Below are 144179 nucleotides of genomic sequence, written 5' to 3' on the forward strand. Positions count from 1 at the left end.
GGCTTTTATTTACATAAGAAATAAATATAATTTTATTTTTCAAAAGTCTGTAAGAGCTAGTCCTGGTACAGAATGATGATATATACTTGTTCAGATTTCATCATATTATTCATAAAATTCCTCAAACTGTCTAGCCTTTTCACTTATTCATATGGAAAATAGGCAAGAACCTATTTGTATAGAGGCAGGATCAAAAGCCAGGCTCAGTCATTGATAAACCTGGAGGAAGTTGCTTGATTTCTCTAAGCATTAGTCTCCTAATCTGTAAAATGTATTTTAAAAATCTTACAGTGGGGGATCTTCCTTGGTGGTCCAGTGATTAAGAATCTGCCTTGGAAGGCAGAGATGCCGGTTCGATCTCTAGTCCGGGAACCAAGATCCCACATGCTGCAGAAAAACTAAGCTCATGTGCCACAACTATAAAGTTCGTGTGCTGCAAAGAAAGACCCTGCGAAATGCAGCGAAGGCCCCGCATGATGCAACTAAGGCTCAGTGCAGCCAAATAAATAAATATTTAAAATATGTATATCAGATTGGTATTCTGGGATTAAATACCATCATGCTTTATTGACTATGCCAAAGCCTTTGACTGTGTGGATCACAATAAACTGTGGAAAATTCTTCAAGAGATGGGAATACCAGACCACCTGACCTGCCCCTTGAGAAACCTATATGTAGGTCAGGAAGCAACGGTTAGAACTGGACATGGAACAACAGACTGGTTCCAAATAGGAAAAGGAGTACGTCAAGGCTGTATACTGTCACCCTGCTATTTAACTCTTAGGCAGAGTACGTCATGAGAAATGCTGGGCTGGAAGAAGCACAAGCTGGAATCAAGATTGCCAGGTGAAATATTAATAACCTCAGATATACAGATGACACCACCCTTATGGCAGAAAATGAAGAGGAACTAAAAAGCCTCTTGATGAGAGTGAAAGAGGAGAGTGAAAAAGTTGGCTTAAAGCTCAACATTCAGAAAATGAAGATCATGGCATCTGGTCCCATCCATGGGAAATAGATGGGGAAGCAGTGGAAACAGTGTCAGACTTTTATTTTGGGGGGCTCCAAAATCACTGCAGATGGTGACTGCAGCCGTGAAATTAAAAGATGCTTACTCCTTGGAAGGAAAGTTATGACCAACCTAGATAGCATATTCAAAAGCAGAGGCATTACTTTGCCAACAAAGTTCCGTCTAATCAAGGCTATGGTTTTTCCAGTGGTCATGTATGGATGTGAGAGTTGGACTGTGAAGAAGGCTGAGCACCAAAGAATTGATGGTTTTGAACTGTGGTGTTGGAGAAGACTCTTGAGAGTCCCTTGGTCTGCAAGGAGATCCAACCAGTCCATTCTGAAGGAGATCAGCCCTGGGATTTTTTTGGAAGGAGTGATGCTAAAGCTGAAACTCCAGTACTTTGGCCACCTCATGCGAAGAGTTGACTCATTGGAAAAGATCCTGATGCTGGGAGGGATTGGGGGCCGGAGGAAAAGGGGCCAACAGAGGATAAGATGACTGGATGGCATCACCGACTCGATGGACATGAGTCTGAGTGAACTCCGGGAGTTGGTGATGGACAGGGAGGCCTGGAGTGCTATGATTCATGGGGCCACAAAGAGTTGGACACGACTGAGCAACTGAACTGAACTGATGCACATAAAATCATTATCAGACCAAGTGACTTAAAGGAAGTAAATAATGACTTGAAATTGATGATGGTGGTGATGATCTCTGCATAAATAGAGGCAGTTACCTCCTGCTGCACTTCCCATCCAACCCAAAAAAGGACAAAATATGGAAGAAACAAAAGTGATGATCTTTCTAAAGAATTCTAGAGAAGCCTGAAAAACTGTATAGCTCAAGAATAAGCAGTTTGAGGCCTTGCTGAATTTAATGCAAAACTATAATCTTTCCAACTGTACAAGAGAGGATGCAAATTTCTCATTCAGATTATGACTTTTTGCAGATTATCTCCCCCCTGAGAACATGTGTTTTATGAAACCATCCAATGCATATGTGTTGATGGACTGGCATGTCCTTAACAAGCATATGAGCCCTTCTCACTACACCTTGAGGAGTTTAGCATATGGTCCTCAAAATCTTGGGATTGTCCAGAGTGCAATTCAACATGAATCTCTGTTAAAATGCAACCGATTAAACATTTCATGTCATAATATTACATCTAGTAGAATTAGGATGTTATTTTATTTTATGGGCTTGCATTTGTCCCTGATCACCATATGAGCAGCTCTTCTACCCACCTTGAAAAAATTGTCAGTCATTCCCGCTGATGAAGCAGGTTTCGGAAGACAAACAGATTTCATTAGATTTCTGATACACACCTGGAAGAGAAAACACATTACAAAAATCTATTGAATTTTAGCACTTTCCTGGTCTGGTAACAAATGAATATTATAGCATAGACTCACTCAAAGTATTTACCATTTAACATGCAGAGATGATATGACTGTAGTTATGACCTCAAAACACGCATGTAACAAATCTTTTCTTTGGTTATAAAATTTTTAAATAGGAGGTGAAGAGAACTGGAGTTTTTATGTGTCTTAATGTGCCAGATGCATTGCTAAGTGTTTTACAAATAAAACATTGCTTCTATTACTATTTAAGATAATCGTGAGAGAGACATTATTTTGCCAGTTTTGTAAAAAAGGTTCTTCAAGGCTCATTGCTAGTAATTGACTGTGATCTCATGCCTAGTAAATGATGCAGGCAGAATCCAAATATGTGTTTATTTGAATTCAAAGATTTTATTTCATGTATACGATGCATAAGTAGCAATTGAGAGATAGTAAAATGATTAAACTGAAGTTTCTCATTTATTACATTCTAAACAAAGGTCCGTCTAGGTAAGGCTATGGTTTTTCCTGTGGTCACGTATGGATGTGAGAGTTGGACTGTGAAGAAGGCTGAGTGCCGAAGAATTGATGCTTTTGAATTGTGGTGTTGGAGAAGACTCTTGAGAGTCCCTTGGACTGCAAGGAGATCGAACCAGTCCATTCTGAAGGAGATCAGCCCTGGGATTTCTTTGGAAGGAATGATGCTAAAGCTGAAACTCCAGTACTTTAGCCACCTCATGCAAAGAGTTGACTCATTGGAAAAGACTCTGATCCTGGGAGGGATTGGGGGCAGCAGGAGAAGGGGATAACAGAGGATGAGATGGCTGGATGGCATCACTGACTCAATGGACGTGAGTCTGAGTGAACTCCGGGAGTTGGTGATGGACAGGGAGGCCTGGTGTGCTGCGGTTCATGGGGTCGCAAAGAGTCGGACACGACTGAGTGACTGAACTGAACCGAACTGAACCTAATGCAAAATTGTCAGTAAAGTAATAGTTAGGGAGATGACTCTAAAATACCAGTCATGTTGTAATTAATGGTTTATTAAACATTTTGTGAGGCATTCTTGCAGGTGACTCCCAAAACAATGCTCTGATGATGTCATCATCATCTTCAGTTTATGAATGGGAAGAAACTAAAATGACGTCCTGGTGGTAAGCCATACCTCTATAAGCAAATCTGTCACCTTTCAATAAATTTCAGGACTAAGTGTTCTTCAGACCAGGAAATTGATCTCATTAGATATTCCAGCAGAGGCTTTTGCTGTATCTCTTGTCCTCTTATTTATTTCTGACAGCTGGGTCTTTATTGCTGCACATGGGCTTTATTTGCAGAGAGCAGCGGTTACTCTCTAGTTGCAGCACATAGGCTTCTTATTGCAGTGACTTTCCTTTGTTGCAGATCACAGACTCTATGGCACGTGGGCTCAGTAGCTATGGTGCACAGCTTAGCTGCCCTGTGACACGTGGGATCTTCCTGGACCAGGAATTGAACCGGTGTTCCCTGCATTGTGTGGGACATTCTTAACCATTTGACCACCAGGGAAGCCCCTCTCTTGTCCTCTTATACTTCTGCCATCACCACAAGAGAACATATGCCCACGTAGACCATAGTTCCAGAAAGATGAGGCAGCACTACAGCCAAACTTCCTTCCACCAGATCAACTGACCCTCACCTGATTTGCTGGCCCTATCAAGATTCTAGCAGAGAAGTGAGTTGAAAGAAAGGATAGCCTTTTAAGCTACTGTTACATACACATACACACATACACACATACACATACATACACATATACATATATTTGTGTGTGTGTGTAGATTTCTGGCACTGGGCTAGAATTTTGTATATTCAAAGGAATATTTTGTTATTTGAATATTTCTATATTGAAAGGAATATTTAGTATTTTAGCATTATAATTTAGTATTTTGTGATGAGAGGATCTAGTGTTACCTCTTTTCAGAGAAAATGCCTTTCTGGAAATAGAGATGAATTTAGTCTTATGAGAAAAAAAAAAAATCACATCTTACAGCCAAGGCATTGAGCTGTCAAGGGGAACCTTGAGAAATTGTTGACTATTCCATTTACTAAGGGAAAAGCCAAAGGCTACAGAGTTCAGGCCATGATGATCAATTCATTTAAAACAATGTAATCATTTTATCTTACAAATTATATTTAATCCCATTGTGAGCCAACTCAATTCAAAAGCTGTTTTGTTATTATAGTGCCTAATTACCTCCCCTCTTATGCTTTTTGTGTTTTTGAAATACATACTTATACACATACCCAAAATAATCAATAATAAAAAAAGTAAGCCTATCCTCTGCAGCAGTCAAAAAGCCTTGATGAAACACAGCAGTATTTTAAAAGTCTCCTGCAAGCTTTTGTTGTTGTTAAAGGCTTCAAGAAAATGGTGTTTTTAATTTTTTTTCCCCTCAGCAAAAGAGTTGAAATGATTCAGACAGTTGTTATGTGCTGACTGCCGTTTTTGGTTTGGTGCTTTTTCTTTGTGCTAGCAAAGATGTAGACACTTTGAGGTGTTCTCGGCCTCTTTGTTTTGTGATTTTGCGTGTAGGGCTTGTCAACAGCAGTAATCCAAGTCTTGGTTTTCACTACTTCAAGGGATCAGAGTTGATGTGGTACATGGGGCAAAGGGAATCTGGCATATGTGTGTGCTTGGATCAATGTCCAGTCATTGAACACCCCATGCTCAGAGAATCAGACCTTGTAAATTCCTGTAGATTGATTGATTGGTTTTTATATTTGTTAGGCTGTGTGTATGCGTGTGTGCTCAATTGTTTCAGTAATGTCCAACTCTTTGTGACTCTTTGTGACAGACTTTAGCCCTCCAGGCTCCTCTGTCCATGGGATTCTCCAGGCAAGAATACTGGAGTGCATTTCCATGCCTTCCCTCCAGGAGTTCTTCCAGACCCAGGGATTGACCCTGGGTCTCTTATGCCTCCTGCATAAGCACTACTGCATTACCACTGTGCCACCTAGGAAACCCATCTGTTAGGCTGCTCTTTCTCAAAGATTGCCTATGTGTCACTGGAAGACCTTGCAAAATTGGTGTTCCAGTGGCTAAGAATCTGCCTTGCAATGCAGGGGATTGGGTTCCATCCCTGGTCAGGGAACTAAGATCCCACAGGCCGTGGAGCAACTAAGCCCGTGCATCACAACTACTGAGCCCTTGCACGAAAAGAGTAGATCTCACAGGACTCAATGAGGATCCCACATGCCATAGCTCAGACTTGATGCAGCCAAACATATAAATAAGTATTCTGACCTGGAGAATCCCGTGGACAGATGAGCCTAGCAGACTGCTGTACTTGATATTGCAAAGAGTTGGACACGACTGAGCAACTAACGCTTTCCCTTTCTATAAATAAATATTTTGAAAAGAGAAAGTTAACAGGAACAACAGGCAGAAATGCTAACGTGTAATGTGACTCTTGAATTCTCAATGACAGGGGTGGCCCAAAGCTGTGCTACCAAGTCTGTTGCATTGGCAATGATGTCATCTAAGTGTTAGACATGCAGACCTTCAGGTCCCATCCCCTAATTATTGAGAAAAAAAAAAAAAGTGTTAGTGACTCAGTCATGTCCAACTCTTTACAACCTTATGATCTGTAGCCTGCCAGGCTCCTCTGTCCACTCTATCCATGGAATTCTCCAGGCAAGAATCCTGGAGTGGGTAGCCATTTCCTTCTCCAGGGGATCTTCCCAACCTAGGGATCAAACCTGGGTCTCTTGTATTGCAGGCAGATTCTTTACCGTTTGAACCACCAGGGGTGCCCATCTTTTGAAAATTCATCTTTAATAAGATGATATTTGGGATGAAGTCTCTAAGATGACAGAGAGCTATGCAGATATCTGGAGAGCTGCTGTCCAGGCATATGGAACAATGTCCTCAAGTTCAGGACATGGAAGCAGACTTTTCCTATTAAATAACTGGAAATTTGACCAGGCAGACAGGGTGGAATTAAGCTAAAGGACGATTAGTAAGAAATCAGGTTTAAGAAGCTGGGAGGGGCTAGGACATGTGGCCTGAGGCCATTTTAAGGCTTGGGGCTGTGGAATATGAGAAAACATTGGAGAGATTTTACAAATAGAGTGGTATATTCTGAAGGAAGATTTAAAAGAATTACTTTGCACACCTTGTTAAAAATAAATTGCAGGGGATACATTTGGGAACAAAAAAAGAACATTAGTTAAGAGGTCATTGCAATGATCAGGGTGAGAGATGAGACTGGTGAGCTCTCTCTCACCCAAGGATCCAAGTGGTGGTTGTGTGACTGCTTAGAATCAGGATTTAATTGAAAGATTGAAATATTCAGGACTTTGACATGAATTTCTGGAGAGAGAGAGAGAAATTTTTTCTGGGACAAGAGTTGGAATATCAGAACACCAGTTTTGGGGGCTGGGCTAATCATTAGTTTTGTTTAAAGTTACTGTCGAGAAGTTTTTCTCTTTCACAAATAAGAGTTACATTAGAAACTAAGCTAATAGATTTGGCAGGGTGTGGGGGGGGCTGTCTAGTTTATTTCCAGACCAACATCCATTTTGAAAACAGGGGTTAATATGCCTTTATTCTTGGTCTTAAATATGGCCACATGAATATTCATGACAAGCCACCTTCTCTTTTCTTTTCATTTCTATCCTTTAGCATGTCTTCAATGATTTATATCTTCCAATTTGTTTGTGAGTGTCTCTGTGTGTCTTAGGAGACTCTTCCCATGTAGTCATCCCATAGGCCAAGAATGACAACTTCTCCTATTTCTATTTTTCTACTGGAATACCAATCATGCATGCAATTCTTCTTAATTAATACAGTCCCTCCTTCCTCATGGGTTCTTGAAGTCCTCAAACTTAACCTCTATTTGCATAGTCAGCAGCACACACTCTGTCACTGATCACACACTTAGTTTTTTTTCATGATTATTCTAAGACTTTGCATTTTACTTCCCAAATTACCTCTTCTCCCAAACTTGTTGTAATTTCTTTCACATGCATTTTTGGCTCTTCATTGATCTTGATTTAGTTTTGTTCTTTGCAGTTGTTGCTCTGCCCATGATTTGTTTCCCCTTTTCATATAGTTAGTGGATAAAACTCAGCACTTTCCCCTCTCCACACCTAACCCACTGTACTCTTTCCATGGATGGTATTGCAATTCAGTTTTCATTAAAGCCAGATATGTCTCCCATGTTCTATTTGTTACCAAGAGAAAATGAAATAGCTATTCATTAATAAAATGTATATTGAGCATGTGCTTTTTTTCAAGCACCAATACTTTAGTAGCAACAGTTTCTCTATTTGTCTGTAGTTGAAAATTCCCTCTTCAGCTCTCAAAACCTCATCTCATCAAGTTCAGATAAATGCTAACTTCCTAAAAATACACCTTTTCATTTATACATTTGAGCCAATGATACATGAAATGTGTCAATATAAGTGAATGTACCGAAGGGGATTGGCATATTTCCTCTTGGTCTAAACTTGACACTAACACTGGGCAATGTCTTGTTTATGATCTCACCTGATTTTGACATAAGGTTTATTATATGTTCCACACAGTTTTAGATGTACAAATTATGAGAGCTTATGAAAAATCGATTTACACAAATTGACTCTACACAGTAGAAAACCCTCTTTTCCACTACATGAGTTATTCTGTAATGCATATGCATGTACAAAGACATCTAAAGTTTTTTCCTCCAACCCTACTTTTCAAGGCACTCAACCGTTACACTCTGAGACAGCTAAACTCCTGGCTTCTTGAGTCTACACAGGTATCATATTTGTAACCATTAATATGCAGACAGAAGATGATTAAATGCAGGCATGATAGAATGTGACACCCCATAATAAATGAGAATGAAAAAATGAATTTGTAACCATAAATCATGTATTAAAATTTATGTCACAGGCTTACATTGATGAAGACAATGTAGTAATAAGAAAATATGAGATAGACCTATTTAAAAATTATAATAAAAGACATTTACATTTTATGATTTTTTTCAACTCTTTATCTTAGGTAGAAAGTTTGACTTCTTGCCCCTGAAGGTAGAACGTTTGAACCCAATGGTTTAGAATAAGACATTGGACAGTTACCAGTTTCATTATAATGCAAATTTTTAACTTTAGCATTTTAAATATGAATGCTCTTAGGCATCCAAGACAATGAACTACTATCATTTTCTCAGAAGAGGAGAAATAAAAAGTATATTTTAAAAGACACAAAATTATTGAAGTTTAGACTTACCACATACTTTATTTAAAAAGAATTTCACTGTATGACTGGATGCCCTGTTGTATAAAGTTTTACAATTTTGTAAAACTTTTAATAATAAAACTTTAAACTTTAAGAGAAGAACCTCACAAATTAAATGATATGAGCTTTGATTATAAACATTAAATGCAAAACTGAAAATTTCCAGGAATTCAAAATTCAGCACCAAACCCCATTTATAAAACTATTGAGATCCAGGTCATCATTCAGTTCAGTTCAATTCAGTCACTCAGTCGTGTCGACTCTTTGTGACCCCATGAATCACAGCACACCAGGCCTCCCTGTCCATCACCAACTCCCGGAGTTCACTAAAACTCAACGTCCATTGAGTTGGTGATGCCATCCAGCCATCTCATCCTCTGTCGTCCCCTTCTCCTCCTGCCCCCAATCCCTCCCAGCATCAAGGTCTTTTCCAATGAGTCAACTCTACACATGAGATGGCCAAACTATTGAAGTTTCAGCTTTAGGATCAGTCTTTCCAAAGAACACCCAGGACTGATCTCCTTTACAATGGACTGGTTGGATCTCCTTGCAGTCCAAGGGACTCTCAAGAGTCTTCTCCAACACCACACTTCAAAAGCATCAATTCTTCGGCGCTCAGCTTTCTTCATGGTCCAACTCTCACATCCATACATAACCACTGGAAAAAACATAGTGTTGACTAGATGGACCTTTGTTGACAGAGTAATGTCTCTGCTTTTTAATATGCTGGTAGGTTGATCATAACTTTCCTTCCAAGGAGTAAGCGTCTTTTAATTTAATGGCTGCAATCACAATCTGCAGTCATTCAGATCAGACCAGATCAGATCAGTCGCTCAGTCGTGTCTGACTCTTTGCGACCCCATGAATCGCAGCACGCCAGGCCTCCCTGTCCATCAACAACTCCCGGAGTTCTCTGAGACTCACATCCATTGAGTCAGTGATGCAGTCCAGCCATCTCATCCTCTGTCATCCCCTTCTCCTCTTGCCCCCAATCCCTCCCAATGAGTCAACTCTTCGCATGAGGTGGCCAAAGTACTGGAGTTTCAGCTTTAGCATCATTCCTTCCAAAAAAATCCCAGGGCTGATCTCCTTCAGAATGGACTGGTTGAATCTCCTTTCAGTCCAAGGGACTCTCAAGAGTCTTCTCCAACACCACACTTCAAAAGCATCAATTCTTCGGCGCTCAGCCTTCTTCACAGTCCAATTCTCACATCCATACATGACCACAGGAAAAACCATAGCCTTGACTAGATGAACCTTTGTTGGCAAAGTAATGTCTCTGCTTTTGAATATGCTATCTAGGTTGGTCATAACTTTCCTTCCAAGGAGTAAGCGTCTTTTAATTTCATGGCTGCAGTCACCATCTGCAGTGATTTTGGAGCCCCAAAAAATTAAAGTCTGACACTGTTTCCACTGTTTCCCCATCTATTTCCCATGAAGAGATGGGACCGGATGCCATGATCGTCATTTTCTGAATGTTGAGCTTTAAGCCAACTTTTTCACTCTCCACTTTAGCATATATCAAAAGCTATATTTCAATAAACTAGCCACATTTGGGCTTCCCTGGTGGCTTACATGGTGAAGAATCTGCCTGCAATTCAAGAGACCTGGGTTTGATCCCTGTGTTGAGACGATATCCTGGAGAAGGGAACAGCCACCCACTGCAGTATTCTGGTCTGGAGAATTTCATGGACTATATAGTCCGTGGGGTCTCAAAGAATCGGACATGACTGAGTGACTTTCGCTGACAGCCACAATTTGAAGTTCACATAGATGTTGTTCCTTCTAATATATCCCCTGAATTCAAATTCTAAGCATGACGTTTATCACCTGTGTGACCTTTGGAGTACCTTTCCTCGAACCTTTCTTTCATTTGAAAAACATAAGGTAAAAATGTTCTTTTCAAAGCTGTTGGGAATTAAATAAGAAATGTCTAAAACTGTTGCCTGGCTAGTTATAGATCCTCAAAAACAAACCGGCAAGGGGGAAGGGATAGTTAGGGAGTTTGAGATGGACATATACATGCTGTATTTAAAATGGATAACTCACAAGGACAGACTGTTCAGCACAAGAACTCTGCTCAATGTTATGTGTCAGCCCGGATGGGAGAGGGGTTTGAGGGAGAATGGACACAGAGCTGAGTCCCTTCACTGTTCACCTGAAACTATCACAACATTGCTTGTTAATTGGCTGTTCCCTGATACAAAATAAAAATTAAAAAAATAAAAACATTCATAGTCTGTATAAACAAAAACACCCAGCAAACAAAAAGTTATTGTTATTTGTCATGAAAGATCCAATCCTTACCATCCTTTTTTAGATTTACTTTTTGTGATAATAATTTAAAATAGCATAAATACACACACCCAGCTGCACAAACATATATATGTATATGTACATATATGTTTATGAAAGTGTATATATATACATGTATTATTTTTGTAAATATTTTACTTTTACATGGGGCAAAGTTATACTGACTTAGATGAAGAAAACTTTGAAAACAATTCAGAACCATGGGCTCATGCTCTAGACTTGTGTAAAACTATGAGTGAGTATACATGCCTGGAGGTTTGTAAATTTACAAAAAAAAAAAAAAAACAAAACAAAAAAGAAGAAGAAGGGATGCTTGCTCTACTGTTTTTACATTTATACCTTGAAAAATATGATGCTAAAGGTGATATTAGTTGAGCAAACAACCTAATTTCAGCTTCTCCGGAAGCTAGTTGACAATAAATAATCTCTTGAGGCAAGATTCTTCCTAGCAGCATTGTTCACTACAGTATTTGTTCAATAAGGAGTGATTTGTAAGATCTGTCCCTTCAGGAGAAAAAGGGGGGTATTGATGCCATATAGCAAATATAGAACCAAAAACAACAGAAGCACCCCCCAAAACCCTCAAATCAGTGAAATGCTGAACATATCTCTGCTTTCCATTTTTTCTTTGAGTGAAAGATTCATTTTGTAGCATGTAAGTAATCCCCAGTGCCATCTAGCTGAAATATAATAGAGAGGGAAAAAAAGAAGAGTACGTTTTCCTAGAAGGAACTCTGGTATCTTAGGGAACATCTATTAATTACTTCGGCATTTTGAGTTCTCTTGAGTTTAATCACAGAACTTCCTTAGACACTGTGCTAAGTCCTGTGTTAGACTGTGAAGAGGCTATGTGCAACAGTGTTTCCTGAACATCTGAACCGACACCCCTCAGCCACCTTCTCATTGTAGTTATCACTATTGCTAGGTTACCAAAGAGAAATTAAGGTTCAGATACTTTCAATGATTTTCCCATAGTAAAACTGTCCGTAAGAAGTGGGACTTGGTTCAAAAGCTCATGATGTTGTTACGTACTGAGGGAAGCAGTTAGGACTTATTTTAAGAACAGAAAAGTCAAAGGAAGGAGTGCAGAAAATATTTGTCCTTGGGGTCCCTTAAAGAACGTTGTTTAAGATGCCACAGCAAGTTTATATTTTCCCTATTGCTCAAAGCTATGTTTTTTCCAGTAGTCCTGTATAGATGTGAGAGTTGGAACATAAAGAAAGCTGAGCACGGAAGAATTAATGCTTTTGAACTGTGGTGTTGGAGAAGACTCTCGAGAGTCCCTTGGACTGCAAGGAGATCAAATCAGTCCATTCTAAAGGAAATGAACCCTGAATATTCATTGGAAGGATTGATGCTGAAGCTGAAGCCTTTGGCCACCTGATGTGAAAAGCCAACTCATTAGAAAGGACCCTGATGCTGGGAAAGATTGAAGGCAGGAGGAGAAGAGGATGACTGAGGATGAGATGGTCGGATGGCATCACTAACTCGATGGGCATGAGTTTGAGCAAGCTCCATGAGCTGGTGATGGACAGGGAAGCCTGGCATGCTGCAGTCAATGAGGTCACAATGAGTCAAACACGACTGAGCAACTGAACTGGACTTGAGCTTTAATACTTTTCCAGTATATTCTGCCTCCTTTACATTTCTGCAATTAATGTCCTTCCCTGATGTACATCAGAAAGGTGGTAAAAACACCTCTCATATTTCAAACCCAAGATTAAATGGAAAATTAGTAATATAAAGAAAAACTCATGTTTAACCAGCAGGCACTACATTTACAAAGCAAGCAGTGGTATGCATCCTTGCAGATTGATGATCGGATTGAATCTGCATGGCTTTTATCTGGAGCAGAGAGTATAGTGATACTGATTGCATGTATCAGGTATGTTAAATCACTTAGCTAGCCCAGACCAGTGTAGATGTGTGTAACAGCAAAACAAAGATGTGTCAAGTTTCTCTTTACAAGCTGAGAAGACACTTCCCATATCTCCTTGCAAATAACATGGTTGTATGATTGTGATCTTGCCCATAAATCAAATGCAGCTCCTAGCCAAGCCTCAGCTGCCTGCCTCCTCACAGATGCCATGAACTTGCAGTTTTCAGTCTCACGGTCCTTTATCTGCAGCCTCCTGAGTCAGTCTGAAGGTCTCATGAAAAATAATGTGTATATGTCCCACCTACCACAGATGTCTTTTTTCAATCTCTAATAACACTTTTTTTTTCCTACTTGTACACAAGGCACTGAATGAACAAGTAGATAAATTAAAAATAAAATTGACAGCAATAGCTGGGGTAAAGTCACATGATTCAGTTAGGAGCATTTCAAAGGAACAGTAAATTTTGATTTGAGTGACTTAAGCAAAAAGTGATTTTTTAAAATGATATAAGAAGAAGTATATTGATAGATGGTAGCTAACAGAAGTTGGGTGGTTTATTGAGTTTGGGCTGGCAATTCTGATTCTCTTGGTCTTCCCTTACGGGTGTACTTCACATAATTGCAATACTACTGCTGTAGTTGATGTTTAAAGCTAAAAACATTGAGGGGATGTTTCTGAGAAAGCTTGCTTTCCAGAAACCCCAAATGACTTTTCCTTATGTCTCATTGGCCAGGCCCATGTCCCATGGACTCTTTCATATTGATAAGGGAAACTGGGAAAGTTAAAGTTTCTGCTGGGATTTCACATATCATTTTCTTATACCAATTAGGCTTTTGTTTTCAAGAAAGAAGATAATAATGGTGAGTGATTAGGCAACTGACAATGTCTATTATATCATGATGGTAGAATTTTGTGTAAGATAAGCTCAGATTTGGCACAAGTTTACTGCACAGTAAATGGTCAAATGTAAGGTGACAGCTGAAACCATGCTAGAACTTCAGAGAAGAAATTCATTTTGATATCTGAATTATACAGTGAAATCTGTATTTTAAAGGTTAGGCTTGCATGAATCTACAAAGGTGATAAAGTTGTATTTAAAAATGTGTGTGTAGGCACTCATACACATGCCCCTCATGTTCCAAAGCCCAATTTGTAGAAGTTGCTTGATCAATATATTCATGGGTGTTCTGAGGCTGTCTTTAGGCTCAGAGTGAAAGGGTATTGTGAGCCCGTATTGATGGAAACCATTGGTGAGGGAGTGATGAGGGATAGATATGTGTATTATGTCTGTGTAATTAAGGGGTTTCACCTCTATTTAACTGGGACTGTATTGGCAATGCACCAACTCAATACTTAACAGCAATTTGACCATCCAAGAACCACCATAGAAAATACGATGCAACACAATACAACATAATACAAGTTGATACAGTTATCTTGATCTAGATTGACTTGGTTTTGAAACACTGAACATCTTCTCTTCAGACATATTCAAAGAAAGCTGCTCTTTTGTGGACCTGATAGAGAAGGAGCTGGCAACCTCAGCAGATAAACTTTGCAGCAGGTAGCCCTGGAAATGTTTTGGGAGAACATACCCGGGTACCCTAAGGAGAGGAGAGAAAGAAGGAATTAGTGTAATTTCCTTGAGAAATTGCAGTTTGCAAATAGGCTAAAACTGCTTGAGGGCCAAATAAATGTCAGTTTCCTCAAATTGAAGAACATAGCAGCAGTATAAAATATCCAGGCTCTGTGACTGTTTTGGCATGACCCTTCCTTGGAGGAAGAACTTGCTGCAGCAATATTGACAAACCAAGTGACAACCTCACTGAAAAGATCCAGTGGAAACAACATCAGAGAATAGGGTTTTGGGGCTGCAACCTCAGCAGAACAAAGAAGCATTTGATCAGCATCTTTCCAAATGTTAAGGTAAAATTTTGAGCATCAGCAGCTGAACTGCTATAGCAGACTACCATAGACTAGGTGGCTTACAAACAACATAGATTTATTTCTCACACTTCTGAGGGCTATAATGTTCAAGATCAAGGTGCCAGAAGATTGAGAGTGTGGTGAGGGCCAGCATTCTGACTCATAGTTGGCCTCATTCTCACTGAGTCCTCACGTAGCATGAGTGACGGAGTTCTCTGGGGTCTCTTTTATAAGGGCACTCATCCTATTCTTGAAGCCTCTACCTTCATAACCTAAGCACCTCCTGAAGGCTTCACCTCCGAATGCCATCACATTGGTGATTAGATTTCAGCACAGGAATTTTGGAGAAAGACAGACATTTAGTCCATAGCACAAGACATTCCAGGCTCCTCCTAGACACCTTATACAGTCTCACAGGTGTTATATCCTTAAATAAGGATTTCAGTCCAGAACTCTGGAATCCAGAAACATACTTTCTTTCTATTTGACATAATATTTTAAAACTCCACTGAATGCACAGGCACGCGCACACACACACACACACACACACATATACATTTAACTATTTATATCTAGGCAGGTTTTATCCTCTTCTTATACTTGAACTCCTGGATGATGAGAAGAGCTCTATTCTTGTTTTTATATCTCAAAATGCCTAACAACATGCTCAATAAATGAACAGTCTCAAAAATAATTCAGTTCTAATGTGTTCCAATGTGTGATATAAAAGAGTATGTTACATGACTATGTTCAGTTTGTAAAAGTTCATGGTACTATCTATGTACTTATGGGCTTTATATATCAAACATTGTTATTAAACATCAGTAGATGATCTTAAAAGTATTAACTTTCTGAAGCCACTTGCATGGTAGCAATAAGCATATAACATACTGCACAAAAAGATCAATTTCAGGTTAAGAAACAAACTTCATATCAACAATGACATATGCAGAAAAAAATGACATTAACAGTGGAGTTCTTAAAATAACAGGCTATGAAACATAACCAAATTTGTAAAGTTAGGGGAAATTAGCATTCTATAAAGACTGTTGAAGTTGTTTTTACCATAAATACCTATGAATAACTTCAGTAAGACTGATATAAATCTGTCAATTTATCTATTTTGAATTTATATGTCACATACTGCCTTGGAGAACTTGAAACAGTCTACACTGTTAACAATGCATCTCTGAGAATTCCAAGTGTACGTAGCTTGTAGATTAAATCAGCAGTTTTAAATCTTTTTGATCATGACATGTAGTAAAAAAAAATTTCATACCCAAAGCTAATATACACACACACACACACACACACACACACACACACATGCAGGCACACATGTGCAAACATATATATACAGCAAAAACAAATGCTTTACAAAATGTATGATTACTGTTATATTATTTTAATTTTATGTCTTCTTTATGTTTTACTTCTATTTTATTTTTCACTTCTTTTCTCTTTTCTTTTTAATTATTTTCTCCATTTTTACAAGAATGTGTCTCCAAAATTACAAAATTAATTTCATGGTTCATAGAATCTAGTGTTGACAAACATTTTTCTCTAAAGGGCCAGAGAGTAGATAGCATAGACTTTGTGAGCCATATGAGTCTCTGTTACCACTACTCAATTTTGCCACACCTATTCAGCTATGCTATTGCAGTGTGAAAGCAGCCATAAGTAGTATGTGAACAACTGAGTATGTTTCCGTTCCAATAAATCTTTATTTATAAAAGCAGACTTTTGCTCAGATTTGACCCACAAACAATAGTTTGTCCACTGAAGGATCATCATGACTAAGTGATCATAAGGCTCAGTTTGAAAAATATTTATTAAAAAGTGATGGTAGTGTAGTCCCTAAGTCATGTCTGACTCTTGCGAACCCATGGACTGTAGCCTGCCAGGCTCTTCTGTCCATAGGATTCTCCTGGCAAGAAAACTGGAGTGGGTAACCTATCCCTTCTCCAGGGGATCTTCCTGACCCAGGAACTGAACCCGGCTCTCCTGCATTGCAGGCAGATTCTTTACTTAACTGAGCTATGAGGGAAGCTCCTCTTAAAAAGTAGCTATTCTCAAACATTTGATCCCAGGACCTCTTTAGACTCCTAAAATTGTTGAAGCAAACAGATTTTTATGTGGGTTATATCCATCAATATTTGTCATATTAGAAATCAAAACTGAGAAATTTAAATATATTTATTCACTTAAAATATATTTCATGTTAATGTAAATGATATGTTAATGAAAAAACAAATGTTTCAAAAAACAAAAAAAATTACTGATAAGCGCAGTATGCTTTTACATTTCAATAAATCTCTTTAATATCTGAGTTTAAAGAACAGGGCTGAATTCTCATTTCTATTTTGGCATTCAATCTGGTGAAGCACAGCACATTATTTTGATTAAACTTTATAAAGAGAATCCAGACTCACACTGATATGTTTTGGGAAAGGGAGGAGTATTTTATCAGTTATATCAGATAATTATGGATATTCTTTTTTTATATTATACCAAAACTTCATAAGTAGTAATTTCTTAAATGTTAGTTGTAAGAGAGAATCGAAAAACCATATTAACAAACACATATTAGTATCATCACTGATTTCTCCAGGAAAGTCTCTAAATTTTGGGAAGCTTTCAAACTCATGGTAGTAGATACACATTTTCCAAAGTATAATGTTTGTAATTTTTTTTTTTTTTGGTAACACATGCAGTCAGTTATTTTCATTGAACTGATAGGATAATTTCATTCATTTTTTAGAAAACCTCTGCCAAATACCCAATTCTGAATAACCATAATTTTTTTGTGTGTAGCAAAGGATTTAACTTTGCTCCCAAAGAGGTCTAACCTATGTCCTCTGGTTCTTGGAGGTAATATACACGCTCTTGGATTGTCATGCCTATATGAATGTTATTTTTACCTTGGGACCTTGGACCATACCAGATCTTAACAATGTGGTGTAGAGTTGAGGCTTTGGGTCATACCATACGAACTTGACCTTCACAGGGTTGGAGATTGAGTTTATCCATGTGCACAGTCAACAGAGTGTTTGTGACCAATAAAGACTAAATACCAAGGCAAGTGGGAGCTTCCTTGGTGGAGTATAGTCCATGCATATGCCAAACATTGACACCAGAAAGCAATGCTGTCCGTGATTCCACAGGGAAAAGACACTGGATGCTTTGTATATGGAATTTTCCTGAGTTTTGCTGTATGTGCTTCTTCTCTTGGCTGATTTTAATTTGTATCCTTTAGCTCAAACAAACTGTAACCATGGATATAACATCTTTCAGTGAGTCCTTCCAGCAAAGTATTGAACCTAAGAGCAGTCTTGGGGACCTCCAAACTTCGACTTTGTCTCATAAGCTGGATGATCTTGTAAACATTGTTTTAACTTCACAATTTGTTAGTCATTCTTTCAAGTGAAAACAGTGCTCCATGACAAAAGCAGCAAGTTCAGCTCACAGACAATTGCACAAGAGTTTTCCTGGGGGCAATCATCATACTTCAGGTTGCAGCAGAAGTACTTTATATATCACACAAATGCTATTCTTAAGGGAAACTGGCTTTTTGAACCTGCAGATGAATGACGTTGCAGAATATATTCGCAACTAGTATAGTTCAGTGTTAGCAACTTTGTGCTAAAGTTCCAGGTTCCAGTAGTGTTACACACTGCTGCTTTGCAAGTGTCAATACAGTAAAAAGACAGAATAACATATTAATTTTATTACAAATATAATTATGAACTTAAAGACCCCTTAAAGTGATGTCAGGGACTCCTGAGGATCTGTGTACTTTACTTTGAAAACTATTTCTATGAAATAATGCTAGGTATATTGCGTGGGTGCATGAATGCAGGCTAAGTTGCTTCAGTAGTATCCAGCTCTTTGCAACTCTATGGACTATAGGCCACCAGGCTCCTCTGTCCATGGGGATTCTTCAGGCAAGAATACTGGAGTGTGTTGCCACACCCTTCTCCAGGGGATCTTTCTGATCCAGGGATTGAATTCACATCTCTTATGTCTCCTACATTGCCAGGTGGGTTCTTTACCACTCACGCCACTTGAGGAGCCTCCATATATCATATTACATATATTTTAAATCACTTTACATAAGAGAGAACTTAATTGTGAGCTTAATTGGAAGCACTTTCACTGATTTCATGTTCCTAAAATTGTTCACTATTGATCTGGGTTTTCCATTGACTTGCATTTTAATGTTTTTTATTGCCTTGAATTTTTCACCTGCCTCAAGACTGTGCACCTCTGCTTGCAGTGGTATTTTCTTACTTTGAACAATTCCGATTGTTCATTCATCCATATACAGTCTCATTTTGACATCCATTCATTCTTACTCTAACACATTTCACATGCCTATATTCCTCTCACTGTTCATTTCTCCTCTTTATCCTTAAGTCATTTCTTTAAATACTTCCTCCTCAGAGAGACCCTCTGTGATTATCCTATTCCCTTTTTCTTGTGTTTATTGCTCTATTCCCCATCATAGCATAGAATAATGCCTGGTAGGTGCAGGGTGCATAAAATTCCATGATCTGAAAAAACACCTGATTATTGAATATAAAAAACCTGATAAATTCAGTTGTCAGCTGTCATTTCACAGCTAGGTTATGTGTTCTAAGATCCAGCGCATCACCATCTGATTGAAGTGGTATGTCTTTACTTATTTATGCATAAATATATAGATGAGAGATAGAGAATAGCTAATACATACATACACCCCTAAATAACAAAAAGTGAGCATCATTACAAACTTAATGTATGCAAAAAGAAATCAACTATCTATTAAAGAATATTGAGCTTTATGCTTCAGCAGAACATTTTCAGGTCTTTCTCGGTTTCCTGCCTTACAGAATTATACTATTCTTAACACATTTTTCCTTTTAAAATAATTAAGTAACTAGAGCTCTACCTTCCTGTGTCAACTACAGACTTCCTTGACCTAGAGAATGAAGCCTTAAATAGCAAAGTTCTTGCCTTCAACATCTCTTTCTTAGAATGGGTGTGAGAAGGAGGAGCTTTGGAGGACTGTGGAATATTGGCATTGAAGTAACAAATGAATAGGGTGGTCAAACACCAGGCATCATTAAATCTATGAAAACAAAAGGAAGAACCAATAGGAAGAATCATCGAGTATGTAAAGGTGGAGACACTTGTGCAGATTATCTGATTCAAGTCCCTAATTTTATGGCTGGAGACACTGAGGCCAAAGGAAAGTAAGTCCACCCAGAAAATGCTAGAACCAATTTTCCTGATACCTACTGAAGGCTAGTGTTTGATACTATTGGTCTGTGTCACATTACTATGTTTATTTTTATACTTTTTGTTGTTGTTTTAAAATTATTTTTTTTAATTTAATTTTATTTTTAAACTTTACATAATTGTATTAGTTTTGCCAAATATCAAAATGAATCCACCACAGGTATACATGTGTTCCCCATCCTGAACCCTCCTCCCTCCTCCCTCCCCATATCATCCCTCTGGGTCGTCCCAGTGCACTAGCCCCAAGCATCCAGTATCGTGCATTGAACCTGGACTGGCAACTCGTTTCTTACATGATATTTTACATGTTTCAATGCCATTCTCCCAAATCTTCCCACCCTCTCCCTCTCCCACAGAGTCCATAAGATTGTTCTATACATCAGTGTCTCTTTTGTTGTCTCGTACACTGGGTTATTGTTACCATCTTTCTAAATTCCATATATATGCGTTAGTATATTGTATTGGTGTTTTTCCTTCTGGCTTACTTCACTCTGTATAATAGGCTCCAGTTTCATCCACCTCATTAGAACTGATTCAAATGTATTCTTTTTAATGGCTGAGTAATACTCCACTGTGTATATGTACCATAGTTTTCTTATCCATTCATCTGCTGATGGACATCTAGGTTGCTTCCATGTCCTGGCTATTATAAACAGTGCTGCAATGAACATTGGGCTACACGTGTCTCTTTCCCTTCTGGTTTCCTCAGTGTGTATGCCCAGCAGTGGGATTGCTGGATCATAAGGCAGTTCTATTTCCAGTTTTGTAAGGACTCTCCACACTGTTCTCCATAGTGGCTGTACTAGTTTGCATTCCCACCAACAGTGTAAGAGGGTTCCCTTTTCTCCACACCCTCTCCAGCATTTATTGCTTGTAGACTTTTGGATCACAGCCACCTGCTCAAACTCTTCCAAAAAATTGCAGAGGAAGGTAAACTTCCAAACTCATTCTATGAGGCCACCATCACCCTAATACCAAAACCTGACAAAGATCCCACAAAAAAAGAAAACTACAGGCCAATATCACTGATGAACATAGATGCAAAAATCCTTAACAAAATTCTAGCAATCAGAATCCAACAACATATTAAAAAGATCATACACCATGACCAAGTGGGCTTTATCCCAGGGATGCAAGGATTCTTCAATATCCACAAATCAATCAATGTAATACACCACATTAACAAATTGAAAAATAAAAACCATATGATTATCTCAATAGATGCAGAGAAAGCCTTTGACAAAATTCAACATCCATTTATGATAAAACTCTCCAGAAAGCAGGAATAGAAGGAACATACCTCAACATAATAAAAGCTATATATGACAAACCCACAGCAAACATTATCCTCAATGGTGAAAAATTGAAAGCATTTCCTCTAAAGTCAGGAACAAGACAAGGGTGCCCACTTTCACCATTACTATTCAACATAGTTTTGGAAGTTTTGGCCACAGCAATCAGAGCAGAAAAAGAAATAAAAGGAATCCAAATTGGAAAAGAAGAAGTAAAACTCTCACTATTTGCAGATGACATGATCCTCTACATAGAAAACCCTAAAGACTCCACCAGAAAATTTCTAGAACTAATCAACGACTATAGTAAACTTGCAGGATATAAAATCAACACACAGAAATCCCTTGCATTCCTATACACTAATAATGAGAAAACAGAAAGAGAAATTAAGGAAACAATTCCATTCACCATTGCAACGAAAAGAAGAAAATACTTAGGAATATATCTACCTAAAGAAACTAAAGACCTATATATAGAAAACTATAAAACACTGGTGAAAGAAATCAAAGAGGACACTAATAGATGGAGAAATATACCATGTTCATGGATTGGAAGAATCAATATAGTGAAAATGAGTATACTACCCAAAGCAATTTATAGATTCAATGCAATCCCTATCAAGCTACCAATGGTATTCTTCACAGAGCTAGAACAAATAATTTCACAATTTGTATGGAAACACAAAAAACTTCGAATAGCCAAAGCGATCTTGAGAAAGAAGAATGGAACTGGAGGAATCAACCTACCTGACTTCAGGCTCTACTACAAAGCCACAGTCATCAAGACAGTATGGTACTGGCACAAAGACAGAAATATAGATCAATGGAACAAAATAGAAAGCCCAGAGATAAATCCACGCACATATGGACACCTTATCTTTGACAAAGGAGGCAAGAATATACAATGGATTAAAGACAATCTCTTTAACAAGTGGTGCTGGGAAATCTGGTCAACCACTTGTAAAAGAATGAAACTAGACCACTTTCTAACACCATACACAAAAATAAACTCAAAATGGATTAAAGATCTAAGCATAAGACCAGAAACTATAAAACTCCTCGAGGAGAACATAGGCAAAACACTCTCTGACGTACATCACAGCAGGATCCTCTATGACCCACCTCCCAGAATACTGGAAATAAAAGCAAAAATAAACAAATGGGACCTAATTAACCTTAAAAGCTTCTGCACATCAAAGGAAACTATTAGCAAGGTGAAAAGATAGCCTTCAGAATGGGAGAAAATAATAGCAAATTAAGCAACTGACAAACAACTAATCTCAAAATAAAATTATTTCTTATTGAAGGATAATTGCTTTACAGAATTTTGCTGATTTTCATACTTGTGCGTGATGGTTTTCTCCTGAGACTCCAAGTCCCAGCCACCTTGGGAGGAAGCTGTAGTATAGAAATAAAGATATTAGTTTTCTGTCCTCTGTGCTTCCCCTGAAGCCAACTGCAGTGGACAGAACCATTTCTGCACTTGCCTGGCATGAGGCGCAAGGCTGCATGGCCCCTCTATATTTCCAGGTCCAGGAAGAAGCCAGAGAATCAGGTTTGGATGAAACAAAGGACCCAAAGTGATTAATACTTGAAGTCTAGGTTCTTCAAATACCATTCCCCCACCCTGTTTGCTCTTGAGAATGTCTTGCTATAAAAATAAAATAGAATGTTCTGTTACAAAGCAGTTGGAGAGAGGGAAAGGTAAGAAAAATTCACAAGAATCTTAGATAAAGCTAAGAAAGCTTTTCTCTGCTCTATTTTTTATTTGCAATAACTCTAAGACCCAATATTATACAGTCAAGCTAGCACCCAGACTTTTCATTCCTCAAAGAGTGCTCTTTTCACATCTCTCAGGACTCCATGATATCACAGTGATCAAAGACTGACTTTGACTTCTGATGAAGAACCATATTCTTCAAGTTGCTTCCTACTCTGTACATCTCTAAATGTTTCTGTTAGCCAGAAAAGGCAGAGCCCCACATTATAGCTACGAATATTTTAAGTTTAAGTAAAATTTTATTCCCACATTGGTTTGAAATGTTTAAAATACATAAGCATATTTAAATTATAATCTACAACCTTTTGCTTTGCATGTTATTTTGTTTATGTCACGTGATTTATTTTATGAACAAATGACTTAATATAAAAATGGAAAATGCTCTGGTCTTTTGGCAACATTTTATTTCTCCCTCACACACTAGGCTGTGTCTCTTTTTTCTCTTTCTCTTTCAGTTTAGTTTTGAATCTTTATTTCTTATTGTTTTTACCCATTTGTGACACTTTCTACCTTTAGCACACTTCCTCAGTAGCACCTGATTACCCCAAATTTCACCTACTGGCAAACAAACCTAAAACAGCTTTCTAATCCTGCTCCTTGATTGCACTATAAACCCTGGAGGAATCTCAAATTCAGTTGTCTCGTCTAAGAAGAAAATGCATATGATCCTCAGGTCAAATAAAAACAGTGATAGCAGTATATGCTCCAGTTGGCATGAGGAGCCTCCCTTTTTTTTTAAGTTAAAATTGGGAATTTTCAGCATAAGTGTCTACAGATAGTCTTATTGAATATCTTTTGGCCAATATTTTTTACACCTCTTTATCTATAACCTCATCTCCTCTGCTGCATCAGGCTTTCTTGGGGGGATGAAGGGAAGTACACATATACATATGTAAGTATGTATATATGTAAATTTATATATGTATGTGTGATACACACACACACACACACATACACATTCTCTTTTCTACACATATACATATTCTCTTCAGTCTTGAGAGTCCCCTGAATCTCAGCACCACGGACAGCACCCCCCATTGTCCAAACTCAATTTCTGGCAGTAAAAACCAGAACCAGACATGAATGTTCATATAACAACAGAAAGTTAAGAATGTATGCAGTAATCACTTATTGATAGATTTGGCTGGAATATTAACCCTCTTAAAGTACTTAATAAGTTGTATACTGCTATAGCGAACTTACAAGAATACTTCACAGACATGCCAACAGAGGGATGAATAAAATATTGTTAATTTTTACTGAAAATCTTTTGACTTATTGTGCTCCTCACATCTAATAACTGAGCAAAACTATATAATACTCTTTGTTTTAAAACCTCCTCATGAACTTCCAAGGTATAATCTAAATGTGGCTGCCTAGCATATGGAAGACAGGGAGAGAACAGAGAAAGAACCAGACTGCTCTAAACTGATAGTTGACAGGTTTAAATAAGCAAAGGAGAACTTACTTATAGAGTTTGTCTTGGGCAGTCACAAGACAAGTAGATTTCTGCACCTGTCTTCCAAATCTTAAAAATATATAAAAAGACCTTAAAGGGTTCAGTACTATACTCAGTCCAGGTGATTTTAATGCATGTGTGTGTGTGTGTGTATTTATCATACATACATATATAAATTTACATATGTACATATGTATATGTATAGTTGCCCTCACCCCCCAAGAAAGCCTGATGCAGCAGAAGAAGAGGCAAGGTTATGAATAAAGAGGTGTAAAAAATGTTGGCCAAAAGACATTCTGAAACCATGCTTGAAAGGTGGGGTGATATCTTCCTCCCAATTCAGCTACAGGATTTGCTGAGAGGCAAGAGAGGATGAAGTGGAAGAAATCATGTAGGAACAGTGGTTCAGAGCTAAATCTGTGAACAGCACCAGCAGGCTGGTGTTTTCCCTTTTTACATATTGCCTGAAAAGTGGCCCAGAGCATTATGTAGGACAACTGAAAACCACCCAGTCTTCCTGGACAAATATGTCCGTGAAGGGGTGTTGTGAAAAATTGTCAAGGCGATGTTAAAAGGATCTCTAGTTTCTAAGAACTCGTGGTTATCAAAGCAGAATGGATTAAAATTATATGGCTCTACCATTTCTGTTCTTTTTCTTTTCTGAGTGAATTCAGCCTTTTTCTTTTTTTCTTTTCTTTTTTCTAATACTGAGTGCCTATTTCATGTGGCCTGCATTTGGTTTAAGATCATTTCCTTCACTCTTGGCCCTTAGATGGACTATGTCACTGAACAGCTTCTAAACTAGTCATTTCCAAATGTTACTCCACTGTGGCAGGATGTAATTCTCATCATTCCTGTTAAGGTATTTTGTGGCCTCCCTAAATCTGTTGATCTGAGCTTTGTGTGTGATGGTTTTGGATTGCTGGCAAGGAGAAGCTCCTTCAGCAGGCAGACAATTATGTAATATGCTGAAATGGAGCTTTGGGGTGGAGAGATTTCCATAACTATTGAAGTAATCAGAGAGGGAACAATAAACTGAGCTGTTTAGGCTAGATGGTGGGCTGTATTCGATGGTCTATTCCCTGGTCTCCCACCATGCTGCACCATTAGCTGTGGCCATGAAAGTATAGGGAGCCCTCAGGAGTTTTTTGTTTTTGCATTTATTGCAGCTTGCCTTTATGAATTGTACTTTGTTAAGAACAAAAAGAAACAAAATGCATTCTAAATGTAAACAAGGTTTACTGTGATTGCCTCCAGGTAGTAGTATAATAAGTATTTTTATGTTTACATATCATTCATATTAAAAAATTTACAGGGAGGAGGAGCCAAGATGGCGGAGGAGTAGGATGGGGAGAACACTTTCTCCCCCACAAATTCATTAAAAGAGCATTTAAACGTCGAGTAAATTCCACAAAACAACTTCTGAATGCCGGCAGAGGACATCAGGCACCCAGAAAAGCAATCCAATTCTTCGAAAGGAGGTAGGAAAAAATATAAAAGACAAAAAAAGAGACAAAAGAGGGAGGGACGGAGTTCCGTCCCGGGAAGGGAGTCTTAAAAAGAGAGGTTTCCAAACACCAGGAAACCTTCTCACTGCCGAATCTGTGCCGAGCTTTGGAAGCACAGAGGGCAACATAACAGGAAGAAAAAATAAATAAACAATTTAAACTCGAAGATTGAGAGTCCTACGGTAACTCCCCCAGTGGAGAAGCAGCGCGGACGCCTGCACGCGCCATTAGCAAGCGGGGGGCTGGGCAGGGAGGCGCAGCGCGGGCTGCATCGCTTGAAGTAAGAATCTGGCCTGAATACCCTGAGCACTATCTGAGCGAAATAATTTGGGCTAGCAAACCAGACTGTGGGGTATCTACCACGCGAAAAGCCAGCCCCAACCTAAGACACCGCCAGGCCCGTGCACGGAACAAAGAATTGATCAGAGATAGCCGGCTGCAGACCTTCCCCCTCCGGTGACAGGCAGCCAGAGCCGGAAGGGGGCAAACGCAGCCCCAGAGAGACATTATCTATAAAACTGTGAGCAGGCTTCTTTGCTAACTAAAACTTTTTGGGGGTCTGGATGGTTAACATCTGCCTGAGAAGGTGCGCCGGTTTTACACCCAGATAACCGAGTGGCGGGGAGGCGATAAGTCGCAGCATTGGCGCTCGCCAAACACCTCATCACTTGAGCTGCTCGGACCTGTGAAGAGCACAAAACTCAGGCCCAACTGAGTCTGCGCCTCTGAGGACTACCCGAGTGCCTGAACCTGAGCGGCTTGGACCTGGGAGGTACATGTAACCCAGGGCCAGCCTCGGATTGTTCCCAGTGGAACAACCTAGAGCCCGAGCAGTGTGGGCAGGGAGGCTACACGCACCGTGAGCGGGGGCAGACCCAGTGTGGCTGAGGCACATGAAGAAGACGCCAGTGTTATTTGTTTGCAGCATCCCCCCTCCCCCCCACAGCGACTGAACAAAGAGAAGAAATACAGCTCCACCCATCAGAACACCGACACAAGCTTCCCTAACCAGGAAACCTTGACAAGCCACCTGTACAAACCCACACACAGCGAGGAAAAGCCACAATAAAGAGAACTCCACAAACTGCCAGAATACAGAAAGGACACCCCAAACTCAGCAATTTAAACAAGATGAAGAGACAGAGGAATACCCAGCAGATAAAGGAACAGGATAAATGCCCACCAAAAACCAAACAAAAAGAGGAAGAGATAGGGAATCTACCTGATAAAGAATTCGAATAATGATAGTGAAATTGATCCAAAATCTTGAAATTAAAATGGAATCACAGATAAATAGCTTTGAGACAAGGATTGAGAAGATGCAAGAAAGGTTTAACAAGGACCTAGAAGAAATAAAAAGAGTCAATATATAATGAATAATGCAATAAATGAAATTAAAAACACTCTGGAGGCAACAAATAGTAGAATAACAGAGGCAGAAGATAGGATTAGTGAATTAGAAGATAGAATGGTAGAAATAAATGAATCAGAGAGGATAAAAGAAAAACGAATTAAAAGAAATGAGGACAATCTCAGAGACCTCCAGGACAATATTAAACGCTACAGCATTCGAATCATAGGGGTTCCAGAAGAAGAAGACAAAAAGAAAGACCATGAGAAAATACTTGAGGAGATAATAGTTGAAAACTTCCCCAAACTGGGGAAGGAAATAATCACCCAAGTCCAAGAAACCCAGAGAATCCCAAACAGGATAAACCCAAGGCGAAACACCCCAAGACACATATTAATCAAATTAACAAAGATCAAACACAAAGAACAAATATTAAAAGCAGCAAGGAAAAACAACAAATAACACACAAGGGAATTCCCATAAGGATAACAGCTGATCTTTCAATAGAAACTCTTCAAGCCAGGAGGGAATGGCAAGACATACTTAAAATGATGAAAGAAAATAACCTACAGCCCAGATTATTGTACCCAGCAAGGATTTCATTCAAGTATGAAGGAGAAATCAAAAGCTTCTCAGACAAGCAAAAGCTGAGAGAATTCTGCACCACCAAACCAGCTCTCCAACAAATACTAAAGGATATTCTCTAGACAGGAAACACAAAAATGGTGTATAAATTCGAACCCAAAACAATAAAGTAAATGGCAACGGATCATACTTATCAGTAATTACCTTAAACGTAAATGGGTTGAATGCCCCAACCAAAAGACAAAGACTGGCTGAATGGATACAAAAACAAGACCCTACATATGTTGTCTACAGGAGACCCACCTCAAAACAGGGGACACATACAGACTGAAAGTGAAGGGCTGGAAAAAGATTTTCCATGCAAATAGGGACCAAAAGAAAGCAGGAGTAGCAATACTCATATCAGATAAAATTAGACTTTAAAACAAAGGCTGTGAAAAGAGACAAAGAAGGTCACTACATAATGATCAAAGGATCAATCCAAGAAGAAGATATAACAATTATAAATATATATGCACCCAACATGGGAGCACCGCAGTATGTAAGACAAATGCTAACAAGTATGAAAGGAGAAATTAACAATAACACAATAATAGTGGGAGACTTTAATACCCCACTCACACCTATGGATAGATCAACTAAACAGAAAATTAACAAGGAAACACAAACTTTAAACGATACAATAGACCAGTTAGACCTAATTGATATCTATAGGACATTTCATCCCAAAACAATGAATTTCACCTTTTTCTCAAGCGCACATGGAACCTTCTCCATGATAGATCACATCCTGGGCCATAAAGCTAGCCTTGGTAAATTCAAAAAAATAGAAATCATTCCAAGCATCTTTTCTGACCACAACGCAGTAAGATTAGATCTCAATTACAGGAGAAAAACTATTAAAAATTCCAACATATGGAGGATGAACAACACCCTGCTGAATAACCAACAAATCACAGAAGAAATGAAAAAAGAAATCAAAATTTGCATAGAAACGAATGAAAATGAAAACACAACAACCCAAAATCTGTGGGACACAGTAAAAGCAGTCCTAAGGGGAAAGTTCATAGCAATACAGGCACACCTCAAGAAACAAGAAAAAAGTCAAATAAATAACCTAACTCTACACCTAAAGCAACTAGAAAAGGAAGAAATGAAGAACCCCAGGGTTAGTAGAAGGAAAGAAATCTTAAAAATTAGAGCAGAAATAAATGCAAAAGAAACAAAAGAGACCATAGCAAAAATCAACAAAGCCAAAAGCTGGTTCTTTGAAAGGATAAATAAAATTGATAAACCATTAGCCAGACTCATCAAGAAACAAAGGGAGAAAAATCAAATCAATAAAATTAGAAACGAAATGGAGAGATCACAACAGACAACACAGAAATACAAAGGATCATAAGAGACTATTATCAACAATTATATGCCAATAAAATGGACAACGAGGAAGAAATGGACAAATCCTTAGAAAAGTGCAACTTTCCAAAACTCGACCAGGAAGAAATAGAAAACCTTAACAGACACATCACAAGCATGGAAATCGAAACTGTAATCAAAAATCTTCCAGCAAACAAAAGCCCAGGTCCAGACGGCTTCACAGCTGAATTCTACCAAAAATTTAGAGAAGAGCTAACACCTATCCTGCTCAAACTCTTCCAGAAAATTGCAGAGGAAGGTAAACTTCCAAACTCATTCTATGAGGCCACCATCACCCTAATACCAAAACCTGACAAAGATCCCACAAAAAAAGAAAACTACAGGCCAATATCACTGATGAACATAGATGCAAAAATCCTAAACAAAATTCTAGCAATCAGAATCCAACAACATATTAAAAGATCATACACCATGACCAAGTGGGCTTTATCCCAGGGATGCAAGGATTCTTCAATATCCACAAATCAATCAATGTAATACACCACATTAACAAATTGAAAAAATAAAACCATATGATTATCTCAATAGATGCAGAGAAAGCCTTTGACAAAATTCAACACCCATTTATGATAAAAACTCTCCAGAAAGCAGGAATAGAAGGAACATACCTCAACATAATAAAAGCTATATATGACAAACCCACAGCAAACATTATCCTCAATGGTGAAAAATTGAAAGCATTTCCTCTAAAGTCAGGAACAAGACAAGGGTGCCCACTTTCACCATTACTATTCAACATAGTTTTGGAAGTTTTGGCCACAGCAATCAGAGCAGAAAAAGAAATAAAAGGAATCCAGATTGGAAAAGAAGAAGTAAAACTCTCACTATTTGCAGATGACATGATCCTCTACATAGAAAACCCTAAAGACTCCACCAGAAAATTACTAGAATTAATCAATGAATATAGTAAAGTTGCAGGATATAAAATCAACACACAGAAATCCCTTGCATTCCTATACACTAATAATGAGAAAACAGAAAGAGAAATTAAGGAAACAATTCCATTCACCATTGCAACGAAAAGAAGAAAATACTTAGGAATATATCTACCTAAAGAAACTAAAGACCTATATATAGAAAACTATAAAACACTGGTGAAAGAAATCAAAGAGGACACTAATAGATGGAGAAATATACCATGTTCATGGATTGGAAGAATCAATATAGTGAAAATGAGTATACTACCCAAAGCAATTTATAGATTCAATGCAATCCCTATCAAGCTACCAACAGTATTCTTCACAGAGCTAGAACAAATAATTTCACAATTTGTATGGAAATACAAAAAACCTCGAATAGCCAAAGCGATCTTGAGAAAGAAGAATGGAACTGGAGGAATCAACCTACCTGACTTCAGGCTCTACTACAAAGCCACAGTTATCAAGACAGTATGGTACTGGCACAAAGACAGAAATATTGATCAATGGAACAAAATAGAAAGCCCAGAGATAAATCCACGCATGTATAGACACCTTATCTTTGACAAAGGAGGCAAGAATATACAATGGATTAAAGACAATCTCTTTAACAAGTGGTGCTGGGAAATCTGGTCAACCACTTGTAAAAGAATGAAACTAGAACACTTTCTAACACCATATACAAAAATAAACTCAAAATGGATTAAAGATCTCAACGTAAGACCAGAAACTATAAAACTCCTAGAGGAGAACATAGGCAAAACACTCTCTGACATACATCACAGCAGGATCCTCTATGACCCACTTCCCAGAATATTGGAAATAAAAGCAAAAATAAACAAATGGGACCTAATTAAACTTAAAAGCTTCTGCACATCAAAGGAAACTATTAGCAAGGTGAAAAGACAGCCTTCAGAATGGGAGAAAATAATAGCAAATGAAGCAACCGACAAACAACTAATCTCAAAAATATACAAGCAACTCCTCCAGCTCAACTCCAGAAAAATAAATGACCCAATCAAAAAATGGGCCAAAGATCTAAATAGACATTTCTCCAAAGAAGACATACAGATGGCTAACAAACACATGAAAAGATGCTCAACATCACTCATTATCAGAGAAATGCAAATCAAAACCACTATGAGGTATCATTTCACACCAGTCAGAATGGCTGTGATCCAAAAGTCTACAAATAATAAATGCTGGAGAGGGTGTGGAGAAAAGGGAACCCTCTTACACTGTTGGTGGGAATGCAAACTAGTACAGCCACTATGGAGAACAGTGTGGAGATTCCTTAAAAAAACTGGAAATAGAACTGCCTTATGATCCAGCAATCTCACTGCTGGGCATACACACTGAGGAAACCAGAAGGGAAAGAGGCACGTGTACCCCAATGTTCATCGCAGCACTGTTTATAATAGCCAGGACATGGAAGCAACCTAGATGTCCATCAGCAGATGAATGGATAAGAAAGCAGTGGTACATATACACAATGGAGTATTACTCAGCCATTAAAAAGAATACATTTGAATCAGTTCTAATGAGGTGGATGAAACTGGAGCCTATTATACAGAGTGAAGTAAACCAGAAGGACAAACACCAATACAGTATACTAACGCATATATATGGAATTTAGAAAGATGGTAACGATAACCCTGTATACGAGACAGCAAAAGAGACACTGATGTATAGAACAGGCTTATGGACTCTGAAAAAAAAAAAAAATTACAATAAAGCTCAATAATCCAATAATCAAGAGAAAATAAAATGAAAAGTAAAATTATGTAAGATAAAACTTCATTAAATATCTTGATTGATATTTGAGTAAAGTTGTCATTGCTCCTCATCCCCCACACCCAAAACTAATACACCCAAAGAGAATGCTGGTCTACTTAACTGATTTTCAGTCATTAACAGAGGCAGTTCTCACACTAGTGTAGGCATTTTAAGTTTGTTTATTAACGAGAGATGTGACTCACCTTCCCAATGTTCGAAAAAATAGTGTATGGAAGCGTAGGGTACATTAATATCAGTCTGGCCAGTGGCTGCCAAGGGTCCTTAGACTCTGTGCATCTATGCATTATCCATTGTCTTGAACTTCACTTTGTAGATTCATCTTTCTACCCTACTTATCAGCCTTGTGATTTTTTAGAAAACTTCTTAATCTCATTCACTTCAAATTTATCATGTAAAATGGGAAACCTTTTGCAAACCTTTTTGCAATTCCTATAGCAAAGAGTTATGTTATCATATATAAGTGCATATGTGTATATACATATATATATATATACACACACACATAATTGATATATATGTAATGGTTTCACTACCAGAGAAACAATGTAAAAAAGGTGAATTAACAACCAAAAAAACTAAAGCAGAAGCTTATAAAATGAAAGTAATTTCCCTGGTATCATAGATTTGTCCATCAAGAATGCCCTTTGTTTTGCCCATGTCAGGTAGATCACAAATTTATTGTATCAACTAGATGATTCATTTATGTAATAGGCCTAAAATAATACATAACTAAGAAAGTGATTTGCTAAATGCATTATGATTTTGGGAAGGGGAGATATATGGTCCAACTACTATTTCTGGATCCAGAGATTAGAGTCTGACTTTTGAAAAGAAGAAAATAGATTGCTGGCAGGGAGAGGAAAAGAGGAAGAATATCATATTCTCATTTTCAGGACAAGACCCCTGGGGGCTACTGATAATCTGAAACCAAGGCAGAAGTCCAGTTTATAGAATTATTTTTCAGAGTATAAGTACATCTCCTAGTATTATGTTAGTAAATACTTTTTTCTTTCATATCCTTCTTCACTTTTCCTTCATACTCCCTCCCTCTCCTCATCATCAAGATATTTTCACTATAATTACTTTTAGTTGAGTCCCTTCATATGTGACTTGTACTGCATTAGAACATATATATATATATATATATATATATATATATATATATTGTTCAGTCACTAAGTTGTGTCCAACTCTTTGTGACCCCATGGACTGCAGCCCACCAGGGTTCCCTGTCCTTCACCATCTCCTGGAGTTTGCTCAGACTTAGATCCTTTGAGTCCGTGATGCCATCGAACCATCTCATCCTCTGTCATCCTTGTCATCTTCTCCTCCTACCTTCAATCTTTCCCAGCATCAGAGTATTTTCCAGCATCAGGTTATATATACATATATACATAAAGTATATATACTATACTGCTGCTGCTGCTGCTGCTAAGACATGTCAGTCGTGTCCGACTCTGTGAGACTCCATAGACGGCAGCCCACCAGGCTGGGATTCTCCAGGCAAGAACACTGGAGTGGGTTGCCATTTCCTTCCAATGCATGAAAGTGAAAAGTGAAAGTGAAGTCGCTCAGTTGTGTCTGACTCTTCGTGACCTCATGGACTGCAGCCTACCAGGCTCCTCCGTCCATGGGATTTTCCAGGCAACAGTACTGGAGTGGGTTGCCATTGCCTTCTCCGATATATAGTATACTAGTGAAAGTGAAAGTCACTGTCATGTTTGACTCTTTGCGACCCCATGGACTGTAGCATGCCAGGCTCCTCTGTCCATAGATTTCTCCAGGCAAGAATACTGGAGTGGGTAGCCATTCCCTTCTCCAGGGGATCTTCCCAACCTAGGGACTAAACCCAGGTCTCCCACACTGCAGGTGAATTCTTTACCTTCTGAGCCACCAGAGATAGTAATGTCCTGATGTAGGGTAGATACTGAAATCACAGTCCAGAGTGCTTAATTAGGCTTCTTGAAGTCACCCTGTAAAAAATCATGATAAGGCTATGATTAAAAGCTTATTATGTCTGATGCCAAAGCGAGTTACTTTAGGTCAAAGAGGAAAATGTGGCTCTTCCTGGGACCCTCACATTTTCCTACCATAAAGCAGTGTGAATCACTGCAGAACCCAGTCATAGGTGAGAATGAATGTCTGATTACACAGTCGGCTTATTTTAGGACAGGGATGAGTCAGGGACTGTGCCTGGGGCAGGGGTACTGAGTGATGTGGTCTTTTCCAGTACAGTAGAGATCTCAACCCTCTAGCAGCTGCCACATCTCTCCACTTCTGGTAGAAGGTGGGATTTCTATTCTCTTTTAGGAATGTCTCAAATCTTTGTGTTCTTCCTTGGGCATATGTAAACTGATTCTTCAAAGCTGTAAGCGAGCTGGGTAAATACTGAGAGAGTAGCAGGCAGAAAGCAAAGAAATGGGGAAAATGTCAATCCCTTACATATGAAAAATAAATTGAAAAAAATCTTTTAAGACTTTCTAAAATGTTGCCATATTAACAGCTCTTAAAACGGTGAAGCAGCATTAACCTCTGCACGCAGAACTGAAAGCGTATTTCCTGTGGTGCTTCCCTGCTGTCCAATGTCAGGAAGAAAGGGAAGAAGGTACCTCTCTTACAGATTTGCAGAGGGAATTATTTTTAATTTAAAAAGTATAGTATTGACAAAATGCTAAGTTTTGTTTCATTTTTTATGCACACCATCCCCCACCCCCCCACCGCCAGCATGTACCTTCTCCTCGAGACATAGATTATTTCTTACCGTTCCCCAAAGATCCCAGACTTTTTCACATTGCATGAATTTGCAGACTTTTTTTTTCTAACAGAGATACCCTTATAACAAGTTCTGCCTACTTTAAAAGGCAGATAAAGTGTTACCTCCTCTGTCAGACCTTCCCAAATGGCTTCAAGGCATTGGACGTCTTCACTTCATGTTGTTCCTACCTCTGCTGCAGTGCATATGTTTTCATCTTTATAAAAGATATATTTCAATAAAGTTGCACTGATTAATCTTAATTTCCTGCCCCCAAGGATTGAGTCTCTTACATTCTGTCTTCTGGGGTTGACAATTAGTGTGAACTGAACAAACGTATGGGCTTCTTAGGTGGTGCTAGGGGTAGAGAATCCACCTGCCAATGCTGGAGACTCAACAGACATGGGTTTGATCCCTGGGTCAGGAAGATCCCCTGGAGGAGGCAATGGCAACCCACACCAGTATTCTTGCCTGGGAAATCACATAGACAGAGGAGCCTGGAGGGCTACAGTCCATGAGGTCACAAAGAGTCAGACATGGCTGAGTGACTGGGCACAAACACATACAACAAATGTATACACAAATACACATACACACAGATACATGCTGATACATGAATTTCAACTCCTTTCCCAGACCCTCCTGTTTTTCTTTTCATGAGATAACCACATTTTATAAGGTTTTTATTGTGTGGTAAGCTCCTTGATAGGAAATGGGAAGACTCCAAAGCAAAGAAAAAGAAGTTTACAGTATGTTTTCCATTTCAGAAAGAGCAGAGCATTTGCCATCCGTGAAATGTAGTAATTTCACTCTGACTCCATACTTTATTATTCCATACTTTATTTTTTCAGAGTGGTGAGTTCCAACCCTAGCTGTGGTTTTGTAAACTGTGATAGCCTGCCTACTTTAAGTCATTGCTCTGACATCTAATATCTCCATCTATAAAGTGGGAATAATTCCACTTTGTGTCACAAAGATTTAGTGAGGATTTTCACTTTCATGCATTTGAGAAAGAAATGACAACCCACTCCAGTGTTCTTTCCTGGAGAATCCCAAGGACGGGGGAGCCTGGTGGGCTGCTGTCTATGGGGTCACACAGAGTCAGACACGACTGAAGCGACTTAGCAGCAGCAGCAGTGGGTGCTCGATACATGGCAGGTGTTGAATATGTTATAGCCAACTGGTTTGGCTATGAGGGAATAGTCAGCATTTGGTTTCACCAATAAGTTTTGGAATTGGACCTCTGCTGATAAATCTACTCAGTGTATCTGGAAAAGAGCTACATCATTTACCACCAATTACTAATTACGTGGTACAGTGGGATAGTCGAAAGAGCATTGGATTAGGAGTCAAAGGCCATATCTTTATATATACATATATTCTGGTTGACCCTAAGAAAATATTTGCTTATTTGGCTATGCTGGGTCTTAGTTGCAGCACGCAGGATCTTTTAGCTGTGCCATGCGAACTCTCAGTTGTGGCACATGGGATCTAGTTCCCTGACCAGGGATTGAACCCAGGGCCCCTGCATTAGGAGTGTGGAGTCTTAGCCACTGGACCACCAAGGAAGTCCCTATAGTCTTAAGTGAAAACATAACTGGCAACATGTGAGGACGGGTCTTGCACAAAGATTTGTACATATGGACATTTAGATTCTGGTCCAACCTTCCCCCAAATTATATTTGGATGTTAGGTAAATGATCTCTTTTTAATGGGTCTATTTCTCCACTTGTTAAATGAGGGTCACATCTAATTCCCAGAAAATTTTTGGTCATTAAATAACAGTCTAATAGTGCTGTTTACTGAATGTTTCCTATATGTCAGGCACTGGGTTAAGCTCTGTGCATGAATAATCTCGTTTAATGTTACAAAAACTGTATGAAGTAGATGCTACTACCATTTGTAAATGAGGACATTGGACTTAGCAGGATATCAGTAATGTGTCCAAGGAAACACAGCCAGTCTACTTGTATTCAAAGCTTATACTTGCAGCTGCTAAGCTGTATTGTTTCCCTCAAAGTTTGATTTATTTAACAAACATTTAATCCAGGCTTACTAAAGGTTAAATATGGAGGTTAACAGGACAAGCAAAGTCTCTGCTTTCATGAAAGTTGCATTCAACGAGAAAGAAACAAAATAGTACAGTTTTATATAGTTAGTGATAATAAATTTGGAGGAAAAAAGAAGAGCAATATGTGATGCCCTGATAAGACAGGAACAGCCCTTTAGATACCGTGATCCAGGAAGACCTTTGCGAGTTGATAACATTTATTCTGAGGCTAAATAATGAGAGAATGTGTATGTTAAAGAGACTCAATAGCATCTGGGGCATAGCTCAATGAATAAATGCTGAGTGGAAGCAGAAATCAATCATTGAATCAATCAATCAGCCTGCCAATCAGCCAGCCTACCATTAGACTCAGTCCTTCTGCTAATTGGCTGTACTGCCCAAGCAGTGATCCTTAACCCTCACTGCCTGCAGAGGAGAACATGCGAAAGAACAGATGCCCCAGGGTTTCTGATTTAATTAGCCTGGAGTGGGACCCAGTTTAAAAACTCCTCAGGAAACTTCCTGGTGGTGCAGTGGCTAAAACTCCGTGCTCCCAATGCAAGGGGCCCAGGTTCGATCCCTGGTCAGGGAACTAGATCCCACATGCTGCAACTAGAGGGTGTGATTTCTAAGCACATTGACATGTCAGAACTGCTGGACTAAATTTTGCCAAGAATTAAAGCTGCTAAGTAACCAGTGAGAAGGGAAAAGTAGAAAAACAACCATCCTTAAACCAAGGACAAGCATGGAAAATTTCCTTATTGCCAACAGTGAATTCTCCCTTGTTAAAGTTAGAATGGTTTCCACAAGTTGCTCTGAGAAACGGATAAGCCCTAAGCCCTTTTTGGTTTCAGAATTCATTTGAAAATGTCTCCAAGAAAAGCTTGAGATAGATTTTATTTTCATGCTTCAAGATTCTGCTTTGAACTTTAACCAAAACTTTCTCAACTTAAAGAATAAATTATGAATAAGGTCATAAATCTCATTAAAATCTAATATTCAGCAAAGCTGCCTGGTGTGTATACCATGGAAAATTGGATTTTACTGTAACTGGAGCCCTATGTATAATATTGCAAGTTAATTACAGAGGTTAGTTTTTCAACATGTAATGATAGCTTATACAGACTCAGTCTCTGTGATAGCATCAGAATTTAAGTGTTCTTAACAGACAAAATTTAATAACCATTCACCTATTCAGGTTCATAAGACTAAACATTTCCTGGGTAAATAATAATTTACATCTTTTGGGTACAGATAAAAGGAATAGACTAATAAAATCTCTAAATACAGGCACCCACACAAGAGAAACAGTTCATCTTACAATATATGTAAGGTTAGTCTAAATTTTAAAATTCCCTCATATTGTACTTAGTCTTTGATGTAAAGGTTTGGAAAGATTGGTATTATTTGGTTACACAGGTGGTCTCTTTGGGTGTCTGCACACCTTTGACTTGCAAATGGTTACTCAGTCTGTATTATTTGAGTTGATGACATAATCACAATAATTTTATTGTTTATGTAGAGTACAGTAAAAATATAAAATGCCAGGTAGCAAATATTAACTGATTGTGCTTCTTTTGTCTGTTTCTGAAGGGAAGTGTACAATGCTTTCCTCTTATAAAATAGCACTTGTTACACCACAAACATGCAGACACACACACGCATGCCCACACACCCCTATATTCTTCATTCCTCAATACAAAAGGCGTACCAAAGTGACAGAGTGCGTATCTATGTTTTGTTTTCCTTAGCTAAATAAGTTTTTGGTTCAGTTAAATCAATATACTAAAGGATAATTTAATGAAAAGAAGACACAAATTACGTTTTCTTGTTTCTCTGAAATAAATTAATTCACAGGGTGCTTTATCTTGTTTAGAAGTTGTCTTAACCCAGGAGATATCACTGAATAATCATTAACGCAGAAAAATAAACTTGGCACAGTGCAGATATACATTTAAATAGCATTGATAAATCAAATTTAAACATCGATACTTGTTAGCATTCCTTTAAATGTGCTCTCCTTCCAGCTAATGAAAACCAGGGAGAAATTCAGAATGCCCCGCCATTATTGATTGCCAAGAGTTCTAATTTCCCTCCTGAGATTGCATGCCGGCCTAAAACTTTCACATTCATATTTTACAACTAAAGAAAGTAATAATTATAAGTTAATGATATCGATGCTATTGAAATGCAATTACAACTGTTTCACTGAAAGAAAAAAAAAATCTTTGCTTTAGCAAAGCTCTCAATCAACATCTTGATTCCACAAATCCATTTGCACATGGCAAAAATTGACTTTGCATTATTGGAATGGTTCACCTGATTTTTTGAGTTCATCTCACTAGCTTTGCTCACCAGTGGTAGGAATATTAATGGGTTCTTCCTGAAGTCATAATGAGAGATTAGGCAGTTGCTGGTTTAAATAATAAATAAAGAGGCTAATTTTATATCATGTCCTTAGGCAATTGTCCAAAAAATGAGTCAGTAATGTGTATATGTGTGTGAGTGTGCGTGTGTGTCTGTGATTTTAAGATAAGAGGCAGCCAGTTTTGACATGACAGTACAAACAACCCTTAGCCTCCTGTGAGCATCATAGTTGAGCGCCTTCTGCCTCCTTCCTCTGGCAGCCCTTGCATGGGAGATGGTGTGCATTTCTCCAGTGTTTCTAGGTCTTCCACATGGGCATTCTAAGTGGAAATTCTGAAGAGTCAAAACTACTGTTTTCAAATCTAAAATTCATCAGCTGTCTTATATCTTCAGATACAAAGTCCCTTTAAGCATTTTTGGTCTACAAAAACATTCAGCCTTATTTAGCCTCAAATCCAATTTTTAAAGGATCCTCTAAAGTCGATATGAATATGTTAATTTAGTTTTATCATCATAATCACATAAGTGCTTATAAATATCTGCAGGATCCGCATGTAAGCATACATATTTTAACATTATCAAAAGACTTCTGAAATTGTTGAGTTCTTCGAATTGATTAGTTTCCAAAGAACTCTGAATTACAGAAAGAAAAAAAATACAATCTGCCAGACTCCAACATTCTCCAAACTGTATTCACTGAGTTATTAGTAATAGTTAATGTAGTTAATGTGACACTAATACTTCTAGTAAAATGACATGTTGTATATTATTATAGTACTGAAGTTGATAAGTGTTTTATATTAGCATTTTTTCTGAGTATCACAAATTCTCTACGCCTATTTTAAAACAATTTAATTTGTTTGGATGCATCCATCATTCTAAATTTATCTTTTTAACAACTTTCCTCATTGAAATAATCAATGCCTTTTAAAATTAAAATACATATGAAAAATCATCCTAGAAAAACTCTTCTGTTTTTAAGCAATGAAAATCAAGATAAGAAAACCAACTCATGCATCGTACTTACACTTTAAATCATTATGACGGCTGTAACACATGTTTATACTTTAAAAAACCATAGCATATCAATTAGCAAACATGCTTATGAAAATGTCCATTTCAAGGAACATTCTTACCATGTACATGGACTTGTAAATCCCAAGATGCTGACAACATGATATGCCAGCTGTGGACAGAGAAACTGATGAAAATGCAGTAATTCTGAATTTTAATATAATATAAACCATGTCAGCAACATTTTTGAAGAGCAGCTGCCAAGATTTCAGTCCAACTGAATGGATAATGTTATTTTTATATTCTGTTCTCTTCTGGCAAATTAGACTCTTTTCCCTTTTTTTTTCCCTTATGATTAGCTTCGACTTATCAACAACAACAAAACTTCTGACTGAATATCATGCTATAAATTATCACCCTGTTTAAAATGAAAGACTAATTATAGTGATGAAAAATAAAGAGACCACACATTGCCAAGGAGAAAAATTCCAACAAAATGATATTATTTGTTATTTGAAATTTGATATATACTATTGCAGGGATAAGTCACATTAAAAAATCTGTTCAAATTTAAATTGCAATACATGGCATCTTGCTTACTAACTCAATTTCTTGTAAACCCATGTGAAAAATAAATTAGACAGACTGTTTTGTATTGAGTCAAATTAGAGGAGCAGAAGTGTTAAGCCAGTCTCCTGGGAATGTATAAAAATGCAAAATAAATGGACTGTGGCACCACAGATCTTGCCAATATGATTGCCACAGCTATCAGAATATCAGGATGCAGTGTGGCTCAGGAACTCCACAGGACGATCTGGACATCAGTTGTTCAGCACCCTCCCCACCCACAAGAAGAGCAGACAAGCCCTGTTGGATGGTGATTTTTTATAATGACTTCATTTATCCTAACCCCCTTTTCCCACTTTCTACAGTGTTGTCAGAATGATCTTCCAAAACATGGACAAGTACAATGTATCTGTTTAAAGCTATTCTATTAATACAACCTTCCAAGAGTTTGGGAAAAAAACACAGTTCCTTAGTTCTTCATAATTTGGTCCCTGCCTACCTTTCATCGGCTTCCCAGGTGGCTCAGTGGGTAAAGAATCCACCTGCAATGCAGGAGACACAAGACATGTGGGTTCAATTCCTGGGTCAGGAAGATCCCCTGGAAGAGGACACAGCAACCCACACCAGTTCTTACCTGGAGAATCCCATGGACAAGAGGAGCCTGACAAGCTACAGTCACAGAGTCGCAAAGAGTCAGATGCTACTGAGGCGACTGGGCACACACACACTACTTTTCATCTCATTTCTTGGTATGCGTCCTGGAATTATCCATGAGTTGTGCTCTTACCTAAGGAACACTTTTTAATTTCTAAAGTTTACTCTTTCTCTTGCACCTCTCTTTCCTTGTACAAATCTCTCAGCTGCAAAAATCCTTCTGTATTGTAAATTTAGTCAAATGTCAGATTTTTTTTTTTTTTGATGCCTCAACCTCCCCACAAACAATCTGTGAGCATCATGGCCAGGAGACCAGGTGCACCAGTTTGATAAGGCTAGTCCCTAACGCAAGTTCCCCTCTTGCCTTCTCCGTGATATTCAAGCACACCAATGAATTTGCTCATGCCTTTGGCTTGTGTACTCTGCCCTGGTCTCCAATAAAGGCGCCTGCCCGTGGCTACCCATTTGCTTGATTGGTCCTACTCCCTTAGTGCTCACCCATTATGGCTCTCTGCATGATATGCCATGTCTCTTTCTTCTTCTAAGATCTGAAGATTGTGATAAATCCTTTAATTTCTTCTGCTCCTCTAAGTGTAATGTCTGTGGTCTTGTTGGAGTGTTTCTTAAAGACCCCACAAGGAGGACTTACTCTCCCATTTGCAGTGCACCTTCCCTTGACTTCCTAGGCATCCTTTACTTCAGTAAGCCTCCCTGAAGCCCATGCTGGACCTATTCTTGTTCTATAGAATCCCACTACTTCCTCTATTAGAACACTTTTTACATTCTGTTACTTTCACTGATTTCTAACTAATTTTGTGGGTAGGAACACAAGTCAGGGGGGTTTAAAATGTCTTTACCATTTACCAGACATATAGCTTGGAAAAATGATTTAAACTCTTTAATTTACAGTTTCCTTATCAGAAAAAAAAATGAAGTTAATACATACTTCCTACTTGACAGAGTTATTCAGAGCAAAGATTGAGATAATCCCTATAACCATACCAACTGGCTTACTAAGTCATCCTATAATTTGGGGTCAAACTATGGCCTATTTCAATGGAAATTGCACAGCTACTAGAGAATGTTTTAGTATTTAAAAAATTAGATTGTTTCAAGAGATTACTTTTCTAGAAATTTGTATGAATTGGTAAAAGGATATATTTATATGTGATAGACAAACAGACATATACATACATGCAAATAACTAGACAAAATGACAAAACTAAGAAGGAGTTCACACAATAACTAATATATAAGTAACATGACCTCAAGCACGTTGCTCTACTTTACAGACTTTAATATTCTAGCCTAAGGGACTTCCCTGGTGGTCCAGGGCTAAGACTCCTTGCTCCCAATTCCAGGGGTCATGGTGATCCCTGGTTGGGGAACTAGATCCCACATCCAGCAGCTAAGAGTTTGTAGGCTGCAACTAAGACCTGGTACAGCCAAATAAATGAATGCATAAAAATAAATATTTAAAAAAAATATTCTAGCCTGAAAACTAATGGTCAATCTCGTAATACCTTAGTTATGTGTCAACTCTGTCATGAGAGTTGTGAATTCAAGTGTAGGTCTTCCAATTACTGATCTGAAAAAGTTTTAAATTTCTTCCTATTTAATTTGCAATAAGTTGTGAAGGATAAACATCACTGCTCTTTTTACTTTTGCCATGGAAACATTTGACTTAAAAGATAAGGCACTTTTTCCATCCTTAAGAAGAATATATTTGAGAAGAGTGGCAAATCTGTTAACGTTTCATCATGTAGAGAATAGAAATGCTTTTGGTCTAGAAATGGGCAGTTTCAAGAATGCATGGAATTGTGTACCTCAACAGCTTGCATTCTGGCAGTATGTCTCTTCAGAAAATTGGTTTTGAATGGAATTCAAGACAACTGAGAGTAACAGATTGGCTGTGTGGAAGGACATTTATTGCGCCTGTAGCACGGAGTAAGGACAATCACGAAGAGCCTTGTATGATGTTTGAGTTCTAACTGCTCTTAAAGAGACCCAGACTCCTCTCTGCATACCCACATTATGCCTTCAGGAATGCATCATTCCAAATTGCATTTTAAAACACAATGAGAGCTTCTGCTGATAGATATTTTTTCCTTTGGAGCCTATAGTTTCTAATTTCACTCTGATGTTCACTCCTCACATATCAATCATTTACAGTCAACAACTTGAACAGGTCTAGCCTTGAATCCCCTTCAACCTGTGGGATTGTGTCTGTGTCTATTCCAAATTCAAATCCAGTCTTTTAATTACTGGATTTGGTATTGGAGGTTTTTAAAACTGAAATATTTCCACTCAGCAGAATGAAGGAAGAGATCATCCTGTACCTCTATTTGTAGAATTGAAAGGTGATAGGCATTTCCCTTGTTTAGTTCATTGATCTAATCAAACCCTGATTTATTACAATCAGATGGTATGGTATCAACTGCAAATAGCTGAGGAAATAAAACACATTGCCCACAAACAAAACAAAATAGAACTACAGTTTGATCACAATATCATATTTTAATATGCAGTTTACATAATTTGTGCATAGAAGTTAGGATTAGGCTGACAGTTTGATATATTCAAATGGACCCTAAGCATTTTCCTTAGTAAAGATGCTGTGATCTGGGCCCTGACCACCTCTTCATCCCTATCTCTGCCCTCCTTTGCACCCTGTGCTGGTGTCACAATGAGCATTTAGAGTTCTCTGAAATTGCCATGTTTTTTAAGAGTCATAAAACCTATTTTGTCCCTTTCTCTACTAAAATTTACACTCTCAGTTACTTATTAGGCATATTCCTATTCAAACTCTAAAAACCAGTGTTGATGTTTTTTTATTGAAGTAGAGGCCTGCCTCCCAGTGAACTTGAGAATGAGTCATAATTTATTCCCATGATTTTACTTTATTTATTTATTCTTCTTTCTATATTTATTTATTCCATGATTAATATTTTATTTATTTCCATGATTCATGTATAGCTTGGGAAAAAGTATGAATGAAATTATAAGGTTTTAATGAATGAATAAATGGATGAATGAATGAATGAATGACATTGACTGAAAGACACTTAAGGATAGGAGATGGAGAGTGCAACAGGGAAGCATGGGGACAGGATGATCTTTTGTACAGAAATGTGTGAAGACATGATTAAAATAGTGCGCAAGGTTGAAATGCAGTGGGTGACAAGCTGGTATGAGTATTGGATGCAATGAAGTTGCATTCAGAATTAACGTACTAGGTTCTAGACAGTCAAAGAAAATTCTTGAGCAGATAAAAGAAATAGTAAAACATTATTTTTGGATGACTTTGCTTTTCTGATTGAATAAAGCCCTTGACCCTGCAAAGAAAATCAGACTTGTTAATAAAATCTGAAATGGGACAATAAGAAAATGATAGGGTTGATGTCACATGACACTCACCTCTGTCCCATTGCATATAGATGGTGACTCTTGCTTTGAAGTGGTAATTTATAAAATGTTAAGCTTGAGACCTGGGTAAGTGAATGTCATCTGCAGGGCATAGAGGCTACACTCTGAAACTCTGTCTCATTATGGAAAATAACAGAGCAATGAAGGAAGTACAGAAACAGTCCACTACTGGAAGTCATAGTTCACAAGAAAATGCCTCCGTGTGTTTGTCACTGCACATTTGCATTTTATATATCATTTTATTTTCCACTGTGCTTTAATAATCATTTTAGCTATTTACCTTTACCCATGCAAAATTCACAATTTGCATCTGCAAATATCTGCTCCTGGATACATCTGCCCACCTGCAGCATAATTAACTAACTGAAATTCTTTGACATTCTAAGATGTAAACAGTTTCCCAGCCTTGATGTTGGTAAGTCTGCAAATATTAAAAGTTGATGCTTGATCTTTTCTTTCTTCCCTTCTTCCTCCTTCCTTCCCAGTTCCATCCCTCCCTTCTTCTCTCCTTTTTTTCTTTTTATTTCTTTCTTTTCTTCCACATGAGAAACTTTTCTTGCCATCATTCGTCTCCAGAACTGGGAAGCTGATGAAATGCAGGAACTAAAGGAGATGAAAGAGTTAATAGCACTAAAACAACTTTCATGCAAAAGTCATGTCAAGATATTCAATTGCTTTAGGGCAATAATTTTGATTAGTAATTGTATTTGTAAGGCAATGGCGATGGCATCCCACTCCAGTACTCTTGCCTGGAAAATCCCATGGACGGAGCAGCCTGGTGGGCTGCAGTCCATGGGGTCGCTAGAGTCGGACACGACTGAGCGACTTCACTTTGACTTTTCACTTTCATGCATTGGAGAAGGAAATGGCAACCCACTCCAGTGTTCTTGCCTGGAGAATCCCAGGGGCGGGAAGCCTGGTGGGCTGCCATCTATGGGTCGCACAGAGTCGGACACGACTGAAGCGACTTAGCAGCAGCAGCAGCAGCAGCAGGGCATTTGCTTATCTGGAAAGAAAACATCCAAATGCCTGTATATTCTTGATTTGGCCAGGACCAACTTATTATTTTTTTAAATATATCATCTTTTGGGCAAAAGCAGTACACAGTACTACAGAGGTATTAGTTATTATTCAGCTCAGTTCAGTTCAGTCGCTCAGTCATATTTGACTCTGCAACGCCATGGACTGAAGCATGAGAGGCTTCCCTGTCCATCACCAACTCCCAGAGCTTGCTCAAACTCATGTCCATCAAGTCGGTGATGCCATCCAACCATCTCATCCTCTGTCATCCTCTTCACCTTTTGACTTCAGTCTTTCCCAGAATCAGGGTGTTTGCCAGTGAGTCAGTTCTTTGGATCAGGTAGCCAAAGTATTAGAGCTTCAGCTTCAGCATCAGTCCTTCCAATGAATATTCAGGACTGATTTCCTTTAGGACTGACTGGTTGGACCTCCTTGCAATCCAAGGGACTCTCAAGAATCTTCTCCAACACCACAGTTCTTTGGCACTCAGCTTTCTTGATAGTCCAACTCTCACATCCGTATATGACTACTGGAAATCATAGCTTTGAGTAGATGGACCTTTTTCAGCAAATAATGTCTCTGTTTTTTAATATGCTGTCTAGGTTGGTCATAGCTTTTCTTCCAAGGAACAAATGCCTTTTAATTTCATGGCTGCAGTGATTTTGGAGCCCAAGAAAATAAATTTAGGTTGGTCAAAAAGTTCATTGAGGTTTTTCCAGAACATCATATAAAAAACCTGAACAACATTTTTGGCCAACCCAGTATTTTTACCTCAACCTAGTGAATTTCCTGACAGACATTCTCAGCAAGTAACTATTAAGTGAATGAATGAGGAGATCTCATCAGTTGCACAAAATAACTCTTTGAGACTGGTAGAAACTTGAGTCTTCTTCTGTTAGTAAGGAAATCAATTTTAACAAGTTGCCTCTGTTTCCAGCATGCAATTCTTTGGTGGCTCAGTGGTAAAGAATTTGCCTGCCAGTGCAGTAGACGCTGGTTTGATCTCTGGGTCTGGAAGGTCCCCTGGAGAAGAGAATTGCAACCCACTCCAGTGTTCTTACTTGGAAAATCCCATGGACAGAGGAGCCTAGTGGGCTGCAGCCCATGGGGTCACAAAAGAGTCAGTCACAACTAAACAACAACAACAACCTACTAGAACTTGAACCCATGGTATTTTTCTCTGAGTGAAAGCCTCACTAAAAGTACACTATGCTGTATGGTTAATATAAGATACCACCACCAACCCACTAATGAAGACTAACTATATTTATAAAATCTCATCAGGTAAAATGGAAAAAGGAAAAAACAAAGTAATACTCTGGTGGCTCAAGATTGTAAGTATCCACCTCATTTAGGTGTAAAATAGGCTGCTTCATCTCATGCTATCATGTTGAGATGAGAACAGCAGGAGATGTGTCCCCCTTAGTTCTGACATGCCATGGCAGATGTTCACCTGAGTGTGCTCCAGGTGAGAACCTTCACCACCTGCAGCCTGAGTAAGAAGCAGGGCATCCAGCTGAGAATTGCAGCTGACTTTTGTGTCTGAGGGGCTTGTTGCCTACATATCAATTCAGAAGCAGATACACTAAACAGAAACTGGGGTCTAAGACGTAACTCTAGAGATCAAAGAATCATTTTGGAAATAATGGGATTCCATAATCCACAGCCTGTTACTCAGAAGCTATGTTTGTAATTACTGTGCTCTTTGAAGTAGATATACCACACAAAAGACATTATCTGTGTTTCTAGAATCATGATGATATTGCAGGAAAGGACTAGGATGCCAGATCTGTAGACCTGAATCCTAGAGTTGATTAATTATGCCATCAACAGTCCTGTGGGTTTAGTAGTATCTTAACATCTCTGAGCCATGTGTCCATATCTATAGACTGAGAAGAGGGTAACAAGATTATTTCTACTCATTCTGTTACTAAGATACTCTGATTCCAAGTTAAGTCTTAACTAATTATTTACTGTGTCTTATCAAGGACTTGGCACTTCCTGCAAGAAGGAAAAGATGCTGGACACAGAAACAGTGCTAATTATATGTTTTGGACCTGAAATAAACTGAATGAGCTTTTTAACACGATTAATAAGGGATTATAGAGATATCACTACTGTAAATGTCCCATTTTCTTCCTTGCCACCACACCATAGACACCACATGCACTCACACACACACACATACACACACACAGACACACACTTACTCACCATGACTCAATCTGAACTAAAAGAGGAATAAGCTTTAAAACCTACAACAGTTAGAAAATCATCAGATTGTCTTATATTCTAGTGTAAACAATTAAGTATTCATTGTACAACCTGGAGGAACACAAACAGAATCAAAACACAGTTCCTACCCCTAAATTGCTTCCAGACCAGAAAGATGCATTTAAAAAAATGCAGTGCTGATGGAGAAGATAAGCCATAAGGCTGTTGAAAACATGTCATTTTTAGAATCAATTTTGTCATGTGATAATATCAAAACAGAGGAGTTCCATTGCCTGGCCGATTATAATTGTCCTTTTGTAGTTAGCTGGTATTCAGTGGGTTCTAATTTACTTGTAAATTGGTCAATGTGGTCATATTTGCCAGAATAAAAAAACAGAGCAAATCAGAGAATTTTAGTGCCTTGTGCAGCGTATAAGTGGCTGAGCCAAATTTCAAACCGTATGCCTATAACCATACCACACACAGTCTCAGACCCAGCTGCACCAATAGTTAACAATTTCACAGAGCATAAAAAAACATGCCATTTGCTGAAGTCTTCTAACAGAAGACTAGCATGACCTAGACTGTTGTTGCTTTAGAGAATGTGCTGCCATCAAAGTAATTAAGCAGGCAGTCCAACCTATGTAGCCAACCACCCTGGAGTGCTCCTCCTATTGTGCTTGTAATAAAATCAGAATCACTTAACTAAACTCCAACATGCTTGGACACTTAAATAGAGAAAATACAATTAGCCAACCTTCCTAAAAGCCTATTAGATGAAAGAGTTGAGAGTGTGGACCTTTTGTAGTGTCTTCAGTGTATTGTCTTCAATTTTTTTCTAATTTACCAACTGGTGAATTTTAGAGAGGAAAAAATGAAAATGTTAATGAACCCAGCTAACACTGGACTTCTAGAATGTTGCACACACAGAAAGTAGATGAGGTGGTATTAAGCTCGGACACTTTCTGAAACATAATCCTTTGAATATGCATGAGTTTTGCAGGGGGTGGGGGATAAGGTTTTGTTAGAAACAATATTCCTTGAAAATTTGCCTAATTATGGTTTTAGCAAGCCAAAAAAGACTTAACCATTTTGTTTAGGTATAATGGTGAGTCTGCTGTTAAAAAAATAAAAATAGTATAAAAGACTTTATCCAAGTTATCTGGTTCTTTGAATTGCATAATGAATCACACATCTCTAAAGGAAAAATGTGATTTCCAGATTAAAACTGAGTCATTGTCTACTTGTCTGAAATGATAGTAAAGGGAATTTGGAAGAAAAAAATGGAAGATTCAGAGATAAAGGTATAGTCAGATTGAATATTATAGGGCAAATTGATATTCAGATTGATAACTCTTCCTCCGTATTTTTGAAACTGAATATAGGCATAGCATCTTTTTTCTCAAGACTTTCAATAGATTGCTTTTAGTACTATACTGTAAAAATAATAGCACTGTACTGTAAAAATAGTACTCTAATGTAAAAATAATAGTATTCTCACCACGAATAATAGTTTTTGAATTTAGTGAGCATTTACTGCGTGTTAGGCAATGTGCTTTCATAACATGAGCACATTAAATATTATCAGTAACACTTTGTATGGATATTCCGATTTTATAGCCTTTTAGCTTTGAAAGATTAAATTTTCTATCATATTACTGCCAGTAAATGGTGATGGCAGCAAGTGAGATTATTTCTGACCTATTCAAAACACCACGCTGTGTATCATGGCCTTATTATTAGATTTAGTTTAGGGTTTTCCTGCTGGAATGAATTGATTTGGTGTTGGCCTCTACCATCAGGGAAAACTCAACGTGTTTTTCTGATCTAATAAATAACCTTGTACAAGAAAGAATGAGTGAGATTGAGAGCCACCCAAGTCACCAACATGCCTTCAGGCCTTCTGCAAACTCCTGCAAATTCTGAGATAACTACTTCCATAGTCCAACAAATTTGTCAAATGGTAAAGGTGAACACTGCTATTTAACCTACAATCCTCCCTCCCTTTGTAAAAATTGTAGCTGATTTATAATATCATGTTAGATTCAGATGAACAGCATATCAGTGGTTCAGATTTTTTCTTTTATTATATTCCTTTATTGGTTTTTACAAATTATTCAATGTAACTCTCTGTACTATACAGTAAGCCCTTGCTACTTATCTATTTTATGTGTAGTAGTTTGTATTGGGGCTTCCTTGGTGGTTTAGATGGTAAAGAATCTGCCTGCATTGCAGGATACCCGCATTTGATCCCAGGATCAGGAAGACCCTCTGTACAAGGAAATGGCTACCCACTCCAGTATTTTCTTTTTTTCCCCTACTCCAGTATTCTTGCCTGGAGAATTCCATGGATAGAGGAGTTTTAATTTGTGAATCTCACACTCCTGATTTGTCCCTCCCCCACCTTTGATAACTTTAAGTTTTTTTTCTATGTCTGTTTTATGTATAGATTCATTTGTGTTGTTTTTTAGATTCCACATGTAATTGATATCATGTAGTATTTGTCTTTGTCTGACTTACTTCACTAAGTATATTATTCTCTAGGTCCATTCATGTTCTGCTGCTGCTGCTAAGTCGCTTCGGTCGTGTCCGACTCTGTGCAATCCCAGAGACGGCAGCCCACCAGGCTCCCCCATCCCTGAGATTCTGCAGGCAAGAACACTGGAGTGGGTTGCCATTTCCTTCTCCAATGCATGAAAGTGAAAAGTGAAAGTGAAGTCGTTCAGTCGTGTCCGACCCTCAGCGACCCCATGGACTGCAGCCTACAAGGCTCCTCCAGCCATGGGATTTTCCAGGCAAGAGTACTGGAGTGGGGTGCCATTGCCATGTTCTGCAAATAGCAATATTTCATTCTTTTTTGTGGCTAATATTCCATGGACAGTCCCATTGTTTTTTAAAGGATACATCAACATCAGAGAAACCTAAGTTCAGATTCTGACCTGATGACTTACTACTAGTTGGACCTTGAACAAGTTACTTAACCTCCATAAACCTCAGTTTATTATTTATCCATAACATGCAAATGATAATGATAATATTAAGTCTGTATTCATTTGAGGAATACTAAGGCAGTTTTTGAAGCTACTCTTAATTATTGTTCTTCTTAATTTTTAACATTTAATCAAAATATATTATTAGTAAGAGAAAAAAATTTAATAAAATTTATTAGTGAAAGAGGAGATGGCTGATAACATTCATAGGTAATATTCAAGGTCAATGGTTTTATTTTCTTCTGTTGTCTCAATATTATATCAAACCTTTAGTAAAGGTTTGCTACTTACAATAATTTGCATTAATGCTGCCTTGCAACATAGAAGAAGATAGTCTGTTTTCTTTTGTGGGAGAGGCAGGCAGAAAGTTGATAGTAGCCACTAGGAGGTGAGCCAATGATTTTGATAATATCAGAAGATACTTGACAGACATATCAGACAGAAAATACGCTGTCCATATTAAGAGAGTCTTAGAAATCTTAACTATCAGGTAGACTTACAATAGTAAATGGCACGTAGTTATGAACCATTTTAATTGAATGTTAAAGCCAATGAGGATTCCAGAGAGCTGAAATATTCAGAGAGCTGTTGAACAGGCTGTCCATTCAATAGGCATCTGGGTTAAAAAGCTGTCCATGCACAAACATATTAGAAGTCTACAGTCAATACAGCTGAGACTCTGCCTAACATGAATAAAAAAGCAAAGATTCTTTCCAGATCACGGACTTCAATAGTGGGAAAGAAAAAAGGAAGTTTGGAGCAATCAAGGATTGACTTCATAATTTTGCCCAGAGTTTGCTCATCCTGTTCTTTTTCTCAATAATGTTTGACTATTTGCATTTTCTTTTCTCCCCAGTCTTTAAATGGGGCAATAGCTCTTGATTATTTGATTTTCTGAGAAATGGCAAAGGGACATAATGACCTAGAAACCTACAGTGGGGCTAGGTAGGGGGTTGGATCCTTTTTGATAAGGCAAAGATAATTATAGAAGCTTAATAATTTGTTCAGGTTGCAAATGAGGGGGATGCTCTTTGCTAACCTTGCTATTTTATTTTGGATTTGCGAATAATGAATAATTTGTTTTAGGTCATTCAAAGGGTTTAAATGTCACATCCAAGACTTTGACCCTGTCATTTTTAAGTGCCTGGTTAGATAGAATAATCATTGCTAAGGCCAATGGGTGCTTTCCTTAAATTAAAAGGTTTTCAGAATATATTCAAACTCAATAATATTTCCATAATTGTTTTGTGAAAAATATTTTAAGGAATTATTACTTTAATAACTGTTAAGGATGAAATTAAAATGTGTATTCTTATGCAAAATGAATGCTGTGTTCTTATAAATTATCTTATAAATGTCATTTTTAATGGAGTCTTCTGTTGAAAAAAAAAATGTGGTCACGATTGCATAAACACTCTAATTTCAAAGGTATTATATTTATCCTTATGTGTTTCGTGTCATTTGGAGTAATGTGTTTCCTTATTAATTTTTTTATTAGTCATTCAATCTATTATTATAGAAAAGATTTGAAGTGAGTCACAATTTAAAAGAAAAAGTAAAATCAGGCCTTTGAGATAATGATAGAGGAGTAAAAATGTTCAGTTGATGACTCAGGAAATAGGGCAATAATTATACCAGAAACCTTTTGTTTTCCTATTTTCTATTTTTCTATTGAAATACAGCCAATTAACAAAGTTGTGATAGTTTCAGGTGGACAGCAAACCAACTCAGCCATGCATATACATGTATCCTTTCTCCTCCAGTTCCCTCCCATTCAGGCTATGACATAACATTAAGCAGAGTTCCCTGCGCCATATAGTAGGACCTTGTTGGTTATCATTTTAAATACAGCAGTGTGTACATGTCGATCCCAAACTCCCTACAGAAACCCTTTCTATTTACAGCCAAGAAATTAGCAAGCACAAAATTTACATCAGCCAAGGCAAAAAGAGAAATATGATGAGTGTTGCATTTCTATCTTGTATTCAAATAGAAAAAGAGAGAGAGAGAGAGAAAGATCTTTCCATGTTCTGAGCTCTAAGAGTTTTTATGACATAAATTCTTATGAGGCTTATAGCAGTTGATGTTGACATCCCACCCAGATCCTCTTCATTAGTTTGGCATGTCCATCACAGAACTCCTTACAGCTGCATCTTTCTCTGGAGGATTTCCACTGACTGATGAAGGAACCACAAAGTCCAGAGAGGCCTGGGAGGTGTTATGCCAACTTCTTCCTGAGGTCATTTGTAAAAAAGAATGAACTGATATAATATCTAACAGCCTCTTAGTAGGCAATCTTGTAGAACACTTCACTCTCCACAGTGCCTTTTGAGAACAACTAAGGCTAACCTTTTGTGAAACTACATGTTTACCTACCTTCTTTCCCTTGTCCAATACTATTTCCCTTAATTTCTCCACAGGATTCTCCTGTGAATATTCCTTCAATAAATCATTTGCCAAAGAAATCTCTTACGAGAAGGCAAAATATATTTTACAAAATAGGAGCAAATCATTTTGCAAAGCTGAGAGTACCATTTACTCAGGTAGCTATTTCTTGACCCTTCATTTAATAAAACCTGAGGGAATATTAATTCATATTTTTTAAAGGTTTGATGTAAAATGCCCTTGATTTTTAAAAAAAATTTATTGTAGTACAGTAGATTTACAATGTTGTGTTAGTTTCTGGTGTACAACAAAGTAAATCCATTATATATATACATATATTCATTCTTTTCATAGCTTACTTTCCCATATAGGCCATTCTAGATATTGAGTAGAGTTCTCTATGCTATATCAGTTCAGTTCAGTCGCTCAGTCGTGTCCAACGCTTTGCCACCCCATGAATCGCAGCACGCCAGGCCTCCCTGTCCATCACCAACTCCCGGATTTCACCCAAACTCATGTCCATCGAGTCAGTGGTGCCATCCAGCCATCTCATCCTCTGTTGTCCCCTTCTCCTGCCCCCAATCCCTCCCAGCATCAGAGTCTTTTCCAATGAGTCAACTCTTCGCATGAGGTGGCCAAAGTACTGGAGTTTCAGCTTTAGCATCATTCCCTCCAAAGAAATCCCAGGGCTGATCTCCTTCACAATGGACTGGTTGGATCTCCTTGCAGTCCAAGGGACTCTCAAGGGTCTTCTCCAGCACCACAGTTCAAAAGCATCAATTCTTAGGTGCTCAGCCCTGTTCACAGTCCAACTCTCACATCCATACATGACCACAGGAAAAACCATAGCCTTGACTAGACGAACCTTTGTTGGCAAAGTAGTGTCTCTGCTTTTGAATATGCTATCTAGGTTGGTCATAACTTTCCTTCCAAGGAGTAAGCGTCTCTTAATTTCTTGGCTGCAATTACCATCTGCAGTGATTTTGAGCCCAAAAAGATAAAGTCTGACACTGTTTCTACTGTTTCCCCATCTATTTCCCATGAAGTGATGGGACCAGATGCCATGATCTTTGTTTTCTGAATGTTGAGCTTTCAGCCAACTTTTTCACTCTCCACTTTCACTTTCATCCAGAGGCTTCTTAGTTCTTCTATGCTGTATTTAAATCCCATGCTGTATTTAAAATGATAACCAACAAGGTCCGACTATATAGCGCAGGGAACTCTTCACTTTCTGCCCTAAGGGTGGTGTCATCTGCATATCTGAGGTTATTGATATTTCTCCCAGCAATCTTGATTTCAGCTTGTGTTTCTTCCAGTCCAGCATTTCACATGATGTACTCTGCATAGAAGTTAAATAAGCAGGGTGACAATATACAGCATTGACGTACTCCTTTTCCTATTTGGAACCAGGCTGTTGTTCCATGTCCAGTTCTAACTGTTGCTTCCTGACCTGCATACACATTTCTCAAGAGGCAGATCAGCTGGTCTGGTATTCCCATCGCTTTCATAATTTTCCACAGTTTATTGTGATCCACACAGTCAAAGGCTTTGGCATAGTCAATAAAGCAGAAATAGATGTTTTTCTGGAACTCTCTTGCTTTTTCCATGATCCAGCAGATGTTGGCAATTTGATCTCTGGTTCCTCTGCCTTTTCTAAAACCAGCTTGAACATCAGGAAGTTCACGGTTCACATATTGCTGAAGCCTGGCTTGGAGAATTTTGAGCATTACTTTACTAGCGTGTGAGATGAGTGCAATTGAGTGGTAGTTTGAGCATTGTTTGGCATTGCCTTTCTTTGGGATTGGAATGAAAACTGACCTTTTCCAGTCCTGTGGCCACTGCTGAGTTTTCCAGATTTGCTGGCATATTGAGCGCAGCACTTTCACAGCATCATATTTCAGGATTTGAAATAGCTCAACTGAAATTCCATCATCTCCACTAGCTTTGTTCATAGTGATGCTTTCTAAGGCCCACTTGACTTCACATTCCAGGATGTCTGGCTCTAGGTCAGTGATCACAGCATCGTGATTATCTGGGTCATGAAGCTCTTTTTTGTACAGTTCTTCTGTGTATTCTTGCCATCTCTTCTTCATATCTTCTGCTTCTGTTAGGTCCATACCATTTCTGTCGTTTATTGAGCTCATCTTTGCATGAAATGTTCCCTTGGTATCTCTAATTTTCTTGAAGAGATCTCTAGTCTTTCCCATTCTGTTGTTTTCCTCTATTTTTTTGCATTGATTACTGAGGAAGGCTTTCTTATCTCTTCTTGCTATTCTTTGGAACTCTGCATTCAGATGCTTATATCTTTCCTTTTCTCCTTTGCTTTTTGCTTCTCTTCTTTTCACAGCTATTTGTAAGGCCTCCCTAGACAGCCATTTTGTTTTTTTACATTTCTTTTCCATGGGAATGGTCTTGATCCCTGTCTCCTGTACAATGTCACAAACCTCATTCCATAGTTCATCAGGCACTCTATCTATCAGATCTAGGCCCTTAAATCTATTTCTCACTTCCACTGTATAATCATAAGGGATTTGATTTAGGTCATACTTGAATGGTCTATCGGTTTTCCCTACTTTCTTCAATTTAAGTCTGAATTTGGCAATAAGGATTTCGTGGTCTGAGCCACAGTCAGCTCCTGGTCTTGTTTTTGCTGACTGTATAGCGCTTCTCCATCTTTGGCTGCAAAGAATATAATCAATCTGATTTTGGTGTTGACCATCTGGTGATGTCCAGGTATAGAGTCTTCTCTTGTGTTGTTGGAAGAGGGTGTTTGTTATGACCAGTGCATTTTCTTGGCAAAACTCTATTAGTCTTTGCCCTGCTTCATTCTGTATTCTAAGGCCAAATTTGCCTGTGACTCCAGATGTTTCTTGACTTCCTACTTTTGCATTCCAGTCCCCTATAATGAAAAGGACATCTTTTTTGGGTGTTAGTTCTAAAGGGTCTTGTAGGTCTTCATAGAACCGTTCAACTTCAGCTTCTTCAGCGTTACTGGTTGGGGCATAGACGTGGATTACTGTCATATTGAATGGTTTGCCTTGGAAACGAACAGAGATCATTCTGTCGTTTTTGAGATTGAATCAAAGTACTGCATTTTGGACTCTTGTTGACGATGATGGCTACTCCATTTCTTCTGAGGGATTCTTGCCCACAGTAGTAGATATAACGGTCATCTGAGTTAAATTCACCCATTTCAGTCCATTTGAGTTCGCTGATTCCTAGAATGTCGACATTCACCCTTGCCATCTCTTGTTTGACCACTTCCAATTTGCCTTGATTCATGGACCTGACATTCCAGGTTCCTATGCAATATTGCTCTTCACAGCATCGGACCTTGCTTCTATCACCAGTCACATCCACAGCTGGGTATTCTTTTTGCTTTGGCTCCATCCCTTCATTCTTTCTGGAGTTATTTTCTACTGATCTCCAGTAGCATATTGGGCACCTACTCACCTGGGGAGTTCCTATTTCAGTATCCTATCATTTTGCCTTTTCATACTGTTCATGGGGTTCTCAAGGCAAGAATACTGAAGTGGTTTGCCATTCTCTTCTCCATGGACCACATTCTGTAATATCTCTACACCATGACCCACCCGTCTTGGGTTGCCCCACGGGCATGGCTTAGTTTCATTGCGTTAGACAAGGCTGTGGTCCTAGTGTGATTAGATTGACTAGTTTTCTGTGAGTATGGATTCAGTGTGTGCCCTCTGATGCCCTCTTGCAACACCTGCCGTCTTACTTGGGTTTCTCTTACCTTGGGCGTGGGGTATCTCTTCAGGGCTGCTCCAGCAAAGCGCAGCCACTGCTCCTTACCTTGGACGAGGGTATCTCTATGCTATATCGTAGGTCCTTGTTAGTTATCTATTAAATATATAGTAGTGTGTATATATCAATCATTCTCCCAGTTGATCCTTTCCATCCCTTTACACCCTGGTAAACATGTTTGCTTTTTCCATCTGTAACTCTGTTTCTGTTTTGTACACAAGTTCAGACAGTTCAGTTCAGTTGCTCAGTCGTGTCCAACTCTTTGCAACCCCATGTATCGCAGCTCATTTGCACCCTTTTTTATATTCCACATATAAGCAATATCACATGATATTTCTCTATCTCTCTCTGACTTACTTCACTCAGTCTCTAGATTCATCCATGTGGCTGCAGATCGCATTATTTTGTTCTTTTTTATGTAACACCCTTGATCTTGTTTCTAATTCTCCCTTGGATTTTCTCTGCTTGCCTTTTTTTTTTTATTATTATTGTGCGGCCCCCAGATGATGTTTTCTGACTTTGACCAAAGAGAATTTTGATTAGTATTTGTCTAAGAGGCACAGGCAATTTGAATACAGAGGTCCAAAAAGTCAAAACAACTAGAATAAGACAATTTGTCAGAGAGCTCAAGGCAAGCAGGGGTTTTGAACAAAGAATATGTGCAAGGAGATCTCTAAACCTGTGTTTATACTCAGAAATCCCCTCCATATGGCTCAGGATTTTCAGCAAATAAAATAATCTCTGTGTACTTCATTTTCTTCATCATTAAACCAGACGGTAATAACACTTGTCTGCTTAGATTGTAGCAAAAATTAAAATATATGTCTCTCACAGAGTAAGTGATAAGATGACTGATTAATAGATACCAGCTCAATTATTTCCTTAAAAGCCACCTCTTTAAGTAAACACATGTAATATTAAAGAACACAGAGGTAATTGCAAAAAATGTTTCAGAAATGGAAGAACCCATATATGGAAGGTGTGTCTAAGAAGAAGGAAAAATAAAATTGTGTGTGTGTAATAAAGAGAGATATTTGGTCTAGAATGAATTCATAATATTCCTTGATTATATTTGCATTTGGATTCAGAAATAAAAGAAGCAACTAATCCAATAAGGTACATTTTATTTAGTAAAAACATTTTACATGAAGAGTGATAGTATTAGAAGAAGAAGGAAAAGGGTTATGTTTTCTTCCAATAAAACAACACAAGGGACACAGAAGTTGTATGGATCCCTAAAATACATATTTACAGTCTAAAACTTAGCTGTTTCCTATGTTAAAATTGGACTTCCCTAGTGGGTCAGACAGTAAAAACTCTGCCTGCAAAATGGGAGACCTCTGTTTGATCCCTGGGTCAGGAAAATCCTCTGGGGAGAGGAATGTCTACCCACTCCAGTGTTCTTGTCTAGAGAATTCTGTGGACAAAAGAGCCTGGAGGGCTACAGTCCATGGGGTTGCAAAGACTCAGACATAGCTGAGTGATAATACATTCAGTTCAGTTCAGTTCAGTCGCTCAGTCGTGTCCAACTCTTTGCGACCCCATGAACTGCAGCATGCCAGGCCTCCCTGTCCATCACCAACTCCTGGAGTTTACCCAAACTCATGTCCATTGAGTCGGCAATGCCATTCAACCATCTCATCCTCTGCCATCCCCTTCTCCTCCTGCCCTCAATCTTCCCCAGCATCAGGGTCTTTTCAAATGAGTCAGCTCTTCACATCAGGTAACCAAAGTATTGGAGTTTCAGCTTCAACCTCAGTCCTTTCACATTAGGTTAAAATTAAAACAATTGTCTTATGAGCTATTGTTAGTGAGGTATTTGGTAGGGTGTTTGTTTAGCAAATGAAATTTCTTATATCTACTTCTAAGTGGAAAGGTTAGAATGAAGGAATCTGAGTAGTCTGATATCAGTGAGAAAGCCATTCATTGCCTGGCTTCAAATTTAAACCACAGCAGTGATCCAGACAATTGCTGTGTGTTAAAAGCACTTCATAGCCTCACTGATGGCTTATCAAGAGCTCAGAAAGAATTCTGAACACTTCCCAACATTTCCTGAAGTGTGTCTCATGAGATGCTTTTTAAAAATAGGACTCCATGATGAAATGCTTGGGAGTATAGAATCATATTTATTTGTAGATTTTCTAATGCATATTAAAATGCATGTTAGCATATTTGAGGCTTTGAAAAAAAAACCTCTGTATTAAAAATAAGTTGTGGTGCTTTCCTCATGGAAATTCACCTGACAATGCCGGAGACACAGTTCGATCTCTGATCCTAGAAGATCCCATGTGCCTCGAAGCAACTAAGCCCTTATGCCACAACTATTGAAACTGTGCTCTAGAGCGCTCATTTCAGTTAAGTCCAGTCACTCAATCATGTCCAACTCTTTGTGACCCCATGGAATGCAGCACGCCAGGCTTCCCTGTCCATCACCAGCTCCCGGAGCTTGCTCAAACTCACGTCTACCGAGTCCGTGATGTCATCCAACCATCTCATCTTCTGTCATCCCCTTCTCCTCCTGTTTTCAAATTTTCCCAGCATCAGGGTCTTTCTAGAGCTCTGGAGCCATGCAATTACTAAGCCCACATGCTGCAGCTTCTGAAGCCCATGCACCCTAGAGCAAGAAGCAAAGCCACCACAGTGAAAAGCCCACTCATTGCAACATAGCCCCTACTCACTGCAACTAGAGAAAGCCTATGCAGAAACAAAGACCCAGCACAGCCAAAAAGATAAATTAGTACATAAAATTATTTTTTAAATACTATAAAAAATAAGTTGTAATTGGAGGATTTAGGGTTACTTTATAGTCTGAGATAAAAGTCAAGGATTACCATCAATCAGAATGGTAGTGACAGTAGATAACCTTCTTCCTTATGCACCCAAGATTTCTGAGCGTTTACCAATTCCCAACAGTAAGAATTCAACCAGACTCATTTTAGTCTTGGTATAAAAAGCAGGAGCATGGGTGCTGAAGGGAGGCTTCTTGGAAAGTTGAGCTTGAAGGCAAAACAATGGGTACATCCCAGGCTTCCACAGCAGCCATAATATTTGCTAAAAGTATGCAGATACTGTTACAAAGGCTGGCAGTTTTCTTTGCTGTGCCATGCTATGCTTAGCTGCTCAGAAGTGTCCAACTCTTTGTGACCTGGGGGGACGGTAGCCCCCCAGGCTGTTCTGTCAATAATATTCTGCAGGCAAGAACACTGGAGTGATTGCCATGCTCTCCTCCAGGGGATCCCGACTCTCTCTACTGTTAGTTATGGTTATAAATATGGGTTGTTGTTGCTTTGTTAGTTGCTCAGTCATCTCCGACTTTTTGCCACCCTAAGGACTGTAGCCCTTCAGGCTCCTCTATCCATGAAATTCTCCAGTCAAGAATGCTGGGTTGGGTTGCCATTTCCTTGTCCAGGGGATCTTTCTGACCCAAGGATCAAACTCAGGTCTGCTGAAATGCAAGCAGATTCTTTACCATTTGAGCCACCAGGGAAGTTCTCTATTTCCAAAAGTTTATTAGCTTCCTTGACATCAAGAGAATCAATCAGGCTTTATGTCCTCTGTCCTCGCAATTACACTTCTAGGGATTCTTGTTACGTTGAACTACTGCTGCCGAGGACTGAAACGCTCACCATGGAACCAGCGGCTCAGAGCGCCAGTGGCACTTGAGTATCTCTGGTGGAACAAATAGGGCCGCCTGGTCAAGTGGTGAGGGTAAGAGTCTCTAGTGGAAATTAGGGTCTACAAAGCTCTGAGGATCTGAGCGTATCTATGAGGCTATTCCTAAAGAACAGGCTGGAGGTGTGATAGAGGGGAGTGCGTCTTTGCTTGCCATAGTGAATACCTTTCCAGGGTCACAGAAGAGAAATGTTACCCTTACCCAAAAGGGCTTCATGCACAAAAGGCTGAACTGTAGACATTTCTAGCTCTTCACACTCTGCACCTGGAGTTCATATGTAGTCACTTCTCAGAGTTCCAGCCAGCTCAGAGAGAACCACTTCACTCCTCATTCCTGAATCAACTACCTCACAGACCCCAAAGGCCCCCTCCTCACTGCCACACATTTCTTGCTCCCTGATGACTAGCTTCTACAAGGTTAGAACCATCCTTTTATTGTGTTCTTTGTTTATCACTTAATTGTTTTCGACACTTTAGTCTTAGGTGAAGCTGACTAAATTTATATTGAAATATCTAAGAAAAGCACTCAACTTTTTATTTGCAAAAACAGGAAGTGTATTTCAAGGTTATTTTCTGTCCTTACTCATCTGTGAAGTCTTGACAACTCTTCTAGCTAAGAAAGGTTTAAAAAAAAAAAAAAACACAGTTTACTGTATCTTTTCTTAGGACCCCCACATTAGAGTTTAATTATATGTAAACTAGGATTTTCCAAACTTATTTTGGTCCTTTTAATATCCCCTCAAACTGGGGTTCCACAGAGCATAATCTTTTAAGTGCTTGATTGCAAAGTGCATTATTTGGTTTTTGCATCTCATAAAAGTATATAAAGTAGAAAAATGAGAGGAGATAACTAAACTTTCCCATGCCTCATTTCCCCCATCTCCTAAATTAAATTAATATAATCTGTCATATTTCTTTCTGTCTGTGACCTTGGAGAGTTTCCAGTAGAAAAGACCTGTGAAAAGTTTTTTATATTTTATATATTCAGTTACTCTTTCAGATAGGCAAATGAGGTAAAGAAATGTTATACCTTATCTGTAAAGCTTCCATTTAGGTCTTCTTAAATCATGAATGATTGTTCAGACAGCTTTCTATCAGCATGATTTTGTCAGGGAAACTGAGGCAGAGTTATTTGTATGCTTATAGTCACTAGAGAATGAATTGATACAAGAAATATCATCTCCAGAGACTATTGGTGAACTCCAAGTATCACTGTAATTTGAAGTGTGTCCAAAAAAATGAAAACAAAAGTGATACCAAACTGATTTGTCAAAGAAATCTTTAAAAAATCCTGTTGCTTATCTGGTTTTATGTCCTTTAAGTAGCAGAATTATGACCAACAAATTACTTTATCGAGATGATACCTACCTTGTTGAAACTGAATCTTGAAATCACTCTCCTTTTACTTCAAGACTGAAACCTCACATTACAGGTCTCTGTCTTGTTTGAGGGAAAAAAAAAAATCTATTTCTCTCTAAATTACTAGAGATTTGTAACTCAGTGTTTCTGAATTTTGTCTCCTTAGTGACTCATGCAAGCTCTGCTCAGAAGCCCAGCAGTAACACATGTGTTAGAGAGAAGGGATGAGTAGGCTGGGCTGAGAGAACTATCCAGGCTACAGTTCTGACTTCTCAAGTTTGTGGAATATGCAAGCAATCCAATTCACAGTCTTTAATATGGCATTATTAGATTTCTCTCTCTTTATGCCTCTATCTAAATGCTTGTTCAGTCTGGGGAGAACCATGGAAAATCTGAGTAGGGTCAGTTGTCTAATTTAGGTCTTTGGCAGCAAAAGGGTTCCAAGACTTTTTTTGTTTTCAAAAAAGACCATTTTTTGTTAGCTAGTAAAAATTAAACAACAATTTGAGATCCTTGTAAAGAGGCTTGTATTTCGGTCAGAACTTGGAAGGCAGAGGGACAGATAAAGTTGCCTGAATTGTGATGAGTAAACCAAGGCAAATACAACTACACAGAGAAAGGAGAGATGATCCAGGATAGTAGCAGCTTATTTTGCAAACACTCCTTTCAACTAGAAACATTACGCCTCATAATTAAGACATGGATCTAACCTAATGGTTGTCCAGTCTTCATTAGGAACGATTAATGTCATGGGTGAGTGTGAAGTTTATAGTACTTATAATTATTTGGAATTTAAGCAATGAGATATTGATTCTTGTCTTCATTAGGAGTCATTTTTTAACCTGCCATCATTGCAATACACACAATCATTTAAACAGTGTTTGTGAATTAAGGAGCTATTTATTTCTTTTCATATTAGATTTTTTCAACTTAATTTTTAATGCTCTGTAAGATGCATCATTGATAAGGAATACCTTATCATTGTAAGTTACTTGTTGTTGATTAAAGGTATTTGAGTGATTAAAATTGTATTACCCTCAAAGCTTTTACTTTTTATTTTTCTGGCTATTGTTTTTCTTGGTTCATTTGTATTAAGTAACGCGAGTTAGTCCATGTAATATAAATGAGGAGGACAGATCCTTCTAGGTAACGATTGTCTTATATGTAGCTCACAGATCATATATTCCAGTTAATAAAATTCCTAGGACAATATCCTTGACTTTCACGTTCCTGGACCACTTACGTAATTGCCACTTTCTCCGTGTGATGTAACTGTGAGGTCTTATAATTCTCTAGTATTTAAGATATGATGCTAAAGACCTTTATTTCTCAACATCTCCAAGCTGAAATTCTAATTGTCGTCTACAATTCATCCTTTTCAATTGCAACACAGACGGGGAAGGCTGCATGTCAGCAGATTCGACTCACTTAAACCATGCCACTGTGATGCGGTTTCTGGTGTGAAAAGACATATCCTTGAATACCTGCTTGCTTCCAATGATTACTTTCCCATTTATTCCCCAACAGCACATTGATTAAATCTAACATAACACCTCCTGACCGAACTTGCTTTATTCTGGCCCATCCTCAGCTTCTTTGAACTGGAGTCTAAATTTGGACTTCTGTTTGGCACTACAGGCTTCTGGAGAGCTCTATACATTTTCTTTCACATTTCTTTGGTTGAGATTTTACGAATCTACTTAGATCTTAGCCTACACAGATGGGTTTTATTATAAAGGGTTTGAGCCAGTAAAATAGGTGTTCCCAAGTTCCCTGCTGCTGCTGCTAAGTCACTTCAGTCGTGTCTGACTCTGTGCGACCCCATAGATGGCAGCCCACCAGGCTCCCCCGTCCCTGGGATTCTCCAGGCAAGAACACTGGAGTGGGTTGCCATTTCCTTCTCCAATGCATGAAAGTGAAAAGTGAAAGTGAAGTCATTCAGTCATGTCAGACCCTCAGCGACCCCATGGACTCCAGCCTACCAGGCTCCTCCGCCAAGTTCCCTGGACATCTTCAAAAACAATTTGCTAAAGGAACAACTCAGAAGAGAGAAGTTGAGTTGTTTGAATGTCACACTAAACCAAACTACTACTGTGATAAACAGGGATTGCTAAGTATGAAAAGTTTCAGTAGACATCTAAGTGCCTACATACTGAATATTTCTTCTCACTCTCTTGGAAACAGTGTTCTATTTTAGTTTAATAAAACTGTCCCCTTTTGTACTCCATTTTTGAGAACTTAAAGACTATGGCTTAATCTTGGAATAATTATCTAGATTTATTTTTCAACAAGTGAAATCCTGCCTCCATGAATAGAATAGAGGGATGTTTACTTATATCTTTTATGACTGTTTGCCCTCATAAAAGAATCATGGCCTTTGTCTAATGAGTTTTTCAAGGACCTCCCCAGTCATGGCTCTAACCTACCTCCTCACCAAAATATACCTGTATTTAATAAGAGCTTTTTATACACTATTTTGCAATGTGCATAAATAAATGTTCCTTGGCCATATCTCCCTAATAAAATGGCAGAATGTTTGAGGGCAAAAGACCATGGGAGGCGCATTTTTATAGTTTTCTACAGCATTATATGTGTAGTAAGCCCTGATCATATTATTATCCAAATGAATTTAAGGGGAAATTCTTTTTCTTTAGATTTTCAAATTAGATTTTCAATTGTCACCTAAACTATACTTCCTACTGGAAAACACTGCATTTTCTTTTCTTTTTCAGAAAACAATTAGTCATTAAGAATATCAAACCCCCAAGGGCAGGAAAAAATTATTTAAACTTCACTGCATGTGGTCTGCAACAGGATTTTCTAACTGGGGAGACTAATCAAGCACATTGAATGTTCTAAATGTATTTTCTATTAACGGGGACTGCTCTAAGGCCTACTGCTCACACCCTTGTCTTTAGACTCGTTAATTAACTAGCAGTTGTACAAAATTCATTCTGAGGAAATAAGTTAACTCAAGATAATCCAGAAATGAATTGTCTATTAGGATTTCAGCCTTGAATTCTCACCACATGTCCACATTGAAAAATGATAGTAGAACTGCAAGGCCAGTGTTTTGTGAAATAAAATGGAGGATATATGACTGCGAATATGTTTTTATGGTGCTGATTTCATCTACACAGATTTTACCTTCTTGATTTAATTGGATTCAATTCTTGGTTCAATCAAATGTTTCAAGTTGTTTACTTAAGTAGATGATTAAATCATTTAAATGTAGGAAACAACTAGGTAATATGAATTTGAGTAAGTAATTCCAAAGAAAAATGCTAACTATGCCTGAAATTGCCTTTACATTTTTTTGTGTGTGTGCAATATTTCTTTTCAGTCCTTATCTTGTTTCCATCTCTTTTGCCATCATAGATTCATAATTGGATCTGCTAGTGAATATATATTCTCATATAGACTTACACATGGAAACCAATTCTTGTGTCAAATCTGATTACAACAGAATATTCAGCAATAGCCTTTCCTTTACCATCTGGAAGAACTGGAGATTAAGACCTCTACGCCATGTGTTCATTGACAGAACTGGGGGACACTATCTGGGGTGAGTCCTACTGCTTGTATAACCCACAAGTCACAGTATCTCTTTGTTTTCTTGCTCTGTTTCACATGTTATTATAATCTGTATGTTTTTGATCCTGGGACCATACCCTAAACCAAAGTTCTCTTATCTAAGACTTTGATGGCTGGGATTCTGGTAGCTCCTATTAGAGTTCAATAAGACTGCAATATGTGTTTGTTGGGGGACGAGTGTGTAGTCATTTGTGTGTGTTTGTGTGGGTGAAGAAACCAGAGATTGAATCAGATTCCCCCATGTTCGGTCATTCTTGGAGTCCTACTGTAAAAGAATTTAAAACTTATATCATGGAAGTTCTTGTTGGCAGTTTCAGATGATACTTGGTGATAATGTAGCATGCTCAATGATATATATATATATATATATATATATATATATATATATATATAAACTTTGCAAAGCTGCCAATTGTATAGCTGCCTTTAGTAGGTTACCACCTTATAATTTGCATATTATATATCCATGAGAATAAATGTGTCAGCTAATCTTGAAATCATCCTGTTTCCTTTCCTTGGATCACAATTTGCAATACTGGGTCCTTTTAAAATCTTACTGTTCAAGATAATGAAAAATAAAGTCACAACAGCACATATATATGCAATACCAGATGGGACACACTTTCCAATATGGTGCTTTCTTTTCATTCTTTGTCCTCACACTGGCATTTAACTTTCCTAGACACAGAGGTGTGAATCACCATCACCATGTGCTAGCTGCCTGAGAAAAGTGTGAACTGCTTTTGCATACATTAACTCATTTTCAAGAGACTATACAAAGCATTACGCTAGGTGTTTTTGCTTGTATTGTCTCATTTATCTGGAAACCACAAAACACTTTTGTATTCAAGAATTCCCTAATTGTAGAAAAATCTTGTTGTCAGGTCCTTATCCATTTGTTTTACATACGGCTGTATCACTCAAAATCCCCTCTGAAGACCAGGAAGTGCTACTTTGGAAGGATGGAGAGTGCCAAATGGGAGTTGAAATGACAGAAGGATATGAAGTGAAAGTGTCTGGGATAGAAGAGTCAGAAAACTTGCAAATAGAAAGGGGCATAGAGGTGAGTGTTTTTGGCAGTAGGAGCTATTTTTCTTCTCACTTAATTCATTTCCAAATGTAGTTAGCAAACGAGACTGATGCACTTATCAGCATAAAATGCTTAATTCATATGAAGAATTCAAGACAGTTTACTCTTCATTAGTTCTCATCTAAATCACCAAGGAAAGAGTATCAAAATTATCTAAAGAAATAATATATTCCATATGAATATCAGTGTAAATCCTGATTTGCTACGTAGATGGACAAGTAGATAACAGATGGGGCTTTCCTGGTGGCTCAGACAGTAAAGAATCCACCTGCAATGCTGGAGACCTGGGTTTGATCCCTGGGTTGGGAAGATCCCCTGGAGGAGATCATGGCAACCCACACCAGTATTCTTGCCTGGAGAATCCCCATGGACAGAGGAACTTGACAGGCTACATACAGTCCATGAGATTGCAAAGAGTCAGACACAACTGAGCAACTAATCACAGCACATTCAAACGATTTTTAAAGTTTATCATAGAAACATTTTAATAGCAGTTTTTTAAAATTAAATTTTAAAGGAGTATAATTGTTTTACAATGTTGTGCTCTTGTTGTTGTTCAGTCACTAAGCTGTGTCCAACTCTTTGCAACTCCATGGACTGGAGTGTGACAGACTTCCCTGTCCTTTACTATCTCCCTGTTTGTTCAAACTCATGTCCATTGAGTCAGTGATGCCATCCAACCATCTCATCCTCTGTCATCCCCTTTTCCTCCTGCCCTCAATCTTTTCCAGCACCAAGATCTTTTTCAATGAGTCAGCTCTTTGCATCAGGTGGCCAAAGTATTGGAGCTTCAGCTTTAACATCAGTCCTTCCAATGGATATTCAAAGTTGACTTCCTTTAGGATTGATTGGTCCCTTGCAGTTCAAAGAACTCTCAAGAGTCTTCTCCAACACCACAGCTTGAAAGCATCAGTTCTTCTTGGATCTCAGCTGTCTTTATGGTCCAATTCTCACATCTGTACATGACTACTGGAAAAACCATAGCTTCGACTATACGGATCTCTGTCAGCAAAGTGATGTCTCTACTTCTTAATATGTTCTCTAGGCTTGTCATAGCTTTCCTTCCAAGAAACAAGTGTCTTTTAATTTCATGGCCATGTTAGGTTTTCTTTATTTTGAAGAGAGATAATGTTCATTTTTTTTTGACTCAAATTCTTCAATAATTCTCAAGTGAAAGATGATAGTATTTAAAATTCAAAATCAGGCCTACAAAATCCTTCATACTCTCCTCCCTAAATTTTATTTCCTGATCCTATTCTATCTTCCAGATCTCATCTCAAACATTTGTATCTAGCAGTGCTGAATTCAGTTCTACATAACTGAACATATTAGCTCTACTTCCTAACTCTGCACCTTTCAGTAGTACTCCCTATGCCTAAAAATATTTTTTCCTTCTGATCCAATTATCCCCCACTTATCCTTCAAAACTCAGTTCAAATGCTACTTTCACTTTGGATCTGCCTGATGCCTTCCAAAAGCCTGAGGTTCTTCCTCTATGCCCCTCTTGTGCAATAAGTCTTTTTTAACCAATTACCTGGTGCACAGTGGCTTTAATATATGCAAGTCTGCCTTACCACTAAAGTTTAATTCTGGATCATGAACACTGACTTCTTATCTTTGCATCCCCAGTGTCTGCTGCTGTCCTTGCCACATTATGTTTGCTTCATGATTTTCTTTGCTGTCTAAACAAATGAAGAATAGATGGATTGACAGATGGATCATGACTTTAAATGTATAAAGCAAGCAAGTCTTTCTAATAAGAGTTTCGTAGAATGTGAAATTACTGCACTTGCTAGCAAGAATAGAAGGACCTGTGATTTAAGTAAGTGAAAGTCGCTCACTCATGTCCAGCTCTCTGTGGCCCCATGGACTGTAGCCTGCCAGGCTCTTCTGTCCATGGAATTCTCCAGGCCAGAATACTGCAGTGGGTGGCCATTTCCTTCTCCAGGGGATCTTCCCAAGTCAGGGATCAAACACAGGTCTCCCAAATTGCAGGCAGATTCTTTACCGTCTGAGCCACCAGGTGTAGTTATAAGATTTCAAAATTTGATAACATTGTAAAAATCATAGTTTTCAACAGTGAGAGAGAGAGAAGAAAATACAAAAAGAAAAGTATTTTCTGTGTCATAACAGTCTCTTATAATAAAATTTAATGCTGGATAATTCTATCAACCTGGAAAAGTAAGCTATTGGGCATTTTAATTTTAAATCATTTTAAACTGTTAGTGATTTTTTTTCCCTAAAACTGAATTAATAGCATATCTCCTCACTAAAAGTATTTTTAAAACAGTGTCTAGACAACATATTAGAAAGCAGAGACATTACTTTGCCAACAAAGGTCCATCTAGTCAAAGCTTTGGTTTTTCCAGTATTTATGTATGGATATGAGAGTTGGACTATAAAGAAAGCTGAGCACCAAAGACTTGATGCTTTTGAACTGTGGTGTTGGAGAAGACTCTTGAGAGTCCCTTGGACTGCAAGGAGATCCAACCAGTCCATTCTGAAGGAGATCAGTCCTGAATATTCACTGGAAGGACTGATGCTGAAGCTGAAACTCCAATACTTTGGCCCCCTGATGGGAAGAACGGACTGATTTTAAAAGACCCTGACTGCTGGGAAAGATTGAAGGCAGGACAAGAAGGCGACAACAGAGGATAAGATGGTTGGATGGCATCACAAACTCGATGAACATGAGTTTGAGCAAGCTCTGCGAGTTGGTGATGGACAGGGAATCCTGGCATGCTGCAGTCCATGGGGTCGCAAAGAGTTGGACACGATTGAGTGACTTAACTGAACTGAACTGTCCTAGGAAGAGTTAAATCACATAGGACTCTTTTCTTGGAACTGGTAATCTGTCCTAAAATGTAATTAGTTCTGAAAATTATGAGAGGAATGTTCATTTCAAATAATGGTAATAGACACTGTAATCAAGGCTTACTTTTTTTTTTTTCTCTGCATTTATTTCTCTCAATAAAAAATTGTTTTATTGCCTCTTCGGGGAAAAAAAGAAGGTGCTCATTTTCCCTATGATTCTTAATTAATTTGCTATGAAAAACCTTTTTTTTTTAAAAAAGTTCTAGCTGTTTGCAATAATTACACACAGAAAACTGATGTGAAGGTCATTCTCCAACATCTGGAAATGGAAACAGAAATTCTTGTTAATTAGGATAACTTATAGATGAAGCAAAACCTATTCTGTAAGCAGGTATTTAATGGCGTTGTGGGTTCAGGGGAGGGGTGAGAGGAAAAATATAAAACAGGGTATTAAGAGCATGAGACAAAAGGGGGAAAGAGATTCTAAATCTGAATGGTTTTCAAAAAAGGAGATCTTCAGACCACGACTGTGGACAAAGCAGAAGATGATTTGAAAAATGCTGTCTTCCCAAGAGACTCTTCCCTCCAAGAGAAATGAGCTACCTCTGTAGCAATGATAATGCACATTCAGGAGGATTTTGGTCTGCTGCAGATAGTTATGCTGATAGGTGGAGCATTAGTCAAGACTTTTTGAGAAGATTCAAAGTAAAGTTAACCCACCAGTTCTTTGTCAGTCGGTGCTTTTGTTCAAAGCCCCAGGCAAGCCCAGATCCCCAGTCACTAACAGAGGTGTTTGTCACTCCTGGGGTGCACTCTGCCTCAAGCCCAGCAGCTGTTGTTTAGTGATAGATCAGTGAAGCAAAACATTATGCAGTGATGAAAAATAGATCTTGCATCGCTGTTCACATTCCTACCCCTTTGTTCTACATTCTCTGGGATTCATTTAGCTATAATCATTTGTTACTGAGGGGCAACTGTCTTTCAGACAATGATGATGGAGTCACCTTTGAAAGAAGTGCAAATGAGGAGAAATCATTTTCCAATATACCCTCTTAGAATTGCAGTAGATAAACCGGTGCTTACTCAGAGAGGCTGCCTGGAATGTAGATTATACTCATCAATAACAAAATGAGAAATTTTGACTTCTTTCCTTTTTTTTTTAATCAATAAGAAGTTAACTGGTTTATATTCTGGAATTTCTAATAAAATTTTATTAGGAGATGAGGGATCTGAAATAAGATATAAATGTGTGAAGTTTTAAGGGGTTTTGTGTGATATCCTGATATATTTTATCACATCTTATTTAGTTTGCTTCACTTTATTTTGGGAGGAAAAGTCCTGGTTAAATCTCATGCACTCCATTGAAAATAGAAGTTTTGACTGCAGTCTTCTAATTCTCTAAGATAAATTGTTTGCAATTTTAATAGGACTATTTCCCTTATGCTCCTGCAACTCCCTGTAAAGTCAATGACTTTGGTACAGACTTTCAGATCTCAATATAAGTAATTTCCATCTCAGCCTTGGAATGACGATCAATATTTTGTGATTTCTTCCACATAATTTAATCCATTAGATTTATTGGCAATGCCAATGCCAAGCATCAAACCTTTAATGAAAATGAAGATTAATATTTGACCAAGTAACCTCAAATCAACAAATGTCTGAAGCATTTGCATTGCCTGCACTGAACATTGATTTCTCTCTCCTGAAAAAAATTTTGTACAGTGCAGAACACTTCCCTGACTCATATTCCTTTCCACATAAGAAGGAGGAAGTGCTTTGAAACAGGCATCAGGGAACAGGACCTCTTTGGATTTCAGCTATACCTTTGCTAATAATGCAACCCTAGGTTAAAAGGACATTTTACATTTCACATGTATAACCTATTTTTCTCCAAAAACATCTCTTTGAATTTATTACAGCAGACATTATTTTTTGTTTTTTAATATACTTCATGTGTTGCTTTGTGTGTGTATGATTATGTATATGTATTCACCAATTTCTTTGTACAATTTAATGAGTTTTGACAAATGCATAGAGTGGTATCATCACTACAACAACGATAAGTATAGAGATTACTTCTATCCCCCAAAATGTCTCATACTGCACCTTTTGCGAAATGTCCTCATCTTTCCCACCATCCACTGGAGTCTGACAAATACTGACCTTCTTTACCCTCTTTAAAATTTCATATAAATGGAACCATGCAGCATGCAGTATTTGTTTCTGCTTTTTTTCACCCACTTAGTATGAATACCTTTGAGATTCATCCATGTAATTGCAGTTCTCAATACTTTCTTTGCATTTATTGTTGAATAGTATTCCTTTGCATGGATGTACTACGATATTTTTATTCCTTAAGCAGGTTACAAAATTGTGAGTTGTATACCAGTTTTAGCTGTTATGAAGAAAGCTACTGTGAATATTTGAATATAAGTCTTCATAAGTTTATATAATGTCTAGGGTAACTACCTAGGTGTGAAATTACTGTGTTCTATGGTGAATGAATATTTAAATTTGTAATGAGCACTCAAGCTACATTCCAAATTTGCTGTACTGGTGTTTCTTCCTACCAGCAGTGTATGAGAGGCTTGGTTGCCTTACAGTCTTGCCAAAACTTGATATTTTAAGTCCTCCAGTAGGTATATAGTACTATCTAATTGTAATATTTATTTGGATTTCAAGAGTGACTAATGATACTTTTCCACTTTTAATGGGTTCATTTGCCCTTTGGTATGTATTTCAATGAAATGTCTTTTCAGAACTTTTTAGCTTATTTTTTTTTTAAACAAAATTAGATATTAGACTTATTAAATTATAAGAGTTTTTTGTGATTCTGGATACAAATTCTTTATCAGATATATGTTCTGCATCAGATATATTTTCTCTATTTATGTTTTGTATTTTCATTTTCCTGTTGTTCATTGCTCAGTCGTTAAGTCGTATCCAACTCTTTGAGACCCCATGGACTGTAGCATGCCAGGCTTCCAAGTCCTTCACCAACTCCCAGAGTTTGCCCAGACTCATGTTCATTGAGTCAGTGATGTCATCCAGCCATCTAATCCTCTGTCTCCCCTTCTCCTCCCATCCTCAATCTTTCCCTGCATCAGGTCTTTTCCAATGAGTCAGCTCTTTGCAGTATCTTTTGAAGAGCTTAACTTTCAAATTTGTTAAAGGTTAGCCTATTACTTTTTTATTCTTCAAGATTTATTTTTTAAGTTTCTTTTCTAACCCAAGATCACTTACATTTTCTCCTATATGTTTCATTTTTAGATTTTATTGTTTTCATACTAACAATTAGGTTTAAGATTCACTCAGATATTTGTCACATAGAAGAGGAAAGGGTTGAAGTTCAATTTTTATGTATTGATATCTAAATGTTATAGCATCATTGTTGAAACAGTGATGCTTCCCACTGAATTGTCTTTGTACCTTTGTTGAAAGTTAATTAGCTATAAAGGTGTGGGTCTATTTTTGAACTCTATTCTGTTATATCATCTATCTGTCTATCCTGTTGCTAATGCCATGCTATAAACTACTAATGCTAATAACATACTATAACATTAACTGCCTTAACTTTGTAGTATGTCATGAAATCAGGTAAAGTCCTAAAATATTAAAATCAGCCTGTTTATTACTATATAAAAATTTGGGGGGAGAATTGATTATGATGCAGTAAACTATAGCTGAATTTTGGAGAAAAAGAAATCTTAAAATATTAAAACTTCCAGTCATGAATCATCTGAGTAATTTAGGTGTAGCTTTAATTTCTTTCATGGATATTTTGTAATTTTCAGGGTACAAGTCTTCTATATTTTTTCCTAAAGTTTACTTTAAGATTTTATTAGTTTTAAGCCATTGCAAATGGTTTTATTTTAATTTTCATTTGCTCACCAGTAGTATTAATATGGCACCACTCCAGTACTCTTGCCTGAAAATCCCATGGTCGTGAAGAGTCAGACACGACTGAGCGACTTCACTTTCACTTTTCACTTTTCACTTTCATGCATTGGAGAAGGAAATGGCAACCCACTCCAGTGTTCTTGCCTGGAGAATCCCAGGGACGGGGGAGCCTGGTGGGCTGCCATCTATGGGGTCGCACAGAGTCGGACACAACTGAAGCAACTTAGCAGCAGCAGTATTAATATATTGAAATACTATAATTGACTTTTTGTAATCTTCATACAACCTTACTAAACTCACTCATAAAGTCTAGTAGAATTTTTAGGATTCCTTAGGATTTTAGGATTCCTTAGTAGATTCCTTAGGATTTTCTATATAGCAAACATCATTTGTGAATTATGACATTTTATATTTGATTTCATAAATTCATATTTTCTATTACTTTTTCTTTTTTTGTGCTTGTTGGGACAGTCAGTACAAGGTTGAAGAGAAGTGATGAGAAGGGGTACCCTCTGTGTTACTGATCATGGGTGGAAAGAGTAAAGTCTTCCACCATAAGATGATCTTACTGTAGATTTTTCATCAATCACCTTAATCAAGTTGAAGAATTTCTCTTTTATTCTCTTTTTGAAATATGTCAAAAAATTTTTGAATCTATTGTGATAGTCATTTTTAGCATATAAATATAGTGAATTTCATTGATTTTGAATACTAATCAACTTATCCCTTCTAGGATAAAACTCACTGGTTCATAATTTATTTTTTTATATATTACTGAATTTGGTTTGCTCGTATTTTGCTAAGGAATTTTTCTCTTACAACAGTGTTGGTATGAAATTTTCTTGAAATCACTGGCTAATTTTAGCATCAGAGTGACACTGATGCTATAAAAGGGTTGAGAAACATACCTTCTTCTTCTATATTCGGAGAGAGTTTGTATAGAATTGTTACTAATATTTCTCATATATGTAGTAGGATTTGCCAATGAAGCCACCTGGGCTGCATGTTTTATTTGTGGGAAAGTTGTGAATAGGAAATTAATTTACTTAAAAGATACTGGGTTATTTGGTTATTTCCTCTTGAGTTAGTTTTGGTAGTTTGTGTCTTTTAAAAAATTTTCCATCTCATCTAAATTGTTAAATTTATTAGCATGGTCTTATTCATAGTATTCCTTTGTTATCCTTTTAATGCCTGTGGGACCTATGGTCATGTATTTGCTTTTATCCCTGATACTGGTAATTTGTGTCTTCCCTCTTTCATTGTATTGTGGTTCAAAATATGGCCCCTCTTGGTGAATGTTCTATGTGCAATTGGAAAGAGTGCGTATTTTTCCTTTTGGAGACTGTACATTTTTAAGCATCAGTTAAGTCAATTTGACTGATGCGGTTGATTGAGATTCTTACAGATTTTCTAGCTATTTCTTTTACCAACTATTGAGAGAGGAGCATTGAGATCTCCACTTAAAATTTGGGATTTGTCTGACTCTCTTCCGTTCTTTCACATTTTGCTTCCTGTATTTTGAAACTCTGTTATAACTTACTTATGCATGTATGTATTTATTTATTTTAATTTTTGGCCAAATTCTGCAGCATGTGGAATCTTAGTTCTGTGAACAATGACTGAACCTGCACCCTCTGAATTGGAAAGCTGTGTCTTAAACACTGAACTGTTGGGAGGTCCTGAAATTCTATTATTAGATGCATGCATATTCAGCTCTGTCCTGTTCTCTTGATAAAGTTTTTTCTATCATTATGAAATATCATTCTTTATCTGTAGTAATGTCTCTTATTTGAAATATACTTTGTCTAATATTAATACAGACACTCCCATTTTTTCTCTTGTTTATATTTGTATGGTATATCCTTTCATATTTCTAATTTATTTGTATTTTAAAGTGGTTTACAGTAGATGTTTTATAGACGTTGTATGGCTTGGTCTTGCTTTTTAAAAGTCAGGTCTGATCATCTCTGTCTTTTAATTTAATTTAATGGCAACAGTGGGCAACACTTCACATGTTCCTTCTGCAGAAACTATAATGAAAGATAAAAGCTCTTGCCCACAGCTTTCCTTTCCCTTTGCCACCTGACCCTGTAGCTTTCTTGTGCCCCTCCCACCCTATTCCTCTTGGGAATGGAAAGGAAAAAACTACCTTTCCAATGGCAATTATCTACTTACTATCCCTTTAATTTTCTATTAACACACTATAAAATATGTATTTTTTCATTTTCTAGTTTTTAAAGTGGGAGGGTAAATCTGGTTATTACTCCATCATCATTGGAAGAGGGAAAAGATAATACTTTTACTATGACTTTAGAGTTACAGAAAATGCTGCTCAGAGAATTTATCAGCTTTCAAGGCCACACAATCAATAGCTATTTACCTATGTACTCAGTGTATTTGTTCTGCGTTCTTATTAAGAAATACTTAGCTGCCATAGGTTAGGTTGTAATTCTGTCTTGTATGGTCAAAGCTATGGTCTTTCCAGTAGTCAGGATGTGTGAGCTGGACCATAGAAAAGGCTGAATACCACAAAATTGATGCTTTCAAATTGTGGTACTGGAAAAGACTCTTGAGAGCCTCTTGGACTGCCAGGAGATCAAACCAGTTATTCCTGAAGGAAATCAACCCTGAATATTTATTGGAATGGTTGATGCTTAAGCTGAGGCTCCAATACTTTGACCATCTGATGCAAAGAGCTGACTCACTAGAAAAGATCCTGATGCTGGGAAAGATGGAGGGCAGGAGGAGAAGGGGACCACAGAGGATGAGATGGTTGGATGGCATCACTGACTCAATGGACATGAGTCTGAGCAAGCTCTGGGAGATAGTGAAGGACAGGGAAGCCTGGTGCACTGTAGTCCATGGGGTCACAAAGAGTTAGACATGACTTAGCAACTGACCACCACCACTAACAACTATCTTATTTTCCTGAGACTGCTGTAACAAATAACTATAAACCTATGACTTCAAGCAATATACATTCATTCTCTGATGATTCTGGAGGCTAGATGTCTGAAGTTAATATCACTGGGCCACAAATCAAAGCGTGGGCAAGACCACAGTCCCTCTGGAGGCTCGAGAGGAGAACCCCTTTCTAGCCTCACCCAGGCTCATGTGGCTGCATCACTGTATCTTCAAAGTAGGCATTTTCTATTATAGGGTTATTATTTAGAACAACTGGAGATTAACACATCATCTGATCTTGATGAATTCATGCTTGGTATTCCTATATCCTGGGAATATGGCACAGTACCTAAATGGATAGTCAGAATACAAAATATGTTAAACAGGGATAATGCCAAATGATTGATACGCATATAAGGTGTAGTGTTCATTTCAAAGCAAATTGAAAACAAAGACAAAACCTGAATATCTCTGAATTTCTTCTACTATGTGCAGATATGGGAGCTAGGCTCTAAGGAAATAAAACCAGACAAATGAACAAACCAAAAACAAAAAAACAAAAAACAAACCCTAATAGAGCCAAAGGATTCTCTAGCATGGAAGTTCAATTGGTGATAAACAGAGAGGCTAAATTCCTGAGTCTTTGATGAGAAATCAAGAATGAAGACCTGGGTGACCCAGATGCTGATACTTAAAAAAATAGACAAGAGCCCGTATGATAAATGGTATATAGGAGCAGAAGCCAGAAATCAGGTGAAAAGCTAGCTGAAATGGAACCAGGTCAAAACAATTAAGGATGGACACTGAAGAGCAGTACAGAATTTAGTGACTGGTTATGGCTAGGCTGTCAGACTGGTAAATGGGGTTCTGTGGGGCTGGACTGACAAAGATAATCAGCAGAAAGGCTGATGTAATAGATTAACAACAACCACAAAAATCTATTTAGCTAGATTAGTCTTTGAAAGATTAGAATGATTAGCATTTTGGAGAGAATTGAAGTATGGCATTCCTTTTAAAGTTCAAGTAGCCACAGGGTAAAATGCTTGACAGGACAATATTACTGTAGAAAGTAACACTTCTCTTAAGAGAAGTTTCCTTTTTTCTCCTCTACACAGTCTTTACAACTTGAAATAGATAACCCCTTGTGGAGACATTTCGAGTGGCAGGTTTTGTGGTGCTATTGTAGACCTTAAAAAAAGAAAGAAAGAAAGAAACTAGTCCCAATTCACAATAATGTTTGGTTAGCACAAAATGGCCATGCAGGTTAGCAAAGAGTGGGAGATCAATAAGATACCCTGTCATTGCAAAAACTAGGATCTAGGGTAAATTTATTTTCCTCACCACATGGATTTCAAGTTCATTTCTCTGTAGGATGTGTTAAAAATATTCTGGTGCACTCACTTGCATTGTATATACACTCTGAAGGGGAGAAACTTACCAAGAAAATGAATAGTTTCCAAATTTTAAAAAATGACTGGTTGTGAATGGGCTGTATTTCTAAAGATGAAAATGTCAAAAATTTTAATACTCAATTACTGAAATAACAGACCATATTTCATAATTAAAAAAACCTACTTCATTCCCAAGGAGCATTAAAAACTCATAGAAATATGTATGCAGATATATATTTGTGTGTACATAGGTGTTTATGTACATGTGTATAGATAATACTTAGTTTTCCAGGGTTAGATGACCTCAACTATGCTGAGTTTGTTAATTTTCTTTTATAGATTATTAACTGAAGGAGAAAAAAACATCACCATGCTAATTAGTATATGTGAACCTGGAGTTATTATAACATCTAAAAACTTATATTGGGGTTATTTATATTTTCATTCACTCAGTTGAAACCCATCAACATTTTAAATACCACGTGAAGAACTAAAAAGTTGATCATGATAAAATAATGAATTTCCCCAGGCTAATCATCTTAGTGGAATGCTCAGATATGCATTCAAAGCCTTTTCTGTGAAACAAAGCATAGCTATAGGATTTCACAATTGATCCAGGGTGTGGTCACTGGTAGATTAAGTAAAACAAAATGGTTTACAATGCTGAGATCAATTAGAACTGAGTCTTCAAAAACTGGCAGGATTTTTTCCTGACATGATTCAGTGGGAACTGCACAATACCACTTAAACAGTGTGTGTGTATAACCTGATATAATCATGGAAAAAAATACTCAAATCCCAACTGTAAGACATGCTACAAGAAAACTGGTCCAAGATACTTAAAATGGTCAATTCCATGAGGAAAACAAACAAACAAAAATGATGGAGATGAGGTTGTTTAGTTTGTGTGATCATTGATTGGATCCTGAATTAAGGGGAAAAAAACATTTTTGCACTATTGAAGATATTTGAATATAAACTGAATATTAAATTAGAATATTAAATCAATGTTTAACTTGTCTGCTATAGTTTGGGTTCTGATTCTTCCAGATGAGAGCATGAGGCACCTTGTGTGTGAATAGTGTAAGTGTGATTTCAGGAAAAGAAGTGGAGTAGAGGAAGTGGGAGAGGAAATGGGGCAGCTTTCATGCAGCTGTTTACTGGAAGCATCTGGGTTACTATTCCTCTAGGCATTCTCTGATGTGCTGTGTAGCCCGCACTCCAAAAATATAAGTGAAAGGCAAGGGGCTAGGATATTTACCCACTGCTTCAAGACCATGGAGGGAGGAGCCTGGTAGGCTACCATCCATGGGGTTGCAAAGAGTCAAGACAGGACTGCACGACTGAGTGACTTCACTTTCACTTTCAAGACCTCAATTGGTTGAGTGTAGCTTCCTGTGGGTATATGTCACCTACAATTTCCAAGTGCATTTGCTAATGTGAGTTTTTGAAGGAGAAAAGTACTAAAGTATATGGCAAGGTGCAAAAAATGGCAAACTTTCGATGTAAACAACAAGTATCTATCATAATAGTGACAAATTAAAAAAAAAAAACTGTGTTAAAAGGTATAATTATAATGTTGTGATAATGTAAGATAATGCCCTGTTTTCATGAAACGCATACTGAATGTATTTAAGGGTAAAGTGTCGAAGTAACTATCACTCAATATTAAATGGATCTGTGCAGGAGGAACAGAATGAAGGCAAAGAGTTAAAGCCATTGTAGTAAAATCCTTGACATTTTTTCTATCAACTTCAGTGTAAATTTGGAATGTTTTAAAATAAAAAATTTGGTAAAAAAGAAAGAACTGTAATACATAAATTTGGAGTAGGAAAGGGCATTCTTTGTTTAAGAAAGCCTAAGACTAAAAAGAGTGATAAGATAGGAATCTACAAAGTAGAAAAATATAAATCTCGAGGTGTGCAGTGTGTGAAAATATCAGTCTGAAATTATAAGAGTATTTCAAATTAATTTTGTAATTGATGATAACTGTTGGGAAAGACCCTGATTCTGGGAAACATTGAGGGCAAAGGGAGAAGGGTGAGGCAGAGGATGAGGTGGTTGATAGCATATAGCATCACTGACTCAATGGACATGAGTGCTAACAAACTCCAGGAGATAGTGGAGGACAGAAGAGTCTGGCATGCTGCAGTCCATGCGGTCACAAAGAGTCGGACATGACTTAACAACGGAACAAAAACAACAATTGGGAGTTATAAAGGACCCAAAAAAAAAAAAATGTGGATATAATATGAGATGCTGCAGTGATGAAGGTCAGAGGTTCATTTGTAGTAGTGAATCAAAGTAGAGGCTACCGGAATATTAAAGAAGGGTAGAACTAAAGCCCTGAACTTTGGTAGTAATAGTCATTAAAACACTGAAATGAATGTTAATCAGAAAATACTTTACAGAAAGAATTGATGTCTTCTATATAATTGGATTCCAAGATGGTAAAGGAAATGGAATCTTTAGTAACTAAGTAACACTTTAATCTTTGTCTCTCTGACCCCCCTGCATAGTTGATCAAATTTTGATAAATTAAAAAGGGGGGGCATACTTTGCATAACAAGGAAGAGCTTTACAGCTTCAACACAATTAGGAAAAGAAGAATTTCTGTGAAGAGGAGAAAGTCAATGAGGTATTGAATTTTGTGATATTTTCAGGGAGATGCTCATTCCTTTTAATTTATTTTCAGATTGGGGTTTTTTATACATTTTTTTGAAAGGGAAACTATGTGCAAGAATAGGAATATGGTATTTAAACAGTAGTTTAAATGGACCAAGGGTTTTGGTAGTAATTTGTTAAGGAACTTATTGGTTAGGGTTGGAGAATTAATGAAATGCCAGACTCCAAAGATAGAAGATGTAAGCATCTTATTAATACTCACCCAGCAGAGGTTTCTGGATTGCAGGGGTGTCTCCCTGAGTGGAGCCTAAGGCAAAAAGGGAGTTAAACCAAGAACAGAGGCAAAATTATTCTTGTGGTTAGGGAGGAAAGAGGACATGACAGATCAGGTTAAAGTTTGATTGGTTTATGTAAATCACAATTGTATGAGCAAATTTGTGGCAGTTATGATATCTATCACAGCATACTATCAGGGTTTCTCATCAAATGAACCAATCAAATGAACTTGAGGGTGAAGGTATAGAGAATCGGAATTGACTTGGGAGAGAGGCCAGTGGAAAGGAATTTTGTAGGGTTTAAGGCACTTGTGTCAATGTTAATTCAAAGTGGAGTTTATTTAAAATTAAAGTGGAATCTCTCAGACATTATGAATAGGTGGTTTGCCTCATTACAAATAGGAGTGAGCTTTCTACTATGGAAGCAAAATGTCAGTAGAGCAAATGTAGTAAAAGTAAAGGAGGTTAGGATGAAAACACAAGAATTCAGTAGGAAAGAGAAAGCATCTAACACTGAAGATAATGCCAAATACACCAACATCTTCACCATATCCCGTATTATGTATGACGGGCAGACTGCAGAAGAGCTTATGCTAACTGCAGCCCGTCAGGCTCCTCTGACCATGGGGATTCTCCAGGCAAGAATACTGGTTGCCATGCCCTCCTCTATGGGATCTTCCCAACCCAGGGATAAAACCCAGGTCTCCTGCATTGCAGCAGATTGTTTACCTTCTGAGTCAACAGGGAAGCCCCTATGTTAATAAGCCCTTTCTTTATTTTAGAAGGGTTCACATAGTAGCCTGTTAGCTTCCTTTAAGTGGTTAAGCCAGTGGGTTTTGGAGTCACTATATACATGAACTTTCAAGTTGTGAACTTTTAGACGCAAACATGCCTAATTCAGTGTCAGGCATGAGCGAAATTGCAGCATGCCCTCCATTTCTTTTTGCTGGCAATCCTTCAGCTCTACCATCTCTCGCCTCCTCTCCTTCCTCTAGTCAGTAACACTTCTTGTCTGTTCCAGTGCCAGACCCTGTATGCCAGCTGTTGTATTGTACTACTCTACTTTTCAAGGTACTGTACTATAAGATTAAAAATGTGTTCCTTATTTTTCAATTGTTTGTTTTCTATGTATTATTTGTGTGAAAAGTATTATAAACCTCTTACAGAATAGTACTATCTAGCTGATTGTGTTAACTGGGTACCTAGGCTGATTTTGTTGGACTTACAAACAAATTGGACTTAATGAAGGCACTCTTATTGTATTTGTGTTTGAATGCTGGATCATTAACCTACTAGGTTTTGTAGTTTTAAGTCATATAACTCTACAAACCTGTGCTTATTAATCTGTAGAGTGGGAAAAAACAGCACCAAAATAGAGGGGAAAAAAATTTCAGTTCAGATCAGTTCAGTCACTCAGTCGTGTCCGACTCTTGGCGACCCCGTGAATCACAGCACGCCAGGCCTCCCTGTCCATCACCAACCCCCGGAGTTCACCCAAACTCTTGTCCATCGAGTCTGTGATGCCATCAAGCCATCTCATCCTCTGTCGTCCCCTTCTCCTCCTGCCCCCAATCCCTCCCAGCATCAGAGTCTTTTCCAATGAGTCAACTCTTCGCATGAGGTGGCTAAAGTACTGGAGTTCCAGCTTTAGCATCATTCCTTCCAAATAACAACCTATGGTTGTTATTGCAGATATGGTTGGTTATGAAGGATATTTTACATATAAGAAACTCAGATATGAAGAGTTTCTACATTTTCAAAGTTGCAAACTTGTAGTTAGCAGAGCTGGGACATGAAACTATGTCTACCTTTATTTCAAATTTCACTTATTAAATGAATATATGAAATATTTCCTCTTTTAAATAAAGACTGCATCAATTAGAAGAGGATTGCTGAAGAAAAGGAACAAAGAATAAAGAAGAGTCATGGATATCAAAGAAGATGGTACTCATTCAAAGGCCATAGTGGGAAGGGAGTGCCAGGGACAAAGCAATGCAAATATAATAGTCACATTTCAATTTCTGTGCAGAAGAAGTTGAACTGGGTTTTTTTTTTTTTAGCCAGATGTCTTGAAACTTGAGAATAGGAACACATAACACAACCTTTCCCTGCCCTTAATTTCTTGTCTACCAAACCTGATTCTGATCATAATTCTACTTTTAAAAAAGCTTGCTAATGTAGAGCTGAATTGAGTTTTCTATGTAATTATGTCAGAGCCTATATAAGACTGAAAGTATACACAGAAGAACTATACAAAATACGTCTTCACAACCCAGATAATCATGATGGAGTGATCACTCACCTAGAGCCAGACATCCTGGGAATGTGAGTCAAGTGGGCCTTAGGAAGCATCACAATGAACAAAGCTAGTAGAGGCAATGGAATCCCTGTTGAGCTCTTTCAAATCCTAAAAGATGATGCTGTGAAAGTATTGCCTTCAATATGTCAACAAATTTGGAAAACTCAGCAGTGGCCACCGAAATGGAAAATGTCAGTTTTCATTCCAATCCCAAGAAAGGCAATACCAAAGAATGCTCAAACTACCACACAATTGTACTCATCTCACATGCAAGCAAAGTAATGCTCAAAATTTTCTAAGCCAGCTTCAATAGTACATGAACCATGAACTTCCAGATGTTCAAGCTGGACTTAGAAAAGGCAGAGGAACCAGAGATCAAATTGCTAACATACATTGGATCATCAAAAAAGCAAGGGAGTTCCAGAAAAATATCTACTTCTGCTTTATTGACTATGCCAAAGCCTTTGACTGCATGGATCACAACAAACTGTGGAAAATTCTTAAAGAGATGGGAATACCAGACTACCTGACCTGCTTCTTGAGAAATATGTATGCAGGTCAAGAAGCAATAGTTAGAACTGGACATGGAACAACAGACTGGTTCCAAATAGGAAAAGCAGTACGTCAAGGCTGTATATTATCACTCTGCTTTTTTAACTTATATTCAGAGTACATCATGAGAAACACTGGACTGGATGAAGCACAAGCTGGAATCAAGATTGCCAGGAGAAATATCAATAACCTCAGGTATGCAGATGACACCACCCTTATGGTAGAAAGTGGAGAACTAAAGAGACTCTTTTTTTTAATTTTTATTTTTAAACTTTACAATATTGTATTAGTTTTGCCAAATATCGAAATGAATCCGCCACAGGTATACCTGTGTTCCCCATCCTGAACCCTCCTCCCTCCTCCCTCCCCATATCCTCCCTCTGGGTCGTCCCAGTGCACCAGCCCCAGGCATCCAGTATCGTGCATCGAACCTGGACTGGCGACTCATTTCATACATGATATTATACATGTTTCAATGCCATTCTCCCAAATCTCCCCACCCTCTCCCTCTCCCGCAGAGTCCATAAGACTGATGTATAGATCAGTCTAAAGAGCCTCTTGATGAAAGTGAAAGAGGAGAGTGAAAACATTCAGAAACCTAAGATCATGGCATCTGGTCCCATCACTTCATTGCAAACAGATGGAAAAACAATGGAAACAGTGACAGAATTTATTTTAGGGGGCTCCAAAATCCTGCTGATGGTGACTGCAGCCATGAAATTAAAAGATGCTTCCTCCTTGAAAGAAAAGTTATGACCAACCTAGACAGCATATTAAAAAGCAGAGACATTATTTTGCCAACAAAGGTCCATCTAGTCAAAGCTATGGTTTTTCCAGTAGTCATGTATGGATGTGAGAATTGGACTTTAAAGGAAGCTGAGAGCTGAAGAATTGATGCTTTTAAACTGTAATGTTGGAGAAGACTCTTGAAAGTCCCTTTGACCGCATAGAGATCCATTCAGTCCTTCCTAAAGGAAATCAGTCCTGAATATTCATTGGAAGGACTGATTCGCAAGCTGAAACTCCAATACTTTGGCCACCTAATGTGAAGAACTGACTCATTGGAAAAGACCCTGATGCTGGGAAAGATTGAAGGTGGGAGGAGAAGGGGATGACAGAGGATGAGATAGTTGGATGGCGTCACCAACTCAATGGACATGAATTTGAGCAAACTCCGGGAGTTGGTGATGGACAGGGAGGCCTGGCGTACGGCAGTCCATGGGGTCGCAAAGAGTCGGACTTGAATGAGCGACTGAACTGAACTGATTCAGTTCTACATATTAATTTCTTCTGAGAATTCTTGCGAGAAACACTAAACCCTCCTGCTCTGAGACACTACTGAAATGTTTGTGAGCCAGAAATGTTTCAGGTCAGATGACTCTGGAAAGCAGCAAATCCCACAAATTCTCTCCCTTTGGGGAGGGTTCTAGTCAGCCCCACTCTAACTAGATGCATCCCTATTTCCTCTTATAGAAGCTGTTAGCCCATTTTGAAGATGAATAGATCATGGCTAAAATGGGTAAAAGAACTTTTTGTCACACAGTGATTTGGTTAGAAGAATTGTGCTTTGATCATATCTCTTTGGATCCCAAATCCATTTTATTTCTACTGCATCGCTAAAGTCCTATGAAAATCTGGATTCTCAAGATAACTTTGGAGAGAAACTTTCCTTTCTTTTTTTTTTTTTTTTACTTATAATTTTTTATTGGCGTGTAGCTGATTAACAATGTTGTACTTGTTTCAGGTGAACAGTGAATGGACTAACCCATACATATACATGTATCCATTCCTCCCAGAACTCCCCTCCCCTCCAGACTGCAACATAATGTTAAGCAGAGTTTCCTATGTTATACAGTAGGTCCATGTTGATTTTCTATCCCTTCCCCTCATCTTTCCCCATTGGCCTTCTTAAATTCATGGAGAGAGCATTTTCTGCTTTCTGTTTTTCACAATACCAATGATGGCAAATGGAAAGAGCTTGAGACACACATTAATTATTTTGTCATAATTAGAGACTATTCATATGATATCCAAATTCTAGCTGTTACGTTGTTGCTTTGGGTTACCAACTCTCTGACTTGGGCATGGGAGGGGACGAAGGCCATTTCCTTTGTACTGCTGTGTCTGCATTGGTGCTAAGTGACCCAGTTAATTATGCAGCTACTAGTTGGGCTATGATCAGGGTGAAAGGTCAGGACTTAGAGCTTTGCTCTAATTTACTCTCCCTCTCATTTTCCTCCCTTCTTAATATCTTTCTCTTCATAATTCATTTCTCTTGGCACTGTCTTCCTCTGCCACCTTCATCAATACAGCTGTCTCTCAGAACAACGATCCTTTTAGGTTTTCCATGTTTCAGATTCTTCTGATTATACTGGCATGCTCTGGGTACAAATGAAAAAGAACCACGTAGAAAAGTGAACTTATTCACCAGTGTCAGGCAATTTCTAACTCTTGTTTTACAAGTACAAGTGCATGGACTCCCAGTTTTTAAAAAAATAATTAAAATTATTTTACTGAGATGACTGTTTTCCATATTTCTTAAATGCTGAATTATTTTGTCTTAAAATGAAATTCTACTTAAAATTGAAATGGAACACCCCCACTACATTCTTGTTTCCAAGTACACCCTAATATATCCATGAGTGTTTTTAACTGTTCTTTGAATAGTTCTAGTGACAGATCACTCCTAATCATATCAAGCAGTTGAATTTTTTTTCTTGGATGAGATTACAACTTCTTTTAGAATGTGCTGGAAATTGCATCCTTATAATTTTCAACCACTGATCTTAATTTGTGATTAGGAACATCAAAGTAGCAACCCTAATTTTTCTACTAATAAACAGTCTTAAGATGCTATTCCTTGTGTTGGAAGAATCAGAAAACTTATACCTTTCTTCACAGGGTTGTCCTTGAAGTCAATCGGACCTCATGTCTTATTAAATCAAATTGCTGTTAGTCCACATATTCTTCATCCTGTCCCTAATCTTTTGACTTTGCTCCTTCCTCTCTCCTCTGTTTCTCCTCCTTTTCTCCTTACCTTTCCGCCCCCACCCCCTTCTTCTCTCCCTCCCTCCATTTCTTCCTCCCTGCCTTCCCCCTTCCTTCCTTCCTATTGTCTTTTTATTTCAAACCCCAATACAGGAACATACAATCCTCTAAATAAAATAAATCCTTTCCGCCCCCACCCCCTTCTTCTCTCCCTCCCTCCATTTCTTCCTCCCTGCCTTCCCCCTTCCTTCCTTCCTATTGTCTTTTTATTTCAAACCCCAATACAGGAACATACAATCCTCTAAATAAAATAAATCCATTAGTTGGACTGAGGCCATGATTTCTACCTGCTATGATGTATATAGTTTCTAATTAAAGATCATTCTGTATGTGTTTTTCTTTGTTATGTGATCATGACCATCTCTCCCAAATTAGTGATACCTGCCTGTATTCTGTCTGGTCAAGTTCTGAGTAAATAACTGCATTCTAGGAGGTAAGTCAAGGGTCTAAAATTTAGATGCAGATCAGTTGCCACATCTCATGAAAAGTTAAAAGCCAGAAATAAGTGGTAAATGCAGCAGTGAGTGGTCTGTTAAGTGGAGTATGGAGTGCGGGTATAGAGAAGTTGATCATCAGGACTTGCATTTTTAGAGTTTACTTTTATTTTTAGACAATTACTTAGAAATAACTCTGCTTTTTAAAAAGTGTATTTAAATACATTAATAAAATATAATATAGACAGAAAGAAGAAATTAAAATCAACTAAAAAAAACAATCAATGATAGAAACAAGAGCAGAAGCCAGGAGTGGGTGAATCCACTTGCTCTCACTGATGCTGACCATGTGTGCCTCGGAGGGCCACCTGGAGTCCTAAGGCCAGCGGGGGCAAGGACATCTCTCCTGTTTTGCTGTTCCCTCTGGGTACACTGAAGACACATGTGGCACCTCCTCCCTGGGGAGTCTGGCAGCTGTGGCAGTGGCTGGAAGTAAGTATTCATGAGCCTCTCTGCATCTCAGAGGCAGAGGAAGGAGAGAGCTCACACAGAGTGTTAGCCTCAGTCTTAGGACTCCTGCAGAAAAGCCATCACAGACTGTTCTGTTCTGTGACAGAAACTATTATCTTTGTGTCTCTTTCTCAGTGCCTGTGGCAGTGAGGGTTCTTTAGGCCACCTCTCTTTCTTAAGTTTCTTGGAGATGCTGCAAAATAAGAAGAAGAAGAAAAAAAGAATTGACTGCTGCTGCTGCTTGCGGAATAGTTTAAAGAAGAATTGCGTGCCTTCCAATTTATTTCCGTGGGTCTGACTTCCAGGAAGGTTGTCAAACCTCTTGGTGCCCATTTTCGGTAGCTTATTCAGTGTGAGAAGTCACAGAGCATCCTAAATTCTGAGGAAATTGGTGATACTACTCAGAAAGATGTCAGAGAAAGTGGAGGGGCGGTGATCTTGAAAGTGATACAAAATTCACAATGTTCAACATTTATATAAAACATTTCTCAAGTAACCTCCAAGCAGTTCACATTTCCTTCTCCTCTGATAAAAACTGGAACTAAAAGAAAGTTCTGGAGAGGAATTCACTATGGCAATAGAGATTAAAAAAACAAAACTTTACAAAAAATTGACACTGCAGGGTGGTATTCCAGTTATGCCTGGGTTGACCGACTATTGCAAGAACATTTTATGCCTGTATGCCTTCTTGTGGATTTTAATGTTCATGATCTGATGTACTGGACACCTCTCTGCTCCAGAATGACATTTCCCTTCTTACTGTCAACCTCTTGTCATATACCAGACGACAGTATCTCTTGGGTGCAAATAAGAGATAGTAGACAGATATGTCTGATCTTGCAATGATGCTATTTTTCAGGAAGAGTCATGTACAAAGTTTCAGGCCACGAGATGCCGGCCTTTGTTCTATATCTCTGCATTGTACATGTCACCCACATCACTCTCTTTTCTCAATTCTTCCTGCAGCTATGTATACACAGGTGTGAACATCAGAGTAACCACTTATTTTCCTCTAATTTTACCTTGTAAAACTGAAAAGTTAAGTCACCAATTTAGGCATACAATGAGAAATCACTAGTATTTCTAAAACATTATGATAAAAATATTTTAAAATGCTTTAAATCTATCTATTGTGTTTGATCTTGAGTTAGCATGATTTTTAAAAACCTAACTGTTGAGTTCTGAAATAATATCATCACATAAAACTACTAATAACACAAAAACTAATTGTCACAAAGCACCCAGTTTAGTGATAGCTTCAAGATTCATATTTAAAGTATTTCTTCTGAACAAGCTACACCAAGAAACTCCTATAAGATCTTGGACGGACTTCTGCTTCTTTGTGACAATGAGTTTCCTTTGCAGAAATTCCTCTGGACACTTTGGGTAGGAGTCAGTGAACTTTGAGAAAACCGCTTTGCTCCCATCTAGTAAGAGTCTGTTATGTGATATTTGCATATCTTCCAACTCAAGCTTGTATTTCTTTGATAGGCACATTTGTAATTGATGAGCTTCTGAAGAAAGAAAGCATTCTTCTGTCATCACAAAGATTTCAGTTTTTGTCACCTAATGAAATGTTCCATATCTCAGCAACTCTATTGCTCAGCAGATGTTGGACATGAAGGTCTATGAGAAAAAGATGTGATAAATGCTTTTTCAGTGGCTTCCACTCTTTTGAAGACTGGATTAGAATGTTGGCAAAGAATAGTGCTGAGAATTCCTCTCAGTGCGGAGAATATGAATTGATCGCCTGGTGATATCAAACACAATTTTCTTTTTTTTAAATTGAAGTATAGTTGGTTTATAACCTTCTGTTTATTTCTGCTGTTCAGCAAAGTGACTCAATTATAAACACACACACACACACATTCTTTTTGATATTCTTTCCCATTATGTATTGTTGCAGGACACTGAATATAGTTGCCTGAAACATAGTATTCTTAAAACACTGGAAAACATCAAGACAACAGAAATTCAAATTTTACAACTAGACAAAAAAAAAAGAGAGAGAGAGAAAAGAAAAACCATTTAAGAATCTGCTGCTGCTGCTAAGTCACTTCAGTCGTGTCCGACTCTGTGCAACCCCATGGACTGCAGTCTACCAGGCTCCTCTGTCCATGGGACTTTCCAGGCAAGAGTACTAGAGTGGGTTGCCATTGCCTTCTCGGATTTAAGAATCTAATATGTGGCACATACTGGCTGTACTTTCCATGTGTCAAGTCACAATTCCTGAAGTTGGCTTTGTTAGAATTTAGGGGCCTGTTTCCAACTAAACTTGAATGAATGAGGAGTGGAATCAGTGAGGCTCTGAAGTTAATATTACAGCCACCCATTCAGCATGTCTTTAACTGGTAACTATCAGTGTTTTCAAATAGTTCACCCTTCCCTTTATTGAGATACAGTCACTATTTCTGTGAACTAGTGCATTTATTGATAGTGGAACTTGGTGAGGTTTCCAAGATTTGTGATGTAGGATTTTCCCCTTCTCCTTCAGTAAGAATGAACTGAAAATGATAGAAGTGTGATTGCATCACCAATGCTCTGACACCAACTAGGTGTCCTACAGTATAATTCAATTCTGGCACTAACCAAACATAGTTAGCACTGACCTCACAGGTTCTGGACTCCGTCTCACAAGGAGGTGTCCATTTCACAGACCCACTTTAACTCTTCTGTGACCCCCAAGCCACCTACACTCTTGCCCAGTTTAGCTACAAATTCAGGGATTCCTGTAAATCTTTCAGATTTGATAGTCAGTTACAATAAGTCACAGATCTCAGGAGACTGCTATACTTAAGACTACCACTTTATTATAAAGAATACAAGTGAATAGCCAGAGAAAGAAATACACAGAATGACAGAGCGTGGAAATGTCCTGTTGCAGGGGTTTCTGTCCCCATGGAGTCCGGGTGCACAACCATCACCATGCCTATACGTCAGTATCTTCTCCAACCACGAAGATCCCTGAGCATCATTGCTCAGTGGTTTGTTACATAGACATCCTTGATTAAATCACTGGACGCATGATTGAACTCAAGTCTCAATACCTCACACTGAAAGTTCAATTGCTTGTTTGTTTGTCAACCAGCCCTCATCCTGAACTTTTCCAGGGACCCTGACAGAAGTCACCAAGTTAAAATAACAAAAACAACCCTATCACACAGGAAATCCCAAAAGATTTTGTAATTCTGGCCCTGGACAAAAACCAACTAGCTAGCTGCTGCTGCTGCTAAGTCGCTTCAGTCGTGTCCGACTCTGTGCGACCCCAGAGACAGCAGCCTACCAGGCTCCCCCTTCCCTGGGATTCTCCAGGAAAGAACACTGGAGTGGGTTGCCATTTCCTTCTCCAACTAGCTAGCTATCTAGATATTATTGTATCACAGAGGATAAAGGAATATTACAGTAAGAATTCTTTTCCTTCTTATTCAAAAAATCCCTTTTAAAAAAATAAGTTTGAATATGTCTATTGTTATTCCTAATTGTATTCAGAAAGGAAATTTTTGTTTATCTATCTATCTATCGGTTCACTTAGCAAACCAAATCTTTTCTTCTTAGGAATCTATGACCCTGAATGGTCATAACGATGGTAAAGTTTCTGTTGGCATCAGCATCAGAGATTATTATATATATATATGAGGGGACAAATTTGAGAAAGTTAGAATACTTTTCAAACATTCTGGACTTCCCTGGTGGCCCAATAGTTATGAGTCTGCTTGCCAATCCAGGGCACGCAAGTTCAATTCCTGGTCCAGGAAGATCCCAGATGCTTCAGGGCAACTAAGCCCCTGCTCGCTGCAACTATAGAAAGCTGGAGGACAGCTACAAAGACCCAGTGCAGCCAAAAATAAAAAATAATTCGTTCATTTAAAAAAAATTCTCCAACTGAAGACTACATGAAAATTTAGGCTTTGAAACAACAAGCCCATGAATCTCTCTAATAATCATGCAGTCTTCCAACACAGAGTTAGCCCCGGATTTATTTATTCAAGGTTACAGTTTCTCATAGGCCAGCTGAAAGGAGAACAAGCATGAATGAGTATTAAAGTAACTGACTTCATGCAGAACTGAGGGTGATTCAACCAAGCAATGCAAAAGGCCACAAATGTTAAGTAAGAGAAATAGGACATCTGTGCTTAAAGTATTTCTGTTAATAAGTAAAAATCAAGTTAAAACAAACCTGGCATCCTGTCTCAAATCATGGTCAATCTTTAAAAAGGTTCTGTGATCATTAGAAATTACTGGTGTCTGCTACGCTTCCTCATGGAAGTGTTTTTAAAAGTATTAGCTGAAGGGGAGTAAACATACAATCAAGAATTCATGGAGAAAATTGCATTTTTGTAAAGATATATTTTCTGGAAAGAAATACTTAATAGAATACGTTATTTCCCTGTTATTTAAATTCAGATTTTAAAATCCATATTGGAGTTCTATTAACCTGCCAATTAATATAATAATTAACTCATTACCTTTAATGGTACCATAATTATCTGTTAGCTATGATTGGATTTTAATTTTCCCAAAGTCAAAGCATAATAGTCTTATCTATACTCCCCATATGTAATTTTTTCTCTATGTCCTTTCCCCTGCAGGTATCTAGTAGGGCACAGAGAAGCTCTATGATGAGTTTTCTAATCCTGCCACACCTAGGATAGTCATTTTACCAGAGCTAGAGTGTCTCTAATAAAAAAAAAAAAAAAGAAAGAAAGAAAGAAAGTGAGAGAGAGAATCTGAAAAAAAAAAATACGCTAACAGGTTCTCCGTCTGATTATATCTCTTTCCTGACCTGGGATGGAGATCCACACTTTCTCTGGGGAGATCTCTGCTTCCCTGGTGTTGTTGCCTTGCAGTTTAATGAGTAGAGTCATGAAGAAGATATGATGGGTTAATGAGTTCCTGTCAGCTCTCTGGATGCTTCTCTTACCTACTTTCAGGTATCTTATGTGCACTTATTGTACTGGTTTGGTAATTCAGCATCGGCGTTTGGACAAGAAGGAAAAAAATAATAATGTTCAAGTTTGGTTCAGTACAGCTTAACATAAAAGAAACTCCAAATAGATATTACAAAATAAGGTCAGATAGTCAGCAGAGAGTCAGCTCTTCTGTCTTTCTTAAGAAACTGTGGAGACATCCATAGCAACTATTTATTGAGCATGTGTAAATGCTAGATGCTAAGTGATTTATTTTGATTAACCCTCTGATCTCATAATAACCATATAAGTTAGGTATGATTATTATATCAGTATTACAGATGATGCTTGGAAATGTAATATAATTTCCCCCAAATCATAGAGCTAGGTGGTGATAGATACCTAGGCAAGAATGCAGGTTTTTAGGCTTCTTTCTATAAATATTAAAACTTATGTCCTACCATATTCATAATGGAGTGAAAACAGGTCTAACTTCAAAGTCCATATTTAAGAAATCTTTTCAAAATTTACCTTTCTTTCCTGTCTCTTCTCAAAACACACACACACACACACACACACACACACACACACACTCCACAATGCATTACTCAAAAGATCAATAATCATAGATGAACCATTTTTCTCTTTAGTCAAGGGGGAGACAGTACTATTAGAAAAATAGATTTATTATTTGACAGTTGAGTCATAAATACATAGTTGGTCCAATAAGCATAAAACCTGTAAGGAATCACTAAGCTAACTTCTATATTTTATACTTCATAGACCTAGAGACAAATTTCTATAGTGTTGGATCCTCAGCCATAAATTCACAGATTCTTTAGCTTTGTCCCAATTAAACCTTGGTTGTAAAAATAAGAAAATATCATCTAGTCCAGTTGACTGAATACCTGTGAGTGTATCCACCTTATATCTGGCCACTGCTACAGACTACATTGTTGAAAACCTAATGTGGTTTGTCTGAGGTTGAGATGATGGTTGGAACAGGTTGTTGGAGACAGAATTTTCAGGACAAATCAAGACTGCCTTGATTTATCTAAGTTCTCTCTTCTTCCAGGTTCAGCTTAATTCCAGGTTGGTGTTTTGGTGAGAAGTTACATGCAAATAACGACTACCATTCTGCTTCCCATATCTTCTCTTGAGACCTCATGCTTAGTTTCTTACAAGATGAAACTCAAATAGAAAACATATTTTTAACCATTCTGAGCAGCAAAAGCACACACCGTCTCTGTGGGACAGAGTCAATGACTTCTTCCGGGAATTAAATGATGACATTCTTACTAACACCAGTGCCCAGTGACCCCAGGCATCCGTGGTGGTGACAACATTGATGGGTCCCAGCTGCAGTGGTGCCTTCAAATTGCATCGGAGCCATAGCTTCTGTGTTTAGCACTGACAGTGACAAAAATGTCATTGCAAGGAATCAGAACACCAATTAGAAACAGGTTAGCTAAAAGGAACAGGCTGTGTGCAGAAACAGAAACTGTAGAGCTGAGACTCATACTTATGTGTGGTGGTGGTGGTGGTGGTTTAGTTGATAAGTCTTATCTGACTCTTGTGATCCATGGGCTGTAACCCACCAGGCTCTTCTGTTTATGGGATTTGCCAAGCGAGAATACTGGAGTGGGTTGCCATGCCCTCCTCCAGGGGATCTTTCCAACCCAGGGATCAAACCCTCATCTCTTATGTTTCCTGCATTGGCAGGCAGATTCTTTACCACTACTGCCATCTGAGAAGCCCACACTTATGTGTATTTGACTTTAAAACTCATACCATACTTACTGGATACGTAGAAAAGTTTCCAAACTACTCTGTCTTAGTCTTATCAGCTCAGACGCATTGGGCACCAGAGAGGATGATGAATTGTCAGCCTCTGTGCTGTGTGCTTTATGTGCTAGGTCTCCAAATATAATAGTTGGTAGTTTCAATATGTATGTCTTATAGCACTGGGATAAACTACAGAAAGGTTAGAATCCTTGTCCCACTCTACCTACCCCAGCCTGGATAGGATCATAGGATACACCAATCTGTGAATACAACTGAGTTGATATTATTTACTCCAATTTATGGGAAACTTACTTTTATATAAATCTTTTCTTTTAAAAGAGGGGCTTAATCCTTTGGGTTCTTCTTAGATGGCACATCTTAAATGCATTTCCTTTCTGCATTTCCTAAACGCATTGAATCAGGTTTGCGTCGTGGTACTTCTCATGCAAGTGAACATTTCCGGTGACTCAAACAAGACATCTCAGTGTCAGTTAGGACCAATTATGGTCTAACAGCAGTTAAGTGTAGGTTTCTTAATGAAGTGGAACTGTTTCTCCTGTGCATTAAGTGCCAAGTGAAATGGCTGTTGGCTAACCTCAAGTTAATGAAGTAGTTCCACAGTATCACCTATGTGCTAATAATGCAGGCATGTCAGGGAAAAACAGAGAGGTCTTAAATGAACATAGAATGCCATCAATAAGTTAGGTTGAATGGATGCCTTCCTGAGAATTTAGTTTCACATAAAGCAGGAGGTCATAAGCTCACGTGGTCCTATAGTCTGGAAAGATGTTTGTGATGGGAGCTTGCGTTAGAAGGTGCTTTCAGAAGCTTATTTTCTGCAAACCACAAGTTTGACAGGACTTTTACATCATCTATTAAGGGTCATTGGGAAGAAAAAAGAAGACATCAAAGAGTAGTTAAATCAACTAAATTTCTGCAATTGCCCTTGAATAAAAACATAGACTATTGTGCCAACTCTTCTAAAAATGGTTATGTTCAGTATTTATCAATGACCTCTGGGTATGTCTATGAGCTAATAGAGCTTTCCTTCAGAATACACTTGACACTTGCAAAGTCTAAACGATGTCAAAGAAGCAATACAAATATATCATAAAAGGCTATCATCCTATCGGGTGAAATAACCTCTACAGGAAAGAAAAACTACTCAAATGCAACCATTCATCACTGAGCTCTCTCCTCCTCCTTTTTAAACAATATTATATCAAATATAAAATGTTTACTATTTACGGGAATGACCATATGTGTGTGCATGTGTGTATGTGTATAAATGGACATTTCAGGGGTTATCATGTCTAAGACCAAAACCAAATATCCTGTCTTCAGTGTAGGTTTTTACAACCTCTCTCTGTTAACCAGGGCACTAATGTAACTTCTCTTCCATGATGCATACTCCAGATTCGCTGTTTGGAATTAAGAATTCTTTTCCCGGCTTCTAAAGGTGCTAAATGAAGATGTCTGTCAGCTGTCAGCACTCACTGGGGGATTGACTTAATTAAAAAAAATTCTCCTCGCCCAAATTCATGCCTGCTTTCAGAGGCAGTCTACATGCCTGATGAATATGGGAGTATAAAAAACTGGCTCCTTCATCCCAACACTGAAGGAACATTGTGGATCCAGAGTTCTTTATGGGTTCAGTCTGCATTGCTTCATGAATTCTGTCTGATCCTGTGTTTGTTTCTTCTATTCCACAGATGTAAATCCTCAAAACATTCCTTTAGTAACTATTTTGAGTACCAATTTTCATGTTTTGGAATGGCTCTGGAGGGACTCAAACTGCAACACCTTCTTCATGCCACCACACAATTTTTAGATATATTAGTTTCTCTATTTCAAAAATCCACCAATTTTTTATAATAGTTTATGTTTTCTTATATGTTTGCTTATTTACTTTTTTGATGGCTCTATGTTGCTGCTGCTGCTAAGTCACTTCAGTCGTGTCCGACTCTGTGCGACCCCAGAGACGGCAGCCCACCAGGCTCCCCCGTCCCTGGGATTCTCCAGGCAAGAACATTGGAGTGGGTTGCCATTGCCTTCTCCAACGCATGAAAGTGAAAAGTGAAAGTGAAGTCGCTCAGTCGTGTCCAACTCTTAGCGACCCCATGGACTGCAGCCTACCAGGCTCTGCCGTCCGTTGCCTTCTCCGGATGGTTCTTTGAGGTATGCATTATTCTCCTCCTATGCCAAATGAAGCTTAGAAGAAGTTCACAGCTTGTACGCTAGTAGAATTAAAACCTGGATAATATATTTTTAGCACAATAAAAACATTCATTCTCATAATAATTGACCTTATTTAATTATACTTCTCCCATTAGGAACACCAAACCTTCTTCATCCTTTTACATCCAGTAGCTGAGTGCAGTGTCTAGCCCTATATTTACAAGTTTTGAGAATTTGGAAATATGAATAACTTTGTTAATCTGTAGTTTCTTCATTGTTAAAATGGATTAACAGTGTAAATAAAAGCAAGATAAATTATGTAAAAGGTACAGCATTCAATTGGATTTTGCTCCCTAAGTTCTCCATTAGGCTAGCTAATATTATGGGAAGTTAGGTACAGTGTGTGTGTATGTGCATGCGAAGTTGCTTCAGTCATGTCCAACTCTTTGCAATCCTATGAGAATAGTCTGCCAGGCTTCTCATCCATGGGATTCTCCAAGCAAGAAAACTGCAGTGGGTTCCCATACCCTCCTGGAGAAGATCTTCCCCACCCAGGGATTGAACCCTTGTCTCCAGGATCTCCTACACTGGCAGCCAGGTTCTTTACCACTTGTGACACCTGGGAAACCCCTAGGCATAGAACAGGGATTAACAACATGAGTATTGCAGTATCAGGTAACTCTAGTTTCTAGTTAAAACTCTGAGACTTATTTCGTCCCCAGTTTCAGGCAGCTTTTATGAAGTCTCTAAAAGTAAAATTAATCAGCCATCAGTTCAGTTTAGTCACTCAGTTGTGTCCGAGTCTTTGCGACCCCATAAATCGCAGAACACCAGGCTTCCCTGTCCATCACCAACTCCCAGAGTTCACCCAGACTCACGTCCATCGAATCAGTGATGCCATCCAGCCATCTCATCCTCTGTCATCCCCTTCTCCTCCTGCCCCCAATCCCTCCCAGCATCAGCGTCTTTTCCAATGAGTCAACTCTTTGCATGAGGTGGCCAAAGTATTGGAGTTTCAGCTTCAGCATCATTCCTTCCAAAGAAATCCCAGGGCTGATCTCCTTCAGAATGGACTGGTTGGATCTCCTTGCAGTCCAAGGGACTCTCAAGAGTCTTCTCCAACACCACAGTTCAAAAGCATCAATTCTTCAGTGCTCAGCCTTCTTCACAGTCCAATTCTCACATCCATACATGACCACAGGAAAAACCAAAGCCTTGACTAGACAAATTTTTTTGGCAAAGTAATGTCTCTGCTTTTGAATATGCTATCTAGGTTGGTCAGAACTTTTCTTCCAAGAAGTAAGCATCTTCTAATTTCATGGCTGCAGTCACCATCTGCAGTGATTTTAGAGCTCCAAAAAATAAAGTCTGACACTGTTTCCACTATTTCCCCATCTATTTCCCATGAAGTGATGGGACCAGATGCCATGATCTTCGTTTTCTGAATGTTGAGCTTTAGGCCAACTTTTTCACTCTCCTCTTTCACTTTCATCAAGAGGCTTTTTAGTTCCTCTTCACTTTCTGCCATAAGGGTGGTGTCATCTGCATATCTGAGGTTACTGATATTTCTTCTGGCAATCTTGCTTCCAGCTTGTGCTTCTTCCAGCCCAGCGTTTCTCATGATGTACTCTGCATAGAAGTTAAATAAGCAGGGTGACAGTATACAGCCTTGATGTACTCCTTTTACTATTTGGAACCAGTCTGTTGTTCCATGTCCAGTTCTAACTGTTGCTTCCTGACCTCCATACAGATTTATCAAGAGGCAGATCAGATGGTCTGGTATTACCATCTCTTTCAGAATTTTCCACAGTTTCTTGTGATCCACACAGTCAAAGGCTTTGGCATAGTCAATAAAGCAGAAATAGATGTTTTTCTGGAACTCTCTTGCTTTTTCCATGATCCAGTGGATGTTGGCAATTTGATCTCTGGTTCCTCTGTCTTTTCTAAAACCAGCTTGAACATCTGGAAGTTCACGGTTCACCTATTGCTGAAGCCTGGCTTGGAGAATTTTGAGCATTACTTTACTAGTGTGTGAGATGAGTGCAATTTTGCAGTAGTTTGAGCATTCTTTGGCATTGCCTTTCTTTGGGATTGGAATGAAAACTGACCTTTTCCAGTCCTATGGCCACTGCTGATGTTTCCAAATTTGCTGGCATATTGAGTGCAGCCCTTTCACAGCATCATCTTTCAGGATTTGAAATAGCTCCACTGGAATTCCATCACCTCCACTAGCTTTGTTCATAGTGATGCTTTCTAAGGCCCACTGGACTTCACATTCCAGGATGTCTGGCTCTAGGTCAGTGATCACACCATCATGATTATCTTGTCTTGAAGATCTTTTTTGTACAGTTCTTCTGTGTATTCTTGCCACCTCTTCTTAATATCTTCTGCTTCTGTTAGGTCCATACCATTTCTGTCCTTTATCGAGCCCATCTTTGCATGAAATGTTCCCTTGGTATCTTTAATTTTCTTGAAGTGATCTCTAGTCTTTCCCATTCTGTTGTTTTCCTCTATTTCTTTGCATTGGTTGCTTAAGAAGGCTTAAAGTTGTTTAATTCTCATAACAATTCTGTAAGATCATCCTTGTAAAAATGGTAACAGGGTGCCAGAAGCATTACTAGCGTTTCACAAACAGAAGCTATCCTGTGAAGACACACACACACACACATGTGTTTGGGCAAACAAATATGTTAGGACAAAAGCGGGGTTGCAATTGGGAAGAGATGGAGAGAAGCTAATAGGTCCCAGGCACTAGTTGGTTTAGATAAATTATGAAATTCAGTAGAAAATCCTGGCATTAGAAATAAGGAAACTAAGTTCCAAGAAGATTAAATAGCTTCCTTAAGGTCACAAGGGCTTCCCAGGTGGCTCAGTGGGTAAAGAATTCGCCTACAGTGCAGGAGACACAGGAGACGTAGGTTTGATCCCTAGATTGGGAAGATCTCCTGGAGTAGGGAATGGCAACTTACCAGTATTCTTGCCTCGAGAATCCCATGGATAGAGGAAACTGGTGGGCTACAGTCCATGGGGTCGCAAAGTGTCGGAGACGACTCAAGCAACTGAGCATGTGCATGCGTGTGCGAAGTCACATACTTGGTAATGAAGGAGTAGCTGTTCAAACCCAGGTCTATTTACTACAGAGACTGGGGAGAGGAAGAGAGGAATAGAAATTATACAGAAATAAAAAAGAAATGAATGAGGGGAGAAATATGAAGATGTATCAGATGAATCTCTAAATTTTTGTACAAACGAGAATCTTGAATCTTTAGTTGATCACAAACTTCACAAAATCTTCTTCACATCAATTCTTTATCTCTCTCTACTGAAAATGTCCATCAGTCTATAGAATATGTTTCTCTCAGGTCTCAAGGTACAAGTGTTGTAGTCTCCACTGATTGACTGCAGAAACCAGAATCCAATTTGCAGGAGAGTTCTTACTTTCTTATTAAGCACACATCATTGTTAAATGCTTACTGTCAAGACGTCTCATCAGGCTTTCAAAGCTTTTCTGCACTGCCTGTGAGGTACTCACAATACTGGAGATTACCGATAAAGGCACTTTCACATCTACAGGGGTAGCTGTGGCAAACAGTAGAAATGTACTTTCTGACAGAATTAAGACAATTATCCATGAGACGAGTTCAAGGTAATGCGAAGGTCATTCCCACTGCAGGTTATTCTTAGTGAGATACAATTCTGTATCACCTCTATTCCTCAAGAAAAGAAAGAAAGAAAAAAAAGCAGATGAAAAATTGTATACAAAATCTGAACTTCTTTTGATCCAGTTTTGCAAGAGATGATAAAAGTTGGTCATTTAATAAAGGGGTCTGGTTTGTAACTACAATCACCCTTGTTATCTGTGGGGGATAGGATATACAAATCCTTGGATGTTCAAGTGCCTTATATAAAATGGCATGGTATTTGCATATAACCTGTGAACATCCTCCTTTATACTTTAAATTGTCTCTATATTACTTATAATACCTAATACAATGTCAATGTTGTCAAATACTTGAAAATACAATGTAAATGCTATGTGAATATTTGCCAATGCATGGCAAATTTGAGTTTTGCTTTCAGGAACTTTCTGGAACTTAAAAAAAAAAAGAACTTTTCAGTTTGTGGTTAGTTCAATCCATGGATGTGGAACTCATGTGCATAGAGAGCTTATTGTGCTGCTTATCTCTTTGTGATATTTCCCATTCTTATATTCTTATGCTGCACACGGTCTCTAAGGCATGCCTACCTGCTCAGGATAACGACTAAGATGACAACTAGAATTTGGACTGTACTTATGTTAATCTAAAGGAGGATTTAATACTTTTATCATGAAAATCAAGGAATGTTGTAATTGCCCTCACTATGGGTTTTTCAGGGCTCCTCTAGTAGGAGGAGAAGGTAAAGAATGTAAAGAAAGTAAAGAATCTGCCTGCAACTCCTCCTCTAGTAGGAGGAGAAGGTAAAGGCTCAGAAGGTAAAGAATCTGCCTGCAACTCAGGAGATCTGGGTTTGCTCCCTGGGTTGGAAAGATCTCCTAGAGAAGGGAATGGCAACCTACTCCAGTATTCTTGCAGGGAGAATTCCATGCTCCGAAGAGTCTGACAGGCTACAGTCCATGGAGTTGCAAAGAGTTGGACATGACTGAGTGACTAACACTTTCACACTTTCAGTGGTTTTTCAGCAAACCAAGAAGAAGCCTTCCTAAAGAGACACTACATTTAGTACATGGAGATTCATATTTAACCTGTGAATGTCCCAAAGTATTGTACTTGAGAACACAGACAGTTGTCAAGAATTCCATAATGCTCTTTCCAAAAAAGGCAACAGTCTATTATATTGAGTCAAACCTATTGGATCACATTGAACAAACTACTAGCAAAGAAAGTCATTGTAGGTACACACAGGAAAGGCTCACTGAGTAAATTGATAGGTATCTTCAATATCAAGCTTAAAATACACTACAGGATTCAGAAATTCATTTCCTTATTAAGCCAACATTTATTTTGAATCTGTAAAATAACAGAGAGGGAGCTCCTGAAACTATGTGTAATCATGAGTCAAATCTATTTCACCTACTTTTCACTAATCAAGGACTTGCATGTCGTCCAAGTTGCACGTGGTCTATACAATGAGATGATTGCGGGAGTTGTTGTCAAGACACTCAAGAGTCAGCTGTGACTAGTTGGTACTGAGCAGGTTAAGACCAGGTTGGACCACTGCCCGCTAAGCACAAGCGGGAATGTCTGATTGGTGAACTTTTGAGGTGGGCGGGGGGACTCGTGGATAGCGCTTGCACGCTTTGGAACGTGTAGGAGCCAGGAGTTTAGTTATACCAGCACAGAAGGACAATTTCTGCACCGTTTTCCAGTCACTCGGCTCCTCAGAGTCCCCACACCTCAGGCCGCTGCGCTTTTTTATTCTTTAATCTCCCAACTACCCTGAACCCTTGCCTTCAGAAGGAGGCAAATTGGAGACTGGTTCCTTCGTCGCTGAAGCTGGCTTGTGAATGAACCCCCTCTTTGCTGCAAACCTTGGTGTCTCAACATTTTGGTATCTGTGCTTCGGGCAAAATGAAACTCCTTTGGAATGAAAGGATCTCAGGAGTTCACAAACGGTAAGATAGACACCTGTACCCTTCAGATACTATTTCACATTCTCATATATTAATCCATTACAATTTTTTTTTTTTTTTTTTTGAGTGAGGACTGCTAATGTGTGAGGTGAAAACTGTCTTGATGAGCAGGAAAAAGTATTCGTGCAAATGGAGCTTAGGCTCTAATGAAGAGGATTTTAAATAGATTATACAATAAACTGATAAAGTCAAGGTGCCTTTCACATACTGAATGACAATGGTTTGTTTTGATAATAACACAATGAAACTAATATGAACTAATTATGAGAAATATATATGTGATAATTGCAATGCTTTATTCTTACAAAATGTTGAGCTAGAGGGACATGTCTCCTTGGGAATATAGAAAAAGAAGCAAAGAGATTGTGACATTTAACGGGAACCTTCAGGCATGACTTTTCCAAAGAAACAAACAATTATTGCAGGAGAAGAAACAGCGATTTTAAAGCTACCAAGCCCAGAAAAGATGAGGTGTTGATAGAATAGCGAGTAGCTCAATAAGACCTGTCCTTGTATTCACACCTTCTCTCTCCCTCGACCGTGCTCTGCTTCTCTGGTAAATACTCCTACCTAGAATAAACGTCACAACTGCACTAAGCAGGTAAGCTTTGTGGCAGAAAAACGCAAAATTGTGCTGAATAATCTCACTTAAAATTGTGGTCTCAAATGCCCAATGAGGGTTCTGTTCAGAAGGTAATAGAAAAATATAATTAAAAATTAACCCTATGGAAACCTATGTCTGATGCAAGATTCCTTTTAATTTTATCATATTAAACCATTTTTCTATTTCTGCTTTGCTAAGAATAATTTTTTATTATGAACGTGTTTTGAATGGGATCATTTTTGCATTTTTAAAGATTACATGATTTTTTACCCCTTTCCTACTAATGTGATCAATTTATTTTCCCACTGCATTTAAGTAGTTTATATTTAAATGTTCAGTTCAGTTCAATCGCTCAGTCATATCCGACTCTTTGCGACCCCATGAATCGCAGCATGCCAGGCCTCCCTGTCCATCACCAACTCCTGGAGTTCGCTCAAACTCACATCCATCGAGTCAGTGATGCCATCCAGCCATCTCATCTTCTGTCATCCCCTTTTCCTCCTGCCCCTAATCCCTCCCAGCATCAGAATCTTTTCCAATGAGTCAACTCTTAGGGCTTCCCAGATGGCACTAGTGGTAAAGAATCCACCTGCCAATGCAGAAAACACAAGAGAAGACAGTTCCATCCCTGAATCGGGAAGATCCCCTGGAGAAGGGAATGACAACCCACTTCAGTATTCTTGCCTGGAAAATTACATGGGTAGAGGAGCCTAGCAGACTACAGGCTATGGGACCACAAAGAATTGGACATTAGTGAGCATATATTTAAATGCTAATTCAACCTTTTAATCCTGGAATTTAAATATACCTATTGATATTTTATTTTCACATCACTGGTTTTAACTTACTGGTGAAAGTGAAAGTAAAGTCACTCAGTCGTGGCTGACTCTTTGCAACCCCAGGGACTGTAGCCCACGAGGCTCTTCCCTCCATGGGATTCTCCAAGCAAGAGTACTGGAGTGGGTTGCCATTTCCTTCTCTAGGGGATCTTCCTGATCCAGGGATTGAACCCAGGTCTTCTGAATTCCAGGCAGACGCTTTAACCTCTGAGCCACCAGGGATTTCCCTACAATTATTTTTCCACAGTGTCATTTTGTACTTTTGGTACGTTTATATTGGTTCAATAAAATAAATGGAGGATGTTCTCAACAACAACAACAAAAACCCAAATCCCAATGAATACAGTATTGCTGACTATATAATTATACATTCCTTTTTTTTTGTCTTCCCACTCCCCACAATTAATCTTCCACACCTCCTCATCTCTACTCAAGACTCCTATACCAGTCTTCTCATTCTCACTCCCAGTTTATGATTTAAATCATCACCTACTGAGAAAATAGAAATAAAACATGCCTGGTGGCTTTGGTAGGCTGTCTGGAGCTTGAATGGTCTGGACTGGGGATGGTCCCTAAGAGTGCTATGCTGGGGACCCCCTTGGCTGTGCACTTAAAGCTGGATCAGTTGTGAGGAGTGGGTTGGCCCTTGGGAAGCACTGCACCATAAGCTCCTTTGGCAGGACTACTGTGGCTGGAGCAGGGAGACCTGGAGGAAAGTCTCTCATTCCCTGAGGGGCTCTAGCAGTTCCCTGCTAGTTTGGCAGAAGCTCTAAGGTGAGTAAATGGAGTTTCTTCCCTGTAAAGTGCCCTTTAAACTGCTGGTTTTGTTTTTGTTTTTCTGTGTCCCAATCCCAAGGTAGATAAGTCCTCACTCAGGACTCTAAGCTATATTTCTCCCTGCTTCAGGTCACCATGGCAGGGTTGGAGTCCCATGGATACAGTGTCTCCACCCCATTTGTACATGGTCCTTCTATGTGCAGTAGCTGTTAAGTCAATCCTCAGGTCTTCAGGAGAAACTGCTCTATATATTGATATAGAGTTGGGGTGTCTGTAGGAGGAGGTGAGTGCAGGGTTTTTCTACACTCCTAACTTCTCTCTCCCACCACTCCTCCCGTCTGTACTTTTTTAAAAGTTGGTTCATATGCTTTTTTAAAAAATATATATATATATTTTTTATTTTTGGGCTGTGCTGGGTCTACGTTGTTTTGCTTGGTCTTTCTCTAGTTGGGGCTAGTGGGGGCTACTCTGTTGCAGTGCTTGGGCTTCTCACTGTGGTGAGCAACTTGTTTTGTTGCAAAGCACAGGCTCTAGGCATGCAGATCTCAATAGTTGTGGCACACAGTAGCTGCTGCACGCGGGTGTGATACAGCTGAGGTTTGTGGGCTCTAGAGCTCCATTTCAGTAGCTGTGGCACATGGACTTAGTTGCTCAGCTGTGTGTGGAATCTTCCTGGATAGGGATTTAACCTATGTCCCGTGCATTGGCTGGTGGATTCTTATCCACGGCACCACCAGGGAAAGTCCCATATGCTCTTTTTGAAGATCTAGACTTATATTTGAGAGCAACTTTCTGGAGATATGCAAATCCATATATTTAAATATAATTTTTATTTAAATACTAAAAAATATTTTTGCAATGTTGTGTTGGTTTCTGCCATACAACAGAACAAATCAGCCATACTAATTCATACATCCCCTCCCTCTCTAAAGGCAACTTATTATATGCTGAACACTTAGAAAATACTGCAGAGAGGAGAGTCAAACTTGCCATGTCACAGAGAAGAGTTTAGATAATGTGGTGTATGGATGATAGATTTGAAAATAGCATTAGTGTCCTTGCATTACAAATTTAATACTGTTGGCATTTCATCAGTCTTGAAAATTCTTTAGTCATTTTCCAAGTGGACACCAATCACCAGATACCTAATGGCAACTGATCTTAGGGCTCGTTCCACTCTCACTCCTTACACTGATGACCATGACATTGCTGCTGCATCACTTCAGTCGTGTCCGACTCTGTGCGACCCCATAGACGGCAGCCCACCAGGCTCCCCCGTCCCTGGGATTCTCCAGGCAAGAACACTGGAGTGGGTTGCCATTTCTTTCTCCATTGCATGAAAGTGAAAAGTGAAAGTGAAGTTGCTCAGTCGTGTCCGACTCCAGCGACCCCATGGACTGCAGCCCACCAGGCTCCCCCGTCCATGGGATTTTTTAGGCAAAATTACTGGAGTGGGGTGCCATTGACTTTGAAATATCAGTTTAGGCTTGCACAGATTCTTCTAATCACTGTGCTATTCCCCCGTTGTCTGTTTTCTGCACACATATATCATGAAGAGTAGAAGGACATTATCAAAATTTATTAAGCAGGGAAATATTTTGTTAGGCTGTTCTTTATATTCTAAAAATTTATGAAATTGATGTTAAAGAGCAGTCTCTTCTTATGCATGAGGACAATTAATAATGTCAAATCACCAATTATAAGGGAATGCATTTGAGAGCCCACATTTAATTGCATTCTTATAAGTCATTTGACATAAACAAAAATAACAAATGGGTTTAGTTACAAGTTGTATACCAAAAAAATTCCATTACTTATACCTACTAAAAGTTTAATTATCAAATGAGAGCTACATGAAGCATATTTATTTTAGTAATATATCTGTATTATAAGCTTACCAATTTTTCCTTTCCTCACTAATTTATTTGCATAAACTTCAGATTATTGCCAAAGAAAAACTAATCAAACATACAAATATCTAAAAAAATATGAATAAAAGGGTCTTTTTTCCTCCATTTCTTCTCCTGAGTTGAGGTAAAGTAAAACTCAAATTTACTGAACAAGAGCTAATTTTGTTCAGTAAAAATAGCTCTTGGCACAGTTAACAATGTCTAATTAGAAATCTGAATAAGATTAATTTATAGGTTGAAAGTGTTATTATGCACTACTTCTCCAAAATTCTCATTTTTAATGGCCATTCATCTTTATTTGACTATTGGATCACTTTTTTATAATTTAAATGTGTGTATTATATCTAGACTTAAAAGTGCAATTGTTTTAAGAGGACCAACTTTTGCCTAAGGAAAATCTCAGTATTTGGTGCTGTTCAAAGATCAGGAAAGGTTACTTGGAGCTGTCAATCACCCATGTTTTTATATTAGCTATAGTTGCAAAGTTTCTTTTTTCTTTCTTATTCTGTCAATTTCACCTTTTCATATTCTTCAAAGCTACCCTATCCATATCTGGGATTTATAACACAAACTGAAATTACTTTGTCATCCAGAGGACCCATATATGAATAAATTAAGAATTTGATTTAACAAAATATTCCAGGAAATATGTAATGTGGAAGCACAGTCTGACTTAGGACATATTGCTTTGAAAAGAACATAGCAGGAGAATGTTGAACTGTTTCTACTAAGCAGTTGGGTGATCTTTCTTTATTTTTCTTCCTTTTCCAAGTATATATTTATGGCTAGAGAGTTCTAGTTGTTGAGTATTGTATGAAAGAGAAAATGCATTTGATATGTATATGCTGTAAACATTGATACCTGGAGGATATATAACCAATCAACACACATAGCTCACAGCAACATTTTCCTGAGGAGTGTGTATGTTTGAGCTTAAAGCATGTGGATTCTGGCTATCAGGTCTATGTGCAAGTGTGTGAGGGTGACCTCCCATTGGTCAGAGATATATATATTTTGTTTTTAATGATTTAAACACACACATACATACATCCATGCATACATATACATATATTGCCCAGTAAGAACCAGTGGAGGCCATGAATACAGCGAAAATACACTGAAACTGAAAGTGAGGTTTGGCTGCTTGCCACTCAAAAGCCAATAAAGAGACAAGGTTGATGAAAAGGAAAGTTGGCTTTATTTTGGATGTTGACAACTGGAATGGGGGAAAGCAAATCTCTCTCCAAGGCCTGACCATCCTCCTCAACCTAATAACCTGTGGAAAAGAGGTTTTATAGGCTGAGGGAGGGGCCTACATGCAGAAACAGCACAGTCAGCTCAGACAGTCATCTTGAAATTGGTCATCTGTAGTCTGACCAGCATCATTTTGATTATTTTAAGTACAGCTAATAGTCACTTCCAAGTTCAGTTTCTTTTCATTTCTTTGAGGCCAGTTCTCCAAATTGTGGCAGCTTAAGTCATGGCTACAGTTTGGTCTGCGTGTAGTTAACTTCTTCCACCCAGTAGAAGTTTCAGTAGCTATCAAATATAAGACAGCTCACAGGATATGGCTCAGAATATTATCTATAGCCCTTGAGTAGGAACTAAAGGTCCTTGATTTTCCTTAATGACTAAGCAAGTATTATTTGGTCTCCTCTGACTGTCTTTCTTTGTTTCTGCATTTTCTAACTTTTCTGATTAAACTTATTCTTTGGCTAAAACAAAGCTTTCCTGCAGACAGGCTGAGAATATGGGGGGCAAAGGACATATGATCCTGCTCTGTTTCAACATTGATACTCAAATGTAAGATTTATCCTATATCATACACAAGGTTACCTATTTAATCGTCAGTATTCTTTCTATTAAGACTGGCTAATTAATATACACATTATTAAGAATTTAATTTTCAGTCACACTCATTTTCTATTGTTGCATTTTGAGGCATTTCTTCTGGATGATATGTCTAGCAATTGGTCACAGATTATATAATGGCTTTCCTGATAGCTCAGTAAAGAGTCTGTCTGCAATGCAGGAGACCCCGGTTTGATTCCTGAGTCCAGAAGATCCCCTGGAGAAGGGATAGGCTACCCACTACAGTATTCTTGGGCTTCCCTTGTGGCTCAGCTGGTAAAGAATCTGCCTGCAATGCAGGAGACCTGGGTTTGATCCCTGGGTTGGGAAGATCCCCTGAAGAAGGGAAAAGCTACCGACTCCTGTATTCCAGCCTGGAGAATTCCATGGACTGTATAGTCCATAGGGTCGCAAAGAGTCAGACACGACTGAGCAACTTTCACTTTCACTTCATTATCAGTTCAGATCAGTTCAGTCTCTCAGTTGTGTCTGATTCTTTGTGACCCCATGAATCGTAGCACACCAGGCCTCCCTGTCCATCACCAACTCCTGGAGTTCACTCAAACTCATGTCCATCGAGTCGGTGATGCCATCCAGCCATCTCATCCTCTGTCGTCCCCTTCTCCTCCTGCCCCCAATCCCTCCCAGCATCAGAGTCTTTTCCAATGAGTCAACTCTTCATATGAGGTGGCCAAAGTGCTGGAGTTTCAGCTTTAGCATCAGTCCTTCCAATGAACACCCAGGACTGATCTCCTTTAGGATGGACTGGTTGGATCTCCTTGCAGTCCAAGGGACTCTCAAGAGTCTTCTCCAACATCACAGTTCAAAAGCATCAATTCTTCGGCGCTAGGCTTTCTTCACAGTCCAACTCTCGTATCCATACATGACCACTAGAAAAACCATAGCCTTGACTAGACGGACCTTTGTTGGCAAAGTAATGTCTCTGCTTTTGAATATGCTATCTAGGTTGGTCATAATTTTCCTTCCAAGGAGTAAGTGTCTTTTAATTTCATGGCTGCAATCACCCTCTGCAGTGATTTTGGAGCCCCCCAAAATAAAGTCTGACACTGTTTCCACTGTTTCCCCATCTATTTCCCATGAAATGATGGGACCAGATGACATGATCTTCGTTTTCTGAATGTTGAGCTTTAAGCCAACTTTTTCACTCTCTTCTTTTACTTTCATCACTTCATTATAGTTAAATATAAAATCATATAATGACATTTGAACCCACCATCCAAGATGATCAGTTTTCAGTATTACGTTAGCCTCATTTTTGAAGTATCTTTTTCAGGAGTCATTTTTTTTTTATAGTCTTCTGAGCTTTTTATCAACATGAAATATGATTAAATATGAGTTGATGACGAGATCTTGTCTCTAGACTTTCATGAAATCTGTGTCTATGCTAATAAGCAGAAGCAGCAGTATTGAAACTTATTTGATTTAGAGGGATCCTATGGTTATTAGGTGCAATGGGATGGACCATTGTTTTTCAAAGGTTATTCATTCAAGGCAAAGACTGATTTTTCATCATCAAAGGTTCATGAAAACTGAACAAAAATTTTCTTTAAAAATAAGTTTCCAAGGAAAAGTTTCTTCAAAACCTGTTACCAGTTTGTGATTTTCATATATATGTTACCAACACACACGTTCTGTGGATCATTTTAAATTCTAAAGCATTCCTAATAAAAAGGAATTCAGAGATACTGGAATATATATAAATTTAAACATCTGAAGTCAATCAACAGAAAGTTATTCCAGGCATAGTATTTTTAGGATTGAATTATCACTGAACTCTCACCCACAACCCAAACACCGACTGTCCAAATTCTTTTGTTAAATAATTGTATTATGGCATAATTTCATAGCCCTGTAAAATAATTTTTATAATGCCTCTAGTTTGTGAAATCAAAGGTTTAATTTGCTTCTGTTGTGTCTTAGTTTATGCTTGACTTTTTAAGGTACTGATAGTCAATGGAGGAAAAGACAGGCAACATGTTAAAATGTCATCAAAGCAGCATTCTATTTTAAAACAAAGATGTATATTCTAATTCTAATGACAATGATAAAGCACTCCGGGGTGTGCTTTAATGGGCCATTAGTTTTCTTCTTGGGTGGTTGAAATTCTTTGGCCTATAGCCTTCTGTTCCCCTGAGTCTCTGGGCCTCTATTAGACCCATTAAAAACTCCCTGGAATGCGGTTTTTGTCTAATGTGATCATTATAAAAATGTCCAAGTTATGCATTTATTCCTCCATTTGCAGTGGCACTGGCATTTCATTCTCTTGAATGTTGACATGGGGGTCTTCAGAAAATAAAATACAGCTGATCAATTAGAAAGTAAAAATAAAGATTTTTCAGGCCCATGTCACTGGGGGCAAGGGAAAGGAAGAGAAATGTCTGAGTAATCTGAGAGTGATTTTTACACATGCCAAGCATATTGTGGTTTGAACCACAGTGGCAAAGCTCGACAAATCACAGGTTTGATATATTATCCCTAGCTTAGTTTTTCAAATGATCTTTCACTGCTTCTGCTTTGTGATGGGTAGAGTCTCTTTTATTTCTGTGCTTTCTTTACTCCTTCAGTATAAACACACATTGTGTAGATCTTTGTAATGGGAGAACAGACTAGATCCCAGCATCCAAAGCAAAAGAGGCCAGGAGTGAATGACATGTTATATTTCTTTACCCATAAAATTGCTTTGGTAGAAGCATCTTTCCCATTAAAGGTGGTTGTAGTGGAGATAGCAATATGTTCCCCTTTCAGCAATAGAGTTCAATCCATCATGCATGCTCAGTCGTGTCCGACTCTTTTGGGACCCCATGGACTGTAGCCTTCCAGGCTTCTCTGTCCATGAGATTTCCCAAGCAAGAATACTTTATATACAAGAATGAGGAAATGGGTTGCCATATACTCCTCCAGGGGATCTTCCAGACCCAGGGATCAAACCCGGACTCTTGTGTCTTCTGCATTGGCAGGTGGATTCTTTAACCCATCATGTTTCATGAGCAAATCAAGATAATTTATCTACCTGTATGCAATGCTCAGTCTTAAGGTGATATCCAAAAGAGGACAGATATCCTTCCCCACATTTGATACATGGAAACTTGGGGGCATATAGATACTCTCACTTTTCAAAAATTTGACTTTTTTGAGGGACATACAGTAGTATCTGTTTTTGCTAACTGAAAGAAATTTGAAGAAAAGAATTTTTTGTGCGAAAAAAAGGGGAAAAAAATTAAAACAGGTTAGGTTTTGACATTCGTTTTGTAGTGAACCATTATAGTGGCAGCAGGCACCCCAGGCTTAGAGACTACCAACCCAGCATCTCAGCATCAAGCTGCTATATCTCTGAACTGTGTCTGTAAGCATCTGTATTTTATCTTCACTTATTTTGTGCATTATTAGCAAAATGTGCTCCAAAGTAATTGCTTCAATTTACACTTAGGAAAGATTTCATAGGAATACTCTACTTTTGGATGGTGTGTGTGTGGGCAGGCTGTAAATGATATCTCTTCTTTATGCATTATAAACTGAAGAGTAGCCTTAACAGTTTTCAGGGGTTACTGTTATTGCTTTTGTTTTATGTCTTGGCTTCACTTTTATTTTTATGTTAAAAAGCATGTTGCATCTTTTCAGTTGCTTTTCCTGCAACACTTGAGATGGTCATGTAGTTTGTTCTTCATTTCGTGATGTATTACTGTGGTGTATTACATTGAATTTTGTGTGTTTAACCATCCTTGCAATCCAGGAATAAACCCCATTTGGGCAGGGTGTATTCTTCAGTGTGCTGTGAAATTTGTCTTGCTAGTGTATTATTGAGGATTTTTGAATCCATGTTCATCAGGGATATCGGTCCCTACTTTTCTTTTGTCTATCTTTGGTATCAGAGTTATGCTGGTCTCATAAAATAAGTTTGAAGGTGTTTTCTCCTTTTCTGGTTTTTGTAATAATATAAGAATAAACTGTGTTAATTTTTTCAGTGTGTGTTACAGTTATCTAGTGAAGTGAATTGGTCCTGGGCTTTTCTTTACTGGAATGTTTTTTGATTACCAATTCAGTCTCCATATAGGCTATAGATTTGTTTATAGGTTTATTTGTTTATAGGTTTCTAATTTTTTCATGATTCTGTCTCAGTAAATTTTATGTTTCTAGTATTTAAAAATTTTTATCCAATTTATTGTTGTATAATTGTTCATAAGTATGCTTATAATTTTTATTTCTGTGGTAGCAGTTATAATGTCTCCTTAATTTCTGATTTTAGTTGAGTTTCCTCTCTATATATTTGTCTCTATATTTTCTTTACCAGAGTCCGTATTTTCTTATTCTTTTTCTGTTGGTGTTTAGCATAATACTGTTGCAACTTGAAGGACTCCCTTTTTCATTTCTTATAGGACTCGTGTTGGTGATGAACTCTCAGCTTTTGTTTATGTGAAGAAGTCTTAAGTTTGTCATTATTTTGGAAGGACAGCTTTGCCAGATATAATATTTTTGGTTGGCAATTTTATTTTTACTTTTTTATTTCTTTGAATATATCATTTCTCTTCCTTGCAGCCTGCAAGGTTTATGTTGAGAAATGCACTGATAATCTCATCCTTATCTCTTACGTGTGACTAACCACTTTTTCTGCTGTTTTCAAGAGTCTCTCTTTGTGACTTTGGCTTCTTATTATAATGATTTGATCATAACATGTCCCAGTGTGGGCTTCTTTAGGTTTTTCCTAGTTGGAACTTATTGAGATATTTGAAATTTTATACATACATTCTTCCTCAAATTTGGGTCATTTTTGGCAATTATTTCTTTAAATAGGCACTCTGCACTTTTCTCTTTCTCTCTCTTCCTGAGACTCCTGTATATTGGTTACTTCTTGGTATCTTATAAATCCCTTGTGGCTCTGTTCACTTCTCTTCATTCTTAATTCTTTTTTTCATCTACCTCAGTAATTTTAAATAATGTCTCTTCAAGTTTGCTACTTCTTTCTTTTCTTTGATCAAGTCTGATTTGAACTTTTAGCAGATTTTTCAATTCAGTTATCATATTCTTTAGCTCTAAACTTTGGTTTTTGTTATTATATATATATATATATATATATAGTTTCTATATTCTTTTTGATATTCTCATTTTATTCTTGTATAGTTTTCCTATTTTAATTTTGTTGTCTGTGTTGTCTTAGTTCACCGAGCAACTTTTAAAAATGTCTGTGGCAGATTCATTTAGATATTTGGCAAAACTAATACAATATTGTAAAGTTTAAAAATAAAATAAGATAAAAATGTAACATTGAATTCTGTATTAGGAGATGTATAGATATATGAATCTTCAGTGTTAGTTTCTGGAGATTTATTTTCTTCCTTTGTTTGGGCCATATTTTCCTGTTTCTCTGTATGCCTTGCTATCATTTGTTGAAAGTTGGGTAGTTGAAAAATAGATACCTCTGCCATTCTTTCGGAGAAGGCGATGGCACCCCACTCCAGTACTCTTGCCTGAAAATCCCATGGATGAAGGAGCCTGGTAGGCTGCAGTCCATGGGGTCGAGAAGAGTCGGACACGACTGAGCAACTTCACATTCACTTTTCACTTTCATGCATTGGAAAAGGAAATGGCAACCCACTCCAGTGTTCTTGCCTGGAGAATCCCAGGGACGGGGGAGCCTGGTGGGCTGCCGTCTATGGGGTCACACAGAGTCAGACATGACTGAAGCGACTTAGCAGCAGCAGCAGCAGCCATTCTTTACTGATTTTGTACCAGGAGAGACTTTTTACCAATCATCCCACCTAGAAATCCTGGGGGCCTTTTAAACCTTTTTTAGGAATATGCCTTCTCTGAGCTCATGTGTATAATTCCCCAGCTAAATTGTTCTGTCATTTATTTTTCAGGAGTTCATGATCTTTTGTTCTCCCCAGCATCTTTCTGCACTTATACAGTCTCTTCTGGTGCCTCATTAATCCACTGTGCTCAATTTTGTTCTCAGTAGCCCCCTGGGCACTCAAACTATGCAGGTTTCCTTTGTTGTTGTTGTTCAGTTGCTCATTGTATCTGACTGTTTGCTGCCCCATGGACTGTAGCACATCAGGCTTCCCTGTCCTTCACCGTGTCCCGGAGTTTGCTCAAACTCTTGTCCATTCATCAGTGATGCCATCCAGCCATCATGTCCTCTGTAATCCCCTTGTCCTCTTGCCTTCAATCTTTCCCAGCATCAGGGTCTTTTCCAGTGAGTGAAAAGAGTAAGATCTTTGCATCAGGTGGCCAAAGTATTGGAGCTTCTGCTTTAGCATCAGTCCTTCCAATGAATATTCAGGATTGATTTCCTTTAGAATTGACTGGTTTGATCTCCTTTCAGTCCAAGAGACTCTCAAGAGTCTTCTCCAGGACCACAGTTCAAAAGCATCAATTATTGGGCATTCAGCCTTCTTTATAGTCCAACTCTCACATCCATACTGGAAAAACCACAGCTTTGACTATATGGACCTGTGCCAGCAAAGTAATGTCACTGCTTTCTAATATGTTTTCTAGGTTTGTCATAGCTTTTCTTCCAAGGGGCAAGTGTCTTTTAATTTCATGGCTGCAGTCACCATCTTCAGTGATTTTGGAGCCCAAGAAAATAAAGTCTGTCACTGTTTCCATTGTTTCCCCATCTATTTCCCATGAAGTGATGGGACCGGATGCCATGATCTTCATTTTCTGAATGCTGAGCTTTAAGCCAACTTTTTCACTCTCCTCTTTCACGTTCATTAAGAGGCTCTTTAATTTCTCTTCACTTTCTGTCATAAGGGTAGTGTCATCTTCGTATCTGAGGTATTGATACCCTGCAATCTTGATTCCAGCTTGTGCTTCATCCAGCTCAGCATTTCAAACTAAGTTTCCTTTAGTTTTCCAAATCAAGCAAGATAGAAAACAGATCCTTGTGCAGTCCCTCAAAATGCCAAAATAGTGTATGAACATTCCACTCTTGTCTTTTATTCCTAAGAGAGTAGCCATGTTTTGGGAACTTTCTTATGATTATGCCACAGTAACGGCTAGGGGAAGGTCTATACAAGCAATGAACTTTCTTACCCACTTTGATGTAGTTATTCTTGATTTTGTATTGCTTTGGATGCTACAATTTCTTAACTGGTTTTGGGGGTTCTCACTAAGGTACTTTGGTCCACCTTAAAAAAGTCTCTTTTCCATAAGGGAATCTCTAACCAGGGCTTCTTATTTTCATCATCTTAGTGACATCATTCCTGAGCACCCAAATTTGGTTCAGATATTCAGTTGGCACCAGCATCCCAGATGATATTGATGTAGAAGATATGAAGAACACATATTTAAAAATACTGTTCCTTAACAGTGATTCTTAATATGGGTGGGGTGTCAGAATCCCTGTAGATGTACTGATGCATAGGGTCCACTTACGGACATCCTGATTTAAATGCTCTGTAGTGGAGCTCAAAGTCAGAAGTTAAAATACTTGCATGGTAACTGTAATGTGCAGCCATTGTTGAAAACCATTGTTCTCATGCTACTTACAGATTAATTGATTAGCTCTAAGAGTCTATTAGCTCTAAGAGCCAACATCTGCTGGATCATGGAAAAAGCAAGAGAGTTCCAGAAAAACATCTATTTCTGCTTTATTGACTATGCCAAAGCCTTTGACTGTGTGGATCACAATAAACTGTGGAAAATTCTGAAAGAGATGGAAATACCAGACCACCCGATCTGCCTCTTGAGAAACCTATATACAGATCAGGAAGCAACAGTTAGAACTGGACATGGAACAACAGACTGGTTCCTAATAGGAAAAGGAGTATGTCAAGGCTGTATTTTATCACCCTGTTTATTTAACTTATATGCAGAGTACATCAAGAGAAACTCTGGACTGAAGAAACACAAGCTGGAATCAAGATTGCTGGGAGAAATATCAATAACCTCAGACATGCAGATGACACCACCCTTATGGCAGAAAGTGAAGAGGAACTAAAAAGCCTCTTGACGAAAGTGAAAGAGGAGAGTGAAAAAGTTGGCTTAAAGCTCAACATTCAGAAAATGAAGATCATGGCATCCGGTCCCATCACTTCATGGGAAATAGATGGGGAAACAGTGGAAACAGTGTCAGACTTTATTTTTTTGGGCTCCAAAACCACTGCAGATGGTGACTGCAGCCATGAAATTAAAGATGCTTACTACTTGGAAGGAAAGTTATGACCAACCTAGATAGCATATTCAAAAGCAGAGACATTACTTTGCCAACAAAGGTCTGTCTAGTTAAGGCTATGGTTTTTCCTGTGGTCATGCATGGATGTGAGAGTTGGACTGTGAAGAAGGCTGAGTGCCGAAGAATTGATGCTTTTGAACTGTGGTGTTGGAGAAGACTCTTGAGAGTCCCTTGGACTGCATGGAGATCCAACCAGTCCATTCTGAAGGAGATCAGCCCTGGGATTTCTTTGGAAGGAATGTTGCTGAAGCTGAAACTCCAGTTCTTTGGCCACTTCATGCGAAGACTTGACTCAATGGAAAAGAGTCTGATACTGGGAGGGATTGGGGGCAGGAGGAGAAGGGGCCGACAGAGGATGAGATGGCTGGATGGCATCACTGACTCGATGGACGTGAGTCTGAGTAAACTCCGGGAGTTGGTGATGGACAGGGAGGCCTGGCGTGCTGCGATTCATGGGGTTGTAAAGAGTTGGACACAACCGAGCGACTGAACTGAACTGAACTGAAGAATCTATTAGGGCAGCTCATCTCCCTAAAGAGTTAATTTTAACTTAGGTATAGTTTAAACACCAGTGAAAAACCGTTTAACATCAGAGTCTTCTTCATTCAGTTCAGATCTCCATCCTTGTGTTACTAATTAAGGTCAAAACATTTAAATATACATGCATTTGAAAAGGACTGTAAATCTAATACCACTAGTAAAAGAAACTGTGACTCAAGCCCATTAAAAGGTGAAGCAATTCAGCCTAAATTGTTGAACTGAAACAACTTACATTTATTTCTAGATAAGTCTAGGGAAATGACAGGCAATTTTAACTCTTGACACACACGTAGGTTTATTAGACTACACAGTTAAGACAGAGAGTATAGGAAGAAGTGCACTTTCTTTGTTGCCATTGAGAAGATTTCCATGTGGTATTTGAGTATAACTCCAGCCCTGATACTCTTACCAAATCCAGATTTCCTATGAGGTTTTTGTGATTCCTTCCAGCTGACACTTCTGCCAAACTAAAGAAGGCAATATAGGTATTAACTTGGACTTATCTTTAATTTGGGCTTCCCAGGTAATTCAGTGGTAAGGAACTTGCCTGCCAAGCAGGAGATACAGGAGATGTGGATTCAATCCTTAGATCAGGAATATTCCCTGGAGAAGAAAGTGGCATCACATTTCAGTATTCTTGCCTGAAAAATCCAATGGACAGAGGAACCTGGTGGGCTATAGGCCCATGGGCTTGCAAGAGTCAGATACAATTGAGTAAGCATGCATGCCCCATGTTACTAGAAATATCTGAAGTGCTGGAATAATCTGGCACATAGAAGAGATTCAGGAAACATTTACCCAAATAATGGACTATACATGAATATAAATAGATTGTTTGCAAAAATCAAGCAGGACACTTCCCTTCAATTCCAGACTATTCTGAATCCACATGTGGCCTCCAGGACACTCTGGTTTTTAAATTCCAATTCTTTTCCTACGTATAACTTTCCCAACTACAAGCAGACTTCATAACTTCAGATTCCATCCTTTGGATCCAGTAACCCTACTTTTCTGGGAAGTTCTTTGGAAAAAGTATCGCATTAACTATTGGCAGTGTTGCATTGAATTTAACAAGTAGTCTTATTTTTCTGTTTAATTTTAAGATTAAATGAAAGCTTAGATAAAGTTTTGGTGCTGATATCTTAGAAGCATTATTATTCAAGCATGTATTTCTGTATCTTTAACATAATGTTCCTTTTCATGGAATTCATCCAAGACCTTAAGCAATTCATTAGTAAATTCTAAAAGACCTAATTTTGCTCTCTTCTTCATTATGTAGCACCATTACCTATGAATTTCTTTCAGAATTCCTTTCAGGTTATTTGCTTAGAAACATTGGTCTATGAATGAATTGGAAATCCTCTCTGCTCTCTGTCCTCTTCAAGAATTAAAGTGGGTGAGAGGTGAAATAAGAAATTTTGATCACAAAACTATTTCTAAGGGCTTTTATTTCTTCATTTTTCCAAATTTTGTTTTGCTCTTCCACCCCTGCTTCTTTGTAACTAGGCTAAAATTTCTCTTTTACAAAAGCCCAGGACCTAAGCTAGGTGAGATGTCATAAATATTCCTATATAGGTAAACCTTGATGTCTGCAAAACAATCAAGCAAACCATCCCAAACTCAAGTTAAACCAAAAATGAATCAGACATAGACTTCCTCTCTCTCTCTGATATTGTTAACAATTTTTCTGCTTTGACCATCAAATTGCTATAATATAATTTTTATGCTTATTGACAGTTTTAAAGGATTAAAAACAGTGTAAATTGCAGCAAATTATACAGCTCCCTATTATTGAAACTTCAATTCATATCAAACTGACAGTTGAAAGAAAGCATTCTTTTATATCACCCTACAAAAATTCATCTAAAATGACCTTTCTGAATAATTTATGAGGGCTTTTTGTCTTTGTTGCAACTTTTTAAGGTGTGCACACCACACTGTAGCCATATTACTCCTATGGACTGTGCAAAGCCTAATTTGCAACTATTTCTGTCAGCTTTTCTCTAAGTGGTGACATTTGTTAGGAAACTCTTCTAAAGCCAGAATAGATGAAGTAGTTTTCGGACATAATCTGTTTCACTTAATTTACAAATAAGCCCATTGGTTGAACACTGTCCAATGTGCTGTATAACAGATGATGAAAGTCAGTATATATGGGTCAATTTGCCCCTTCCTACAGGTTAGAAGAATACTAATCAAAGACAAATGATAATTTAAAAGTCAGAATTTTCACAGTCTTTCATGTGTGAAGATAATGTGCATTTATAGCATGCATTTAATGATGGTCTAGTTATGAAGCATAAATACAAAAATTAGTATATTCTATGATCAGTATTTATCATACTATATACAACAAAGCAAGAAATAGCCAAATAAGTCATTCATAGTCACTTAAACCAATTTGAAAAGTGTACCTGCAAATTCTAGCTAATCATATGCTATTAACTTATTGTGTTAATGGTATCCCTGATTAATATATATATATATATATATTTATATGTGTGCATGTGTGTGTGTATAAAACAGAAAGTAATAAAAATCACCTCTAATTATATCACCCTGACTAATCACAGCCCAAGGAGATTTTTCAGTAATTAATATACATAAATGTAGCTGTAGATAATTAAAATCTATGGCCATGTCATTCCTTCTGTAACCATATAAATTATTGAATATGTTTTCACAAAATAAGAGTCATAACATATACATAGTCTTATAATCTTAAAATTATTTTGTGAAATATCTGAAATATACAAGTATTCACTTTCTCACTAAATTGAATCTTAACATTATGCTATGTTTACTACAGTTTCATTGTTTTAGAAAATATATGATAACTGAGACACAGTTAAAGCCCCCTGGGAGAAAAAAACCTTCTGATTCTATTACCCTCTACCAAGGTAATCCTAAACATGAATTTACTGTTTATCATTCTTATGCATATTTGAATATGTAATATATATTTACATATTCCTAAACATAATATAGTCTTGTGTTGGAGAAAAGTTTAAATTAAATTGTACTTTATGTGGCACTCTGCAACTTGCTTCTCCTGCCTATTAGGTGTGGAACTTTATCTTTGCTAATAGATATACCTCTCATTCAGTTGTTCTCATACTTTAATGCATATCAAAATCAAAAAGTCTAAGTCTGTTTCTGTTGCAACAAGCCTGAGTCTCTGAATTCTTTATCATAGGTGCCCAATAGATGATTCTGATACATGCCAAAGTATGAGAACCAGTATTCTAGTTTGTTTTATTTGCATTCTATTGTGTTTCATTGCATAAATACACCACAGTTTATTTATTCTCTCTTGGATGAATGTTTTATGTTATTATTAGATTTTGCTTTTGCAAGTAAAATACCACACGAAATGCTAAGTAATGCAATATTGCCCTTTAGAGTTGTTATACCAATTGTTATACCAATAGTCCCATTGCCGTGACTATCTGGCTCTGATTTGCCTGGAACTTCCTCAGTGTTAGCAGAGGCATCTTGGCAGACTGGCACAGTTGATTATCCTAATAAGAGTGGATAGTTTCACATACCCCAAAACATTAGTATTGTCCCACTTTTTTAAAATAATAATTTTTGGTCAAAGGGAAGGGATAAAAATAGTAACTAGTATTTGTTTTATATTGTATTTTTTGATCAAAAGGATGATTGATTGCTTTTTTATATCTATTAGTCCTTTAAATTTACTCCTTTTTATCCTTTTTTATAAGAGAATACTTATTCTTTCATATAGATACTTGAGTTTTTATGAATTTTCAGCTTTAAAAATCATAAAAATCCATTTATCATTCATACATTACAAGTATTTCATGGAAGTCTATGCTGGCTTGCTTTTACCCTTTTCTTTATTTTGTACAAATTTCATCTTTCACAACATCAAATTTTTAATCTTGTATGTTTTGTGCTTTTTTTTTTGGTACTTAATCTAAGAATCCTTTCTGTATACTCTGGTAATAACATTAATTTACAGATTTTTTCCTAACATTTTAGAATTTTACTTTTGACATTATGTCTTCGGTATACCTAGAGTTATATGTGAAGTAAAGAGTCAATTTTACTTTTCTGCATATAAATAATGAACTATTAAAACACTATATATTAAAGTCTGTTTTTTAATCACTGATTTATAGTATTATTTATGTGCCAAATCTATTTTTTAATATATTTTACTTTAATTTATTGTTTCTGCATTTAGTGCAGTTAGTCTGTGTTGTAACTTCTATTTTCTCTCACCCGAACTAATTTCTCTCAATTATTTTAGTTTTAAATTAGACATAATATCTGGTAGAACAAGTGATTTCAATTGTTCTTTTTCAATAGTCTTGCTATTTGTGACCCTTTGCTCTTCTGTTTAAATTTAGTGCTACATTGATTCAGTTGTATTTAAATGTGGTTTGGATTCAAACCATATTCAATTAATAGAATAATTTAGAAAGAACTGTTATCTTAACATCAGTGTTCCCATCCAAGAGCATGGTGTATCAGCCCATTCAGTCAATTCTTTACTTCATGAATAGTTCTTCTTCTCTCTTAGAAGTTTTACATATATTCTTATATGCTGTTATATTATGAATATATTTTCTAATTTCTTCATACTGATATCTACACACACTAAGTTTTTGTCTCCATGTTACATTTTCATTATGAAGTAAATGTCTGAACATATGTAGATAATCATACATTCTAAAAACGGAAAGGGCTTTTAATTTTTTTCCCTAACTTATATAACTGTGATTTCTTTTACTTATTCTATTGTCCGTTTAGCAAATGTTAAACAGAAATAATAAGGAAAGTCAAACTTCCTATATTTTTGAATTATTGAGAGTGCTTTTAAATTTTCGCCATTAAGTAGCAGTTGAGTTAATATATGCCTTGATGATTTAAGACATTTCTCTCCCACATTATATTTTCAGACTGTAAGAACATTTGTTCTTTGTAAATCATAAGTGAGTAGAGCGTTCTGAAGACTTCTGAACACATGCATTGAAGTGATTGTATTTGCCTTTTAGCTGCAGTGGTAGGCAGTTACTAAAACAGGCCCCAGTGACTTCTATTTCCTAGTATCCATGCACTGTATAAGCTCTCCAATACATGATGGATAAAATTTGTGTGACTCTATATTCTTGCATAGTCTCAATCTTAAAAAGAAAATATTTATTCTTTTGCCATTGAGTGAGGTATGTTGATTGTAGATGCCCTTTATAATAAGAGAATTTCAGATTTCATTCTATTCCTAGTTTGCCAAATGCATTTCCTTCATATGTTGAAATGATATGTTTCTTCCAAATACTCAAATAACATTGTGAATTACCTTAGTTGGTTTTTTAAAACATTAAACTAACCTGCATTTCTGCAAAAATTCTACTTGATCATGATGTGTTAAACTTTTATACATTGCTGGATTTATTTTACAATTTTCATCAAAATAATTTGGAACTATGCTCATGAGGATGGTTAGTTTGTAATTTGCTTTCCTTTTAAAGACTTGTCCTGGTTTTGTGAGTGTAATGTAGTTATCATAAAATGAGCCTGGAAGTATTCCTACTTCTATATTCTGCAAGAATTTTATGGCTTGATATTATTTTTTCCTTAAATGTTTGATGTAATTCTCCATTAAAGACATCTGGGCTTTTTGTTGTTTTTTTTTTGTTTTTATCACAAACAATTACATATGTATTATAATTAAAAGTCAATTAAGTTTTCCTCACCATTTCCAGCTCTTATGCTTTCCATTGAGTTTACTTTTATTCATATTAAAATATATCCTTCATGGGTTTTTTCCCTCCTCTTGAACTTCTATGGGTAGAAAAACTTTGTTTGTAAATGGCTGAAAATATCTTTATTTTGCACTCTCTCATGGGTCTAGCTCCTGATGCTGAAGCTGAGTAGATAAATGCTATGAACATATTGGTTTCTTTATTTTAGCCTTATCTCTGAAGTCAGAAAACTCCCATCTCTGACCATGACTTGAAGCAAATTGAACAATTTCCTTTCTCCTTTCCCCTGTAGGACCCAAACTCTCCAGGCCTGCATGGTTGCAGATACAGCGATCCGAAAGACTACAGTTTTTGTTTGTTTGTTTAGTGTCTGGTAAAAACATACTTTACTTACATTTAGTGAAGTTCCATTATATTGGCTTCCTCATTGGACATGTCACCCATCATTGCTAAGTGTTGGATCAGAGGGTCTACACATGTACTTTGCTTGCCATTTTCACCCACAAGCGGATCATACAGTTTAACACTGCAGTGCAAAAGCTCTATGCCACTACTACTATTGTATATAGGTGTCTAGGTATTACTAGTAACTAGGTTGTACCTTTTACTATAAACCTATCCACAGTTGTAGTGACATTTGTGTATGCCAGACACTTGCTCAACACTTACTGTGTACTAACCACTCTTCTAAGTAATGTATATGTATTAATTAATTTAATTCTAACAAAGACCAAATGAAGTAGCTATTATTGCTATCCCTGTTTAAAAGGTGAAAAATTGCAGTATATATAGATTAGGTAATTTTTCCAAGGGCAAGGAGAAGTAAGTTGCCTAGCTAGTACTCAAACCTAAATTGTTTGACTACATCACTTAGATGTTTGATGAATGAGGAACAAAGATGACTGTTCCTGATGACACCTGTCCATCCTGGCCTACCTCTTAATCATGTCTTACCCTGTCTTGTTGCACTTGTGCTCTGGCTTCGTAAGAGCAAGAGACACACTTTTATCATCTCATTATCCCTTGCACCTAGCACTGAACTTAGAACTCTCTAGATTTACTGCTAATTGTTGTCATGGCTCAAGCAGACCCGGGTAAGGATTCTTTCCTGAGAATTCAGTCTATATACTGGTTAAGTGGAGACAGTGCCTTTCACTGTTTTCTTAAGAGGTCTATTCAAACTTATGAAGCATTCTATTTAAAATTTACTTTAAAAACAGTAGCTGCTGGGGATAGTGTAAGGACACAGTTGTTTTCTATCAGCATTTTACAAAGTGTTAGGGAAAGAAACTTTGGGAGGACTAATAACTGAAAAACTCTCATTCTTATCAGTTTATTTTTCAAAAGATGTAGAAGGAAATGAAACACATTGCTGTTTCTCCCCAGATAGTTTGACCATTTCTCAGCACGAGCTCCATATAATGTTATACGTAAAATCTTCAGAATAAAAAAAAAATCCAACATGGGCAGATTAAACTTTTGTCTTAAAATGTAGTACTATTCTGGTTATTCAAAATAAAAATGAGAAGTAAAGACATTTAATTTTCTCCAGTGTCATCTAGAATGTCGGGACATGTTCAAATCAGCATCTCCCAGTTGGAAATAAAGTCTCTGGAAAATTACTGAGGGACATCAAGAAAAACCTTGGCAAGGAGATTCAGGATGCACAACTGTGGGATACTTATTCGAACAGAGCAATTAGTGGCCACTTTTCCAGTTTCCCTGTTGAGAAGACAGCCCTGTCAACTGCCTTCTTGCTGCAGAAATAGTCCCCAGTGCCAGCCCTCATCTCAGTGGCTTGCTTTTGTGTACAAATTGATACTTTGTTCTCCTTAAATGATCCAGCCCCTGAGAATGCCTTGGGTTCTGGTTGATCAGCATGGGAAGGTACTATGGAAGGATCCCTGCTTGGAGAGGACCGTCTCTCCTCTAGGAGCGAAGCTGCACTATGCAGCCAGACTGTGTGAAAAGAGCTAAGTTTGAACAGTGCCAGTCAAGCCTTCATGCTGTCCAGGAGACTGTGGGTATTAATTCAATTTATGCTTCTCGTTTTGATTGGTTCCAGCCAGGGAATTAAATAGTTCCCTTCTCTCAAGTATGTTCCGAAAGAGACTGAGGCTTAAATCAGTTAGATGTTTGTCTGTCTTTAAGTAAATGTGTTAGTAAGAAGAGCTATGCAAAGTCAAATAGATTACTCTGCCCTGTCATTCTGGCAGATATTGGAGACACTGGAAGACTCCTGTAAACCGAACCAGTGGGATGTCTTGCCTATTCCATCTCTAGGGAGAATTTATTCTGCCTGATCCATTAGTCTCCATTTAGATCAAATTGCAGGCTGTTAAGAGCTTTACCCCTGAAATATTTTACCAAATGGAAATTCCAAAAGCCCCAGCATAACTTACGACATGCTGATAAAAACTGATAACATATCAAATGTAAAAAAAAGATAGGATTTATGAACCTTTGCCAATGAGACACAGTAGAAGAACAACTAAGAATCACAGAGCCTTTAGAGAAGTTATATATCCAAATACTCCTGATCCTAAGAATCAAAACCAACAAACACTGGTTAGTGAAAAATTTTCACCTTTGGTTGGATAACCTAGGTAATATGAAGTTAACAACAAAAACTATATATATATATATATATGTTTTTCTCAAAACACACCTTCCTCCTATAGATATGCCTCTCCACCCTACCTCCTTCATTTTTCTGTCATAAAGCGATGCTAAAATGGGATGTGTTGTGTTCTGATGCATAATGCATAATGGTTACCAAATCTAAATGGCTAGATTATCAATCTGGAGTATGTGGAACCAAAACGGTGATTCCCACAGCACTTCAGATATTTGATATATGTCCATAAAGCCAAATCTAACATGGGAGAGATGTAATCAGTCTCCATTGCATCTCTGTGTTCTTGTCTGACACTAGGTTAGATAAGAAAGAAAAAGCAGGAAAAAAAAAGAGAGGGTCAAAAAAAAAGGAAGCTTATGGTTAAAGAGCTAAGAACATAGGAAGTAGGAGGATGCACAGCAAATAAATGCAATGCTTTACTGGTCAAAAAGTGCTTCGAGAAATCTCTGTTCCCTGGATCCTCGCGACAGGAATTTGAGATAGCTCCTGACTAGTGGCGTTGTTCATGTGTTATTTGTAGGGATCCTGGTGTTCGCAGTAAAAGCGAGAGGCTCCAAACCTCTCAAAACAAGAACCCAGGATTACTGATTCTTTATCCAAGTATAGCCACATGACACAGCGCAAAACGTGCAGAATGTGAGGATCAAATTCATAAATGATAGGAAATATAATTCCAGAAAATAAACCTATTAATATCACATCTTTAGGGCTGCTCACTAATATTAATATCACTTTGTTGCAATTGCAATGCATACCCCAAGAGGGGATGGAGTTTTTTTTTTTTATTGCTTTCCTCAATATAGGTGATGATGAGCATCTAGAAGTCACAAAATAAATAATTTTTGAATGAACATTTAGAAATAGAATAAACAGGTTTATAAACAGATGATGCTCAAGTTTGTAAAATCACTTGAAATGTTTGGCCTTCAGTTTTGTAAAAGGCGAACAACAACAAAATAGCTGATCTGATTTCTGAAATGTTTTCAAGTTCAAATGAAATTTTACTCATAAAATTATTTTTATTTCCATTATTTGAAAGTTCTTTAAGGCTATAATTGTTTTAATTGTGTAAAGAATTATAAAGATTACACACTTCAACCATGAATGTTGAGATATCTTTTTCTAAACCAAACCTTAACTTCTGAATCATATTGGAGCACCTGTTCTCCAAAATAGTACACAATTCTGAAAGTATTCCCAAATGGATCAGAAAGTGAATTCTTTAGAGTTGTGCACTCTCTTATTTATTCTTGTGCCACCAGCACCTGAAACGCTGGTGATATAAGAATAAGTGAAACTCACTAAACTGTATTGATAATTATAGTGGTTGTGACAATGCTTTATGATCACACACACACTTTCTAATTCATGATATTTAACCTTGGCTGATTCAGACTCTGTTTATATGACAGCAACAAAATATTAACATTAGAATCCCTGGATGTGGGCTACATGTGGTGTCTATATTTTAATTATTTATAAGCTAGTACAAACATAAGACTTTGATAGTTTTTGTTTCCTTTTATTTTGTCAAGTTTCTCCTATTTAGTACAGAGCTCCAAACTAGTTTCAGGCACAAGTTGTTTTATTTTAAAGCTTTTTATCACCAGTTGAAAGTAATATTTTATTTTCCTTTTATTTGGGAGGAAAATGAGCATTTTCATGATGAGTAAAACATGTCTGAAGCTTCTCAAGTAATTTACTCATGGTTGAGAATAAGCAGGAGTGATTAGAGCTTCAAATCAGAAAACTTCAGAGAGCCAGAAGCTATCAAAATGTGCAGCTTTAATGAATGATTTCTCACTCACTGCTTTATAGCAGTCGCCACTGATACACTCTCTAGTTTTTTCCAAAGCATATATAATTGAGCAAATCATCTAAACCCCCACAAGCAGGCAATTATTCAACCACATTGATGCAGAATTACTGGATCCAGCACTTCATTAGAATATACCATAATCCCTTGTTCTCATCTTAACCTTCTCTGTGAAAAATCTTTCATCCAAAACTGACACAGTGTCCTGTTGGTTATGCAAATAGTGGCATTGCAGAAGACAGGGTTTCAAGCCACTCTTCTATCTTCAGTCCCATGTGTAGGGCTCTTATCCAAATCTTTAAATACAGCCTAGGAGTTCTAATAATTATTCAACTAACATATATAAGCTCCCTTTGTCCTTCTTTTTGAAAATGTGCTTATCTTTTTCCCTTACAGAAGAGAGAAAGAGACATTGACAGGGAGATTGAATGGCACTGCCAATACCAGAGGAATAGCTGGGACAGAGAGCAGGAGGGCACTTTGGTGCAAGAGAGACGATAAGAAAAGTATAAAGCTGCCAGGGGGAGGATGGTACTGCCACCCCTCACCTTCTCTCCATTTCTGTAGCCCAACTGACCTTTTTCCAGACCCTGTCTTTGCATTCTGTTGGAAAGATCATGACATTGGATCCTCCCCGCCTGGGCTCAGGTGCCATTATCTGTTCCTGACTAGAGTCCATCCTTGACCATATTATTTAATATCTCTCAGCTCATGAAAGATGAGAATTACATGCTCTGGAAATCTGGGAAAACTAGTACAATGCCAGACACGTAGCTGCAGGCACATAGACCCCCTAATCTGATGAAAGATGTTCCCCCCTGAAAAGCAATGAATGTTTTATAAACATCTTCTATTTCTAAAGGGATATGACTTGAGAAGCATGATAGGAAGACATTTTGACAGAAACTTGATTGTTGCATGGGCCCTGGGATAATATACTTCTGAAAGAGTATATTCCTTCATTCCTGAGTCATGATTTCAATTTACTTTTTTCCAACTTGCTGGCTTGTGATTCGAATCAAGTTAAAAATGCTACTTTACAGTTTTGCATAGTTTTCATGAGAACTCAGAAGTAAGACTAGTCCCCCATTTTCTTAATAATAACAAGAATAATGGCAATTCTACATTTTATGGAGTACATAGTATGTGGCCCGTGTTAACTGATATCTGTGGTATTTCATTTAATCCTCACAATATCCGTGACATCATTGCTGTTTTTATCCTCACTTTACAAAAACCTGTGTGTATATGTCTGTCTGCTTAATTTCTCAGTCATGTCTGACTCTTTGTGGCCCCATGGACTGTAGCCCACCAGCCTCTTCTGTCCATAGGATTCTCCAGGCAAGAATACTGGAGTGGGTAGCCCGTCCCTTCTCCAGGGGCTCTTCCCAACCCGGGGATAAACCCGGTCTCTTGCACTGCAGGCGGATTCTTTGCCATCTGAGCCAGAAAGCTTATAGACATTAACTTGGCCAAAGGTACATAGAAATTATTAAATTCCTCAGTGAAGAGTCAAACTCAGGCACTCTCTATATACCTAATCAACCTTCTGTCCCAGGCAGTCTACCAGCTGCTTCGTTCTCTCAGATGGTCTACTGAGGAAAACTGCTGCCGTGAAGCAAATCACTGTTTTTAGCTTGTCTAAGAGAGCTCTCAACTTGCTTCTAGTTAGACCTAGAAGTCTCACTGGCTCTTTGAGAACAGTGGTCCTCAACCTTGGCTGCCGAGAGGAATCACCTTGGGAACTTTAATAGTGGTGTTTGGGCTCCACTGCCAGGGGTTGATTTAATTTGTCTCATCTGGGCTAAAGAACTTTTAAAATGTCCGCAGATGATTCAAATGGGAAGCAGTCCTTGGGAAGTACTGCTGTACAGCTTTGGGTCTTACACACTCTTCTTTCTAACTGCAGCCAAGTGGAATCTTAGAGATCTGGTCCTGAATTGGAATTATGTGGTATTCAAGTTGAGTAAGAAATATAAGTTTGGAAAGGATGAAAAAATGAGAATGATGATGATGATAGCCAGTTACCATTTGTTGAAGGTTGTTCGATGCTGCTGATTTACATATATTTACATACATCATTAATTAGGCTATATGACCACTTTTCTTCAGAGTCAAAGGCATGGGGATTGAAATTAGTTTACCCCCAAATCCAAACCAGGTGTGCCACTTATTGTGGGTGGCTTCAAACCTCTGCTTCTAATTGTATGATTAAGATGAAGGAGAAAATGATGGATAGGTTTGGACACTGATGGTGATTGTTGAAAGACTTAGGGGAAGTTTTATGCAGGGGCTTCAAAGTTGGTGGTATGGCAGGGTGAAATGGAATAGGAGGAATGGATTTTAGTTCCAGTCAGCTTTCTTTGGAGCAAAGCCAGTTAACCACAAAGAAATCTGCTTTTGGGTGCTACAAGCCAAATGTGTTAAGAGCTGGCAGCAGAATTATTCCCAGGAGGAAAGACAACCAATCCACCATAGGACAGAAATCAGAACAGGGAAAGTCAGGTGATGGGGGCATGCAGGACAAGCTAGAGAATTAACTTGTACAAAACAGAACCTGTGGGTATCTGATGGCCAAAGAGAAAAATTTATTTTGAAGATAAAGATTATTATTATTATCCATTGGCAAGGCAATCAGTGAGCTGTCAGGGAGTAAATAAGCCCAGGCATAGTTTATGAACATTCTCTGATGTTTATAAATGTCTCTCTGTGTTTGGGTTTGCTTCTTTATTAAAACCAAGCAACAACAACAGTAAAACTTAGTCTAAAAGTTTAGCTAAGATAGGAAGTAGAGGCTTGGGAATTTAAAGAAACAAAGATGTCCACTCATGAATTTCAGGCTATAACAGTGGTATTTGAGCAAAAATATAAATCTAGGGGCAAGCCTTTGGTACCCAGAGTACTAAGCAGAGACAGTCATTTCTGGAGAAGTAACAGTGGAATTCCAGCTAAGAGAAAGTGTATTAGTGGCTTTTCAGAAATGCTTATCAGCATAAGGCAGCAGATGATCACCTCTAGATGCTATTGTTAAAGAAGGTGTAATATTAAATATGGTAAATTTGAAAAATAATAGTTATTATGACAAAGCTATTTTGTAAATCCATGTATTTCCCTTTTTATATTATTTTGTTTGTATTTTTTGTTTTTTAAATTAATTTTATTAGAATATAGTTGCTTTACAATGTTGTATTAGTTTCTACTGTACAGCAAAATTAATCAGCCGTAGATATACATATATCCCCTCCCTCTTGGATTTTCTTCCCATTCAGACCACTACTGTGCTTTTGGTAGAGTTCCCTGAGCTATATAGTATGTTCTCATTAGTTTTCTCTTTTTTACATTGGCATCAGTACTGTATAGGTGTCAATCCCCAAATCTCGATTCCTCCCACCTCCACTTTCCTCCTTAGTATCTATATATTTGTTCTCAATCAAAAATATGTGTATATGAACAAATGTATTTTTCTGTTGTTGTTCAGTTGCTTAGTCACATCTGACTCTGCAACCCCATGGACTGCAGCACACTAGCCTTCCCTGTCCTGTATTTTTTACTGAGGTGTAACTGACATAACAACATTCATTTCAGGTATACAACATAATGATTCTATATTTGTATATATTGTGAAGTAAGTCTAATTAATATCTAATATCACCATACATAGTTACAGAGTTACTTTCCTTGTGATGGGAACTTCCAGGATCTACTTTCTTAGCAACTTTCAAATATGCAATATAATGTTAATTACAGTTACGATGCTGTACGTTACATCCCCATGACTTACTATCACATAATTGGAATTTTGTACCTTGTGAGTTGCCTTACTCATTTGGCCCACTGTCAACCCCCTACGTCTGGCAACCACCAGTCTATGGACTTGTTATTTATTTTTTTTTAGATTATCTACCTGTAAGGGAAATCATACAGTATATGTCTTTCACTTTCTGACTTATTTCACTTAACATAATGCCTTAAAACTCCATCCATGTAGTTGGAAAGGCAATAATTTCTTCTTTTTTATTGCTGAATAATATTTCACGGTATACCTGTTCACTACATTTATCCAGTCATCGGTTGATGGACTCAGGTTTTTTCCATATCTTGGCTATTGTAAATCATGCTGCGATGAACACAGGGGTACATATATCACTGCAAGTTAGTGTTTTTATTTTCTTCCAATAAATGCCCCAAAATGGAATTGCTGGATCATATGGTAATTTTATTTTGAGTTTTTTGAGGAATCTCCATATAGTTTTCCTTAGTGGCCACCCCAGTTTACCCACCAACAGTCCAGAGGGTTTCTTTTTCTCCATAACATCACCAATACCTGTTTCTTGTCTTTTCAACCTTTCTAAGAGATGTTCTATCTCATCATGATTTGCATTTCCCTAACAATTAGAACGTCTTTGCCTGTGTGTTTTGGCCATCTGTATATCTCTGGACAAATGTCAATTCAGAGCCTCTACCATTTTTTAATTAGACTTCTTTTTTGCTGAGTTGTATGAATTCTTTACATATTTTGGATATTACTCACCTCTTATCAGAATTATGATTTGTGATTATCTTCTCTCATTCCGAAAGTTTCATTTTCAATTTGTTGATGGTTTTCTTTGCTGTACAGATTTTTTGTTAGTTTGACATAGTCCCACTTTTTTATTTTTGTTTTTTGTTGCCTTTGTATGCATTATTTCAATTATTAATTTTCAATATACTCTGACGTAAATTGAATAGATTCTCACTTTATAGATTTTAAGTCAATAAAGACATGTGCCAGCATACACTAGTGATGGACATGAGCACTACTGTCCTTTTTTAAGAACTGTCTTTGGCAGTGTTTAGCCTTCCTGTGGAGAATAGTCCCAGATGATCTTTAGCAACACAAGATGGCATCCGTGGAAGATGAATTTATTGCAGATTTCATACTGCTGGTACTTACTCCAAAGGCTTTTCTGAGTTTCTGCATACTTCGCAATGTAAATGTGAAGTCTTTCAGAGGAAGAATGTAAAATATGAAGCCACAAAGCTTGAATTACTTTTTGGTAGATATGAATCAGTTATATGATACCTACACTGAAGATTTTTAAGGCCTCATAAGCAAAAAGAAATGTTAGAGAAAAAAACAGGATGGGGTAACAAATAAATGATTGGAGCAAAGTCCATGTATGTTAGTACTGATACTGCTGCTATTTAGTTGCTAAGTTGTGTCTGACTCTGCAACCCCCTGGACCATAGCCCACCAGGCTCCTCTGTCCATGGGATTTCCCAGGCAAGAATACTGGAGTGGGTTACCATTTCTTTCTCTGGGGGATCTTCCTGACCAAGGGATCAAATCTGTACCTCCTTCCTTGGATTCTTTATTACTGAGCCACCAGGGAAGCCCCTGTTAATACTGATAGACTGATTTTAATTCAATCATCATTACTTCTATTATCTCCTTATGATTTTTGTTTTTGGCCTGTAACCTTTTTTGGCTTTGGCTTAAAGTAACATGTGTGTGCTGGCAGAGTACCAGTTGTGCATCTACAGATACTGTTGCTATAAATGAGGAGGGCCTTGACACTAAGACTGGTGTGATCAATTGCAAAACCTGACTAGGACACTCCTGCTTCTTCCTCTACCCGCCGTCACTGGATTCAGCCAAAGGAAACAGTTGCCATGCACTGAATGAGTTCACTTCAAATAGGTTTGTGTTCAGCTCAAATTTCCCCAATTGTCTTCATTAAATTCTTCATTTTTGCCATCCAGAAATGGGGCAACAAGATGTCAGCAAAAGTCTCTTTCAGATTTTGCATTATATATCTTTATAAATATAGATTTGACTGCTTAGTGTATTTTTGTACTAAATAGTAAAGCTACTAATGTGGTTGGTAGATGTAAAATATATGCTAATAATCTTAAGTCTCATAGATTTTATGAGTGAAAAGGATTTCCTCCAAATTTTTAATCATCAAAAGAATGGTTTCTGTTGAAACACTTGTACAGAGGACATCATTAAACGTACAATGGATGCCAGTTCTTATTTGGTAGAAGTTCATAGAATGCCATAGAATTTTATGTGCTGATAGTGCCCTGGAAGAAACAGAGACTCAGACTCTTCTGGGTTTGCCAGCTAGGCTAGAGCAGTTTAGTGGCTTGTCGGAGGTAGCAAAGTCAGTAAGTGGCAAATGGATAACTTGAACCTACATCTCCCGATTAACATTCTAGGGTATAGACACCCTCCATGTGTTACATCATTGGATAATTACAATGAGCCAAGTATTATTATTATCATCTTCACTTTACAGAAAGAAAAGTAAGTAAATGAGTAAGTGAATATAATCAAAATGATTAAGTAAATTATTCAAGTGATAGCAGTGGGATATGAAGCAGGGCATTTTTTTCACTTCAAAATACATTCACTTATGTAAAACATTTATTGAGTGTCTCACATATTCTCTGGGAAAAAATAGAAAATTAAAATAGCTCTATTTTAATTAATAAAATTAAAATTGTTATTAAAATAGAATTAAAAGTTATATTAAAATATAATTTAAAATTCTGTTAAATTATCATTGATTTATTAATCATAATAAAATTATATATTGTTAATTTAATAAAATTATTTATATCAATTATAGTAGAATATTAAAAGTTCTATTTTAATTCTAATTAATATAATCTAATAATTCTATTCTAATAAAATAATTAAAATTAAAATAGAAAGTAAAATCTCCAGTTCTAACACCTACACACATGGATATAACTAAGAAATAAACAAATAGACATGTATAAATAAAATATTACATTATTTTTTCTTCTTGGCAAAGTAATGTCTTTAATAGACATTTATTTAAAACTATTCACCCCCAAATTTCCTCAATTCTCCATTTTTCTGGAGTAGTAAGCAAACATATATGAGTAACTCCCATTTCTATCATCAACTTGCTGGCAAGATGCTTCAGCTCTCCAAGCCTCAGTTGTTTCACAAGCAAAATAGATTTTTGGGTTAAGTGAGTAGCTTTCTGGACTTCTCTGGTAGCTCAGCTGGTAAAGAATCCACCTGTAGTGCAGGAGACCCCAGTTCGATTCCTGATTTGGGAAGATTCCCTGGAAAAGGAATAGGCTACCCACCCACTCCAGTATTCTTGGGCTTCCCTTGTGGCTCAGATGGTAAATAATCTGCCTGCTAATGCAGAAGAACTGGCTTTGATCCCTGGAATGGGAAGATCACCAGGAAGAGGACATGGCAACCTTCTCCTGTATTCTTGTTTGGAGAATCCCCATAGACAGAGGAACCTGGTGGGTTACAGTCACAAAGAATCAGACAAGACTGAGCAACTAAGTTCAGTTCAGTTACTCAGTCATGTCTGACTCTTTGTGACCTGATGGACTGCAGTATACCAGGCCTCCCTGTCCACGACCAATTCCATGTCCATCAAGTCAGTGATGCCATCCAACTATCTCATCCTCTGTCATCCCCTTCTCCTGCCTTCAATCTTTCCCAGCATCAGGGTCTTTTCTAATGAGTCAGTTCTTTGCATCAAGTAGCCAAAGTATTGGAGTTTCAGCTTCAGCATCAGTCCTTCCAATGAATATTCAGGACTGATTTCCTTTAGGATGAACTGGTTGGATCTTCTTGCTGTTCAAGGGATTCTCAAGAGTCTTCTCCAACACCACAGTTCAAAAGCATCAAATCTTAGGTGTTCAAGCTTTCTTTATAGTCCAACTCTCACATCCATATATGGCTACTGGAAAAACCATAGCTTTGATTAGACAGGCCTTTGTTGGCAAAGTAATGTCTCTGCTTTTTAATATGCTGTCTAAGTTGATCATAGTTTACCTTCCAAGGAATAAGTGTCTTTTAATTTCATGGCTGCAGTCACCATCTGCAGTGATTTTTGGAGCCCCCCAAAATAAAGTCCATCACTCTTTCCATTGTTTTCCCATCTATTTGCCATGAAGTGAGGGGACCAGATGCCATGATCTTAGTTTTCTGAATGCTGAGTTTTAAGCCATCTTTTTCATTTTCCTCTTTCACTTTCATCAAGAGGCTCTTTAGTTCTTCACTTTCAGCCATAAGGGTGGTATCATCAGCATATCTGAGGTTACTGATATTTCTCCCAGCAATCTTGACTCCAGCTTGTGCTTCATCCAGCCTGGCATTTTGCATGATTTACTCTGCATAAAAGTTAAGTAAGCAAGGTGACAGTATACAGCCTTGATATACTTCTCTCCCAATTTGGAACCAGTCTGTTGTTCCATGTCAAGTTGTAAATACTGCTTCTTGACCTGCCTACAGATTTCTCAGGAGGAAAGTAAAGTGGTCTGGTATTCCCATCTCTTGAAGGATTTTCCACAGGCTGTTGTGATCTATACAGCTAAAGGCTTTGGTGTAGTCAATAAAGCAGAAGTAGATGTTTTTCTGGAATTCTCTTGCTTTCTCTCTGATCCAACAGATGTTGGCAATTTGATCTCTGGTTCCTCTGCCTTTTCTAAATCCAGCTTGAACATCTGGAAGTTCATGGTTCATGTACTGTTGAAGCCTAGCTTGGAGAATTTTGAGCATTACTTTACTAGCATGTGAGATAAGTGCAATTGTGCAGTAGTTTGAGCATTCTTTGGCATTGCCTTTCTTTGGGATTAGAATGAAAACGGACCTTTTCCAGTCCTATGGCCACTGCTGAGTTTTCCAACTTTGCTGGAATACTGAGTGCAGCATTTTCACAGCATCATCTTTCAGGATTTGAAATAGCTCAACTGAAATTCTGTCACCTCCACTAGCTTTGATCATAGTGATACTTCCTAAAGCCCACTTGACTTTGCATTCCAGGATGTCTGGCTCTAGATGAGTGATCATATCACTGTGGTTATCTGGGTCATGAAGATCTTTTTTGTATAGCTCTTCTGTGCATTCTTCCCACCTCTTATTAATATCTTCTGATTTTGTTAGGTCTATACAATTTCTGTCCTTTATTGAGTAAGCTCTGGAAGTTTGTGATGGACAGGGAAGCCTGGAGACTAAGTATAGATTGGCTTTCTAACCTCAATGTACAGAGATTTAGCATTCCTGGAAACTACTTCAGGATCCAATGTGAAGTAAGAGTAGAGTGGCTTTGCAATTTGGGATTTTGGTCACCTCTGTAGTTTTGAGCAATAATTTGCTTTATGTAGTAAAGTTCAATGTTTTGACAAAATTTCTTATTATAAAAATTTTGAGAACAAAATGAATTTACTCTTAGGTTCATCATGGTCATTTATGATTATTTAGCATCATCCTGTAAGCTATCCATTATATTTCCCACATTGAATATCTATTGGACTAGCAACACACTTTTTGAGCAGTTGCTATAATCTTTTGAGCGGAAAGTTTTTGTTTCTCTAGAGGAAACTACCTCTTTTGATAGGACAACATGAACTTTCCCCCCAACCTTTATTGACTATTAATTAACAGACTGAAATGATATCTATTGAAGGTGTATCACCTGGTGTGTGTGTGTGTGTGTGTGTGTGTGTGTGTATCTGTTGTGAAATGAGCATCACAGTCAATTTAGTTAATGTATAAACCACTTTTCATTGTAAATTTTCCTTCTTTTGTTCTGTGGTGATAATGCTTAAGATCTACACTCTGAGCATATTTCAAGTACACAGCACAGTAATATCAATCATTATCACCATAATGTACATTACATCTTCAGGACTTATTCCTTTTATATAACTGAAACTTTTTGTCCTTTCACCAACATTGCTCCACTCCCTTCCATCTTGCCCCAGGTAACCATCTTTCTACTCTCTGCCTCAATAAGTCTGACTACTGTAGATTTTTTTATAAGGCTTTGTTTTGATGTACCCACAATCTGCCTTGGATTTTAGAATATTAGAGAAAGAAAAATTCTTTGGAATTAGCTTAGTCCCGATGTTGACTCATGATTCCACACTTTACTAGCTATGAATAGCTAGCTATGTTGATGCTGCTAAGTCACTTCAGTCGTATCCAACTCTGCAACCCCATAGATGGCAGCCCACCAGGCTCCTCCGTCACTGGGATTCTCCAGGCCAGAATACTGGAGTGGGTTGCCATTTCCTTCTGCAAGTCACCTAACCTCTCATGAGCTACAATTTTCTCATTTGTGATATTAAAAAAGTACAAATAATTGCATTTGTTATTCTAAGAGTTAAACAAAACAATGTATTTGAATGATTCAGTATAATTTCTCACCACAATGTACCAATAATATTTTTAACACTGTTTTTTCTCAGAAGTCAACTGTATGGTATTATAGTTATCAAAGAAAATATTTCTTGATAGAAAAGGCAAAATGCCATATCCAGTGAAGTATCAAAGACCATGTGTTGGTAGATATTTTATCCATTAAATTAGAAAAGCACATGGAACACATTGGGAGACAGTTTCCCATGTGTCTCCTGTGTTTTTCAACATCTCTTGTGTATTGTCATTAATTACCCTTTTGTTTTAGGCTATCCATTCAAGGACTTTGTACAGTAAATAGTCTTTGGAGATATAGATAATGTCTGCCTCCAAAGCAAAGGGCAGGTTTGTTTACTATGCATTATAACAAAGGTAACATTTCCCTTTCAGAGCAAAGTTTGGGTAGGCTTATTTGGAGTTCATTATAAAAGATTTGCATTCCCTAAGCTTGAGAGTCTTCAGCTATGATTCAAATCTACTCCATGCATAGCTCCACCTGGAACCCTCTGTTTTGCCTTCATGAGACTTGGAGGGAAAGGAAAACTGCAAACTTGTAATTCATGCTGATTGCTGTACCATAAGGAATGAAGTCCTGTGTCTGTGATCCAAGGGTCTCATGTCTTCTGCCAGCATCCATAAATGTACGATAGGTAAAATTGTTAGCTGATAAGTAAGTGAAATCTCCAGACCTTTTACTAGTCTTGGGACACCTCAATATAATTATGATTATGTTCTTAAAAGTAAGTTAGAGAAAACAGCCTAAATATCCATCAACTGGTGAATAGTTAAATAAATGTGATGTACCCAGGTAATAAATATTATTCAGCCATAAGATAATGAAGCAATGCTATATGCTATAACATGAATGAACCTTGAAAACTTTGTTATTAAAAGAAAACAGACACAGTTTTTATGATTCTATTTATATGAAGTGCCCAGAATAAGGGAATCCATAGAGCCAGAAAGTAGATTAGTGTGCTCAGTTGTGTCCAACTCTTTGCAACCCCGTGGACTGTAGCCCAGCAGGCTCCTTTGTTCATGGAATTTCCCAGGCAAGAATACTGGAGTGGGTTGCCATTTCTGCCAGGGGATCTTTGCAACCCAGGGATCAAACCTGCATCTCTTGTGTCTCCTGCATTGACAGGTGGATTCTTTACCACTGAGCCACCTGGAAAGACCCAGGGAAGTAGATTAGTGGTTTTTAATAGATTACGTGAGGCCGCGGTTGAGGGGAGGAAATCAGGACTCATGGCTCATAGGTACTGTGGTTCTTTTTGGGTTGATGGAAATATTCTGGAATTAGACAATAGGGAAGATTGTATAGCATAATGAATACACTAAAAACAATGCATTGTATCCTTTAAAATAGTGAATTTTATATTGTGTGTGCTTTTTTATCTCAATGACAAAAATGTTGAAAAGGAATGAGGATGAGAGAGGAAGAGGAAGAGACAGGCTTGTTTGTTGCTGAGAAAGCATAATTTGAGGCTAACAGACATGAGTTTGTATCCCAGATCTCCTTTTTACCATTAGCACCAACTTCATCACCTCTCTGCCTCATTCTCCACATTTTATAACTCTTCAACATAATACCCACTCACAGGTTCATTATGCAGATAAACAACGTGTGAGAATACCTTACTGACTGACCCAGAGTTGATGTTAACTAATTAGTAAATATAGTTATGACAGAGACAATTTCTTTAGAAAGAAATAAATGAAGAAAGAAAAACCAAGCTAACCCCCTGTGATGTGCCACTGTATGCTTACAAATATATAACTGTGGATAGAATGAATCTATGACTTCCCTGGTAGCTCAGCTGGTAAAGAATCCACCTGCAAAGTAGGAAACCTGGATTTGATCCCTGGGTTGGGAATATCCCCTGGAGGAGGGCATGGCAACTCGCTTCAGTATTCTTGCCTGGAGAATCCCCACGGACAGAGGAGCCTGGCGGGCTACAGTGCATGGGGTCACAAAAAGTCAGACATGACTGAGAGACTAAGCACAGCACAGAGTGAATCTACCATGATTGCCATAGAAATATATCTCCTACCAATACTTAAGTAAATGCATTTAAAAATATTATTTATGTTTCTGCAAGTGATTAGAAGTATCCTTCCTTTTGCACTCTTCTATAGTAAGAATAATACATTATCAACAGAATTTACATGCAAATAACTTTTTAGTGTACTTTAGTGGGGAGATGTTGGATAATTAAATCATATTGAGAATATGTTTGTAATAGCTTTTCTGAGTGTGGATCATGCTCATTTTAAGAAATGGTTTATTGTTTTGTAGTCAAGATGGCAACATAAGAAACCTTTGTTTTATAAAAAAAGTTTTCATTGCTTCCTTAAAATGATGACACTTTTTTACTGATAAGACTAAGATTCTTTGATGGAATGTATTTCATGAAGGTTAACCATTACTGGAAGGAAAAGATAGCAAACAGTACTGAGTGTTAGATGATGGGACATTTTACTAAAGAGTACCAAAAGGCATTAAGATGTTGACACTGCATACACTCTCATCATTATATGAAATTAAGTCAACTTCACCCACCTTCTTTCTGAATGAAGCACTTTTTTACACAATTGTTTACACATGTGGAAACCCTACATGGGCCTTAGCCAATCAATGCTTTTAAAATATTTAGCCATTGAGAGTATCATAAATGGTAGTTATTCTTCATGGCATTTGAAATAAGGCCATCAGAATCCACTCCTTTTTTTTTTTTCTTTTTATTGTAACACCAGAGAGAACAGTAAGCAAGGGGTGAGCAAGCAAAAAGATAAGAATGTGTTGTGCCTGGTTAGCAAAGGCTGAAAGAGCATCCTTGGACTTTAAAAGATGCAGAGGGCAAGAAAGATCAGCCTGTGAATCAGAGGGGGAAAAAATACATTTAAAAGGTGAGGAATATGCTTCTGTTTTTTCTCTGGCTATTCTCATTCAAATTCCATTTTCACAACCCCCTTTCTATTCATCCTCTGTCCTTTACCTATTCCGTTTTCTCTCCTCTTAATGCCTCCCATGTTACCACATGCTGTCCTTGTTCCTCTACGTATCATTTTCCACCATATAGTCTTTCTGTCCCACACTTACTGCTTCAAGCCAATTTCCCAAATTGGATCCAGGGGCCCAATAGCTCACTTGGGAGTGTCTAGGCAGGGGCCCAAGCTGGAGGCAGTCAAGAGTGAGGGGCGTGGGCAGGGACTCCAAACCTACTTCAGCTCAGTGCTGCTTGGATGGAAGCAGCCCTTGGGGCTGACAGAAAGGTCCTTGGAGAGAGTCGTTCTGTGCCAGTTGTAAATGCTGTCTAGGCCTTGGCATTTCAGTCCCTCGCACAATGAATGCAGAGCCTGACACAGTTCCAAGTGTACTGAGTTGAATGAATGCAGTGTCAAAGGAAGAAGCAGCTGCTTGGGAAAAGGCATTGTGCCCTGGTGTGTGTGTTCCAACTAGGTGTAAACACTTATTTTCTTAGAGGATGTTCCAAAGTCCTTTTACCCAGTGTGAATTGTCAAAGTCTGAGAGACAAGGATTTTTTTTTTTAACTCCTTCAAGGTACTACTCAACATTTTAGTAGGTTTATATTTATTTTTAGTAATTGTTTTCTATATGGCAAGTGAAAATGCTTTTGCAATTAGAGTAGAGGTTTTGTTTGTGAAGGCTATTGTGACAAAGCGCAACAGATGTGGTGGCTTAAACCGCAGGGAAGATTTATATTCTCACAGTTCTGGAGGCTGGAATCCAGGATCAAGGTGTCAGCAGGATTGGTTCCTAATGGTCATGAGGGAATGTTCTGTTTCTCCTTGGCTTATAGATAGCCTCTCCCTTTGTCTTCACATTGCTTCACTCTGTACAGGTCTGCGTCCAAATTTCCATTTCTTATAAGGACAGTTCAGTTCAGTTCAGTTGCTCAGTCGTGTCCGACTCTTTGAGACCCCATGAATCGCAGCACTCCAGGCCTCCCTGTCTATCACCAACTCCCAGAATTTACCCAAACTCATGTCCATCAAGTCGGTGATGCCATCCAGCCATCTCATCCTCTGTTGTCCCCTTCTCCTCCCGCCCCCAATCCCTCCCAGCATCAGAGTTTTTTCCAATGAGTCAACTCTTCGCATGAGGTACAAGAATCATTCAATTAGGACCCATCTTAATCATCCCAATAGGTCCCATTCTGACATCCTAGGGCTTAGGATTTCAACCTCCGAATTTTTGTAGGGAACACAACTCAGCCCAGAACAGGTAGTGATAAACAAAATTTTGTTTTACATAAATTTAAATAGAATTTTATTTAAAATTATTAGGTAAGCATTAAGTAAACATAAAACACATTTGTGCTTAGTCTTTCAGTTGTTTCCGACTCTTTGTGATCCCATGGACTGTAGCCTGCCAGGCTCCTCTGCACATGGGATTCTCCAGGCAAGAATACTGGGATGGGTTGCCATTTCCTACTCAAGGGAATCTTCCTATCTCAGGAATTAAACCCAGGTCTCCCACTTTTCAGGCAGATTCTATACCATCTGAGCCACAAGTAGGGAACTATTAAGCACATTTATCCCTGTCAAAACACTAAATACAGGTTACCTCCTCTCTCTAATATTTCAGAAGTGCAGACTTACAGATATAGAAAACAAACATATGGTTACTGAAGGGCAAAGGGAATTGGAAGGATAAAATTAGGAGTTTGGGATTAGCAGAGACAAACTACTAGATATAAAATAAACAACAAGGTCCTACTGTATAGCACATGGAACTGTATTCATTATACTGTAATAAACTATAATGAAAAAGAATATGAAAAAAGACTATGCATATATATATATGTAAAACCGAACCACTTTGCTGTACACCAGAAACTAACACATTATTGTAAATCGACTATGCTTTAATTTTTTAAAAAAGGAAAATTGTTATCTTCAAGCTGCAGATTTTGCAAAACCCCAAATCTTGATTTTCAGTAAAGTAGAAATGCATTAAAAAATTACTATGTAGTATACCTGAAACTAACGTAGAATTGATGTCAACTATATTTTACTTAAAAATTGATAGCAGCAAAATATTAAGTGATGCATACACATATTACTGAGCAATTCCATTCCTAATTATTTAACCAAGTGAAATGAAAACATATGTTCACATAGAAACCTGCATGTAAATGTTTCTAGAGCTTTATCGTAATTATCAGAAACTGGATAAAACTCAAGTGTCTTCCAACTGATAAAAGTATAAAAATGAAATCCATAGAATAGCATTCAGTGGAAAACCACTAAGTGATTAATCAGTCAATCAATAAGGACAGAATTACTGATGTACAGAATAACATGGATGAATTTCAGATGAATTATGTTAAGGAAAAGAAGGTGGACTCTAAAAATGGATTCTGTGACTTTCTTCATATGACCTTCTTGTAAGGACAAAACTATATGGATAACAAATTCCTGTTTGCAGACGTTAGCGATGGGAGGAGAGGTTGATTAAAACTGGACATGAGGGATTTTTCCAGAGAAGGCAATGGCACCCCACTCCAGCACTCTTGCCTGGAAAATCCCATGGTCAGAGGAGCCTGGTGGGCTGCAGCCATAGGGTCGCTAAGAGTCGGACACGACTGAGCAACTTCACTTTCACTTTTCAGTTTCATGCATTGGAGAAGGAAATGGCAACCCACTCCAGTACTCTTGCCTGGAGAATCCCAGGGACAGAGGAGCCTAGTGGGCTGCCATCTATGGGGTCGCACAGAGTCAGACACGACTGAAGCGACTTAGCAGAAGGGATTTTTCGAAATGATGGACTGTTCTATACCTTGACTGTGGTAATTGTTTATAGAACTATGTAAGTCTGTCAAAACTCATACAATTTTAAATAGAGTGAATTTTACTGAGTATAAATTATAATTCAAATTGTTGTTGTTTAGTCGCCCAGTCATGTCTGACTCTTTCTGGCCCTGTGGTCTACAGCCCACCAGGCTCCTCCATCCATGGGATTCTCCAGGCAAGAATACTGGAGTGGGTTGCCATTTCCTTCTCCAGGGGATCTTCCCAAACTGGAAATTGAGCCCGCATCTCCTGCATGCATCTTCTGAATTACAGGTGGATTCTTTATCACTGAGCAACCAGGACAGTCCTTATTTAAATAACTTGACTTAAAACAGTTAAAAAGTTAAAATTATCTGGCATATTAGATAAAAAGAGCACGCCACATGTCAAAGGGCATAAACAAGCATTTTGCAAAAGAATAATTAAATGGTCAAATGAAAAAATGTTCACCTTCAGTAGTAACTGGATAAGCCTAAAACTTGAAATGGTATATCTGATATAGCTTACTGTAGTGTCTGTTTCATGTTCTGTAAAATATATGTTTTCATAATTCTATAAAGAGCATATATTTATTAAAGTACTTAAATGGGACAGTACAAGAATGCACATCATAATTCTAAACTGTATAGATATTTGGACCCAGCAGATCCACTGAAGGAAAAATCAGGTATAAATTTTTTTTTTTAATCAATTAGTAAAGGTGTGCATTCTAATAGGATAAATAGGAAAATCTTTGAAAGTTCAAAAATAGGAACTGGACAAAATTAATCAAATGCATTTGTAAAGTGGAATAAAATATAGGCATCAAAATAAGAGTGTGTGTTTATATATAATATATATAGCTGTTTCTTGTTGCTGATGTGGAATATCAGGACACATTGCAAGTAAAATTTCAAAAAACAAAATAATACGTACAGTATTACCATTTTAAGATGTATTTATAATCATTCT

Source organism: Bos mutus, chromosome 18 (assembly GCF_027580195.1).
Source record: "Bos mutus isolate GX-2022 chromosome 18, NWIPB_WYAK_1.1, whole genome shotgun sequence".
Lineage (NCBI taxonomy): Eukaryota > Metazoa > Chordata > Mammalia > Artiodactyla > Bovidae > Bos > Bos mutus.